At 41.9% G+C, this 142,086-nt stretch overlaps 13 protein-coding genes across 17 annotated transcripts; 7 read left to right on the top strand and 6 right to left on the bottom strand.

Annotated features, from left to right (window-relative positions):
- Nucleotides 1-8,362: 8,362 nt before the first annotated feature.
- Nucleotides 8,363-11,708, bottom strand: LOC4323909 (uncharacterized). 4 transcript variants are annotated; one of them, XM_066308914.1, is made up of 6 exons: nucleotides 11,496-11,708; nucleotides 9,521-9,577; nucleotides 9,340-9,387; nucleotides 9,154-9,228; nucleotides 8,613-8,716; nucleotides 8,363-8,538 (listed from the first exon to the last, which is right to left on the bottom strand). In XM_066308914.1, the coding sequence occupies exons 1-5, from the start codon at nucleotides 11,541-11,543 to the stop codon at nucleotides 8,654-8,656; spliced, it is 291 nt and encodes a 96-aa protein (XP_066165011.1). In that variant the 5' UTR covers nucleotides 11,544-11,708; the 3' UTR covers nucleotides 8,363-8,538; nucleotides 8,613-8,653. The 4 variants fall into 4 exon arrangements, with proteins under 4 accessions (XP_066165011.1, XP_066165006.1, XP_066165014.1 ...); XM_066308909.1 differs by having other exon boundaries at nucleotides 8,363-8,499; XM_066308917.1 differs by having other exon boundaries at nucleotides 9,154-9,210.
- A 16,670-nt stretch (nucleotides 11,709-28,378) lies between these two features.
- LOC136355198 (uncharacterized) lies at nucleotides 28,379-32,399 on the top strand. The gene is made up of 4 exons (XM_066307587.1): nucleotides 28,379-28,391; nucleotides 28,490-28,590; nucleotides 29,882-31,119; nucleotides 31,514-32,399. Exons 1-4 carry the CDS (start codon nucleotides 28,379-28,381, stop codon nucleotides 32,397-32,399), a joined length of 2,238 nt encoding a protein of 745 aa, XP_066163684.1.
- A 443-nt stretch (nucleotides 32,400-32,842) lies between these two features.
- On the top strand, nucleotides 32,843-35,762 carry LOC112939053 (serine/threonine-protein phosphatase 7 long form homolog). The gene is made up of 6 exons (XM_026025808.2): nucleotides 32,843-32,966; nucleotides 33,049-33,817; nucleotides 33,910-34,208; nucleotides 34,301-34,364; nucleotides 34,823-34,940; nucleotides 35,455-35,762. The coding sequence occupies exons 1-6, from the start codon at nucleotides 32,917-32,919 to the stop codon at nucleotides 35,760-35,762; spliced, it is 1,608 nt and encodes a 535-aa protein (XP_025881593.2). The 5' UTR covers nucleotides 32,843-32,916.
- Nucleotides 35,763-44,263: 8,501 nt separating this feature from the next.
- On the bottom strand, nucleotides 44,264-45,068 carry LOC4323907 (uncharacterized). Its single transcript, XM_015789890.3, has one exon. It carries the CDS (start codon nucleotides 44,979-44,981, stop codon nucleotides 44,487-44,489), a length of 495 nt encoding a protein of 164 aa, XP_015645376.1. The 5' UTR covers nucleotides 44,982-45,068; the 3' UTR covers nucleotides 44,264-44,486.
- Nucleotides 45,069-50,630: 5,562 nt separating this feature from the next.
- On the bottom strand, nucleotides 50,631-56,085 carry LOC4323906 (probable hexosyltransferase MUCI70). The gene is made up of 9 exons (XM_015769895.3): nucleotides 55,210-56,085; nucleotides 53,358-53,654; nucleotides 53,064-53,277; nucleotides 52,831-52,940; nucleotides 52,558-52,757; nucleotides 51,840-51,943; nucleotides 51,448-51,635; nucleotides 51,175-51,374; nucleotides 50,631-51,040 (listed from the first exon to the last, which is right to left on the bottom strand). The coding sequence occupies exons 1-9, from the start codon at nucleotides 55,481-55,483 to the stop codon at nucleotides 50,810-50,812; spliced, it is 1,818 nt and encodes a 605-aa protein (XP_015625381.1). The 5' UTR covers nucleotides 55,484-56,085; the 3' UTR covers nucleotides 50,631-50,809.
- A 6,144-nt stretch (nucleotides 56,086-62,229) lies between these two features.
- On the top strand, nucleotides 62,230-74,775 carry LOC4323905 (cation-chloride cotransporter 2-like). Of its 2 annotated transcripts, NM_001428032.1 has the most exons (13): nucleotides 62,230-62,409; nucleotides 64,074-64,220; nucleotides 64,351-64,429; nucleotides 68,028-68,119; nucleotides 68,623-68,737; nucleotides 68,969-69,069; nucleotides 69,611-69,672; nucleotides 70,542-70,790; nucleotides 70,878-70,992; nucleotides 71,114-71,308; nucleotides 72,126-72,526; nucleotides 72,944-73,105; nucleotides 73,190-74,283. In NM_001428032.1, exons 1-13 carry the CDS (start codon nucleotides 62,237-62,239, stop codon nucleotides 74,281-74,283), a joined length of 2,985 nt encoding a protein of 994 aa, NP_001414961.1. In that variant the 5' UTR covers nucleotides 62,230-62,236. The 2 variants fall into 2 exon arrangements, with proteins under 2 accessions (NP_001414961.1, XP_015632069.1); XM_015776583.3 differs by lacking the exon at nucleotides 68,028-68,119 and having other exon boundaries at nucleotides 73,190-74,775.
- A 2,364-nt stretch (nucleotides 74,776-77,139) lies between these two features.
- On the top strand, nucleotides 77,140-78,688 carry LOC4323904 (large ribosomal subunit protein eL29z). Its single transcript, XM_015766512.3, has 3 exons — nucleotides 77,140-77,259; nucleotides 77,373-77,486; nucleotides 78,402-78,688. The coding sequence occupies exons 2-3, from the start codon at nucleotides 77,385-77,387 to the stop codon at nucleotides 78,480-78,482; spliced, it is 183 nt and encodes a 60-aa protein (XP_015621998.1). The 5' UTR covers nucleotides 77,140-77,259; nucleotides 77,373-77,384; the 3' UTR covers nucleotides 78,483-78,688.
- A 2,996-nt stretch (nucleotides 78,689-81,684) lies between these two features.
- LOC4323903 (universal stress protein PHOS34) lies at nucleotides 81,685-83,076 on the bottom strand. Its single transcript, XM_015772293.3, has 4 exons — nucleotides 82,727-83,076; nucleotides 82,517-82,623; nucleotides 82,323-82,441; nucleotides 81,685-82,020 (listed from the first exon to the last, which is right to left on the bottom strand). Exons 1-4 carry the CDS (start codon nucleotides 82,968-82,970, stop codon nucleotides 81,942-81,944), a joined length of 549 nt encoding a protein of 182 aa, XP_015627779.1. The 5' UTR covers nucleotides 82,971-83,076; the 3' UTR covers nucleotides 81,685-81,941.
- Nucleotides 83,077-93,779: 10,703 nt separating this feature from the next.
- On the top strand, nucleotides 93,780-96,673 carry LOC4323902 (uncharacterized). The gene is made up of 7 exons (XM_015776657.3): nucleotides 93,780-93,997; nucleotides 94,184-94,255; nucleotides 94,736-94,803; nucleotides 95,747-95,876; nucleotides 95,996-96,079; nucleotides 96,198-96,305; nucleotides 96,385-96,673. The coding sequence occupies exons 1-7, from the start codon at nucleotides 93,878-93,880 to the stop codon at nucleotides 96,463-96,465; spliced, it is 663 nt and encodes a 220-aa protein (XP_015632143.1). The 5' UTR covers nucleotides 93,780-93,877; the 3' UTR covers nucleotides 96,466-96,673.
- Nucleotides 96,674-105,121: 8,448 nt separating this feature from the next.
- Nucleotides 105,122-106,734, top strand: LOC4323901 (outer envelope pore protein 16-2, chloroplastic). Its single transcript, XM_015780132.3, has 6 exons — nucleotides 105,122-105,391; nucleotides 105,708-105,767; nucleotides 105,901-105,932; nucleotides 106,023-106,056; nucleotides 106,170-106,237; nucleotides 106,345-106,734. Exons 1-6 carry the CDS (start codon nucleotides 105,211-105,213, stop codon nucleotides 106,486-106,488), a joined length of 519 nt encoding a protein of 172 aa, XP_015635618.1. The 5' UTR covers nucleotides 105,122-105,210; the 3' UTR covers nucleotides 106,489-106,734.
- Nucleotides 106,735-107,276: 542 nt separating this feature from the next.
- On the bottom strand, nucleotides 107,277-116,753 carry LOC4323900 (uncharacterized). Its single transcript, XM_015766400.3, has 11 exons — nucleotides 116,375-116,753; nucleotides 114,915-115,032; nucleotides 114,145-114,241; nucleotides 113,387-113,493; nucleotides 112,780-112,902; nucleotides 112,459-112,612; nucleotides 112,025-112,085; nucleotides 111,564-111,919; nucleotides 108,611-110,132; nucleotides 108,005-108,498; nucleotides 107,277-107,538 (listed from the first exon to the last, which is right to left on the bottom strand). Exons 1-10 carry the CDS (start codon nucleotides 116,491-116,493, stop codon nucleotides 108,252-108,254), a joined length of 2,904 nt encoding a protein of 967 aa, XP_015621886.1. The 5' UTR covers nucleotides 116,494-116,753; the 3' UTR covers nucleotides 107,277-107,538; nucleotides 108,005-108,251.
- Nucleotides 116,754-118,825: 2,072 nt separating this feature from the next.
- LOC4323899 (acidic endochitinase SE2) lies at nucleotides 118,826-120,043 on the bottom strand. Its single transcript, XM_015789371.3, has one exon. It carries the CDS (start codon nucleotides 119,979-119,981, stop codon nucleotides 118,974-118,976), a length of 1,008 nt encoding a protein of 335 aa, XP_015644857.1. The 5' UTR covers nucleotides 119,982-120,043; the 3' UTR covers nucleotides 118,826-118,973.
- A 4,988-nt stretch (nucleotides 120,044-125,031) lies between these two features.
- On the top strand, nucleotides 125,032-125,970 carry LOC4325791 (calvin cycle protein CP12-1, chloroplastic). The gene has a single exon (XM_015760794.2). The coding sequence runs from the start codon at nucleotides 125,329-125,331 to the stop codon at nucleotides 125,701-125,703; it is 375 nt and encodes a 124-aa protein (XP_015616280.1). The 5' UTR covers nucleotides 125,032-125,328; the 3' UTR covers nucleotides 125,704-125,970.
- The last annotated feature ends 16,116 nt before the right edge of the window (nucleotides 125,971-142,086 follow it).

Here is a 142,086-nt window from a genome sequence, read left to right as displayed (position 1 = left end):
AATTAGCATATGCATGGTATTAAATTGTTAAAAATTCTAATTAACATATGTAAATAGCACATGCATGATTTAAAATTAATACAAAATCTAATAATCATATATAATTAGCATATCATGATATTAAATTGTTGAAAATTCTAATTAACATATGTAAATACCACATGCATGATTTTAATAAAAAATCTAATAATCATATATAATTAGCATATCATGATATTAAATTGTTGAAAATTCTAATTAACATATGTAAATACCACATGCATGATTTAAAATTAATAAAAAATCTAATAATCATATATAATTACCATATCATGATAATAAATTGTTGAAAATTCTAATTAACATATGTAAATACCACGTGCATGATTTAAAACTTTTAAAAATTCTAATAATCATATATAACAAGCATATGGATAATTTCAATTTGACAAAAATTCAAATAATCATACATAATTAATAAAAAATCTAATAATCATATATAATTAGCATATCATGATAATAAATTGTTGAAAAGTCTAATTAACATATGTAAATACCACGTGCATGATTAAAATTTTTTAAAAATCTAATAATCATATATAACTAGCATATGGATGATTTCAATTTGATTAAAATTGTAATAATCATACATAATTAATAAAAAATCTAATAATCATATATAACTAGTATATGGATGATTTCAATTTGATAAAAATTCTAATAATCATACATAATTAACAGATGCCATACAACAATTGATTTGTATGGATATTCAGTACATCCAACATAGTTTACATCGTGTACACAACAATTACGGCAATACATCGACGGTGACGGTTGACCGCACGTACTTTCTCCTCACTATTGTTCCTTCCTTGTGATCGCTACGTGAGTAAGGGGTGTCTTCATTTGATAGGAGGATGCTAGGGTCAATCGTCACTATGAAAGGCTGTTGCCCATCAAACTGATCGTAATCCTCGTCAGTCTTGTCCTCTACTCCGACGATTTTTCTTTTTCCTGGGAGAACCACGTGGCGCTTCGGCTCGTCAGGCCCTTTGCCCTTTTTTCCTTCCTTAACCTAATAAACTTGCGTTACATCATTGGCAAGGACAAAAGGTTCGTCCGAGTATCCAACCTTGTTAAGGTCAACCGTTGTCATCCCACTGTCATCAATCGTTACGCCTCCACCAGTCAACCTAACCCATTGGCACCGGAACAGAGGGACCTTGAGAGGTCCATCGTCAAGTTCCCATATGTCCTCGATGGTACCGTAATACGTGCCAGTTGTACCATCGTGTCCCATGGCATCGATACGAACAACACTGTTCTGGTTCGTGCTCTTCATGTCTTGGGCCCTCGTGTAGAATATGTACCCATTGATTTCATATCCCTGGAATGTCGCGATCGAGCCAGATGGTCCCCTCGCCAGGAAGGCCAGTTGTTGGTTAATCGTCTCGTTACCCATGAGATGTTGTCACAACCACGTGGAGAAAGTATCAATGTGATGCCGTGTAATCCATGCATCGGACTTACCGATGTTTCTGGCGCGAACTAGAGCCAAGTGCTCCTCGATGTAGGGAGCCACCAATGAAGATTGTTGCAGAACCGTGAAACGGGCTTTACATAATAAATTGTTGTCTACCGTCATTATTGCTTTCCTTCCGAGAGTCCCCTTTCCCCGTAGTCTCCCTTCATGGCGTGACTCAGGTACCCTGATTGGGCGAAGGTCGTCGATAAATTCTACGCAGAATTCAATGACCTCCTCTGTTCCATACCCCTTGGCGATGCTTGCCTCTGGACGAGCACGGTTACGAACATACTTCTTCAGAACGCCCATGTACCTATCGAAAGGAAACATGTTGTGTAGGTACACAGGACCGAGAATACCGATCTCTTTGACAAGGTGACAAAGCAGATGCGTCATTATATTGAAAAATGAAGGTGGAAATATCAACTCAAAGCTGACAAGACATTGCACCACATCATTCTGCAGGGCTTCTAATATATCCGGATTGATGACCTTCTGCGAAATTGCCTTCATGAAAGCACATAGCTTTGTTATTGTTGCCCGGACATTGTCTGGGAGGATACCCCTTATTACAACTGGTAGCAGCTGTGTCATCAACACGTGACAGTCATGAGACTTTAGATTTGTGAACTTCTTCTCCTTTGTGCTTATTATTCGCTATATATTCGTGGAGTATCCAGACGGTACCTTGATGCTCTCCAAGCATTCAAACATACTTTCCTTCTCTGCCTTGCTAAAGAGTGTAGCTGGCTGGACTCAACTAATGGCTTCCTTTCTCCTTTGGTTCTGGGTGAAGGTCACCGCGTTGTTCCATATGCTTCAGATCATTACGTGCTTCCAGTGTATCTTTCGACTATCCATATACATCTAGGAAGCCAAGAAGGTTTACGCAAAGATTCTTAGTGAGGTGCATCACGTCCATTTCAACACCTTGCTCTCCGTGGGATGTCCAACAATTATAGCTTGGCATGAACCCCGACTCAAACAAGTGGAAATGAATAGTCCTGGATGCAGAATACTCCTTCCGATTCTTACACTTATTGCATGGACAACAAATAAAACCCTTTTTCCTGTTAGCTTCGGCCACTCTCAAAAAATAATGCACGCCGTCAATAAACTCTTTGGACCGCCGGTCAGCGTACATCCATTGCCGATCCATCTACATGACATGAAAAAAAATCGTACACACATAATTATTCGTACAATAATGACAGTCATGCAATAATTATAAAATAATTACAAACTCTTTCAACAGTCACACAATAATGACATATCATTATTCATACAAAAATTATGAAATATTACACCGAATAATTATATATTTACTATTTATAAAGTTTTAAACTAATATTAATATAATGTGTTGTACTTATTTTAATTTTTCATTTTACTTTGTTTTCTATTATTCAAGATTAACTTTCACTATATTCTCCTTCTCAACTATTTTATAAAACCTTCTTTAGCAAATAAACTAAATTTCTATATATTCTTTCTTCTCCACACAAATTTTCTCTCTCATCAACTAACAACAGAATTTTGGAGACAAAAAAGTGTGCAAAACATAGCTCCAAATGTAATATGAAAAAAAAAACATTGGAGGATGAAGTTGCTAACCTTTTAGGCACCTCCGATTTGTATATAATCACCAAAATAAATTCACTAGAAATTTTGGCATGACCTCCCCTCTTTTTTGAAGAAATTTTGAAGCTTGCTCGGGCTGGAGGAGGAAGAAGACATATATATAGGGGTGGAACTTTAGTCCCGGTTGGTGTTATGAACTGGGGCTAAAGATCGCCGGGATCTTTAGTCCCAGTTGGTAACACCAACCGGTACTAAAGATATCTTTAGTCCCGGTTGGTGTTACCAACCGGGACTAAGATCCGGGGGGGCCTGACAAGCCCTGACAGCATTTGAACCGGGACAAAAGATGATCTTTAGATCAAATATGCATGTTACCCTTTTTAACCGGGACTAAAGGTCATCTTTAGTCCCTGTTTTTGTTGTAACCGGGACTATTGTGGACTTAGGCCGACCGACGAAAGATGGTTTCTCCACCAGTGAGACACGCTCTTCTCCGTCTCCTTCTTTTATTCAACAGTTGTTGAGATGTAGGAATCAATCAACTATACCCTTTAATGGATAAAATATGTTTTAGTCCTATCCTTCCTTCGTTTCAGATTATATGACTTTCTAGCATTGCCCACATTCATATAGATATTAATGAATCTAGGCACACATATATGTCTAAATTCATTAACATATATATGAATGTAGGCAATGTTAGAAAGTCTTGTAATATGAAACGGATGAAGTACTTTATTTCTATGATTTCTAATCAATTCGAATCATCATATTTATCGCAAATAAACCAATAGTTTTAAAAGACTATGATTTATCATAAAAAATATATTTGTTGTCTCGCACTATATATATAGACTCATCACCCGTTGCATTTCATCCGATATATAGTTATTAACTAAATGTAAAAATAAATTGTCTACATAAATTACAATATTATATATCACTTTATAACACATATGCTATTGAACATAAAATAATGTTGGGCTATACTTTTATCCATGCCACCCGATAGTCAATATTTTTATTGTATATCATTTCATGATGCATGCACGCACATACCGTCCCTCCCGTCACCTCCTCTTGCCTCTCCTTTATTCCTTTTTTTTTATAGTAGTTGACATAACATTAATCATTTACCACAATAAATTTTAATCAACAGTAACTTTTAAATCAAGCAATTTTTATCCATGCGCACTACTATATTCTTTGCGATTAAATCAATAGCTTTATACCATTATATTAGCTAAATTAACTATATATACAATGTTCAAAAGCAAAGTTTACACCATTACGTTATTTACCATTAAGTTTATTGACTATATTTTAGGTTGTACCTTGATTATTTGCATGTATATAATCCAAATGAATAGCAATATAGATTATATATCACTATATATTTGCTATTAGTTCACAAATATGCACAAGTAATTAGAAAGTCCATATCTTGGTGCTTTGGATGGGACTCGAGAATTGTGAGAAATCGTGAAAAAAAAAGTAATGTTATGAGTTATATATCATCCTATGAATATTTTTAACATGTAGGGTCTGCTCTATATTTAGACCATACAAGAATAACCTAGAGCGTCAGTATTATGTGCCCCCATATATAAGTTCTACGTTTTGGAAAATATATTAATACCCTTAATAATAAGTAAAATAATAGAGGAAGTACGCTTAATGTTTTCTATCTCTTCATTTTCTATTAAATACACATGGTACGTGGGTATTTCATACTAAATTTGATTAATTAAGGAACATCAAACACACTAAACTTATATATTAGAATCCATGCAATAAAAATATACTTTATAATAATAATTGACCTAATAAAAATGTGCTTTACTCTACAATATTTATTCATATATAAATTATCTGCGCGTACTAATAATGTTTATATAATTGCGCTCTTATTTCAATTTAAATTCAGTTTTCAAGAACACATATTAAAAATGAAGGAGAGAGTAGAAGTAAATAGAAGTCACTTTAATTAGGAGAAATTGTCCTATTGAAAATATTTTTGATAGAAAATATCTTACATTAATATATCCTAAAATCCATAAACACATCTCTAATATACAAGAAAAAAATTATCGTTAAAGTTTGAAAACTCCAAAAATAACATATGCTACATGTTCCAAAAAGAAAGAAGCACATAGTATAAATGGAAGTTTTTTCAATCCAACAAACTCCATTGTTACGACACAATATTTTGCACAATTCCAAATTTCAGCTTCAAATTTATGTCTTGCAATAATTGAAAGAAAATCATAATCAACGTTCAAAGCAATCCCAAATAAACCAAATAAATTATTGACGAAAACAAGTTTAGAATACCGTAAAAAATATTTTTAAAAAGTCACTCGCACATAAAGATTTATAATAAAAATTCAACCAACCTTAAATAAGGTGCCCGCACATGTGGGCGGGCCCACCTTCCAAGATTATTAAAAAGCTGAGATGGTATGTCTTCGCTAGGATTGATCATGCTGAGAATAAGTTGAGCGTAATCATGTACAATTTGAGTGTGACCATATTTGAGTTTATCTCTGTTTGTATTGAGCTATACTATGGCCGTTCTTCGACACCATGGGTGACACACTGAGACCATTCACAGTGCGTCGGCTACGTAGGCCGTGACTGGCCAAAGGAAAAAAGCAAGATACATGTATGCACGGAGGTTTTGGGGTATTACTTCTACAATGCACGGTGTTCTTAGTGGACCCACAGTGCTATTATGCCATTTAGCCCATATATTTTTTATTGAAGTCCTGAAATTATATTCTAATCATTTATTTTACATAGGGAACCCTACTAACTCTAAGATGCATACAAAAGAACCCCTGCTCCGCTAGTTAGTTGAGTCTCTCTTTTCTCCTATTTTTCTCTCTCCCGATTCTAGGACCACCTCAAATCTCGCCGGTTCCTCCACCTCCGTTGCATCGATACCTCGATTCGCCTCCACCACCGCTTCCATTCCCTCCCCTCTGCGCAGCCACTCTCCCTTTCCCAAGCCAGTGCCGCTCACCCCCATCATTGGCACTACTCTCACTTTCTTTCTTTGCCAGCGCCTTTCCCCCCACCGCCGTTGCTGCTCTACCTTCCCTACTCCGCTGGTGCTGCTTCGGAGAAGACGAGGCGGTGGCAATAGCTCGACGGCAGCGGGCGCCTCTACTGCCGTGGCAAGCTCTACGGCAACGGGCGCCTCTTCCCCTCCTCTCTCCCCGACAGATCTGGCGGTGGCAGGGTGAGAACGAGCTCGCCAACGTTGGGCAGCAACAGCGGCGTGGCAAGGAAGCTGGTGCTGTGCGCGGATGGGTCGGCGATGAGCGCCAACACGGATTGGGGGACGACGATGGACTCGGTGGAACAGGGATAACAATGAGGTTAGGTGTCAGATCCTCCGCCACCACCATCTTCCCTTCTTCTCGTGGTGGTGTCCTCGCGGGCAACCGCTGCTGCCTTGCATTGGCTCACGCCCTCTCCCAACGTGTTGATTGATCCGTACACGCACCGCCCTAAAAAATGTGACAAATACTGATGAAGATCCGGTGTCTCACTTTGGCTGTGAGGTCTTTAGGTTGGCAACACCAGATACATACGTGGCGACGAATCTCGGACGTGGTAGACAGGGGATGAACGCCAACGAGGGTGCATTGTGAATGTCCTTACACCGGTTCTTCTCGGCCGCTCAGTTCCATTCCATGCCAACCAACCTGACCCAGCAGCGTAATCTCACCACCACCATCTGCTGATTTGTACACTAAGCTAAATACAGTGGTACAGTCTAGTACTGGGGTACGTACATACTACAGCGGCATGGATCAGGTGGAGGATGCATGGCGACGATGCCAAATGCCGCCGGCAGTGGCAAAGCCACGCGCTAACTGCTAGGCGCCAAGCTGACACAACAGCAGCATCGATCCTAGCTAGAACTCCAACGCTGGCCGGATGCATGCAGAGCCCAAAAGGCCGCGCCACCTGCAGCCCCCATCACGTGGACGCGCGCTTGGCAGAAAGCAATGGCATGCGTACTCTACTCGACGAGCACAGTTGTTGTTGCGTGGGTCTGGTACTCTGCCGTGACTGCCAGCTCCGGCTGCTAGCCTGCTACGGTAGTGGTGTAGTGGAGACCGCTCGACTGCTGGAGTGGAGGGGCACGGAAAACGGCCGGGGCAAAAGTACGCAGTTGAATGAGTAAAAATGGGAATCTTTTGATCCACACCCGTAATTGCCCACGTCAAAACCAGGGGTTGTGGGGGTCTCATTTTGGCCTGCTGCTCGGTCTTTTTTTTTTTTTTGCTGGGCCGTATTGGCCATCTGCTCGGGATGGTTACGGTACTTGGGCCAACTAATTACTACTCGGCCTTATGTATACGCTTTAGGCCCATAGCTCGGCCTTTTTCTGTGAGTCCATAGCTCGGCTTTTTTTCTCCGTCCGCGTCCGCGGCGCACTGCGCCAGAGCCCCGTGGTGGTGGCACCGACGTCGATCGCCTGCGCCGCCAGAATCTGCCCCCACCGCGACCGGTGCCCGTTGCTCACGTCGAGGAACGTCGCGTACAAGTTGTCGCTGAACGGCAGGAGGATGTCTCCGCCGGTGACAAGCCACCGATGGAACTCCCTCCCGCTGGGCGGGCGACGTCGTGTTGGTGTCGGCGTAGGCGAGGTAGCACACCCGTCGAGCCAGGCTCCGGCGCGGCAGCTTGCAACGATGTCCACGAGGCTCTCGCCGTCTTGCGTCGCTGTGCCGCCATGGGGTCACCGAGGCAGACGCCGCTAGCAAGCGCGCGGTCGCCGCCGCCGCCAATCCGGTTTGAGAGAGAGAGGGTTGACCCATTGACACGTGGGTCTCACTTTTTTTAATCTTTTAGTTGACTGGCACAGGGCTCTACATATTTAGTTTTTATTTTCAATTTTTTAAATCTTTTTGTTAGTTCTACATATTTAGTTTTTATTTTCAATTTTTTAAATCTTTTTGTTAGTGCTATGTCAACACGTACGTGGGACGAGGATAAGTCAAACCAGCCACATAGACACTATGTCTGATAAAACCACTTTTGTTTGCACTGGCTTTAAGGGTTAAGAGATACGATATATTTGGTATTTGCTATTTAAGGATGCGATTCAAGCTCAACGTCAATATGGCGGATCTAAAGTGAACTTATTCCTCAACTTTGCATTCGCCGGATTGTCGTGAATACATTTTCGGCAATTCAGCCCACTGCTCACCATAAATCCAGAAAACTTACTGAACCAACCAGAGGAAACGATGAGAGTGTCACAGAAATGTTGTAAATTCCATTGCACATAGCTACATGCTGACAATATCCATATTTACATCCCAATTAATAATTGGATCAAACTCTATGCCCCCCCTGTGATTGCCCTGCCATACTCTCACAGTCTCAGCGACCTACAGAAGTACAAAGAGTATCGGATCCAATGAGCAAGACTGCAAGAACAGTTCACATCACTTCTTGACTCAGTTCTTCAGAAATCAAACAACAAAATTACATTTCTACTCACAAATGTAAACATGTAGTGCTGACTGCTGAGATTGGAGCACACTATTCCGTCGCGCCTGACGTGCACGCAGGCCTTCGTGGAGGAAGCTGGGGATATGCCGTGCGCTTCAGAGATGAACAGAACAACAGAAAACAAATAAGTCAAAATCTCGATTGTGCAGTGTGTAACTGTGCACAGATTTTTTTTTTGGGATATGCAAAAGGCTTGTGTATAATTTGCCTTGTATTAGGATAGAAAGATGTATACACCACTTTGAAAGCTGTAAAAAAGAACTGAACCGAAAAGGAAACAAAAGGAAAAAAAAGAAGTGTGCACAGATTGTATATTGATTGGGAGATGATAATTTCACACTTGGTTAATGCATTTTTCAAGGTGGAATTTTTTTTTAAAAAAAAGATAGGTTTCTTTCATAGGAAGTAGAATGTTCAGAGGATCCATCACTGTTGCTTACACAATGAACAAGCAAAAGTACTATCGTTTGTCATGGATGCCCAATTGTCATAAATCTACTCTTTGTGCCATATACAATCCAATCATATACCTGCAACTTGGGTTTCAGGGGCTCGGTTGTGCCTTTTGTGCTGTTGCTTGCGCCTTGCTGCAGAAATAGGTAGCACTGAATTTTGAATATAGTGGTAAAAGGTTGTAACTTGGTTGCAACATAAAATCCAATTATTTTCATTTTACTCCCTGAAAAACATGTGCATTTCTTGGTTTTCTGTATTACCTTGCCAAGTGCCCAATCGGCGGAATCGAAATAGGCACGCTCATGGTCCTGGAAAGTGTTTGCAGCAAGGAAACATCAGTTAAGTCAAAATTTCCTTTTTTCACATTGTAATTGTAAGTTTGTTCTTGGAAGATTCGTTGCTAATCAACAAGCATGTTGCATAAGCATTATATCAACATACCTTATTAATGAGAGGTTTCTTTGGAGAAATTCCTCCATATTTGTTCTGGGACGATCCCTGGAAACAATTCAGACTTCAGTTTAGAAAAGCATAAATACAAAGGGACAGCAAAACTTCAGACATGCGTAAGCACTAAGCAGTGGTATTCAGAATTTCAGATTTACACTTGTGCGGAACCACAGGCTAAATGGTTAGTTGAACATCACATCAACAACTTGCACTACATATGAATCATGGAGTAAAGGTATCCCACTCCTGAACTCCAATGAGCAGTGTCTTAATTAGGTCACATGTTAGAAATATGCAACAGGCACAGCAGTTGACAGTGTTAGGAAAGGATCAAGCTGACCAACTTTTCCCCAAGTTGTAGTGCTCAAGTATTTCCAGCCACACTGACCAATCAGGATGCATCCAGCCAACTAGTGCTTCTGTTATATCCATTTCATTAAATGGCACTGTATTTGTTGAGGACAAAGATGTGCTACCTGCAATCGATTGCCATCTTTGATGGCTGCCTCATAGAAGGTTGGATCCTGATTGAGTGATATTTGCATGAAGGTTGATAATCATAGAATTTTTTAAAGAACCTTTCTTTTGATAAATAAGGGCAACGAAACTGTCACATCTTCTAGTGTGAGGATAGGTAAATGTCAGATTTCAGAAAAGAGACACTTTCTTCACTTTAATATCATATTGTTTTGTGCACATGTTTCTTGTTAGAGAAAATTGTCGGTCAAGGTATTCTGCACAAGCTTTAATTTTCTTTTCAAATAAAAGAAAGATAAGGTAATATTTGTCAAGTATTTCTCATAGTTCAGCACACTATATGCTCACCCATATATAAGAAAGAATAATGGTGATTAGTTCACACAGTCAGTCAATCTAAGTAACATATATATAGTGAAAATATAAGGAGATACCAAACTTTGACCATAATTCTGAAGTCAAAATAAACAACTCAATATAAAGGAAATATTCTATATACTTCACGTTTCAAAGATATATCACAATTTATCTCACGAAAAGGCGCCTATTGATTTGACTCTTATAGATATAGTACATGGACCTGGGATACCGGTCGGCAGCTGTTCAATTCAGCTGCACGACTTGAGGACCAAATTTACCGAGAAATAAAGACAATATATGTGGCACAAGTTGACCAAAAGAAAGTCTAGTACTTGAAGGCATAATAACTAGCCACGGAATATCCTATTTGATTTTTTTTTTTACTTGGATGAACGGAGCCCCCACGTTTTGAAAATTTGGCTGTTCTTGTTTCTCATGAAAGCAACAAACGGCGAGACCAAATTGGCCTCCTCTACTTCCCTCTGATTTGGTTTCCAAGTCGGTATAATTGTATTGTTGGGTTCCTTTCCCTGACCTGAGTTTTCAAATGCCACGTGACGTTCACGGTGACTTGGTGTTGTTTCCATCCCAAAATCAACGCCGGGAAACGGTGGCGGCAGATAAGAAAATTTTGAACTATATAGTATACTTCGAAAGAGATAAAGAGAGAAAGAAATTTGAACTCTAAACAAGAGTAATATATTTCAGAAACTCTTGTTAACGTTTTGATTAATAACTGTAAGTGCTCTAAATTCTTCGGTCTAAGTTGCTAGAGTTTTGGCCATGTAACGGAGATCATTTTAAGAGACTCTTTCTAATTGCTAATGCCCACCTGAATATTGGTTGAGAGTTATGAACGGAAATATTTACTGCCATTAACAAATGCATTTGTCTAGCGAAACACTTCACCAGAGGCATAATATAAATACTCCTCTCGATCACCAAAGCTATATTCGCATACGAGAAATAGAGGGAAATGAAACAGAAAAAAAAGAAAGAAAACTTCAGTTCGTTGGCGATAACCGAAAGCAAGAAATGTTCATGCCATGGTAGGCTGATCATGGTAAAGTCGAGGAGAGGCACGGAGACAACACAGAGAATTAGATGAATAGTAGATGAGTATGCATACCTCCTCCCTCTGTGTCGCTGCTCTGTTGTCTTCGCCGAAGCTTGCCATCTCCCCGAGCGCGAGAGTAGTCCAACCACCGGCGTTGTTCGTCCTCTGAACCCTAACAACAGAAGCAGAGGAAGAGAGCAGGGGGATCGATGGAGCAAACTAATAAAAGAACTCACGGGAACGAGCTCGAAGACTCGATCGGTGTTTTGTTTATCTGCGTCGACCACTCGACCGCGCGCGACCGAGCAAGATATAGGAGAGGAGAGGAGAGGAGAGGAGGTTGGTGAGACGCAGGCAGAAAAGAGGAGGAGAGACGGACGCGATATCACGTATTCACGTTACGTACGCAGGGCGCAGCGAGCCAAGGGTGGGCAAGGCGAAGGCAAAAGCCGTGACGGCGAGATATTCTTCGGCTCGCTCACGCGGGCAGCGCAGCGCAGCGCGCGGGGACTCTGTCAACGGAGGGGGCACGCACGCACACGCACACGGGCGGGTGGGCAGCTGAGCTGAACAGATGGATGGATGGAGGTCGGTTTCGAGGAAGTTGGGCGCGCGGGCGAGGTCGTGTTCCGCGCGGGAGATGGAGAGGAGACGGGCATGCAGGTGGCGTGGTCCGCGCGGGACGCGGCCGACAAGTGGCCGATGGTGTGGGTGCCCGTCCGCGTGGCGGCCGGATGGGCGCGCGGCTCCTCCTGGGAGAGGGTGGGATGAACCGGACGGTTGGGCTTATCACTTTGCCGTGCGTGATGATAGTAGTAGTATCTCTGGGTTATGTATGTACTATGCATGTTATGAAACCGATCTTTTTAAAGGAGTCGGATTTGTAGGACCGTGATCGTGAGGATCACGGTACCTCCTCCTTCTATTCTTCTATTTCCTTATTAATGAAGTGGACTTATACCAAATATATATGTATGTATCCATATAGGACATCCTATTGTGGGTATAAATACAATAGTGAGATTGAGGGCAAAGTAATACTTGTAACAGAGAGAGAAACATCAATAAAGTTGATTGCCCTCCACTTTCGTGTCCGTGTGTTCGTGTGTGCTTGTTCGATTGTTGACAACGTGAATTCTAACACGTTATTAGCACGAGGTGCTCTTCAGCCAAGGTATATTGTCAACATCGATCTGTCCTAATCTCGTTCTATAGGGATAACGATAAACTTGCTAGATCGTTTTCTGTTTTTTTTTCTCCGCTAATCGTTCGATCGATGGGTTGTACTACGTGGATTTGTCCCTTATGGCGCACGTAGCAGGAGAGTTTGTGGCTCTCCACCCCATGCGCGACAGGCGTATGGGGTTATCCCTTGTACAACCGATCTATCGAACGAGAAGCGGTTATCGCTATAGTCCGATTAGATATGTTCCCAGCCTTTGCGCTGGGTTTCTTTTCTTGCAAACAAATACACGGATACCGTACGCCCTAGACGCGCGAACGGATCAGACAAGCCGCCACAAGAACGACGGTTTAGAACTAGTGATGCCTCAGGGCGACGCTACGTTCAGGGTGTAATCGCGATGCACATGAGAAGAATCGCGTACCTGGCTAACGTGATTGCCGATTCTGAACGAATCGGCCCAAATCCTCATGCCAGCGCCGCCGTCCTCCTGAAGTTGACGACGACGAAACCGAGTCAATGACGCTAGCATGCGCCATCGTGCGCTCGCCGCCGCCAGCACGCGTCGCCGGCCACCCCCTTCACCGATGGCCGCAGAATCGTGCCATCGGCTTTCCGTCGTCGGTTCGCCCTTGAAAAGCCAGCCGACGGGTCTTCAATTGACCGCCTGCACTCGCCGTCAACGGCCGCCGCCCGCAGAGACGCTGAGGAGACCACGCCCGCATCCCCCCGCCGCCGGCGCGCACGGCACGCCTCCCGCGCTACCGCACGCGACTGGGACGGGGGTCGAAGCCGCCGCGGCCTCCCGCCGCCGATAGCCGTCCGCCTCGCCGGCCCGCATGCCGAGCCAAATTCCGCCGGCGCACAGCAAGGAGCTGCGCTTGCCGGACGCCGGATACGGCCCGTAGCCAACCACGCCGGCGTCGGTGCTACTTGTAGCCTCACCACCGCTCCGCCTCTATCGTCGACCCCGCCGCGCCGACGAGCCCCGTCAACCTCGCCGCCTCGCCCGCATGAGCCGCCGGGATACCCGCCACCGCCATCGAATCGGTGGAATTGGGGGCTAGGGTTTCAACCCTAGCCACCCAATTGGATAAGGTGCGGCGCCCTTGTTGGGCCGCATATGGGCCAAGGCCATTAGCAGGCCGACGGTCCCGACGGGCCGGTTAACCTTTGAATAGCCGGTACATAGAGGTGGGCCGAGTATAAATTAGGCCTATAAAAGGAGTCGGGCTCGAATCGAAAGTTGGCCCGAAAAAAGCAAACTTCTGAATATGTCCTTCAATTTTCAGGATACACGCGGATTTGGAATTTTAGCGGAATAGTCCCTCGGGATCATAGAAATTACAGAGAATATCACTTTTTTTTTGTTATTCCGTACTTTCGATTTTCTGTATATTAACTGTTTATTAGTTAATTTTTGAATCAACCATAGAATCCTAGAGACATGGTTTTTAGGAAATGAGCTCTCATAATTTGAAATTTAGTACACACCAGAGAGCATCATATTTATGGTTTATTTTCCTAGCTGTTTTATTTTTTTCAGGATACTATTTAATGGGTTAGTAATTCAGTAATTACTTTGGTACCTAAATAAATAGTACAACAATTCTGAGAAATGTTGGGAGAATTATGGGAATATATTGACACAGTACTAAATTTGGATAACCAAACAATTTACTATTTGCACACTTGTCATGCTCTTACTTGCAGTACTTATTGAATTTTGCATGACTAATGTAGGAAAATGACTTATATTGCTAAGAGAGATTTTGCTGAACTAGCAGTCAGCGGCAAGAATTACTTGACATGGGCACTAGATACCAAATCATGCTTGGTGCTAAGAAACTCCTGAACTGCATTCAGGACCCAACTATTGCAACATCAGCTGGAGGAGTTAATAATTTACCAACTTCAGCCGAGAAAAATCAGGCACTGCATTTCCTGAGGCACCATTTGAATACTACTCTCAAGAATGAGTATATGACTGAGGAAGATCCGAAGGTCCTTTGGGACTCACTGAAGGATCGCTATGGCCATCAAGTAAAGGCTTTGCTCCCAAAAGCAAAACGTGAGTGGCTTCACTTACGTTTCCAGGATTACAAATCTGTGGAGCAATATAACTCAGTTCTTCACCGCATTGTCACTTGTCTTAAGCTATGTGGAGAGAAAATCACTGATGCTGACATGATAGACAAAACTTTGTCCACCTTCCATGCCAATCATGTGAATATTCAGAGGCAATACTGCCAGGCTAAATACGAGAAGTATTCTGAACTGGTCTTCGTGCTCATGGAAGCGCAAGGAGAAGATGAGACACTTGTTGAAAATCATACGTCTCGCCCCACTGGAAGTTCAGCAGCACCCGAAGCAAATGCTAGCTCCTTTAAGAAGGGGAAAAACCAAAATAACCAGAACAAAGGGAAGAATTTCTGGAAAAATGGTGGCAAAGTTAACAAGATGTCTTTCAAGAAGAAAGGAAATCAGAACAGTAAGTCTAAGAAGGGCTCTACTAGTGGTGAATATGGAAAGCAAGATCAGGTATGCTTCAAGTGTGGCACTAGGGGACACTGGTCTCGCATTTGCCGCACCCCTAATCATCTCATTGAGCTTTATCAAGAGAAGCACAGGAAGAAGAAGTCAGAGCATGAGTCACACTTCACTGTTGAGATCCAGAACTCAGAGGAGAAGATGGCTGCCATGCATATCGACAAGAAGGTCGACGAGAAGGCAGTGGTTGCAATGCACATCGATGATAAGATGGAACAGAATGCAGCAGACGCAGAGCTGAAGCTCTCAGATGATCTCATGGACTATGATCAGTTATATGGGGACATTTAAGTCTTCCAATTTGTATCTTAGCTTCCTGCATTACAAGTTACTTTAAATTTTAGACTATGTAATAGACTAAAGTTAGGTGATTTTTCAAGTGTGCATTTAGTTTGTGTTCCTAGCAGAACTATAGTTTCTGTAAGCTCCTTTAGAGCATGGTTATCTTAATAATTGAGTGAACTCTTTTAGTTTAATATATTCTCCAGATTTTTATTTTTCTTTCTTAAAGTGTTATTTTTACTATATGGTCATGAATTGATTATATTTAAATGCTTTATGATAGAACAGTGTTACGTACTATGGCAATGGAAGAGGAGATGTGTCTGGTAGACTGTTGTACCACCAATACTATCTTTTGAGGTACCACGTATTTCCAGACTTTAAAGAAAAAGACTGGTCAAATCGCTACTATTGCCGGAAGCAATGCACACATCGTCGGAATGGGACGAGCAACATTAGTTCTCCCACATGGTACCAAGATCATTATAAATGATGCTCTATTATATCCAGAGTCCAGTCGTACTCTCCTAAGCTTTAAAGATATCCGTGCTAATGGTTATCATGTAGAAACCAAAGATGAGAATAAACTCGAATTTCTTCTCATAACGAAATTAGACGGAAATCGTAAGACTGTTGTTGAAAAACTCCCTTCCTTGAAATCTGGCCTGTACTACACTCATATAAAACCCGAAAATGTTGCACTGAAAACAATATTTAAAAATCCTGAGTCATACAGAATATGGCATGACAGGTTAGGACATCCAGGTCTAGGGATGATGAGAAGAATCATCTCAACTTAAAATGGCCATAATTTACGAACTAACGATTTCCCAAACCAAGAAGATTTTGTTTGCACTGATTGTGCAACAGGGAAATTAATCGTTAGACCCTCTAATCTAAAGGTGAACGCGGAATCACCAATATTCTTGCAACGAATACAGGGAGACATATGTGGACCAATTAATCCCATGTCCAGATCATTCCGGTATTTTATGGTATTAATTGATGCATCAACTCGATGGAGCACTGTTTGCTTACTTTCTACTAGAAACCACGCTTTTGCGCGGCTTATTTCCCAAATAATCCAGTTGAGAGCCAGTTTCCTGGATAACCGGATACAATCCATTAGAATGGACAATGCCGGGGAGTTTACCTCTAAGGTATTTAATGAATATTGCATGGCTTTGGGAATTAAAGTGGAACATTATGTACCACACGTCCACACTCAGAATGGTCTCGCCGAATCATTAATTAAGAGGATTAAGCTTATCGCTAGGCCATTGCTACTGCATAGCAACCTACCAACTACATGTTGGGGACACATTGTTTTGCATGCAGCGGCGTTACTTCAAATCAGACCTACTGCATACAATGTTGTATCCCCTATGCAGCTTACACGTGGATATGCACCAAATATTTCCCATTTGCGCAAATTTGGATGTGTTGTATACGTCCCTATACCGCCACCTAAGCGTATGTCAATGGGTCCTCATAGAAAATTGGGAATCTATGTAGGATTTGAATCTCCGTCTATCATTAAATTTTTAGAACCATTGAGAGGAGACCTACATACGGGTCGATACGCTGATTGTATATTTAATGAAGATCATTTCCCGGCATTAGGGGAGGAAAGTACCTACAGAAGGTCGAATGCCACGAAATTGAGTGGGAAACTAAAAATCTCCTACATTTAGATCCACGTACTAAGGAATCTGACCAGGAAGTTCAGATCATAATTGATTTGCAAAGAATTGCAAATAATCTGCCAGAAGCCTTCACTAACCCAAAGGGGATCATGAAATCTCATATACTTGTTGTGAATGCACCAGAAAGAGTAGAAATATCTCATGACGCAGAGGAACCGGTTTTCAAATTAATTTCTACATCTACCCCAACTTCTAGGAAGAGGGGGAGACCACCGGTTGCACACAACCAAACTAAAGTTTATAGGAGACGTCCTACGAAACAACAGATTGGACAGAATACCACAGCACCAGACAATAGTGAAGGAGCTCACCAGGTAGATGAGCCACCTGCAGTGATATGCCCGGATGGCAATGAACCCAGTGAGAATGCGCGTGCAATTACTACTAGCACTGGGAGACCGGAAATTCCTGACTTAAACATTGCGGGAAACAATGAAGATCAGGAATGTGAAAGAATAGAGGAAATATCCACCAGTTATGTGGATACAGGTGAAAGATACAATAGAGGGACTACTATTGTCGACATATACTTTGCCGAAAAGATTGCTAAGATCATTGATCTGGATCCAGAACCAAAGTCCATGGCAGAATGCAAAAAGCGTTCAGACTGGGTCAAATGGAAAGAAGCAATAAAGGCAGAGTTAATCTCGCTCAATAAAAGAAAAGTATTCGGTCCTGTTGATCGTACCCCCGTAGGGATATCCCCTGTAGGATATAAATGGGTGTTCGTCCGAAAACGGGATGAGAACAACTAGGTGGTTCGGTATAAAGCGAGATTAGTAGCACAAGGGTTTACGCAGAGACCTGGCATCGATTTCGATGAAACCTATTCACCTGTAATGGATGGAATTACATTCCGGTTTTTAATATCTATGGCAGTCAATTTGAACTTAGAAATGCAGTTGATGGATGTAGTGACCGCATATTTATATGGGTCATTGGATTCTGAAATCTATATGAAAGTTCCAGATGGGATTCAAGTTCTTGAAGAAACAAAATGCAACATATACAGTGTTAAATTGCAAAGATCATTGTATGGGTTAAAACAATCCGGTAGGATGTGGTACAACCGGCTCAGTGAATTCCTAGAAGGAAAAGGATTCATCAAGAATGATGATTGTCCCTGTGTGTTTATCAAAAAAATCAGAACATGGATTTTGTATTATTTCTATATATGTGAATGATCCGAATATCATTGGGACCACACAGGTGATTAAGGAAGCTAGTTCTTACCTAAAGACGGAGTTCGAGATGAAAGAATTAGGTAAGACTAAATATTGCTTAGGTCTGCAGCTTGAGCACACTCCTGAAGGGGTATTGTTACACCAGTCTGCATATATCCAGAAGATATTGGAGAAATTTAATATGAAGGATTCATATCCGACGAGAACCCCCATGGTAGTAAGATCTCTAGCAGTAGAGAGTGATCCATTTAGACCACAGAAAAATAACGAGGAATTATTGGGACCTGAATGTCCATATTTAAGCGCTATTGGAGCTTTAATGTATCTCGCGAATGGTACCAGGCCTGATATTGCATTTGCTGTTAACCTACTTGCAAGGTTCAGTTCGGCTCCTACCAAACGGCATTGGAATGGCGTTAAGCAAATCTTCCGTTATTTATGTGGCACGCAAGATCTCGGTTTATTCTTTAGAAAAAATCAATATTTGACCATGGCGGGATATGCTGATGCTGGATATTTGTCAGACCCCCACAAAGCATTGTCATAGACTGGGTATGTGTTTCTCTGTGGTGGTACAGCCATCTCATGGAAGTCGACGAAGCAGACAATGGTCGCGACATCAACAAATCACTCAGAGATTATAGCATTATTTGAAGCGAGCAAGGAATGCATGTGGTTGAAGAGGGTGATACAACATGTACAGAATACATGTGGGCTGAATATCACACCAACTCCAACCATTATTTATGAAGATAATTCAGCTTGTGTTGCACAAATACAAACGGGTTATGTGAAGACGAGTCTCACAAAACATATATAGCCTAAATTCTTCTATATGCATGAATTGCAAAAGAAAGAAGAAATCAAGGTGACTCTCACCAAGACTAGTGAAAATCTCGCAGATTTACTTACTAAGTCTTTGCCAACTAGTGTTTTTGAGAAGCTTGTGCATGGCATCAGTATGAGAAGGATGAGAGATGTGCACAAATCAGGGGGAGCACTTCCCTGACTGTGTTCCATTGATATTGATCATGCAGATCAGTACATCATTCTTGAAGAATGATAGAGTTATCCAGTAGATTAGCTTATGGTTGTACTCTTTTTCCCTTTAGTGAGTTTTCTTTGAAGTTTCTCACATTTAGGTTTTTAATGAGGCAAGAGTGCAATATAAGTAGCGTGTACTATGTACTCTTTCTCCTATTCTTTTTCTTCCACTGGGTTTTTGGAAGGAGTTTTGATGAGGCATAATAATGCGGTATTCGCCCAAGGGGGAGTGTTACGAAACCGATCTCCCGAAGGAGTCGGATTTGTAGGACCGTGATCGTGAGGATCACGGTACCTCCTCCTTCTATTCTTCTGTTTCCTTATTAATAAAGTGGGCTTATACCAAATACATATGTATGTATCCATATAGGACATCCTATTGTGGGTATAAATACAATAGTGAGGTTGAGGGCAAAGTAATACTTGTAACAGAGAGAGAAACATCAATAAAGTTGATTGCCCTCCACTTTCGTGTCCGTGTGTTCGTGTGTGCTTGTTCGATTGTTGACGATGTGAATTCTAACATATACTACTTTAATTATAGGGATATTCGCGTTCTGCTATCTTGGAGAATATACCATCAGTCGGTCGTTGTCTGTCCAAAGTATACATTAGATTTGTTTTTTTAGGCGTGAATGTTTTACGGGGAGAATTGCTACTATGTCAAGTTAAGATGCATACTCAGTTTTTGTCACAGATTTAAAGCGGCTTTGCAGATTGATCGTAAATTAGAGGAGAATATCCTCTCATTTATCGCACTGTCACGTAAATTGATAAATTTGCCATCACCTTATTTCTCCTCCTGTCTTCTTGTTCTCCTCTCTTCGTTTCCACAATGCGCTGGTACATTTTTGAGAGGCACTAGGCAAGAATCGGGTGGCAAGTGGTGGGAAGGCCGGCAAGCAGTACGGTTGCGGCTCCAAACGGCGGCAATGACAATGGCATGAAGGTCAACAAGTAGAGATGTGCGGCGGCGGCGATCAGAGCGAGAGCTTTTCCATGCAGTAGAGGTGGCTGGCGAAAGCGCCCGTGGCCATGGTGGATGATGGTGGCGAAGACACAGATGAAAACTATGTGAGTCATGATGCTGAGCAGCAGAGCTTAGCACGGGAGCTCAATGGGTCGAACCCTTTCTTGCTACAGTAAATTCCCCACTCTCGACCCCTCTTCCTCCTCGATTCCGGCGGCCTCGTCGCCGGCGGCGGGAGGGAGAGGGGTCGTCCCCCCTCCCCCATAGTAGTTACGTAGTCGGGCTAGTCTCGTTAGGTCGGGTTCTTCCCGTTTTCTTCTCGTTAGTGTGGCGATGGAAGTTGGAGATGGCGGCGGCGACGCGATTGCGACCAGCGACGGTGGAGGCGACGAGGTTGCGGCTCGCGACTGCGATGGAGACGCGGATACGACCCGAGGCGACGGCGGCGGCGCGGATCCAGTCCGCGGCGGCAGCGGCGGCGCGGATCAGGTCCGCGGCGGCGGCGACGACGTGGTTGCGGCCCGACGCGATGGCGGCGGTGCGGACGCGGCCCGTGGCGACGGCGGTGGCGCGGATCCAGTCCTCAGCGGCGGCTGCGGCGCGGACGCGGCCCGCGGCGACGGTGGCGACGCGAGGGCCGTCTCCTGCGTCGTTGTCATCGTTGCTTCCAGTTGCAGCTCGCCCTTTCGATGCTTTGGATTGGGCTGTTTTCGTTGTCTTGGCCGACGTTGACTCCCCCGTTGGTTGCCTTTCAAAAGGTGACCCCGGCGGGTGAAGTTCTGATGGCGGCGGCTCAGGCATCTGCAGGCATTCTAGCCAAGCCCAGCGATGACGATCTCCTCTCCTTTGAAGCTTTTGGGATCTTTGTGGATGGTTGTTTACACTGGCCAGGATCCACTAGTTTCATGGTGCAGGCCATCTCTTCCTCAACTGTGGAGATTATGGGTACCCCATACCCACACGGCATGGTTATCCGACTAGTTATAGGGGATAACATATATATATATATATATAATATGTAACAGATCATGACTTGGGTGTTACGTTTCCCTGTATATTATGGAACGGCCTAAAGTCCTGGTTTGATAAGATTGTAAAGTAGATTTAGGAAACCGATACCGTATTGGTTAAGGTTTCTATCTTGTAACCCTGCCCCCCAACCTATATAAGGAGGGCAGGGAGCCCCCTCTAAGGGCATGAGACAACCTGATCGTCAGATCAATACACACTCGGCGGATTCAAATCCCTAAACAGGAGTAGGGTATTACCTCTCATTGAGAGGGCCTGAACCTGTCTAAATCCTTTGTCTCCGCATCCATCCACTTTTAGGTCTTGTGCGCTACCCCGTTTTATTATTGCCGAATTCATGTTTCGACAGTTGGCGCGCCAGGTAGGGGTGCGTCGAGTTCCTCGTCGAAGAGTGCGATGGAATCAATTTCAGGAGAAACGGCGAGATCAATCTCACCGAATTCAATGGCTTGAACTTTGAACCGGGTTTGTTCATTCCAATCTAATTTTTATTAGATTATTTTTTTTATCATAGATCGATCTTCTGGTATATTTTCTTGTGTCGATCTTGTGTCGGTCGGCGGAGATCAAGCTGAAGCTGTCGACGACGCCCTCATGCATCGAGACTTTCTTCGTGTTTTGCTGACGGACATGTGGTGGCTATCGCTGGTCACAGCTTACCAGGAGAAAACACTGCATGAGTTGACTCAACTGATCAACATACATGCACGATCCAACCAACATGCACATTACATCTACAGAGTTAATCTGTTTACTAGTTGATTCTAACCAGCAATTATTTTGTTGCTATCTGTCTTGCATGTACACCGCCGGCCGTATCTACTGCCGGCTATATCCGTCAGCGCCGACCGGCTCCACCGTCTCCGTAGTCGGTCGCCTTCGAGCTGTTATCATTAGGCTTTACAGCTGCCCCGGTCGGTCATCTACATGCTGCCGACTCTCCGAGGTCGCAGGGCCGTTGATGGCTTCCGCCGGCTACTGCTGATTGCGGCATTGCGACCCAAGCTGATCGACGCGCACGACGTATCCAAGCCACGTCGTACAACTTGGGTTGGCTGTTCCAATTTAATTTTTATTAGATTGATTATTAATTAATCCCTAATCGCCGGCCGTTTTGATTTCCTGGCAATTTTTTGTTGTTTTTCACATGATGGTTGAGATCACGACACGGCCGTCATCGTCTACGTCTTCACCGACCGGCCGCTTCGTCCGCTGCCGACTGGTGTTTCCGCCTGCACGGCTGGCTTATTATGCCGCCGTTGTTGGGCGTCTACGACTTCACCGCCGGCCTGCCTCCGTCGCCGCCGACTGGTGTCCTCGCCTATGCGGTTGGTTGGTCACACCACCGTTCATGGGCGTCCACGTCTTCACCGACCGGCTGGCCTTCGCCGCCGCCGACTGGTGTTTCCGCCTGCACGGCTGGCCTATTATGCCGCCGCTGTTGGGCGTCTACGACTTCACCGCCGGCCTGCCTCCGTCGCCGCCGATTGGTGCCTCCGCCTACACGGCTGGCCTATTATGCCGCCGCTGTTGGGCGTCTACGACTTCACCGCCGGCTTGCCTCCGTCGCCGCCGAGTGGTGCCTCCGCCTACACGGCTGGCCTATTATGCCGCCGCTGTTGGGCGTCTACGACTTCACCGCCGGCTTGCCTCCGTTGCCGCCGAGTGGTGCCTCCGCCTACACGGCTGGCCTATTATGCCGCCGCTGTTGGGCGTCTACGACTTCACCGCCGGCCTACCTCCGTCGCCGCCGACTGGTGTCCTCGCCTATACGGTTGGTTGGTCACACCACCGTTCATGGGCGTCCACGTCTTCGCCGACCGGCTGGCCTTCGCCGCCGCCGACTGGTGTTTCCGCCTACACGGCTGGCCTATTATGCCGCCGCTGTTGGACGTCTACGACTTCACCGCCGGCCTGCCTCCGTCGCCGCCGACTGGTGTCCTCGCCTATACGGTTGGTTGGTCACACCACCGTTCATGGGCGTCCACGTCTTCGCCGACCGGCTGGCCTTCGCCGCCGCCGACTGGTGTTTCTGCCTACACGGCTAGCCTATTATGCCGCTGCTGTTGGGCGTCTACGACTTCACCGTTGGCCTGCCTCTGCCACCACTGACTGGTGTTTTTGCCTATACGGTTGGCGGACTCCGCCGTTGTTAATGGGCTTCACCATCTACACCACTGGCTTGGTTCCACTGGCGCCGACTGGTGTTTTTGTCACCATTGATGGACTGCTTTATTCCCACATCGGCTACTTCTGCTGTCATCGAGGGAATACGACAAAGCTAAGTCATCATTTATTTTATTCTTTATATGATATTTTGTCTTTTCCTTTGCCTCACTACATCAACTAGTTCGCCGTTGACTAGTGAGTCGGGGGCTATAGATGTTATATCGTATTTTTTAAACAATTTTCATAATATTTATCTTGATTGCTTGCGACATAATCTGAGTACAAAAGTACCTATCGAGTTATGGAGTTCTATCTTCCTATGCTTTCCGTTTGGTTTGCCAATGGATGGTTGCCTTTGGGCCGATTCCTAGCACCCGGGGGCTCGTTGGATGGACCGAGTAACGCAAGGTGCTAAGTATTATTCGGAATAAATCAAAAGCATAGAGATGAGATAAATTTATTTTCTGCTCTTAATAATTGCAAAAGTACCTGAGCAGTAAATTCTAATCCGTGAAACTTTGTTCCATTAATGACGAACTCATATCACTCATATGCATGTTTGGGAAATGCCTAGGTCGACTCCCGATGCTTGGGGGCTATGACTAGTCGGACAGAGTGTTTAAACGTACAGAGTCATCTGCTCGGGGAAATCAAAATTGACAAGAGGAGAAATACATATTTATAAATATTTTAAAATACTTGATTTTTTCTCGAGTATTATATTTATATCAGATACTACTCATCCTATATGTTTGTTCTGCAGGATCCAGATCCAGATATGCATAAAAGGGATTCATGGCTTTAAGCTTATCTCTTACGCTCCAGGAATGGATCAGTCAGAACATCACCACCGGCTCGCCTTGACCGCCGCCGACTGGTGTTTCCGCCTGCACGGCTGGCCTTTATGCCGCCGTTGTTGGGCGTCTACGTCTTCACCGACCGGCTTGCCTTCGCCGCCGCCGACTGGTGTTTCCGCCTGCACGGCTGGCCTTTATGCCGCCGTTGTTGGGCGTCTACGTCTTTACCGACCGGCTTGCCTTCGCCGCTGCCGACTGGTGTTTCCGCCTGCACGGCTGGCCTTTATGCCGCCGTTGTTGGACGTCTACGTCTTCACCGACCGGCTTGCCTTCGCCGCCGCCGACTGGTGTTTCCGCCTGCACGGCTGGCCTTTATGCCGCCGTTGTTGGGCGTCTACGTCTTTACCGACCGGCTTGCCTTCGCCGCTGCCGACTGGTGTTTCCGCCTGCACGGTTGGCCTTTATGCCGCCGTTGTTGGGCGTCTATGTCTTCACCGACCGGACGCCTCGACCGCCGCCGACTGGTGCTTCCGCCTGCACGGCTGGCCTTTATGCCGCCGTTGTTGGGCGTCTACGTCTTCACCGACCGGCCGCCGCATCTGCCGCTGACTGGTGTCACCGCCTGCACGGCTGGCCTGTTATAACGCCAACTGATGCTATCTTCTTCACGGCTGGCTACATCGCTGTCACTACTAATAGGCATCAGTATCTTCAACACAAGCTACCTACGTTTGCCATGGCTGCCGACTGGTTTCTTCACTTCCATGGCTGCATGATTCTGCCAGTGTTGATTGGCCTTACCATCTTCATCGCTGGTCGTCTCGTCTGCTGCTGACTAGTGCCCTCGCCTCTACATCTGGTTTATACAGCTACCACTACTGATGGACATCATCGTCTTCCGCCGTCGACTCGTCTTCACTACCGGTTTGCTTCTGTTGCCGCCGACTCGTGTTCACTTCATCACGGCAACACAACTTTGTCATCATGGTGGAGCGACTTCATCTTTATTATCTTCGGCACTGGCAAACTCTATTGCTGCTACTTCACAAGTTTTGCTACATCACCAACCATGACGTTGTTGTGAATCTCGACATATCGGCATGCGATGCCGTGTTATTTAATTACAACAAGTGGCTCTCCAACATTCATGATTTCTACTTGGACATCTTCAACACATATCTTCAATCAAGTGATGACTACTCGACAACAAGAAGCTATAATTCTCGACTCTATGTTCAGTTGTTTCCCAACTAATCAAAGAGTCGGGGGCTACACAAATACATGGCTCAAAATTTGACAAGCTTTATGTCAAGATGAAGCAATCAATTAATCAACCAACAAGTCAACTCTGGGAGTCATCAATTTTGTCTTCGCTTCAGAGCAGTAGGTCAAGATTAAATTTACATGTCTGGGAGTTTGGAGTCATCAACCAATCAACTCATATCAGATTCACTGAGTTGAACAACAGCATATACTTTCCTCCAAGTGAAGCATCTACAACATTTATAACATTAATTTGATGGATTATTGTCACTGACATCATCACCAGCACCTCTGCTTCATCGACCCTGACATCTCTGCTGTTGCTAATGGATGATTATGTTTTCGCCGACTTATTATTTCACCTTCACGGTTGACCTACTATGCAAATGCTGATGAGCGTCTTTGTCATTATCATTGGTTGCTACACTGCTATTGACTGGATCACCGACATCGTCATCTTCATCATGTCGGTTGCGTTTGTCGTCGTCAAGTATTTTCTTCATCTTCATGATTGGTGGATTTCGTCATCGCCTTTGATTTGCCTCGTCTGTCACCGACTGATTATTTCGCTGCCATAGCTACACAACTTTATCGCTGAGTGCCTTCATATTCATTGCTGGCTGATCTGACTGCTGCCGACTGGTTTCTTCGCCTCCACGGCTGTGCAACTTCATCACTTTTGATTGGTATCACTATCTTCACTACCACCAATATTTTTGCCACCTCTGCTGGGCAATATTATCTCTGTATTGGTCGTCTTGTCTCTATGCCAATTGCGTCAGCTACCATCAATGAACAATTGTGACTACGTGCTCAGGGGCTTACTAGCTCAAACACAAGTATCATACCTTCAATTTGGACTTGCTCTGGATACATGCAATATGGATTCATGATCATGGGTCTATTTTCTATGTTTAAAGACTGGACTATTTATTATTCCCCATAAGGGTTACAACCGAATACTTGCGCCAGTCGGGATTTAATTATTATATTTATTTTGGAATATTCTATAAGGGATAATCACTCAGATCAGAAGCGATTGATATGAGCTACACTTGGTCTATATCACCCGTTCCAAATTTATTACTCGGAAGCATGTTACATACGTCATCCTTTAAAGGGTGTCGAAGGCATATTTTTTAGCCTAGGCCTAATATGTCTGCAGCCCATATTTTCAGGTGTGGCCTGTCACGTTCTTTTAGGGACTTAGGCACTTTTTGCTTAGGCCAAAGTGCGCGTGATCAAGTGCCCAATACCTTAAAATCCTTTTATACCGCAGTTACTCGACTTTTTAGGAGTTGGTACAATGCATCTTAAAAGGTGTCAAACAGTAAAGCTTTATATAGCTGCCCCGCTGACTTTTTTATATAGTCAAGGTGCTGTTTGGGTTTATCAAGCAATTGATTGGATACAATATCATTGCTTTTTGCCACGTAAGTGTGCATTTTTATTGACCAATATTATGGCTTAGGCTGATTATATATTATGGTCATTTTTCAGGCGGTTGGTAAATCCTTTATGAGTTTACTTACTCGGATGTTATACCATATATGCCATATATTTCCAGGTGTGGTGAAACCATGTGTCTTTTAGGGACTTAAGCACATCTGTTAAAGCAGTGTGCGCATGGCGTATGCCCAATACTTTGGAAATTTCTTTATTCACAGCATTCAAGCTTCTTTATAGTTGTTTTGCTATGTGAACTTTCAAAGATGTTGTCAACTTTAGGTTGTATGCATCATATTTTGCCAAGCAGTCGGTATATCACTTGGATCATATTATTCGGGGATTCACACCGCATATGCTATATATTGGTATCAAGTCACTTGGTTGACTACAATTATCGAAACCACTCGGTGCATCTAGTCGATGCACCTGACTTTATTTTTTCAGCCCTCCACAGTCTTCTGATTTGGAAAAAGTACTCGGGAGATCATGGCGAAGATGATTGAAGCACTCGGCTTTGGAGTAATCTGGTTCGAGAGAAGATTATCTTTCCGACTGTGAAGGTCTCAGGGGCTACTGTGGAGATTATGGGTACCCCATACCCACACGGCATGGTTATCCGACTAGTTATAGGGGATAACATATATATATATATATAATATGTAACAGATCATGACTTGGGTGTTACGTTTCCCTGTATATTATGGAACGGCCTAAAGTCCTGGTTTGATAAGATTGTAAAGTAGATTTAGGAAACCGATACCGTATTGGTTAAGGTTTCTATCTTGTAACCCTGCCCCCCAACCTATATAAGGAGGGCAGGGAGCCCCCTCTAAGGGCATGAGACAACCTGATCGTCAGATCAATACACACTCGGCGGATTCAAATCCCTAAACAGGAGTAGGGTATTACCTCTCATTGAGAGGGCCTGAACCTGTCTAAATCCTTTGTCTCCGCATCCATCCACTTTTAGGTCTTGTGCGCTACCCCGTTTTATTATTGCCGAATTCATGTTTCGACATCAACCATCTCCATCATCTCAGCAAGACAGAAGTTGATTTGCAGCCATTCAAGTGCACCATCGTTGAAGGTTGGCTGCTCTTCGGATTCACCCTTCCTGTTGTTCCCTACCAGAAGAAACCATACTGTGTTTGTCATTCGGGTTGAGCTTGGACCACCTGCGCAATTTCGGTTGACAGGGTTGATGTTAGAGCTCCTCAGATTCAATGATGAGCCTCGTGGGGATCCTTCGCTGAGTCCGGTGACGCATACACCAAAATCTATAGCTCAGCAACAAACCTCGGTCTTGTGCCGTTTCCGTGGAGGCAGCCGATGGGGATTAACGGTTTGTCAAACGGAATGCACATCTTTTGAGGCCCAGGATAGCAGTCGTCGCGGCTTCGCCGCAGATCCCTGTCGACTTGCTACTTTTTCTGTTGTTAGGTTATGTTGTTAGGTTATTTCAGGAAGATTGCTTCCGTAGTTCAGTTAACCCTCCCTTCTCAGAGGTGGCTCTTTTGCTTTCAGTTTTTATCCTTGGTTATGTAATGGGATTTATCCTCTAATTCTGCTCTTGCTTAATAAAGTTGATGTGTTTCAAAAAAAAAAGAGAAAAAAAGACGAGGGAAGAAAGAATAAAGGGCAGTTCTAGTAATAAGTGTAATTCGGTAAATGTGGAATTTTTTTGAGAATTAATATTATTTTTATGGAAAATCGCAAAAGTAGTGGCCAACCGGGGAAAATCGCGAAAGTAGGTCCCTGTCGAACGGGTGCAATTCGATAGGACACCTATCGAACAACGGGCAGTCGACAAACACCTGTCGAACGGCTAGCGTTCGACACACTCACTTGTCGAACGGAGGGAGTTCGAAAGGGCCCACCACCGGCGCCGCGAGGCCTGTCGAACCGGGGCCGTTCGACAGCGCTCACCTGTCGAACGGAGGGAGTTCGACAGGGCCCACCACCCGGCGCCGCGAGGCCTGTCGAACCGGGGGCGTTCGACAGGGCCCTCCACCAACCCTGTCGAACAATCGTTCGACAGGCCGGTTTAAAAGCCCCGTCCGCGAGTTCGATTTGTTTCGAGGACCACATCGCCAGCCGCCGCCGAGAGTCGCCAGTTCGTCGCCGTGAGCGCCGGAGGGAGCGAGGGGAGGGGATAGCAGGCCGGAGAGGAGGCCGAGGAGGCGCCGGCCGGGAGGAAAGGGTTGGCGACGCCCTCCGGCAGTGAAGTTAAGGTATACATTAGTAATCCCTAAGTACAATGCATATGAAAGTTTAATAAAAAATTGGTTTAAGAGTTGTTAATTGTTTCGCATTGTTCGATGTTAGTATGTATGGTTAGCACATATTTGTTATTGCTAAATGTTGGTAGAGGTATTTAAGTAATTGTACGGTTAAATTAGTTCTTAGTTAGTACATATTATTGATATGTTGTGTGTTAAAATATGTACAAAGGTGTTATATTTTATTTGGATTATTAAACTAGTTGTTTGTTACTAATAGTTGTAAATTAGTACACGGCAATGTAGTATAAGTTGTAATAGGGTAATTATCGAATGATTAAATGATTAAACGTGAGACTATTTGTCATGTTTTATCAGGATGTCAGGTGATATGCCCATTCGTCTGTATTATGGCGATGCTCCTATACAAATATGTGATAGCAGGGTGGATTTGACTGTATATGCCTTCCATGATACTAGTCTGAATGCACCGGAGCATATGGGTTTGAACGACGTGTTAGGGTGGTTGTATAATATGTTTGGGGTAGATCCAGTGCACGATAAATTTGTCATAAATGCCGTGTGGCCAGTGAGGGGTCAACATGGATGGCAGTGGAGAGTAGTGGAGGTTGCGTCAACTGGGAGTTGGAGGAAGTTTGTTAGTAAAGTAAGGGAGAAAGGCTATAGCCTGGCAATAGTGGTGCAGAAGACAAAATGTGTTGATCAATCGGGGGAGTCAAGTCATGCCGTGGTGGAAGAAACTCCGTTGGAAGATGGACAAGCTGAAAATGTTTGGCGGACTGAGCAAGGTCGAGGGGAAGAAGTAGTAGAGGGTAATACACAAGGAGAGGTCATTGTTCGTGGTACTAATCGTGAGGCCAACGACTCGGACGATGAAGAACCGGATTCGCCTATGCGTGTTGATGCAGCGGAGGAGAATGAGGCGGTAGTGGATCAGATGGAAGTGGAAAACGAGGAATACATTGCGCTTGTAGTGGAAGGAGAAGATACAACACTGTGGGACAACGAAACTTACATACCCGATAATTGGACGACCATATCAATGAGTTGTATGAAGGTAAACGATGGTTTAGATGCCCACTGGTGTTATGATAGTAAGCAGGTGAAAGTTGGACAGATGTTTCATGACAAAGGTCACTTACAAGATGCGGTGAAGAGGTGGGCATTTGTCCAGAAGCGTGAGTTCAGGGTGAAGGTTTCAAATAGGACGACGTATGATGTGAAGTGCATACAGGGTGGATGTCCTTGGAGAGTGCATGGTTACAAGCCACAACATGACACTTTATGGGTAGCTTCGAGGGTTGAGCAACATACGTATTTGTTGGAGAATACCCGTCTGGTGCACAGAAACCTGACAGCGGCATTTGTGGCACAAATGGTATATTCAAAGGTGGTTAGAAAAACATCTTTGTCCCCTTTCACCATAATGCATGACGTTGAGAAAGAGTACGGATATGAGATATCGTACGACAAGGCTTGGAGGGCAAAACAGAAAGCATTGGAGATGAGGTTTGGAACTTATGAGGATTCTTATCACAATCTTCCCCCACTATTGGAGGTGATGCAGGCAAGAAACCCGGGCACACACATGGCTATTCTCGATGAGGTGAATGAATATGGGGAGAATGTTCTTCGTCGGGCTTTCTGGTCATTTGGGTGCATGATAGAGGCCTTTAAAAATTGCATTCCTTTGCTCTGTGTTGACGGCACTTTCATGATAGGCAAGTACAGAGGAACAATTCTAACCGCGATCGGAGTCGACGCGGATAGCCATGTCGTTCCTGTTGCTTTTGCATTTGTTGAAAGCGAGAACACATCAAGCTGGCTATGGTTTTTGCGGCACATTAAAATGTGTGTTGTTGAAAACAGACCAAATGTGTGTGTTCTGCATGACCGACACGCCGGTTTGCTATCAGCGATACAGAAGCTTCAAGAAGATGTCACACAGTCCGTGCCATGGCCAGATTTACATAGCAGATGGTGCATGCGACATTTTGGGGCTAATTTTTATAGACAATTCAGGAGTAAGAGATTGATGGACCTGTTCAAGAAGTTATGCAAGCAGAATCAACAAAGAAAGTTTGATGCCATATGGGAGCAACTGGATCGTTTGACCACTACACACATGGAAGAGGTTAGGAAAAAAACCCATAGTTGCCAGACAGGAGGAGCCGGAGGGACTTGAACCCATTCCTAATGAAGCACCAAGTATTACTCGGCGCAGGAAGCGTGGAAGGGCCACGAAGTGCTTCACGGAGTGGGTAGAATTTGAGCCAAGGGAGAAATGGTCGTTGTTGTACGATACAGATGGATCGAGGTATGGTGTGATGACAACAAATCTTGCTGAAGTGTATAATTGGGTTATGAAGAATACACGACCTCTACCACTTGTTGCTATCCTGGAGGGCATCACGAGGGGTACACAGAAGTATCTCTGTAAAAGGTATTCCATGGCTAGTCTGAACCTCAGCAAACCCAGTGTTAAGTATAGCCTCGCTATTACACAGTACATGGATGAGAAAAGTAAGAAGGGAGGAACCCACAGAGTGTGGCCTGCTGGGAATAGAGAGTTGTTATTTGAGATACGACTTCGTGACAAGAGTGGTGTCGGCATTGGGACTACTGACATCACATTGGAATGCACGTTGTGGCCAGAGTATCACGCTTGCAAATGCAATTGCAACAAGCCTTACCTGTTACATCGGCCATGTTCCCATGTTCTTGCTGCTTCCGCAAAAGGGGGTGTTGATGGAAACATTTTTGTTTCTCCCTACTTTAGAAAGGAATCGTGGGAGGCAACTTGGCGTGGTGAATTGCGTGGTTGGCGTGCCGTGTGTGATTTCACTCGTCCTCCTCCAGGGCAAGCCAATTGGGTTCCTGACTCAAATTTATTAGTTGATACTAAGGGTCGTCGCCAGTCACGCAGGATCAAGAACCTTATGGATGAAGCTGAAGTGAAAGATCGTTCTCGTCGTAAGAAAGCTTGCATTCTTTGCGGGGAGAACCATTCCCGTAAAGATTGCAGCATGTACAATGTAGGGCATGATGCCACAGGCGCTGATGTTCGTCGCGTTCCAAAGGGGAAGTCGAAGAAGAAAAATAATCCTTAGTTCGCTACTATCCTTGGTGGACTCCCTACTTTGAAGATCGTTATCGTTCAATTTATGTTTAGTGCGTCTGTAATTTTAATTTGAACTTTCTTGCACTTTTATTACCCGAATCTATTTGTAATGGCCTTGTAATTTTCATTTTGAACAGCACTGCACTTTTAATATCGTCATGTATTTGTATTGGAATTGTAATTTAAATTTCGAACTGCACTGCACTTGTAATATCGTAATATATGTGTCGTGGGCTTGTAATTTTAAATTGAAATGTACTGAACTATTCTTATCTGTATCTATGTGTGCTGGTACTGTAATTTTAAATTGAAATGGCATGCAAATTTGTTAATTGAATTATGTTGCATACATTTATTGCACTGTTACCATACGTGCAATGTACTAATGTGGTTTTCGATCTGCAGGTATGGCTGATCAAAATGATGGGTAGCTGATAGACAAGGAGATCGATAGGAACCATCGATCGCGACGTCTTACTACAGGAACTTTCTGCAATGTGCTAAAGATGCGAGGACCGGATCAATATTGGCGTATTGATCCTCGTTGGGTTCCAAGGTGTGTGAAAATATATTGTTTTTACTAATACAAGGTGTTTATATTTTCATGTATTAATAACTTGCGCTCTGTCATGTTGTAGGCTGAGAGCAGCTGGGTTGTTGACGTTTGCACGGTTGGTCGAGCCTTCACGTGCAAGGTCCGAACGAATCCACATTGACGCGGCGCTTATGAGTGCTCTTGTCGATAAATGGAGGCCTGAGACCCACACTTTCCACCTCACAGTTGGAGAGATGGTGCCCACTCTGCAGGATGTGTCTTATTTGTTGGGGCTGCCGATAGCTGGGCCAGCAGTTGGCCCAACAATGGTGAATGCTGGATGGGCGGATGACCTTCTGGCCAGTTTTGGTGGTGTGCTGCCTGTTGCACTGGAGGATCTCACAGATGGGCACGGGCCTACGAAAAGTTGGTTGAATCAGTTTCGACAGGATGTCTTCCCTGATGACCAGGAGGAGTGGATCGTGCAGCGGCACTTAGTCGCTTACCTGTTGTGGTTGTTTGGATGGGTGATGTTCACGGGAACTCACGCTGACTCCGTGGACAAGCACTTCATCCACTTTGCGGAGCAGATTGCAGAGTTACCTATCGCGGAGATTCCACAGTACAGTTGGGGGTCGGCGGTACTTGCGGCGACATATGCCGGACTGTGTGATGCTTGCGTGAGGAACAGCAAGCAAAGTTCACTCCCTGGATGCCCGTTGCTACTTATGTTGTGGGCGCACGAGCGCTTCGACATTGGGAGGCCTCAGCTTGACTCGTACGCAAACTACGGTTTGCGAGAGATGTATAGGTCTGGTGTTGATGACATCGACGATCGTCCCACTATGGGATCCTTGTGGACACACCGTGAGGTAATTTTTGTTAAATTCGTTTATGTTATCATTATGAATACTAGTTCACAAACTTTCCTTATATGACTAATGAAAACTACTACTTGTTACAGCCGCAGTGGGTTAGCGGGACGACACGTCGTGTCTACACTCAGTTTGTAGCTGACTTTGATCAGCTTACGCCTGACCGTGTTCGGTGGACTCCCTACACTCAGCACGATGTCAATGATCGTGCACCGCACGGTCTCGCGGATCTTTGCACGCGAGATATGCAACTCTGGAGGACGACTTGTCACCTCGTGCTGGACGTGCACGTCGAGCCACACAATGTCCACAGGGTTCTCAAACAGTTGGGCATGTATCAGGACTTCCCTCCGAGAGATGGTCGTCCTTTGGCTGATAGTCTTCATAGGTTAGTTCACATCACAGTTGTTTAATCCTACATTTTTTAAAATAAATCACTGCACAACATTTTTTCTGATGTGTGAATTTGTTGTTGTGCAGGTACTCCAGAAAGGGGCTCGGGCTTTCCTACGAGCTAGTTATTGTGACCACGGTTCAGCCGACGGTACAAGAGTAGGAGCACGCAGCTGATAACTTGGCACTTCAGACACCTCCAGACGATGGGAGTTATTATGGAGCTTACCTTCGTTGGTACCGCAGTGTTACATGATGGAGGTGTTTTCCTCCACAAGGAGATAGCACCGTCCCCCACCAGGCAGCGATTACTGACACGTTTGCCCCTCAGCCTAGATCAGCTTACAACTCAATGGTACGTGTTTATTTGTGGAATTTGAGCAACTAGTTCAATATTTTTAAAAAGTTAGCAAGTAGTTCAGTATGTCTAATAAATGTGCAATTGGTTCACCTAGTTCCTTTTCTTACATAAATGTGGAACTAGTTCAGTATTTATAAATGATGTGCAACTGGTTCATTATTTCTAACAAATGTGAATATTGTTAAATACTCTTAATAAATGTGCAACTGGTTAAATAATTTTAATTGCCTTGATTATTTGTGGAACAGGCGGAATTTGTTGAGCACGTTCACGTGGAGTCCGACACCCTGCTGCAAAGACTAGAGGCGAGACCTCCAGTCGTCAGGTCTGACGACGTGGCGAGTGTCCTTCGCAACTTCCGTGCACGTGCTGCCGCACTACTACGTCGTGTCTCCTGTCGGAGCGCGGCAGATGTGGTGCAGACGTCGGGCCGACGGCCATCACCACCACTACCCCGACGTTCCAGCGTGGATCGGAGTGGTCCATCCTCTTCACGTCGCGGGTACGAAGCGGCCCACACATCTCACGGTCGTCCTTCCTTTCAGCACACCCCAGCACCAGAGTACACCAGGGGGTCAGCCGGATCAGGGGTACCCACGTCGAGCACGGCACCACCACGTCCGCAGGTATTCCAAACTCCGCCTTATGTTCACCCCTCGCAGGGAGCATCTGGGTCGGCACACTTCCCTTACATGCCAACGGGGGATAACGTGTTGAACACACCAGCATGGGGACTTCATATCACTCCGCGTGCGCCAGAGCAGGGCCACACACAGCACACATGTAAGTCATTTTAAACAATAACACGCTTTAGTTTCTAATTATATGTATCGTTACTAACTACGCCATATTTTTTGGTTTCTCCCTCTTGTACAAACAGACGATGAGTACGGTTCGGCGTCGACGCATCACGGAGTGCCTGCTTACTCCCCTCGCACAGCATTCATTGAGGACTTCTTTTCCACTGATCCTCCCCAGGGGGAAGTAGGGATGGATTACTGGCACGCAGCACCTCAGGTCACACAGCCGACGCAGGAGACGGAGGCCGGTCAGGGGCCAGACGTGACACCACAGCAGGCAGCTAGAGATAGGCACCCCCCTGATAATTTGACATATCCCACTGAGCAGATTAGGCGTAGGAAGAAGGGAGGACCTAGCAAGCGTGCGAAGGGCACTGATCGTCCTTGACTTATCTATTTGTATTAAACTTTTAGTCATTTATGTTCTGTCCGTACTATTTGAGAAACACTTTACGATTAACTTAGTACTATCAGTACTATTTCATAAACTTCTTCGGATAATTACTCAGTAGCATACCCTTCGAATGAATCATGACAAATTATCATTCAAATATACAAATAATGAAACTAAATAATTCAAATATTTTAACCAACAAATAAATACTACAATTTCTGACCAAACATTATCAAAACCCTAAATCACATACATATAACATTACAAAAATATTTTCCTTTCTTACACACTAAAATAAATTACATATTATTAAAAAAAATAACTTATTACAAATAAATGGAGAACGCGACCCTGTCGAACTGCGGCAGTTCGACGGACATCCTGTCGAACTGCGGCTGTTCGACAGCCCTGCCTGTCGAACGGGGGCTGTTCGACAGGTCCTGTCGAACGGCAGCCTTCCGATCTCGTCGCCAGTCCCGCTCTGGCCGTTCGATAGGCGGCCTATCGAACTGCACCCGTTCGACAGGGACCTATTTTCGCGATTTTCCCTGGTTGACCACTACTTTTGCGATTTTCCATAAAAATAATATTAATTCTCAAAAAAATTCGTAAATGTGAGGATATCCACCTCTACTTTATGGCAAATCAGTAAAACAGCTCAACCATATGGCAAAACTAACTAAGCGTGCACCTCATCTTAATGGCATAATAGTTTTTTCTTTTTTAAGGATTAGATCAAACTAGGGCACGACTGCACGAGGGTTTGGACGGTAGATAGTACAAGCACCTAACGCATGACAAAAAGAAACACGAAAAAATAGTAAAAATGTTCAAAAAAAATAGAAAAAATAGTAAATTTTATATAGGGATCGAGGTTTTATAATGATCTAAGGTTAAATCAATGTTCTCACATACCATCACATATTTTTACATAAGTTTTCAGTTGGACTAGGGTAAGCATGCCTATGGCTATAGAATATGTGAGAGAACTTCATATGATTTACACAATGATACATATAAAAGGCAAACAATTATATATTTTCTTCATTCTTTTTAGTGAGAGTGATATATAATTAACTAGTTCTATATATTATATTCATTAATTCGCCCCTTTATAAATCAATCTGTACCACTACCACTTCTAATTAAACTTATAGTTGATGAGATTTTCTAAAGATATCTATCTATTATCTACTAAAAGTCTATTAAACTTTCTATAATCACTCCTAAGCCGCCATGTAGCATCTTATAAACGCTCTCGAGTCACCACATGTCACTCTAGTAAAATAGAAAAATCTGACCATCGATTTTCATTTAAATTGGTGGACCCACCGTCCACGTATGCCTCCGCATCATATATACTATCCATCTTTACAACAACGTATGTACAATCCCTCCGTTTCCTTTTTTTCCTTTTTTATTTCCATAATAATTAAAATTTTAAAAAATTACGGGCCTAAAAAGCCTATGAACCTACTAGATCTATCTAGCTCTTCCCCTAGCCTCTCCTAATAAGTCCATTAAACATCATATAAATATATCTAAGCATCTATATAGCACTCCTAAATTAGAGAAAATCTCAAAAAAATATAAAACATTTGACCATCAATTTACATTATTTTAGGTTATTGGATATATCTTTTTCTTACGAAAAAAATCCCAAACTCCCTCTGTGCTTCTATGCGGCGTTAAAATCCATTAACAATCCTTATAAATATTTCTAAACCACTCTGTGACACTTCTAAATAGAAAATCATAAAAAAAATTAAAACAAAACATCTAATCATTGGTTTAGAAAATCGATGGACATACCATTTAGGTTGTTATTAGATTTTTATTTTAAAAAATACCAAACCTCCTTTCCTCCCTCCCCTCCCAAATAATTCCTATAAATATTTCTAAGCCACTAAGGTCTCTTAAGTTAAAAAACAAAACATCTGACCATCGGTTTCAACTGAAACATCCAACACATTATTTTGAGTCATTATATCAATCATTTTTTAAGAAAAATATCCTACCCTCCCTGTCCCCATGTGGTGTGTGTCGTTCTTTTTCTCTTATTTTTATTGTTATGATAATTGAAATTAAAATTATCTTTATGGGGAAAAAATCACAAATAGACCTCCACATATCAGGTCTAGCCAGCTCTCCCACAATCCTTTTTTTTCTATTTCTCCTCTTACTAGCAATTATAGGAATAATATAAATAAAACAATTATAACCTTTTAAATCATATATGCAACTTATGATTTGTTTGGACTATTATATTTTTTTAGCAAAATCAATACTTTAATATCCATATTGACTATATTTAAATGCTAACATAAAAATTACATTCCATACCCACATCCATCTTAAGGCCTCTACTAAATAAAAAAACTAAAATTCATCCTTATAAATCAAAATATCCCATCTTAATTTTTAATAAAGCCGGTAGACCCATTACTTATATCCCATTAGACACCTATCAACTTTATTAATTTCTCTCAACATGTATATGGGGGCTATTTACCTATACAATTTGATTTTGGTGCTTTTATCAATAAATGATCTTTTTAGGAGATAAAGTTATATATATGATTTATGTAGTCACTATAAATTAGAGAAAAATGTATCAGTGTCTGATTTCCTCTCCATTGAGACAGAAGGCAATTTCACATTGCCATTATCTGTCCAGGCCTTCCAGGAATTTCAAGAGCTTACATCTTTCCTATTGGATGTTGAGTTGGTCAATGAAAATGATATTTGGTCTTACATTTGGGGGGATATGAAGTATTCCTCATAGAAATTTTATGCTCTAAATTTCAGAGCTGTTAAGCCACCAGTTCATTATCTATGGCTTTGGAAGTGTAAAGCAGTTTCAAATGTGAAGGTGTTTGGATGGCTCCTCTTGATGAGTATATTGAACACCAAATTTATGTTGGACCATAAGAAATGTGCTCCTCCTAATTGTGATCTTTCTTGTGTTCTCTGTCAATCGATTGTTATAGAGGATTTAATGCACTTATTCTTCCAATGCCCTTTTGCTCAGAATTGTTGGAACCTTTTGTGCATTACCTGGGATACAACCCGTTCTTTGGAAGGCATGTTTATAAAGGCTAAATTAGATTATCAGGGGAGCTGCTTTATGGAGAAGTTTCTATGTGCTGCTTGGAATATTTGGAAGCAAAGAAATAGTTTCATTTTGTATCAAAAAACTCCTTCTTTGTCTTCTTGGAGGCGACTCTTGAAGAGTGATCTCTTTCTTTTGTTGTTTAGGATTAATGCGAGATATCACGATGTAATTATAAGCTGGATCAATCTGTTGTAATTTGTTCTCTTTCTTTTTAATAAAATTATCTTAACAGCGGGGGCCTCCCCTGTTGTGTTCTCTTCAAAAAAAAATTTAGAGAAAAATCTTTAAATGATATCAATTTTTATGTCATAATGTGTACCCCATCTAGTGTTACCAAAAAAAAATCTCTACATTTAGTTTGTTGCCAAATTTTAGTAAGTATATATAAAATCTTGCCAAAACTTGGTAAGGTTGAAAATGGTAGCAAAGTGAACAAGCCCTTAATTTTTTATAGACAACTTTTTGAAAATAAAAATGTGCTCAGTTGAACATCATACTTATGATACCAAACATGTGGGTTGCACCGAGAAATCTTAGTAGTGAAACAACCATGAGGTGGCCTTACCAATATAGTGCATCAATTCCATATGGGAATTAAAAACCATGTTCATTTATTTCTTTTTGGTAACACTTCCTATGCTACATTGTAAATTCCTAACATTTAGCGTAGAATAATCTAGAAATGTCTGATTATTATATGACCCCTATTTTAATATTTCTTACTCAATTGAAGAGAGATAATTTAGAACATATGACTTTACCCCCATGTCAGGTTGTAGGCTCAAGCTGCATATATTTTTGAGAAAATTCCCTATATACCCCTGACAATTTACTCAATCCCTTCAATATCCCTGAATTTGACATCATCCCTTATATACCCCTGAGTTTTCATTTTGATCTCCTCTATACCCATCTCCGTTAGTTGACAATTAGTTGACCGTTAAATATTTTAAAATGACTATATTACCCATCCTATACATATGTGGTACCTACCCAATAAATTTTCATATGAAAAAATTAACTTATACAAAATACAAGCAATATAATCATTTAATGCCCAACTTAAAAAATAAAACTTATTATTTTTTATTTTTAAAAAATTATGATTAAATCCATACATTAGTTTCACCAGAAAATTAAGAGCAAAAACTAAATGTTATTTAGGTTTAAATTTTTGGGAAGATATACAAAATTCATGAAATTTGATCTTAAATTTATTTAAAAATTTTAAATTTGTTTTCTAATTTGTGATAAACTAATTACATCCCATTTTTTTCACAATGAATCTTTTTTCACTAAATATTTGTTGAAAAGTAATTTTCAAATTTTATGCAGAACTTTTTTTACAATAAATCTTTTTTATTTTAATGAAATAATGTTTTATTTTTAAAAATTCATAAAAAATATTTAGTAATTTATTCCTTATTGGTTTTCACAATTCAAATAATTTACACATAAAACATTTCTAGCTTTTAACAATATACCAAGGACAATAAAGTAATTTCCACAATAACTAACGGTCAAACTAATGGTCAATTAACGGAATGGGTATGTAAGGGATCCAAATAAAAACTCAAGGGTATATAAGAGATTAAACAAATTACAGGGGCGTAGAAGGGATTGGGTGAAATTACATGGGTATGTAGGGAATTGGCCCTATATTTTTAACCCAAACTGCAGAAATCAAATCATTTCAAAGATGTATGATAGAGTGGAATTCTCCAAAAAAAATTTGAAAAAATGGACATGAAAAGAATTCAAATATATGTAGTTGTTTTAAAAAAATGTTGGGTTTAAAACCCATTCTAATTAGAAATATTCAAATATTTTAGCAGGACTAGTAGAATGAAAATATCTAAAATTTCGACTACAATCTAACAAAAAAATGGAATTTTTGGGCAAATGTTTTGGAGTAAGATATCCCCGTGGGGAGTCGAAATACCCAAAATCTTCTCATAGGAACTATATCTATTGTTTCAACATAATATTATCTCATAAATTGAAAACTGTACGGTTTTGAGTTATTTCAGTTTAGAATTTATGTGCCTCAAGGGTAATTAGAAGAAAATCATAACCAACGTTCAAAGCACATTAAATAAGTTAAATTTTAATTTAGTATAGTAAAATAATATTTTAATACAAAGTCACCCGTGCATGGACATTTTTCATAAAATTTCACACATAAAATTAGGTGCATGCGCATGTGCGCGGACTACCTTCCTAGTTTATCTTAATACTGTGATACTAAAAACAATGGTTTGAACTAGTTTTCTCGTCTATGACAATTTTTTTTTCATATGTTCAATCCTAATTTAAAGTGCCAACTAGTATAAAGATATATGGTGTGTTAAAGGCATCCTCATTGTATCTTTACTAAATGGGTAGTAAGATGGGACCCATAAAACTAGGTAGTAGTTATTTTAGTTCTCAGAATGTATAGGTAGTAAGTTGGGTCTTATGTTTAATAGAAGTGGATGGGTGAAGAAGAGAGAGAGAATGAGAGAGGAGAGAGTTTTGATATTTGTTTATTGCGTGTTGCCTCTCCCGTAGCCTCTCCCCGTTGCTCCAATCCACCCCTACTGCTTGAATACGCTGCCACCTTCACCATAGCTCGCCACCTTACCATCCGCACCGCCCTCAACGCAGCTCACTGCCGCCACCAAGAACTAGCTAGGGTTCAAGAGGAGAGGAGAGGAGATAAGGGGAGTGAGAGTGTAATGCATAGGTCTTGTTGGAACCAGACCTAGTCAGGTTATAAAGGATGGCTCCATGGGCAAACTTGTCTTTTATGAAAGTATCTCTATCTTTTTTCATCGGAAATAATAAAATAAGATGTTTGGTGTCTAGAAGCTAATTACCATGTTTTTGTGGTCTCCACGAAAAGATATGTGTTCTTTCGGTGTCCCACAGTCCACAACAAAGACCACAAACTTTCAGTGTCATGTGGCAAATTTTGCCTAGCAAAACGATAGGGTTACAGTAAAATGGTCTCAAACAAAAAAAAAATGGTAATTATATAGAATCAATTTTGCCTACTAGTGTAAATGACAGGGTTAGAGTAAAATGGTCCTAAACAAAAAAAGGCTAACTTTAGAGGCTATAGATTGACATTTAAAATATAGTCCAAGAAAAAAATTGACGTAACAGTCCAAACAAAAATATATATTTTATTTTTAAAAAAAAATCTATTTTACTCCCTGGAACTATTTCTCTGGAGCATTTAACCCCTAAAATATATTTTGGCTCATTTACATCCTCAACTATGAAAAGCGATTCACTTTACATCATAATGGTTACATCCTCAACTATTGAAAATGGTTCACTTTACATCATAATGGGTTTCTATTTTTTCTCTATATAGGTTGGATTTCGCATTGAAATTTGATATAACTGATATATGCATTACAACTTATTTCTCATCATTTCTAAAATTTGTATCACTGTTTAGATAGGTTGGAAGCACTTAAGTCTAATTTAAATAATGATATTTTAAAGTTAAAAACAGTCAAGAAAATATTAAATATTTTAGAACTTTAATAGTGGTGTCATATATACCTTACTAATTTTTAACTTGAATTACGACTTGTGTAACGAGAAAAGAAAAAGAGAAATACTATGAAGCAAGAAAATGAACCTTTTTAATAGTTTGGGGTAAAATGAGGAAAAAAAAGGTTTAGTTAGTTAAGTGATCCAATACAATAATTTGAGGGAATAAAATGAACTTTTATTATTATTATTACACCATATGCTACCACTATATATAGTTTTATATAAATGTACACAAGTTAGAGTTGTAGCAAAATGTTGAAAAAAAAGGCCGTTACAATTTTATGAAAAATGTCTCAAAAAACTTTTGTTTGCATTTATTTATCAAAATAATTCAAAATGTACATATATTGTATTTTTTAACAGACTCATTGTGCAGCATGGAGGGATGAATCCAGCGTGGGTGCCAAAGGATTCAAGCCGGGAGAGCAAGAAGAGCCGGGGGGGGGTGATCAAGCTAATGGCCTGTTCTAAAGTGCGGTCAAAAACGGCTTATTAGCAGCACATAAAATGTGAAACAGTATTAGTTTATGATTAATTTAGAATTAATGAATAAAAACTTGAAAAGAATGGATTTAATAGATTTTTGAAAACAATTCACACGAAACGCATTGTTCGACAGTTTGGAAAATAAAGTAGCTAAACTAAAATGTTTAGAACATACCCTAAAAATGTAGCCTAACAGCAGATACAATAGTAGACTATAAGCCTTCTATAAACATATTTCGAGAAGATAAAAAGGGAGAGGGAAGAGCAACGGGCTACAGATTTATAAGCCAGCTACAACATGAACTCCAATATGCAATATATGTATGACAGATGTGACCATGTATTAATAGTGTAGTATATGTGTTTATAGGTAAACATGGTATGAATTGACTATAATAATTTCAAGCTAGTTGTGGGTTATAGTATTAAACTTGCACTAAAAGGGAGTGGCCACTAGGGGCGGCTAATGGGCGGGTGAAACCCCCCCCCCCCCAATCCCCCTATACACTACTGTCTTACTTCCTCCTCTCTTTCTTCTCTTTCTACTACACCATAAATTTTTAAAAAGTAAAAAACACAAAGTTGAATAACTTTATGTATAGAAATACTATAATAAAAAATTTGAATTCAAATTCAAAATTGAAACGGGTATGTAAACTTTTGACTTATAAACTTTAGGTCTATAAACTAATATTTGAATTTAAATTCAAATTTGAATCGGGTATGTAAACTTTTGACTTGTAAACTTTGGGTCTATAAACTTTAGATGCATAAAAATACTATATATAAAAAATATTTGAATTCAACAAATTTGAATCGAATATAATTCAAATTCAAATTTGAATCGGGTATGTAAACTTTTGACTTATAAACTTTGGGTCTATAAACTTTAGATGTATAGAAATACTATATATATATATATAATATTTGAATTCAAATTCAAATTTGAATCAGATATATAAACTTTTGATTTATAAACTTTAGATGTGTAAACTTGAGGTGTACGAACTTTAGGTGCATAAATTTACTAAAATAGAAAAATAATGTTATACAAAAAGGGAAAACAGGTGGAGGGAAGAGGGGACCGAATCCTGATCGCCCCTGGCGATAGGGGCGATCAATCGCCAGGTAGCAATCTCGGTGGCGACTTGCCGCGCCTAGCGCACGGTAAAACAATTGCTGTGGTGCAGGAGATTATGGTTCAGAGATCGGATCCCTATTCTTTTCTTACTATAAATAAACTCGTTCAGCTTGATCTCAAAAATCTCTCTCTCCCTGTCTTAATTTAATAAACTGAAAGGGCGATCCAAACAACCACACAACTGTTTTTGAGCCAGTCAACCAGTTTACTAGTAGGTCATCATCATCCACCATTAATTATGTTCAACAAGATGATTATTAATGTCACATCTCTGAGAACATACTCTACTAAAACCCTACAATTTTCATGTACAAGACCCCTTCTATCTTGAACTGTTCAACAGATTGAAGGGGCCAATGAATGAACTAATCAATGAACAAAAGAATCTCCTATCTCACTAATCCAACAAAGAATCATTTACACGTTTTCACGCCTCATAGATGGTATCAAGGGCGGGCCTCCACTGTGTGGACCGACGACAATGGGCCTGGGCCTGGGCCTGGACCTGGGTACCCATCTCGTCTTCCTCCGCGGCGCTCATGTCCACTACGACCTCCGGGAAGATCCTCTTGCCGCCGGGCTGCTTGCTCCGCCCTTTCTTGCGGCCGCCGCCGGAGACGATGAGGCGGCCGATGGCCTCCACCTCCCGGTCACCGAGCCTCGCGCCGGCCCGGCTCGCGGGGACGAGGAGGTACACCTCGCCGGCGCGGAGCGGCTCGTCGGCCGCCATCGCCCGCACCCGCCGCTCCTTCGCCGCGTCCGCGGCGCGCGCGACCACGTGCCCGGGCGCCTCGATCATCAGCTCGGCCGCTCCGGTGGCCGCCTCCTCCACGCACACCGGACGCCCATCCGGCCCGATCACCAGAGGCCTCCTCGCGGCGCCGCCGCCACAGACGCACCGCAACGCCAGCGAGTTGCCCATCGAAATCGGCGATAATGCGCGGTGACTCTCACTCACTCACTGAGATCTTGGTTGCTGATGGATCGGATGCTTAGCTTGCTTTGCTTGGGTTTGGCTGTGGCGCTGCTCGATTTATAGTGGGGGAGGCGACCATGCGGGGAGGAGGAAGGCGGCGGGAAGGGAGGCGGGCATGGTCCGAATCGGACTCGGATAAGCGCGAGGCCGACACGTGTTCGGAGTAGTGGGAGTGTAGAGTGTGGAGTGTGTGTTCGGTCCGAGTCCGACTTTGACTGACTCGGCTTATTAGTTTGGACGGCGCATTGGCAGTAAAAAAGTAATCATTCGTGGGTTGATTAGTGCTAGTTTAGGTGGGAGATTTGAACGCATAACGAGTCAGAGCTTTATCTGTTCGGGCGTGTGTGTGTTGAGCGTTTCTAATAGTATTGTTTTTTGTGCATAAAATCACGCGATAAGTGTGGTTAGCGCGCAAGACATTCTTTGATTTCGACAAAGTGTATTTTTTAAGGGAAATGAGCGTTTCTAATTGATATACTCCCTCTGTCTCAAAATATAAGCGTTTTTAGTTATAAATCTGGACAACTGTGCATCTAGATTTATAGCCAAAAGTGACTATATTTTGGGACGGAGGTAGTTAAGAGTGGTAGATCTGGTTTTGAGTTTTGGCATCGGGTTTGTTTCGAAGCTGAAGTCATCTTTCTTGGACAGCTTACCGGACATAATTAAGTTTGTGGTTTTTTTATATACTATAATTGTGCTTCACTAGGTAAAGTTTTCTTAAAATAGTACTACTATTTTTATGTAAAAAAAAGTTATATACAAAGCTATGTGACAATCTCTAATAGCCTCCCAACCCCACTCTCCAAGTTAAATTTTAGCAACTTTAGAAAAAAAAACACTCTAACAAAATGGCCATCCCATTTACCATAAAAATAGCACTTGCCAAACATGGGCTGGAATTTGGCCGGCCGCAAGCACTGGCCATCCATAGGCCCCACCATCTCTTTTCCCCTCTCCCCACCATCCACAGTTCCGTACCATCCCTCCTGCACCCTTCCTCCCTCTGCCGTGCCCGATGCTGCCACGGGGAAGAAAGCATGCCTCGGCTTTGTCGCTGCTATAGCCTCGCCGTTGTCCACCGTTGCTCTCTCGCATCCTCCGCTCGTGCCCGCTGCCACTACCGAGAAGGAGTGAATGCCTCGGCTTCATCACCGTTGGGTCGAGCGCCTCTGCCAGCAAGATGGGAGATGAGGCGGCCAAGCTCCTGACCAATGGCGTTCTCACAAATATATCTCCATCACCACGAGCAATAGCGACCTCAGTTAGCTAATGCGACGAGCGGAGCAAACGCGGCAGGGCGGCGCGACAGCGAAGGAGGGAGGAGTGACGGAGGGAGGCAGGCTTGACAGCGCACAGCTATCGAGGAGGACAAGGCTAGCGTGGAGCGGATCCGCCATCACCTCACGTACACGGATCCGTCGTCGCCTCGCGCGCACGAGCCCACTTCATACACGCACGGATCTACCGTCGCCATCATTTTCCGCCATCCATCATCGCCATCGCCATTCATCAGAGTGTATGGCTTGGGAAAAGGGGGAGAAAGAGGAGGAAGAAGAAGGGGTAGTCAAAGCCCTAAACTTCTTTTGTTCTTCACTCGACACTAATCCAACCACTCTCTTTGTCAAGCACGTATACCCCGCCCCTCATGCTCATTTCCCATCTTGCCATCTGGTAACACCTTCACCACACAACTGTTTTCCGTCCGTCCCATCTCATCAGCCGCTAACTGCTTCTCTCCATCCCCCAATCAAAGATCTGCCATAACGGCATGTTTGGTTGGAGGGAGTTAGTGATAGGAAATAGGAGTTTAGGATATCTGGGAGTTTAAGTCTGTAGGATGGAAGACTCAGGGATTCGAGAGGGTTTGAGATGGGGAATTAAGGGGTCTAATTCCCACCGATCTCTTACCTGGGGGATGCATGTTAATTCGTGAGACTGGGAGGGAATTCGACACGAAAACTAAATAAGGGATGGGGACTAAAAAATATAACTCACATGGCCAATCCCACCATCAACTCTCTCCTTCAAACTCCCATTCCTCTTCACTTCTCTTGCCAAACAGGTCGTAAGAGTAGTCCTCCTACGTCTTGACAAGAGCCACCAATGCCATCATCCCCTCCATTTTCTCTTAACTCCTATCGTGCATATCTATTGGATTGATCTCCAACCCCCAATCCAATTGCCACCATAATTAAGGCTGTGTTCGCTCCAGCGTGTTCCCAACCGGAACAGTGCGTACGGAAAACGGAACGGTCCACTAGCGCGTGATTAATTAAGTATTAGTTTTTTTTCAAAAATGGATCAATATGATTTTTTAAGCAACTTTCGTATGAAATTTTTTTGCAAAAAATACTCTGTTTAGCAGTTTGAAAAGCGTGCGCGTGAAAAACAAGGGAGATGAGTTGGGAAACATGGGGTAAAAACATAGCCTAAGGGCAGGTCTCCTTCATCTCAACAAGAGCCACCAATGCTGCTCTCCCTCCGTTCCCATCTTGCCTTCCACCCTCCATTGATTTGATATTAATGTTGCAAATATATCCATAGGTTGGGTTGAGTACAGGCATCAATTGTGTCTACGGTTGGTTTAATCATAACTAGCATGGTGGCCCGCGCAGATTGCGCGGCTAGAATAACAGCATATATATTTTCACATTTCATTATTAAAATATATTAAATCTCAATATAATTTTAAATTACGTACTAATTTCACTTTCAATTAGTTCTAAATTCCCGCATAGACTCTGAACACTTCTTCGAATATTCCTTATTTTTTTAATTCTCAATTTCTGTTATTTAATAGAAATACATGCGCTCAAAACTCTACTTTTATTTTTTTTTCAATTCCAACTTTCAAGTAGTTCTAAATTTCTATATGGACAATAGACACTTCTTTCAATATTCTTTGTTTTTTATTCCAAATTTCCATTATTTCTAATTGTATTTCTATATGTACTCTAAACTCGCTCATCTCTCAATATTCGTTATTTTTTTACTTCCGAATTTTGGTTATTTCTAAGTTTATTTCTTTATGGACTCTAGCCTCTTATTCTAATATTCCTCTTTTTAGTTTTGAATTTTCGTTATTTCTAAATTGTATTTCTATATGGACTCTAAACTCTACTTTCAATATTCCTTTTTTTTAATCCAAAATTTCAATTATTTCTAAATTATATTCTATATGGACTCTTATACTTTTGTTCCAATATTCCTTTTTTTATTTCGAATTTTTGGTATTTATAAATTTCACTACCTCCGTCCCAAAATACTTGTCGCTTTGAGTTTTTGGTTGTAACTTTTGATCATTCATCTTATTCAAAAAAATTTTGGAATTATTATTTATTTTGTTTCTGACTTGCTTTATTATCAAAAGTACTTTGAGTATGACTTATCCTTTTATATATTTGCACTATTTTTTCAAATAAGACTAATGGTCAAACGTTGCAAGAAAAAAGTCAAAGCGACCACTAATTTAGGTTGGAGGTAGTATTTCTATATGGACTCTAACCTCTATTTTTATTATTTTATTTTTTTAATTCTAAATTTCAATTATTTCTAAATTACATGCGTATATAGACTCTGACCTTCTCTTTTAATATTCCTTATTTTTTTTAATTCCAAAAATTTCCTTTAGTACTATTGTATACCGGTATGGACTCTAGTCTTCTCTTTATATATTCTTTATTTTTAATTCTGAATTTCAGCAATTTTTGGAATTGTATTCCTATATGGACTTTGTTTTATTTATTTTTCTCCGATTAATGTGAGAATTTTTAAGTCATGAGAGCGAACATGGAGGCTTCTTTTTCTATTCCTTTAATAAGTTAATAGATGTTGAAAGTACATCTTTATAAACAAGAGCATGGTAGAGCTTAAATCATCACAAGTCACGCGATTTCAATTCATACAGTTTTCATGTGAAATATGCACTTGCGATATAAGTGACTCGAATCTAAGAGACAACGTGAGTCACCTTACCAGCTTATCTCATCTATATATATCAACATTGCTAGGGAGTTTAGATTGATGTTTTCAACTACATGTTTCAAGATTTATAGAATTGACATGAATCCGAATCCGAGGAGTGCTAATTGGTGCAGACGCGTCAACGACATAAGTTGCGCACACGCGCACCCTGCCGATTTTGTCTCATGCCGCGTCTCACGGTGTACCCAGGAGAGTGGGAATTGATGCTCACCACAATCTTACAAAAATTGCTGTCCCACAAAGTTTCAACTTAAAATATGACACTTTCATCTCAAAATTGCAAAAACTTTTCAATTAAAAAACTAATAGTGTTAATTTCAATTTTAAAATTTTCATCGTCGCATGCCTGAAGAAAGAGGATAGGAAGGGGATGGGGGTGGCCAGAGACGGACATGAATACGGGGATTCCAGGCGCCAGCGAGATGGGTAGGGGAGGCAGATAGGGATAGGATTTAGGCACCAACGCAAACAATATCGATGCGAACGAAGAGAGACGGGGAGATAAGAGAAAAGGCGGTGGTCTCATTGACCGAAGGCCACATTGGTTGCCAAAATAAGTCAAAGGCAAAGACAAAATTTGAATTTTCAAACTTAACTTTGAAGTTGATTTTAAGATATTCTCAATGTAGTTTCTTTCTTAGCGTTAGGTTTAAGTCGCTAAGAACACATATATAAAAACTTTACCTGTAAATTAATTTTTATTTCCTAACAAGTCATTTTGGCTTATTAGGAAATTTGAGTAGTCGATGAGACTGCGAATCTTTTCTCCTTCTAAGTTGCCAACCTTGTGGGCTGGATGGCCGAAACATGCACCGCTGGTGCATATGCATGAAATAGGAATTCGCACAAATCCATCTCCCCTCTACGTGAGACAGAACCTCCGTCCCAAATTATACGACATCATTTAAAAAAATCAAACTCACTAACTTTTAACTAATAATCATGTCTAATTTTAACTAATAATCATACTAATCATATATATGCTAAGTAATATGTATGTTATATCACTAGATTTATATTTTGAAATACTTTTATGTGATACTAATTTTATATTTGTATATTACCTTATAGTTTAGGATATAGTTTAGGATAGAGGGTACTAAATATATTCTGTCGTGGCTTCAGGTTTTAGGGATGGGTGCAGGCCAATCGTTTGTATTCCTTAACCCACGGGAGTTAAAATGGAATTTGTTTAGAGCAAGTTTAATAGTATTGTCAACTACTAGCTACAAATCATCTATAGCTAATCTAATAGCCCATTCATATAATAATCAACTATAAAAATATACTATGTCATTAATATCCGGTTCTATCTCTCATACACACATAACGTCTTGTAGTTCGTGTTGCTGCTGGCTATAAATTTGTAACCCACTTTCTTCTCTCTTTTGTCTTTTCTTTTTGATACGTGGTTATATAGCCAGCTATTGTACTTGCTCTTAGTTTAGTTGAACAGGGCCGGGCTGCAATGGCGGGTCAACGAATAACCGCCATGGCGCCAAACCACGCCCACGGCCCACCCCTTCCGTCTTCTTTCCGCTGCGCTGCATTGTCTGAAACTCTGCACCAGACGAACTCAACATATATTGAATTTACTGAAGCAGCCGCTAGTCGAATCCGTCTTTATTCTAAAATGTTTATTTACAACACAAAAAAATGATCCTCTATCAACAATTCCTGACAAAATTTTCGAGCCTTTGGAGAGGGGGAGAATGAATTGAGGTTAAATAATGAACCCAACGCCGGAATTTGACCGCAATCGTATGGAGCAAAATTTGCCACGAGATTTACAGTTGGATGAATTCCTTCCCACCAGTGACCTTACTTCTATGAGCTCGTTTCGAGCCTGATTTCTTATCCCGTGTCCGCTTCGCTGATACCCTCTTGGACCCGGAGGCTTTTCCAGGTTCCTTTGCTGTATTATCCGGAAGCATCTTTCTGGGTTGCTGGCGCACCAAACGAGGCTGGGGTGGAGGCGGACTTCGTAGTATTTGTTCCCATAGTTCTCTGTGATATGCCTGTTAAGTAAGAAGCGCGTAAAGCAAGTTAAGACTAAAAAACAACAATAAATGCCAGAAAAGATCATGTGTTGGTTTTCCTTTTCTCGCTTATATGTTTAAGGATTTCCAGACTAAAGAACCATTAAAAGTACCTGGACAACGAAGTCACGCCTTTCGCAATCCAGGAACATATCTGCAGTCCAGTTAACTCGTTTCCTTATTTTATCTCTCACTGTGCTAAAGCTCAGCTGATCTCTGGAGGTGAAGCGATCAACTTCATTAAACCAAAGGCACGTGAAGAGGTTGGTGATAGGGATGTGCTCCCGTATAATTACACAGCCCTCAGGGACGTCTGGAGAACACAATATACTGTTATAAGGCAAGCAAGGAAGATTACTACTCATTAGCTAGGGAGAAGCACTTACCACTCGTGATAGGAAGCTTAGCTGAAGAATAATGGGTTAAACCCTCTCTCTTGTAGAATTCTATTTGGTAATCGATTGAAGCATTGTCATACTTTCCACCAACCTTGTTGGCCTCTGCTTCCTCAAAGACATCAAAGCGTCTGTAATGCCTGGAAATAGCGAAGCTAACATTCTTTCTCCACAAGAATCTGTGACATAACAGTGCTATTAGAGAACAGACAATAAATGCCATTGCTCAGATTAAACTTTGACAATTTATGCAACTTAGGTCTTTATACATTAGATGGAGAATCCATAGCAGCCACAACTATTGAATTTACTTCAACGATACCTATTCCCTGAACTATTTGCAGGATGCAATCAATACATTGATGAGAAAATATGATATTTACCTCTCTAATAGCTGATAAGGATCCCTCACTAGTTTAAGTTTCCCATCAATCCAAATTGAATACCGCACATTAGGAAATAGACGATGAAGTAGTAATTTTGGAACCTGTTTGATGAGATGATCGCAAGGTCATATATGATTAAAAATTAACAAATCCACTCACATTAAGCATAGCATCATTTGCCTTTACAAGTAGCATAACTATAGCTTTCAAATCAGGTAAACACTGAAAATGGTAATAAGGCCAAGGGGGGTCTATGGCGTTATTTCAGTTTGTAGAAAAGAGAATAAAAACTTCATATTCAGAGTATCAGCTACAGCCTACGGTCTATCAATTATAATCTGCAGAATGCAATAAAGATTCAAAAGACTTGCACAGACCTCAAGATCAATTAGCATCTGCATAGCTTAACAGCGAGTGCAACTTTAGTAATTACACTGCCAGCGTAAAGGTGCATTTTATTACTGTATAATGTATCATGAAGTCATGTATGATGTATAAGATTATTATTATTCTGAACAGAGGAGCAGCCTCCATCTTTATAAACAGAGATCAATGTTTTTATAAACCAACTACATATTGAATTATCTTAGTTACTCTACAACTTACTATTTACATGGTCCACAAGAAAGTTAACCTGCCCAGTTGTGCCTCTTCATGATAGAATGTGGTGCCTCACAGATATAACTAGAAAATAAAACTTCTAAAATCTGCGTACCTTTCCATTGCGCCTTGCATCTGAATATGGAAGATTGCGGACAACAACCACCCGCCATAGCCCAATTCTTTTAGAATTATCAATTGTTGTAGTGTTCTTTATTGCTGCTTCTGTTTCTTCATCCAGAAACATGAAGAAGCAAACTGTATCCTTTGAAAAAACACTGATGTTTTTTGGTTGTTGCATTATATCATAATTTCCTGAGAGAGCACAAATAAGCAAGTTGAAATGAAATATGCAATTACAATTGACAAGAAAAGATAATATAGTTACCAAAAATAGCAGAAGCAACAACTATCCCCTGGCACTGCCACATCTCAGAAAGATCAGCTCTATCTATATCGAACCCAGTATTGACACCGGGTATCTTCCCTCTCGCAAATCTGAAAAATGCAGTAAAGTTCAGTTACATTGTAAACTATTAAAATGCATTAATATTTGTACTTCTGTAGATAGTTATCATATAGATGTGCAGAAGCTAAAGCAGATGAGCTATGTAAACATACCCACAATGAACCGTCATTGAGTCTTTTATGTCATAAGACTTGTCTCGCTCTTCCAATGATGGATAACCTCCAAACAAAGAACCGTGGTTTGACTCTTTTGAAATCAAATTATCACCAGACAAATAATTTAAGCTTCGAAGGACTGGTGATGCTGATGGTGCACCTGGCATCAATGCCAGGGCCTGCTCAACAGGCACATAACAAACAGGACATGCTACAAATGTACAAAATATTACAGTTAGATTGAAGCACTTCTGTAACTCTGAATTTAATTAGTCAAAATGATAAACTTACGCCGTGGTCCAGTGCGTTTCCTGTCAATAGGTGGAGGAAAAAATGAGAAATTTTCACAAGGGTGGTGCTCCAGTACAATAGATGGCGGGAAGCTCCATGAGAGACCCTGAAGTTTTTTATGACTACTGTCAGAGTCAGACTGTTTTTCTGTCTGTGATGCTGTATTCAAACCATTCCCATTCAAAGAATCTCCCTGGGTTATTGGTCTACCCGAAGATGTCCAAACAGGATTCACAAAGCTCCGGACTTGATCAGAAATTCCAAGCATGGTTTCAATACCAGGTGGTGCATCTTCATCTAGCATAGGCCACGATGAGATTTCATAGTTCAGTATTATAAGAAATATATGAAAGTGAAAGCACAAAAATTAGCCAGAAAAACTATACTTAATGTTAAAGATGGCATCTTACTTTAGTAGGCTTTTGAATAGCACATAAGTTCAATCTTGTTAGTACAACAAAAAGAAAATAGCTTACACTGTTTGACCCATGCAGCATGAGAAAAAAACATATCATGATTACACATTAGATATTCGGTAGAACCACCAATATCAACATGGATAGATTCATGCGACGGATGTACGTTAATTGTTGTAAGCCATGAGTAACGCCATTAGAATAGAAGACAGTTGCCTTGTTTTAATTAGTATTAGAGAGAAATTAGCAATTATACCTTATTGCAGAAAAGGCGGCCATTTTTTATTTCACATATTTGTAACATAGATGGAATAGGCGAATCAAAACTAGAGGCTAAATGCTGTTGACATATAAAATGAGGCACTACTCAACATATTTGAAAGGGCACACATGTCAAGTTATCAAACAGTAATTTGGGAATGGACAGAACACTAACTATTATAGCTTTGTCAAAGATTCCCAACCCATGATGTATGAACAACATGTGAGGGATCTAGTATTGTAGTCCGTCAACATGCCCTAATTAAGATATTGACTGAAATGGCTAGATGCAAACTGAAACAAAGTTTATTATTATTTTAATCATGAAAAAAAATGTGCAGATTGACTGCAGGATAAAATTAAAGGGCTAAGAATCACAAATACATTAATCAGGAAAAATCAAACAAGATGCATAGTAAGAGAAGTAGCAGACTAGTTGCTAACATAAGCATGCATTTGACCAAATGATCAAGCAAATAAAATATTCTAGCAACACCACAATTCTACAATGCCAGTACTAGAAAGGCATCAAATGTTGACAGATTTATCAACACTAATGTCTCTCATTGCGAGGTATGCACTTTCATAAATATCTAAGTCACAGTAAATACACCTACCACCATACATCCCAATAAAATATGAAACACAGTTCCACAGTTCCATAATTAGATAAGTGCCTGTTGTAGCCAAATATAAAACCAAGGACTCAAAACTTGGGTCACTACTCAATACTATTATTTAATGTTTATAATATAGCAATCCATTTTTTATGCATCACAACAGTCAGCTATGATGCAAATTGAAGAATGCAAGTAAACAAGGTCAAGGGGATCAAATGCTTACACAATAAAAAATCATGTTGACTTAAAAAAGGCAATGAGAGCCAACACCAATGTAGGAGTAGTAGATAGTACATCCTGCCTTTTTATTTTGCCATTACTAAAGATGTTGATCGCGATTTCACTTCACTAGAGCATTTGTACTTGTCAACTACACATAATAACACTTCCTAATATCCTATAATAACCATGTAAAATAACTAAAATTCATAAAAGCCAGATGCTTGTACATGTATGATGATGCAAGTTGCATTACATCATTTGAGTGCATAACAAAATATTTGGTCTGATAGTCACACAGGCTAATAAGAAAACATGGAGTAAGATAGGCTGTACCTTTACTGACGAGTGATGAGAAGAGGAAGCAGAAGAGCACGGCAGCGGCGACGAGGAGGAGGAGGAGCATCCGCCGGCGGCGGCTGGTGAGCTTGCAGATCCGGGCGAAGAGGAGGCCTCGGCCTCCAGCGCCCGCCCCTCCGAAGGACATCTTCCCGGCCTTCCTCGCGGCGAGCGGCGGAGACGGCGCCGGCGCCGGCGACTGGCCGTTGGACTGCTGCAAGGATCCATAGCTCCCGGACGACCTGAGCCCCAGCGACGCGACGCCGCTCATGCCGCCGCCGCCTTCGAGGCCACGGCGCCAGCTCTCATCGCCCCCACCCCCCAAGTCTCTGGCTGTGGCGGGCAGCGCGGATCACAGGCCTCACCACCAACCCACCACCACCAACCCCCTCCCCAATGGCCGGTCGATCCAATGCCGCGACTAGCACCAGTACCCCCAACAGTGGAAGCTGCAATCCGTACGGGGGGAAAAAATCTCGTCGCCCCCTGTGGTTTTTGAAATGGAACAGCGCGAATTCGCGGAAGGAAATAGCACCGGTGAGATCCCCCCCAAACCAAAAACGGCCCAAAATCTCGGACCGCGCGATTGGGCAAAGGCAGCACCGACCCGAGACCGAGATCTACCGATTCGGAGCAAAAACTGGGGCACGAATTTGGCGAATGCGGGTGGATCGAGGAGGTGTGCGATTCGAGCGGACGAGAGCCACGTACACACACAGAGCGAGAGAGGATGCGCGTACGGTCGTTCACCGGAGAGGATGCGGCAGGACGCCGGCACAGCCGCTCGCGGTGATGGAGATCGGTGGCGGTGGCGGCGGCGGCGGCGCGGCGGGATTGGGGATTGGAGGGGACGAGACGGGGAGGGAGAGAGAGAGAGAGAGAGATCGTTGGTGTGAGATAAATTTTTGAAATTTTCCGGGGGGGGGGGGTGGTGGTTGCAGAAACCGTGGGTGGGATTGATGAGCTCCGGAAATGGAAAGGGGGAGGAGAGCGCGGCGTGGAGTGCGACGGGGAGGGGGGGAGGAGGTTGGCTGGTTTGCGGTGTGGAGTACTACCAGTAGTACGGCCGTGCACGAGGGGAAGAGGTGAAGAAAGAAGAAGGACTAGGGCAATTACTATAATGCTTAATGTGTTGTCTCTAAAAATATCATGTAGAATTAGATGATAAGGTGGAAGTAATAATTGAGGAAAGAGAATGTGAGCCACCTCTTATGCAAGGGGCAATCTCCACACAAACCCCAAGAAAAATGAGATGAAAGAAAGAGGGGATTGGACAAACAAATAAAATAAAATTATTTGGGTTATAATGATAGGGGTGATGTAGATGTGGTGTATTGTATATATCACCTCTTATCTTACATGGATAAAATTAGACGTGACAACTACCCGTAGTATAAAACTTGCCCTTAGAGGAGATGGCAGTATCAAAATTCGGGCATTATTAGCACTAAGGCCATTCACAACCCAATGACTAGGATGGTGTTCATAGCATTAAATAGACTGTCATCTAGGATGGAAAATGATGTGACGAGTGAATAAATGAGGAAAGAGAAGGAAACCATGTCTTGCATGAGACATTGTTTCTACACAACATCCAAGATATCATGTGAGATAAATAGCATTAAATTTAAGTATGGATAGTGGTGTTTGCATTAAAAGAGTAGTATCTGTTTTGGGTTGGAAATTGCCTAATGCAGTCTGCCAAAATTCTGATTAATGAGTGATGACTGAGCTAATCCACTTGTAATAGTATATAATTATGTGTTCTTCTCATATGGGAGGCAACCATATATATGTAAATCTATATATCTTCCTAATCTACCGTAATAAAACTTGACTATACGTACGACCCTATCTCTTCAATCTGCATACGACGCGTATAAACTTGCATTTAACTAGACCCATATAAATAATACTGTAACAAGCTTTGTGATTGGTTGATTCTGTGCGATTATTTGTGAGTCGGATGGATGTATAGCGATCCTATAAAACTGATTAATCGCCCTAGTCTTGTAATGCTCTTCTTCTCTCTTATGTTCCACTTGTCCGAACCTTGCTCCCTAGCGATCGCAGGTACTGTTTGATAAGTGATAACTGACGAAATTTAGATTGTTTTGGCAAAAAAATAAATTTCGGTTTATTCTTTTTCAGATTGATCAGTTCGTCAATGCAAAATTGATTCGGGGTAGCCGATAAACCGAGCGGCTATTATCGGTTTTTCAAACCTTGCTTTCTGAGGCGCTTAATTCAATCACTGATTTATTTTTATTTTTTTGCAGGGAATTCAATCACTGATTTGCTGTCGTATTCATGTCGTAAAAACAACATCCATGTCGTAAAAAAAGAGCAAACGTATATTACGTATCATAACGAAATTCCAGCACACAAATTGCACTAATTAAATGACTTACTGTCATTTTTTTCCAGATTTATTTATGTGTGAATAAGGCACTTCCCTCAACTCTCAACTTCACATCACATCACATCATATCACATTACATCTAAAACTTTTCTACATACATAAACTTCTAATTTTTTTTCCGAACTACCAACTTTCCTCAAATTTCTTCCAATTTCAGAAAGTAAACACAGTCTAAAAATTATTTTTGTTATTTTCATCGTGTGTGCGAAGCTGACAGTTAGTACTTAACTTTTCCTTTAGAGACAGCCAGACAGGCGTGATTAACCTATCATTACAGCATCAATCACAACATTTGAGCGCCGGTAGGTTGGGCATTGTGGGTCCGCCGAAGTACACACCGCGCCCACCATGAACCCGAACTAGAAAAGTTCACCGATCAGCTAGTCACGTCGCAGTAGCATCTCAACAACCAAAAAAAAAGCAAGTAGAATCAAGTGGAGAATGTTCAACGGAGTACAATTTTTTTACTTCTCATGAAAAATCCATCGTTTTCTGCTCCATTCGTTCCAAAATAAAAAAACCTAGAATTAAATTAGATACTATAAACTATCATATCCGAATTCGTAGTATTAGGTCATATCTAATCTAGTTCTATATTTCTATATTTTAGGATGGATAGAATGCATTGTAAAGTCTCAGAAGCAATGAGTTGAATTTATATGTGATTTCCAAGTATTTTTACAGTTTTATATTATATATATCCCTGATATATTACGGAAATGTATGTTGCACGTACACTATTGCTATTACACAGAAATCATCAGTTCTATGATATATTGCAATTTGGGTCTAATAAGTACATTTTGCTTGGGAGAATAATACACATCTTGTTGAACTAAGACTATTGGAACGGATTGTCCACCCAAGCAAAATATAGAGTAAATTGCGTTGACGGTACTAGAACTTGGCAGATGGGTACGATTAGGTGCAAAAACTTAAAAACCGAGCGTAGTGGTACAATAATTTGGCTAGGTGGGTACGCTCATGGTGCAAAAGTTGCCACGCCATTGTTCCACCTCAGCGAAAGTGCCACATTAGTATTGACCATCTCATTTTACAGAAAATTCCTTAGTAACTTTTATTTTCCAATTACTTCTTCAGATGTATATGTTTTCCCATTGTTTGGTAGAAAGATTGGAAAGATCTAGAGGCCCCGCCGCGCCAAGGCCTCGCCACCGCCGGCCGCGGCGTCGACGGAGCAGCCTGAGGCCACCGAGCAGGCGACCTCGACGTCCTACGGGTTCGGCAACACCGGTGGCACCATGACCAGCGCCGCGTTCGCTGCTGGCTCCTTCCTTCCACATTCGCTGGGCGCAGATTGAGTCTCCGACAACAACGTCAAGTCCCTGTTCCCCGCCTCGTCCACAGCCAGCGGCGCCGCCTCCGCCGGACACGACGAGTACAGGGGATCCCCGCCAGACCTCCTGTCGCGCACGACAAGCAACCAGCAGCCGCAGGAGCTATGCCTCAATCTGGTGAGCTATTTTGGAACTGACGATGTGCCAATTCTCTGTGTTGGCTGTGTTGGCTGATGTCTTTGGAGTAGCTGCCTCTGCAGGGGTTTGGATGTTTTGCAATACATGTCTTTGGAGTAGCTGCCTCCGCCGTCACCGCCGCGTCACCACCAGCACAACCATCTCTCGATCAGCGCCGCGTCACCACCAGCACAACCATCTCTCAATCAGGATCATGTAAAGAAAGATGAAAGGAGATATGTGTATGTCAAGAAATCATATTAGGGGGGTTTCTATAAAATGAGATAGGACTTAGCCGATGCAGCAATTCTGCTAAGGTGGAATAGTAACGTGGCAATTTTAAGTTTACGTGGCAATTTTTGCACCATGAGCGCACCCACCTAGCCAAGTTATTATACCACTACGCTCTGTTTTCAAGTTTTTGCACCTAATCACACCCACCTGCCAAGTTCTTGTACTGTCAACGCAATTTACTCCAAAATATTTGATATTTTGCATTTTGAGTCCAACAAGTACATTTTCAGCTTTTATTTATTGGATTATTGAAACAATTTTTTTACTCTACTCTTGAAAAAAAATTTCTATTGTGTTTCTTAGATCCACTTGTTTTAGATATTCGTTAAATTGATTTTAAAATATTTAATTTATTCTTACATTTCAATTGATAATCTGCGACAACATATATATACTCAACAATCTATCTCAAACAGGACAGTAGTCACATGTTTAAATGGCGTATTTCGGTGTCTCTCTTTCTTCCTGTGTGGCCTCGCTTCAATAGTACTAATACTAACAGTATTATTTGTCTCCTTGTGACAAATGGAGTGGCTTTTTGTTCGAGTTATTATTGTGATCGTTGTCCTAGTGTGATTGTCTTGTACTAATGCCTTCGGAATTTGTATAATTAATTTTCACTTTTTGTTCAAAAGTATGTTTGATCATTTGAAAAATTAGTGCAAATATAAAAACAGAGAAGTTATACTTAAAGTAGTTTTAATAATAAAGCAAATAAAAAAAATAATTTCATAATTTTTTGAATAAGATGAAAAATCAATTTTTTTTTAAAAAACTCAAAGCGATAAATATTTTGGAATGGAGGTAGTAAAAACGAAAAAGATGTTTGGTCTATTCATTTGACTCCACAAGTATAGTATGTTTAAATCTTGGAATTTGGAAGGCAAAGCGGCAGCCAGCAGGTGAGCTTTCTTCTCCAAAAAGGTGATCTTTCTATTCTATCTTTGAGAGAGAAAATTAATTGGTGGTCTTTCTAAACTGTAGTACGTGCCAACAAACTGGTGCACTTTGACGAACAGTCGGTGTACGGTGTTTGCACTTGCGCGTACGAGTATATTTTTGAGATGTACGTACCAGTAGTAGTACTGTACTACTTCTTTTAAAGTGCGTACGCGTATTTAATAACAAAGCTCATTAAAAGTATGGAACACTTCGAGCCTCATCGTTTGGCTTATCTACGAAATATGCCAAAGGTATATTTTCTAACGAAAACTAACTTGTGAATAAAATATTTATATACGTATTCTTAGTAATGTAAAAGCAAAAGTTAAAAAATAAACTCCGATAAAAAAAAATCTTAAAATCAGCTGTAAATTTAAAGTTAAAAATTCAAATTTTAATTGATAAGCATAAGCGAAAAGATGAAGGTGTTCATCAGTTTTCTAAAATAGAGGAAAGATCGATAAGATTGGGCTTTTGCAAATGAGATGTGGAGCAATGGATCAAGGAATAAAAAATTTAGAGAAAATTGCATCCTGAGCCATTTTTATTGACCATTGTTGCATGTTGAACTAGAGGTAGGACATTCTTTTCAGTTTGAACCAGAAATCTTGTTCTTCCTAGTCTTGTTCTTCCTCTAGATCTCCCCCTCTTCTCTTCTCTTCCCTGTTTTGGTTCGAGCTCACCACACTTCCTCAGGTTCCATCTACGTGCTTGACCTACGTCAGCGTCTGAGCTTGAGTGTGTGGTAGTCTCCATCTTAAACTCAACACGGCACACGGCAGAGCTCCAGCTTGAGCTCAAGCACATAGCCAATGAATCACGGTGGCACGGTGGGAAATTCTAACACCATATGTTATCACTCCACACTTATGCTCCACCAACTAGTCAATAGGTCCCATTCTAGCCCAAGTTCGTCCATGGCAGCACTAGCTTAATTGGAGCTAGGGCACTTAATCAAGGCTGCACATTAAATCTTGAGCACGAATGAATGCGGCAGGGGCAGCGAAGACTGACTGGCTGAGTAGAGCTCGAGCATGACTGTACTGGTGGAGCTTAAGCTCTACCTCTACTAAAACCAACTAGCCAGGTATGTGAATCTCAAACTGAAGGTAGAGAGAGTGAGGAAGCAGAGCTGGAAGAAGAACACTAGGTCCTAAGTGTAACATTTTGTAAAAATTACTAGCCCAAAGTGAAAATAATAGCTTGTTCCTAGTCCAAGCTGCGACCATGGTAAAGAAAGCCAGTCCAATATGCAATTAACTCAAAAATTTATTTGGACTCCCTTAACTATGGGCCTGTTCACTTTAATGCCATTTTTAACCTTACCAAATTTTGGTAAAGTTGTCAAAAAAAAGTGGTTACATTTAGTTTGCTACCAAATTTAGATAACTATATAAGAAATCCTGTCAAAATTTTAGCAAGGCAATTTGGTAAGTTTTTTTTTGGCATCAAAATAAACAGACGCTGTATGTCAAATTCACATTTCTCAACTATTAGCTGATGAAGTTGATTTGTCGAATATGAGCTTAAAGTTGCCTCTACCGACCCTCCCAGGATCCCGGATCTGGTCCCACGGCGAAAAAAACATAAAACACTTGATCATCGCTCCTTTCCCACCTCTCCGTCCTTTTCTCGCCGCTCCTCCTTCCCCGCCCCGCCACCTCTCATCTCATCCGCGCCGCCGCACGCCACCGCTCGACGCCGGCGACCCCCGCCCCCCCGAAGCAGCTAGCGCGCCGGCGGCGAGCCTCGGCCAATGCCGACCTCGTAGAGCCATGGCCGCTCCTTAGCTAACTGACCCAACCCTTGGGTTTTCACATCATTGATCGCCCTGTGCCGTGCAGTGCAGTTCGTCGACCTCTTGGGTTGGGGTGGGGGGGGGGGGGGAGATATGGAGAGAGGGGGATTCGGCGGGGCCGGCCGCCATGACGAGGAGGCCCCGGCGATGAGGCCGGCGCCGCAGCAGCGGTACCGCACGGTGGAGTCGCACGACCGCGCCGTCGTCCAGATGGCGCCCATGGAGTTCGGATCTTCCGCCGATGCCTCCGCCTCCGCAGGGCCCAGGTGAGCTTCTTGGTGCGCATTTCACGGACGTTACGTGTTGTGAGGTGGTTTGTGGGGAATTCGGCATTTGTTGATTTAATGATGTGGATTGATTTGCTTGATGTTGCAATATTACTAATATTAGGCCGTACGCTGCAATTGGTTCTCCATGAGTACACTACAGTTTCAACTAGAAATTATTGTTCCATAGGTGCAAGTTGCAAGTGTAGTATAGGTATCCTCTACTTTCGAGTATTCTATAGCATCAACTTTTTTTTTTTTGCCTGAAGAATGTTATTTTGGTTGTCTTTGATGCTGCAATCCAATCAAGGGTGTGTTTAGTTCATGTCGAAATTGGAAGTTTGGTTGAAATTGGAACGATGTGACGGAAAAGTTAGAAGTTTGTGTGTGTAGGAAAGTTTTGATGTGATGGAAAAGTTGGAAGTTTGAAGAAAAAATTTGGATCTAAACTCGGCCCAAGAACAGATATACCTGGTCTAGTGGGTTTTATAATGCCATGGTGGCTTGGTCACAGGGTTACAGTTTCTGGAGCAAATAGCCAAATAGGAAGGTCCATCTATGCGTCTGTGCCCGCCTGAATTGTTGCCCTTCGTTGCTGATAAATGTGTCCACTGCATTGGCTTGTTGATCATAGTACAAAATTGGACCAAATGATCTGGTAATTGAGCTATTGAGTAATCCATCCAAATCCTTGTTGTTCAGCTGGAGTTCTGAATGAAGGAATACATTTTTTGGTCAAGGGAATGAATGAATTCATTGTTGCTGATTTTATGAACACAAGGTCCCAAAATGTTTTTTAAATCCGTCTCGTGATGTTTATAATGACATAGCATCATGACATGGCCACAATGTTAGTAAATTCATTTCCAGTGTCCTGAGTCATGCGTTGCTACTAAATTAAGGTGTTTCAACCTTTTAGGATGATTCCTATAGCTAAGAGCCTTAGAGTTCTGGTTGTTAGAATTCGTTTAGGTGTGTTCTATTGGTTGGACCGTTGGAGTAATGCACCTACATTGTCACACTCGTCAAATCTGAGGTATTATAAGCTTGCTTGTATATGAAAATAATTGGTGGAGCTCTGGATTAATGTTGCAGTAGTTTGGACAGGTCATTATATTGGTTGCTTTGTTTTTTTCTTTTGAGCAAATGGTCTGTTTGGTTAAAGATAGTTCTTAGAATTTAGACACTTTACCTGACATTGAAAAAAAATCCATGGTATGACTCTTTAAATTCATCAGTTGAGCTATTACACAGCTGTAAGTTGTTAGATCTGCTTGTAGTCAAACTTCTAAGCTTTGATCTCAACATATAAAATTGATTTTTTTGGACACACTCAACATATGAAATTACATATAAGAACAAATAGAGGAATTTATTATATATGAAATCCCTATGATGCCTATTAAAATGCCTTATTAATATAGTTATTTCGCTGTGATCCTATATTAATTTGTTGATATGGGAAGAATGGTTGGTATCTAGAAACAAATGAATTATGTAATCAATTTGCCCTCTTTTAAAGTAGTTATTCTATTTCACCATTGAAATGTGATGGTCATAGTTACTGCTTTCCTACATTACTTATCTGGTTATGATTGTATAAATGATTTCTCCAGTGGTGTGAACCGTGCAAAAACTGATTTATTCAATTATCTATATATTAGGTACATCAAGCCTGGAACTAACCTACGCACTGATGCAAGAATGCATATGGCTTCTTCTAATGGGCGTAGCTCTAATGGATCTCAAGGCGATTCAAAACTTGAGCTGTTTGGTTTTGACTCTCTGGTCAATATTTTGGGACTTAAGAGGTATGATGACTTGTTTTATGGCTCTGCTTCTAATTGAAGCTCTTACCCGCATTCAATTTTATGAAATATTGACCATATGCTGCTTTAATAAATAACCGTTAACAACCATGGCATACATGAATCTGAACAGAATGGTAGGCGAACAAGCTCAGGCATCTGCTAGTACTAGGGATGGAGAAAATGCAGGGATTGCCATTGGACACCCCAAGGTTGTTTTCCGTCTGACCTTACAAGTCCAGTTTCTAATTTTAATCATCATTTTGTTCATGCATTCCCTATTTACTAGCCACATAGTCATGCATTGCATGACTTTGATTCCTGTTTAAAAACTCTCTGTATTGGCCATTAAACATGATAATAACGTAAAGGAAATTTCCTAGCAAGTTTTCAATTCCAATTTCTGATATTCAAGCTCACAAACAATGGAGGCTAATGGGGGTAGCGATAGGTCATTTCAATCAGTAGATAAAATTGAGAAATGGTCGTACGCCATAAATTTGAGTAAATTGTTTTGCAGTATTATCTGTTCTTAAAATTGCTTAAAATCAAGTTGTCATGGCTAAATATAGTAGTAGCAATTTTGAGTAGAAGGATTTATAACTTCCCACAGCATGTTATATACTCCCACTATTTCAAAATATAAGAAATTTTGTTTCTGTCCATATTCATATTCGTAGTATTAGGATGTGTCCCATCCAACCAAAAACCCTTGTATTTTGGAATGGAGGGAGTATTTGTTGAAACGACTGTCAGTCCGGAATCCACACTGAACACTCTTCTTTAGAGATAATGTGTAGCTAATGACAATAACCTAGATACACGGTTGTTTCTTCCATCCAGATTTATGTAAACACCATCAGTTCAGTGAGGACTTTTATACATCAATTCACTGCAAAGAGAATATTTGGTAGATTGTTGGATAAAACGAACATAAATTGTAGCTGAAAATTAAGCCAAATGGAACTGAATCACATATAACAAATAATGTAACTCAGTGATACGTTTGATCACATTTTGAAAAGGCTAGCAACATCATAAAACAACAGACCTCATTTTCCGCTTGCTCATTGTAATTCTTCAGGCTATGAATTAGTATCAAATACTCATAGCAAGAGAGATCAAGAAAAAATAATGTTCCTCTCTCAAACCTTGTCCTCTCATCTGACATTTTTTTTCTTGTCTTCCTGCAAACTCCCTTGCTTTTTATAGCTTGCCTGCATAACCGGCTCTTACTCTTGCTGCTGCAGTTCTCTGCACGTGTAAGAAGGGAACAAAAATAGAGGACATATCAGTTTAATCAAGAAGAAATACGTAGTGTCAGGTGATTAGAATTGGCAAGTGCTCTGAGTCTGATATTTGGGTTAATCTCAAAAGTTCCTCAACAAAATAACCAGTATAAAATCAAATCCTAGTGTGCCATCCAAATAAGTATTATGTACTAAGCATTGTACTGAACTATTCAAAAAACTGTACTTAGCAATATTTCTTATGGAATTCTCCATGATATCTTCTATTTTATCAGCTCAAAATGTCATAATCATCGAGTAAACATAAAAGAGATGCTGGGCAACGATATTTAGAACAGGTTTTAGTGACCACCGAATGTGACTATAGTACTTACTGACAACTCAAATAATATATGTGTCATTATCTACACATCACACGCGCGTGCACGGACGAAAAGATATTAGATGTGTCAATGTGCCCATCGCCTACAATAGAAGATAAGGTGAGCACATGATGCAATGTAATCAAATCTAATCGTCACTCTTATAAAGCAAGCAGTCAATTATTGCCATAGATGATGATATGATAATTTGTAGTTATTGAGAACTATAAACAAAATGACTATACATTGTTTTGTGATTGTAATTATGCATTGTTATGTGCTAAATTAAAGATTTATAAGAAGATGATCTATTTGAACTCACTTTCTTTTTTCTTTTCTGAAAACAAAGTTTAGTAATATAAACTTCACGCACAAGAATTTTGAAACCAAAAGAAAAAAAGATGTATCTTGTATTTATAGCAGTAACCAGAAAGCAATAATTCACTACCACACCACCTAGGTAGTTGTAGTAGAAACTTAAGGTATAGCCCATTAGTACCAATCACTAAAATTCGACATTAATTTAATTAAATGATAGGACCAAAGTCGCATATAGAGATGCAAGAGGCATTTTAAACCTTTTCTGTGAGTGGATCAAAATCTCTTGCATGATAAGGAAAATCCTATATATTCATGTCATATATGAAATATAAGTTAACATCATGACAAATTACTGTTTTTTTTTCCTTTGATGTCCCCATTATAGTTTTTCCCTATCCATTCATTGGTATAACTGCACAATTAAACAAATGATTAGTTATATCCATTCTTTTTTTTAGATGATGGAATAAGTTATATCCATTCTATAAATAAGCACATTCAATATACCATCTTAGACTATTTGAGTGAGAGAATCAAGAATTTAAGGAATGGAGGCAACTAAAAAAAGCTAGCTAGCTGAAGCTTACCTGAGATGGAGACATGGTTGGGTTGTTTCTACAGCAAGGAGAAAGGTGAGCTCCGCCGACATGGTTGGTTTATCCATCGCTGCCCAAAAGGAGAGGCTAATGTTAAGAATTCCATTATCAGCTTCAGCTCCGTGTCCGTGGCGTCCTTCCTTCTCTTGTTGACTCTGGAGTCTGTAGATGGCCACCCCGTGGCCTCCTGGCATGTGCATGGTAGCGGCATATCTTTCTCGATGCTTGAAGAGGATGGAGCTTTCCCGCCGCCGCCGCTGCGTGCTTGAGGAGGAATCCGTCGCCGGCCACTCCCTTTGCCATTACTCCGGCACTTAGTCCGCTTCCACCATTGCAGGAGAGTGCAGCACCCTTTGCATCTGTCGCTTCCCCTCCTTCCTCTCCAGTTGTCATCGATTCCACTTCTCCCCAACCTTATTCCAGATTTGAGTGATAGGGGCCAGTGGCTGAATGTGGGAGGAGAGGAGCCGGTGGTCTCCTACTACTTCTCCCCAGCCACCGGGACTGGGACTAGGAGGCGGTGGAGATTGGAAGCGTCGGCAGTGGGGTTGGGGAGAGAGGTGCAGTGGCATGGGTTGAGAAGGACGAGGTGCGTGGGAGGAGAGGTGGCGGCGCGGGCGTAGAGAGGGGAGAATGGAATTAAATTTGAAAATACACTGTTTATTCAATTTTTTCTTATAAATATTCGGGATGTAAAAATTTTTGCGTAAATATACTGCCGATCTCGCACAACCGTTGCGCGAGAATGACGTGGGAATGACGTCATGGACAGTATCACGCGGCGAAGGCGCGAGACCGCACGGTCTCGCGGGACAACGGCGCGAGACCGCGCGGTCTCGCGGAATGGTACAGCGAGACAGAACGATCTCGCACAAGCACTGAGCGAGACCGGTGCCATGCTGATTCAATTAGCGACTAATTATCTTGATTAGCGATTAATTAATTATTAATTAATCCCTAATTAGGATAATTAGTTGCTAATTATTATTAGTTAATTGCTAATTAAGTAATTAAGCACTAATTAAATGGAGCCGCTGGACAGTTTCGCTGTTTGATTCCGCGAGACCGAACGGTCTCGCTCTTCCATTGCGCGAAACCGCGCGCTCTCGTGCCTTCGCTGCGCGAGACCGTGCGTTCTCGCACTTTCAACGCGCGATACCGCCCATGACGTCACACCCACCTCGGTATTTAGTGGGAGTTTACACCCACCAACACCAAAGGAGCTATAGACAGTTCCTTGAAATATATTTTTGTTACATTTTTTTTTTCTCTGGTGTGCAGGAAACTGAAACTAAACTTGATACCATGATGGGTGTATTCGTGCCATGCCTGCAGAACATCTTGGGAATAATCTATTATATTCGCTTTACTTGGTAAATCTTTGCGTCTGTTCTTTCTACATGTGCATAAGACACAAGGTGTTTCCTCCCGTGCTCGGCGTGCCTTCGTTTAGTATAAGTTCCACTTATGCCTTCTGCATTACTGGTTGATTTCTGACACGGAAATATGATTATGTTAGTAGTAATATTAGTGTTTCCATGCAAGCAAGGACCTCGTAATGCAAGTGACTTCTTGGTGAAGCCTTCATGAGTTCATATTGCATTTACACTCTATTTATTTACTACTATATAATCAAGTCTAGACATAGTAATGTAAAACTGCAAATATTGATATCCAGTTCTCCACTGTGGGAATTGGTGTCAATTCTTCCATTTGAGGACCTTGATATATGTTAAATTATTGTTTGGAATTTATTTATTTATTGGATATTTCACATTCTAAAATTTGTATCTCTATTCAAATTGCACCCTTATGCATAATTTGGCAATCTGTTCAAATTATCAACATTCAATTGTTTCTTTTCTGGTTTCTGTAGGATCGTTGGTATGGGAGGCGTATGGCAGTCACTTGTTTTAGTCGCATTTTGTGGTTCATGCACATTTTTAACTACGATATCATTAAGTGCAATTGCGACGAATGGGGCGATGAAGGTATGTTATAATATTTGGCAATACCATGGGAAAGAGATTGCCATTTCTTTGTGAAACAAGAAAAGCAGTGTGAGGCCAAGTGCCCAATATTCATCACCATAATATTTATTTTCGATAATTGGACAAGATGAGATGATGTATAGCATATCCACCAAGAACCACCATATAAATTAACCTTTCCACCTTGCTCAACTACAAATGGACTGACTCATCTTTCTTTTTGACCCTCAGGGTGGTGGCCCTTACTATCTCATTGGCAGGGCACTTGGTCCGGAAGTTGGAGTTAGTATTGGATTGTGTTTCTTCCTTGGGAATGCAGTTGCCGGAGCTATGTAAGTCTCCATTACAATGTGCCAACAGTCTGATGGTGAACTTCCGAAGAGTCATTTTTTTTTCATGTTTCCTTTTGGTCAAAGTTATCTTGGTATTGTAATCTAGTATGGTGACACTGTTTGGAATATGGTACAGGAATTCTATTTCTTGCTATTTAATTATATGGTGTTTAGTGAAACATATTTTGTGGTATGGTAGAAGTGGTGGATTATTAGTGTCGTACCACCTTTTGATATTAGGCAATATTGCAGTTTGGTGTGAAACTTGTATGTTGATATTGTTCTTTAGAGAACTGCATTGGTGATACAAGCCCAATTAAGGATGAAAAGAGGGAAATAAACATACAATATTATGGAATGTGGGAAGTGGCTCTTGTTTCATATGCAACTGTGCTTAATGAGATTTTACACTATACAATTTTCACTGCATCCTTACTTTTTGTTGTGTGTGACGAGCATTTACACACGCTTCACTATTTCTCATTCACTCTCCACGGGATGCATTTTGACCTATTATGTTGTTATAAACCACTATTTTTAGGTATGTGCTGGGAGCTGTCGAAACCTTTTTGGATGCTGTTCCTTCTGCTGAATTTTTTCAAGGTACTTTGTTTGAGAACTGCACTTGCTGCTAGTTTGTTTCTGAACACCAAAATAATAGATCAATAAATTTGCACATTGTTTAGGTCTTTAGGAAACACAGTAGATCCAGATATTTTATGTTGATTGCTGCAAGCCATTCAAGGAACAAAAAACATGTAGCCAGAATTTATGTTTCCAAGCACATGGAAACCATGAGTATATGTTTTCAATGTATACCAAATTTGAATTGCACTTGCACAGATTGATTGGCTGATGATATATTCTAAATGTATTCAATATCTTGAAATTTTTCATGTCTGTAGAATACCCTCTCCTATATTATAAAACTTTAATATTTTTTTAGAGCTTACACACTTGCTTTCCATGGATTTTACACTTAGTTTAGTTTTCACTTGAAATTTATGTTGTTTATCTAGTTAATCAGGTCTTTACCAGTGAAGAGAAAATTTACATTGGATTATATGATTACTCTATCCTTTTTTATTAACTTAATTACAATAAAATGGACTAAGTTGCATAATCTGGCTTATTTCTAGAAATTTCATGGTACAACTGTGCGGAAATTGTGCTCGAGAAAAAAAATGTGTGTAAATTAGATTTTTTTTCATGCCATGGATGATTTTTTCTTTTTTGCAAAATTTAGAATGAAATACAAGCTTGCCTAAAGGCTAATTGGGAGATAGTTTCTTCTAGCAGTACAGACTGAATAATATAGATATTATTGTGGTACATAGGCAACTTCTTCCTTTGGAGTGTTAAGTTAAAATATATTTCTCTCTTTTGTGATGCATATATATGATTTCCGTTTACTGAAATTTAATGTTCATTTCATTTTATTTGAATTAACTTGTAGCGATTTTAAAAAGCAGAGAGTGTAACAGTGGTCACCAATACGTTCGTAAACGGTACCGCAGCAGGCAATGCAACAACTATCTCAACACCCAACTTGCATGACCTCCAGGTCTACGGCATCATCGTGACCATATTGCTTTGTTTTATTGTATTTGGTGGCGTCAAAATTATCAACAAAGTTGCACCTGCTTTCTTAATACCAGTGCTCTTCTCAATCCTGTGCATTTACATCGGTGTCTTTATTGCACCAAGGCCAAATGCTTCAAGTAAATATCCACTTGCCAATAATTCTTTCATAGTTTTCTCTTTTGTTTTTCTTGTGTTGTATTTCTGATGATGTTTTTCCTACCTAGAGTGGATAACTGGTTTGAGTATAACTACATTGAAAGACAACTGGAGTTCAGACTACCAACGAACAAACAATGCTGGAGTTCCTGATCCAAATGGGTCTATATATTGGGATTTTAAGTCTGTCCTCCTTTTGTTGTTGATACTTGTTTTTAAGATCCTCTAATTACTTGCAATTTTCATTTATCGATTTTGTAGATTCAGTATGCACTTGCTAACATTCTTTGTTTTGTTCTTTCAGTGCTTTGTTAGGTCTCTACTTCCCAGCAGTTACAGGAATCATGGCTGGTTCAAATCGGTCTGCTTCACTGAAAGACACACAACGTTCAATACCAATTGGAACATTACATGCTACCATTTCAACTACTATGATGTATCTACTATCTGTGTTTCTGTTCGGAGCATTGTCTACAAGAGAGGGGCTTCTGACTGACAGGTTTGATTTTCTTTGGCAGCACATCATCAAACTTATTGCTTAATCAGTACCGAGTTCTGAAAAAACTAGTTGTTGACTTTATGTTGTCATGGTAATGGAGTTCAGATCTTCCATGGATCAATTTATGTAGACATGTTTGTGTCTAGGATCTTTTGGTAAAATATTGCACTATTTGCATACAAGTAAATGTACTTGCCTTTGATCCAATGTGATTGTATGCATGCAATTGTTTATCTTGGAGTTTTTCTTAATTTAGACTTGTAGAATAATGCATTTAATTTCTAATTTTTTGATATCATGGAGCATTAGTACCTGTGGTTTCTGCTATTCTCCTCGAACCTACTACGTTTTGCCTGGAGAGAAGCTAAAATTTTTAATCCATAATATCCAGGAAACGCTTTATGTTTAGAGGTCAGCATTCCATATTTTTTTGGGTAAATGTTGTTCATTTCCTATCCGTCATCACGGCAGTGCCTCCATCCAAGCTTGTCAGAATACCACAACCAACAAACTTTTACTAGTTATTATTAGAATGAAGCACATAGTTTTTCTTGCTGCCATATTTGTCTTGTATTAGAAATGTCCATAGGCCCATCATTAATATTTTATTTTCTTTTGCATCTTAATTTGTATGGAAGATGTACATGCCTTTTACATTGACTTTCAAACAAGTAGGCAGTAATGCTCATGTTTTTATGCGTGAGTGACAAGTAGGCAGTAATGCTCATGTTTTTATGCGTGAGTGACACAAATCCAAAATATCTAAAAGCCTGAGTTTATATTAGTTGATAAAAGAACTACATTTTCTTGTTTGCAGGCTTCTATGTGCTGCAGTTGCTTGGCCCTCTCCAGCAGTAGTTTATGCTGGTATAATTCTATCCACTTTAGGTGCAGCGCTACAGAGTCTGACAGGGGCTCCAAGGTTACTTGCAGCAATAGCGAATGATGACATTCTTCCTGTACTTAATTATTTTAAGGCTTATGAAGGGTCTGAACCTCATGTGGCAACTCTGTTTACAAGCTTCATCTGTATTAGCTGTGTCATCATTGGGAACTTGGATGTAATTACACCCACTATCACCATGTTTTTCCTTCTGTGTTATGCTGGTGTGAACTTGTCATGCTTTCTGCTTGACCTCCTTGATGCTCCTAGTTGGCGCCCCCGATGGAAGTTGCACCACTGGAGCCTTTCTCTCATCGGTGCATTGCTTTGTATTGGTATGTTTTCCCATCCTTAAATTTACATTTGATAACTTGGTACTATTAGGTAACAATAACTATAAACCTGCAAAATTGTCTAGAAGTACATATATATGTTATCGTTATTTTTTCTTTAATTAATCGAATAAACATTTACAGGGAAATTATGATCACAAAATGCCAAGTAGCTAAAGAATGCCTATCAAATACTTATGATTTTTTTGCTTATGAAATCATTTAATGTTTTTTTTCTGGGCCAAGATTCTAGGATAGCATGTTTGAGTTGGGGCTGTCAGGCCAAGATTCTAGTATCAGTGAAAATTTGTTGCACTGCATCTCTAGTCCACCTAGTTCTTTTTTATTAATATGATTTTATAGAATCAGCATCCTTAGTGTGCAGTATATTGATAGATGATTTTCCCTCTTAATTTCCAGTTATCATGTTTATGATCTCTTGGACTTTTACTGTGGTCTCCCTTGCCCTTGCAAGCCTCATATACTACTATGTCAGCTTAAAAGGAAAGGCAGGGGACTGGGGGGACGGATTTAAGAGTGCATACTTTCAACTGGCTCTAAGAAGTCTTCGATCAATGGGAGGTACAATTTTTTGCATGGAAATTAAACAAGCCTTGCAGAAATTTAAGCACAATGTGACATATTTCTCTGATTGTTTTCTTGCAGCAAATCAAGTTCATCCTAAGAATTGGTACCCTATTCCTCTCATATTTTGTCGGCCTTGGGGTAAACTTCCAGAAGATGTCCCGTGCCATCCAAAACTCGCGGATTTTGCCAACTGCATGAAGAAAAAGGGCCGTGGTATGTCAATATTTGTCTCAATTATTGATGGCGACTATCATGAATCTGCTGAGGATGCAAAGACAGCATGCCGCCAACTGAGCGCTTATATTGACTATAGGCGCTGTGAGGGCGTTGCAGAGATTATCGTAGCACCCTCAACATCTATCGGTTTTCGCAGCATTGTTCAGACAATGGGCCTAGGGAATTTGAAACCAAACATTGTTGTGATGCGGTACCCAGAAATCTGGCGTCGTGAGAATCTGACACAGATACCATCAACATTTGTCAGCATCATAAACGATTGCATTACTGCTAACAAGGCTGTCGTCATTGTGAAAGGACTAGATGAATGGCCTAATGAGTACCAACGACAGTACGGGACAATCGACCTATACTGGATTGTGAGGGATGGAGGATTGATGCTCCTTCTGTCTCAGCTCCTACTCACCAAAGAAAGCTTCGAGAGCTGCAAGATTCAGGTCTTCTGCATAGCTGAAGAAGATACCGAGGCCGAGGAGCTAAAGGCAGACGTCAAAAAGTTCTTGTACGATCTTAGGATGCAAGCTGATGTGATCGTTGTGACTGTGAAGTCATGGGAAGCAGACCCAGATCGCAGCGGTGGCTCGAAGAAGGATGACCCTGAGGTGTACAGAAGCGCGCAGAGCAGAATCAGAACATACATTTCTCAGCTGAAGGAAGCCGCGGAACGCGAACGCCGGCCCCTGATGGAGGGTGGCAAGCAGGTCGTGGTTGATGAACAGAAGGTTGAAAAGTTCCTCTACACGATGCTGAAGCTGAACGCTACTATCCTTAGGCACTCCAGGATGGCAGTCGTGGTGCTCGTGAGCCTTCCACCGCCACCACTGAACCACCTGGCATACTGCTACATGGAGTACATGGATCTGCTTGTAGAGAACATCCCGAGGATCCTGATAGTTAGGGGATACAGAAGAGATGTCGTCACGCTTTTCACATGATGATTAGATACTCTTGGAAGATTCTAGCTAGCGGCCGGCTTCTTTTGGTTGTACCTTTCTGTCGTTTTGGCTGAGAAGATTATGCTTGGTTCCACTCATTGGTTCCATTGCTGAAGTCAGAGGTCATCGATATGAAGGTTACTTCAGAGTTGCAGGCTGATTCAACATACATGGTAGTACATAACAGTAGCTTCATTTTTTAAGGAACTGAAGTCTCGGACAGAAGTTTACATGCCTATGCACATTTTTGCATGCACCGATTCTTTTGTCTTTCTTGATCTTTTTTCACAGTTAGCTATCGATTTTTTATAGCAATTCAAATTATCTTATTTCTGAGGTTCTACCTTCTGTAAAGTATAGTCAAATTCATTCTTTTCTTTCTTTTTCTTATAGGCGGAAGAAATACATTGATCATACTAACTTTTATTTAGTATATGTAAAAAGTAGGGGTTGAGGGATCAAATAAACTGATATTGCTTTTGAATTACTGCACAGAGCTACGGAGTTGCTATTACTGTATTACGAGCCTGTTTGGTACAACTCCAACTTCTAAATTTAGCTCCAGGAGTTGGGTCTGGAGTGGAGTTGTCGAGCTGCCTAAACCCAGCTCCACAACTTTAGTTTATTTTGTGAGAGAGCTGCACCTAACTCTACTCTTAGTTTTGGTGGAGCTGAAACTGTTTGGCTGAGCTCCAGGTGGAGCTGGAACTGGAGTTGTGCCAAACAAGCCCTATGTATGGCTCGATGCGATCCTGGAATTGGTGCATCAGCTTCATTTCCTTAAATGTTTTTAAAGTTGCTTGAAACTGGTCCATTTTGTTTACCAAAAACTCACATTGGGAACACTTTGCTCAGTCCAAACTATCGTAATCATCGGGGCCTCATCTTTTTGCTTACGCTTATGCTTATCAGCCAAAATTTGAATTTTTGACCTTAAATTTGGAGTTAATTTTGGGGTTTTTTCATCGATGTTTATTTTTCAGCCTTTACTTAAGTAAATTGCTAAGAACATGTAGTTTTATTCACCAATTATTTTTCGCTTACAAATATGTTATTTCGCTTATTGCCCCCATAAGGAACGATGGGTCCGATCGACTAGAAAACCCACATTAGGAGACCGTCATAGGCATAGAGTTAGCTATCGATTTTTTTAAATAGCAATTCAATTTATCTTATTTCTGAGGTTCTACCTTTCTGTAAAGTATAGTCAAATTCATTATTTTCTTTATTTTTCTTATAGGCGGAAGAAATACAATGATCATACTAACTTTTATTTAGTACTCCCTCCGTTTTAAGTTATAAGACGTTTTGACCTTGGTCAAAGTTAAACTACTCTAAGTTTGATTAATTTTATAGAAAAAAATAGTATTATTTTTAACCCAAGACAAATATATTATAAAATTTATTCAATTATAGATTTAATGAAACTATGCTGGTGTTGTAAATATTACTACTTTTTTCTACAGAGATAGCCAAACTTGGAGTAATTTGACTTTAACCAAAGTTAAAACGTCGTATAACCTGAATCTGAGGGAGTATATGTAAAAAGTGGGGTTGAGGGATCAAATAAACTGCTATTGCTTTTGAATTACTGCACAGAGCCACGGAGTTGCTATTATTATGTATGGCTCGATGCGATCCTGGAATTGGTGCATCAGCTTCGTTTCCTTAAATGTTTTTAAAGTTGCTTGAAACTGGTCCATTTTGTTTACCAAAAACTCACATTGGGAACACTTTGCTCAGTCCAAACTCACTTTTCGCTTATGCTTAGGGCCTTATTAGTTGGTGAAATGAAAATTTTTGGGTGTTACATCGGATGTTTGACCGGATGTCGGAAGGGGTTTTCGGACACGAATGAAAAAACTAATTTCATAGCTCGCCTGGAAACTACGAGACGAATCTTTCGAGCCTAATTAAGCCGTCATTAACACATGTGGGTTACTGTAGCACTTATGGTTAATTATGAACTAATTAAGCTCAAAAGATTCGTCTCGTGATTTACATGCAAACTATGCAATTAGTTTTTCTTTTTATCTATATTTAATGCTCCATACATGTGTCCAAAGAATCCATATGATGTTTTTGCGAAAAGTTTTTGGGGAACTAAACGGAGCCTTATGCTTATCAGCCAAAATTTGAATTTTCGACCTTAAATTAGGAGTTAATTTTGAGGTTTTTCATCGAGGTTTATTTTTTAGCCTTTACTTTTAGATCACTAAGAACACGTATATAAAAGTTTTATTTACAAATTATTTTTCATTTATAAATATACCATTTCGCTTATTGTCCCCATAAGAAACGATGGGTCCGATCGACTAGAAAACCCACATTAGGAGACCGTCATAGGCATAGAGGGGATGTTTGGTTGATGTCTAACCTTGCCATAACTAAGTTTGGGTTAGTTGTGGTATGGTGGCACAAGTGTGGCTTAGAAATAGTTGGTCACAAATGCAGCATGCTTAGCTCTAAATTTAAGAAATGATATGTGGATCCCAAAGTTAAGAAAGTGTGGCATAACGCAATTGCGGCAGCGAAACAAACACATATGTCTAATAAACTGTAGCATGACTAAAGTGTGACATGGCAAAATGTGGCAACCAACCAAACAACCCCAGAGTGTTACGCGCCTGCGTTGTAATGTGTGTTTCTCAAGAAAAAAGAAACAAGAAAACCCACACAGACACTGGTGGCCCACGCAACTGGCTTAACGGGCCAAACCTTAAGTTGAGCCTGAAGAAATAGGCCCACTAAAAGAAAGGCCCATTAACATACTGAGCCTGCCTTCGTTGAGATTCGTGCAGCTGGACCAGTGCAATCGGACCATACAAAAGGGCATCAAGGTCAATAGGGTCATTTAGCTCAACACCTCGTCCCCTTATATAACCTTCCCCCATCTCCTCACCTGCGAAAACCCTAGCTCCGCCGCCGCCGCCGTTCAACCGCTCGTCTCCTCCTCCCTCGCGAGCGCTCGTTTCGGTAACCGACGATTCCTCCATTTCCATCGCCTCATTCGATGTCTCTTTGATTTATCGATCTTCGTTTTCTTCCCCTGATTCCTGATTTTTTTCGTTTGTTCGTCGTCTTTGAAGGATTCGGGGGAGATGGCCAAGTCGAAGAACCACACGGCGCACAACCAGTCGTACAAGGCGCACAAGAACGGGATCAAGAAGCCCAAGCGCCACCGCCAGACCTCCACCAAGGGGGTAAGCCAATCCACGCCCTCTTCTAGCTTCCGCGCGTGTGCGCCATCTGCTTTGATAGCCCAGAGTCGCCAAAAGTCTCTAGTAGATTCATGTATCATGTGGCTGGGCAGATGCGGGGTAGGGTAGTTTGTGTTGTTGCGGTAGCTCCTCAAATTGCTGAATGTCTCTTGACAGATTTAGTACATCGGTGAACACGTCTAATTTTGGTAGAAATTTCATAGTGATACCCATTACTATCCGAGGTTTGTTTGCCTTCACGGGACTGCTTCTTATAATCGTGGATCAAGTAGTGATTTTCTGTATGGGGGTACTGTTATATTGTTGTTTTTGGTATTGGTGGGTTTTTAATTTTGAGCTTCTGCGTGGATTACAAGACTCGTTCATGCCTATATACCATCAATTTTTTTTGTCTGGAGTTGTGCTATTTGAAGATAAAATGTTGTAAAATCGATAGCGATTAATGTACTAATAGAAATACTGTAGTCAGTAATATCGTGGTGCTAATAACTTAAGTTGAACTAGTCTCATTAGATTTCATCCCTAATGAGTACTTGCTTTTTGGCGATGGGAAATCGTATAGGGATGGATCTCTCCTTGAGACTTCATCTTGTAGCTAGTACTACGGTGCTCTTGTACTGCATATCATCTTCTGGAAGTTAATGTAATAATTTTGAATAGCCTTGTCTGAATTACTTCATTTTGAACAACTGTCAAACCCAATCTGTTTTTTTTATGTCTAGATGTTATTTGTTTGGGTTCCCTACCTGTCTTACCTTTGTCAAACTTTTAGAGTTAGTGGAATTTGTAGAATTTCTTTATCTTGAATTGTTTATCAATCAATCAGTATTGTGCACAAATCCAAAATTTTTGCCTCCTTTACACTTCTCTCACTGATCTTTTTCACCATGTTTATAGATGGACCCAAAGTTCCTGAGGAACCAGAGATATTCCAGGAAGCATAACAAGAAGAGTGGTGAGGCTGAATCCGAGGAGTAAGATGGAAGTTGTCCTTTCGGAAAAGCATGTCTATTTTGCCAGTTTTAACTCAGCAACCTTTTAGACTATAGTTTCATTAATGATGGAACTTCTATGCTATTCTGTATGATGGAAAGATCTTTTGTTCTACCTGAGCATTGTTGTGATAATGCTTTTTAGCTGATGCTGCTGGATGAATTATATGCTATTGAGTTATGTGCCGTGAATTGTGAATCTACTTGAGGCTACTAGGCATGTGAGGTTACAATCCTCGTTGGTGATGTCAGAATTAATAATGCATAATATTGGAGCGATATCAATATATTGGGTGCTTAGATGCCATTGTGTCATCCACTTCGGTGGCTGCTTGGATGTGCTTTTATGCAATCACCCTGTAAGTTCAACTGTGAAATTAGGGAAAATTGCAAAAACCACCCATAAGTCAATTGAAGTTTGATATTCCACCCCATAAATTATTTATTATTTTTATTGTAAATACCCACCTGCTACTAAGTTTTGTTGTAAAAACCATCTCAATACGCACGTGATTAACCGAATAAGTTCGTTATTGCCGATGTAGGGTTACTACACGCTAAGCTAGCCAAGTCAATTTTATCCAAGTACTTGTATTAGACTTATTTTCCATATTTGATTGATTTTTTTCTTTTTTATGCATATAGCGAAACTGTATGTTTGAGCTCTCATCAACAATTTTATTTGTGGAATCTCATAAAAATATTTCAAGAATACTCTAGAAGTATTTAGTTTTGGTAAAGAACATATTAATGGCTCACATTTTATAAAAACAAGTATTTAGTTTTGGCAAAGAACATATTAATGGCTCACATTTTATAAAAACACGTTGATTCGGTTAAACATGTGTTTACTAGAGTGGTTTTTGCAATAAAATTGAGTAAGGTGGGTGGATATTTACAACAAAATAACTTATGGGGTGAAATGTCAAACTTTGAGCGAGTTATGGGGTGATTTTTGTATTTTTCCCGTGAAATTACCATAGATTGTTTGTTTACACGTGACATGAGGGCAAATTAGTGAGTTCATTAATGAGAAAAATGGTCTGATGTTAGTCCGTTTCAGTTGAATGCGATTGGGTGGAGTGAACTGTGAACGTGAGAAGATAGTATAACCAGATGTACTGTACGTTTCACTATCTAGGAGTATATTATATATTATGTAAATACAGCGTTAAAATTTACTAGCCACGTAAGCCACGCGTTGCGTGGCTCTTAAAGACCCGTTTGAAAATATGTATATATGGCTCAGGCCAACGGTGCCCTACTATTGATATCTCGTTGATGGGCAAATAAATGGTGACACTATAGCTGGTAGGTTTACAGATATCAATCAGCAGTTTTGTCTAAAATCCAATGGCACTGTAAATTGAAAATCAACGTACAAACAGCTTCGGTAACACATTCTGAAAGTAACAGAAGCATAAAGGAAGTAGTATTATATTAATTAGTTCGCTTCATAATATAAGATGCAACTTAAGTATGAGGAATCAGTCAAAGGATAACGTTGATTACAACTTTAACTAATAATCTGCAATCATATATTTTCTCAGCGATCTAAAGTGGTAAGTAAAACCATCCTTATTTTCATTCGTCATTTGATCAGCCTCAAGTGATGTGCACTTGAATATTTAGTATTTAGCAGCATAAATTCAGATATCATTTTAGCCCTTGGAAAAGCATATATGTAAACTGCTGAAACCCTGTCTATGAACAAAACTATTTTTACTGTAATCATAAATGAATACAGTAATTCACTCTCCATGGACAAATTCAGCATGATCATAAATGAACATAGTAGCTTAGCTTATTTTTATGGAAGAACATCAATCAATTGTTGCAGAAAATAGTTGAGCTTCAACTCCTTAAATTAGTATAGCATGTAGGATACAGCAACAAAATCTAGCATTTACCGAAAGAAGTGTAATCCTAAGTTTTCATGCTGCTGGTGGCATGTTACGGTTAGGGAAATACACCCAGGATCATTTGTGCAAACATCAATTGATGCTAGCGACCCAATCCCTCCAAAGATATTGCTGGGATATTTTGGTGTGCTTGCTTGTAATTTATGAAATTGATATTCAGAATTAATTGAAAATTTTATATACACTTCAATGCATCATCTATTGTGAGCTGAGAAGTTAATTTGAGCAACATGTATTGGTCAATTTTAATTTTATCTCTAGTTAAAGTCTATTAGTTACATCCAGCAAACAGAAATTTCTAATTAAATTGAAAGCCATTGGCTTTAATCTTATTTGGCTTAAAGGGTAACCTTCCCTGGTTTCTGTTCAAGCAATTTATCAAGCACGAAACGTGCAAAAACTATATATCAAGATGGGACAACTAACCAAATGTTTGCATACTGGCTTTGGCCATCTTCACACACCGTACTTTAACACCGACTCGCAACGAATTACCTCAGATTCTAGCATGCTATTCTAGCTGGTACACAAGCTTTACTGGGCTCTAGCCTCCAATGCTGCCCATGTCGCATCTTGAAGGGCGATGGCCAACCACGCCTCGAGCCCGTCGTCACACGTATGTCGCCAAGAAGGAGAGCAAGGGCAACGCATGATGTGGAGGGGGAAGCCGATGCCTTTGGTGTGGAAGTGGGGGTCAACTTCGATGGCTATCTCCGATCTGCCGTTGTGGATCTGATTTTACAGCACCAAACTCGCCTATAGGCAGCGGCAATAGCTGGGAGGAGGCATGGCTAAGGCGCTCGAGCTCACTGGCGAGGTGGTGCAGGATCTAGTGTGCCTATTCTGGGACGCGGTCGAAACTGGTGATCCACTTCATGGTGGCGGTGGGAAGGTTGGTGGGCTGGCGGCGGCGGTGTGGCCGTGTGCAGTGAAGAGACAAGGAGGGGAACATTCTCTCCTCTTTTTTTTTTGTTACCCAGGGACTTCCATTTTTTTTTTGTTACCCAGGGACGTGGAAGGATGTATTTGAAAAAGAGCTTTCTCAAAGGATCCAGAAGAAATTTTGCAAATAGAGATATCTGACGGATGATAATGTCTGGAGAATGTACTGACGGATGATAATGTCTGGAGAATGTATTGAACGGTCCTTGATTTATCGATGACGTGGCCCAATCAGATTGCAAGAAACTTTAGTTCTTTCAATATTTTAGATACCCGCGGGTCTAGTTGAAATGCGTGAACATTCACCGGCTTAACACATTCGGATTTGTGAATTAAAATTACTCAGATGCATAGAAAAAGTCAAATAGCCTGCAAATTTCAACCATTACAAGGTGCCAACAGATCCGCAGATCCGCATCGGTCGCTGAACATCGAACGCTGCCATGCCACCAAACAACATATAGCTTTTGTTCTCGATCAACAAACCAAGCATGACATGCCAATATTTACAAACATCAAACTAGCAAGCTCTGCATTAGTTGAGCTTTATTACCAGTACTAAGTATATTACTTAGCAACTATTATTTTGGCCTCTTGACAATCAGCACTGGGCATTTGCAGTTCTGCGCACAGTGATTGCTCACGCTTCCCAGGAACGCCCTGCATTGTTCGCACCCACGTAAGTATACATGCCAAAAAACGAAAATGAGGCACTCAAACTGAATGTATAAATACAAGCTGGATTAACAGATGCCCAAGGTAAATGATGCAATTACACATGCACCAGATTTTGATTAAGATGAATTTCAGAGGGGCAGGCTTATCATGGAGGGTCAACAAACATCCTTGTCATTTGCTGTCCCTAATCCTTATCCAGAATGATAATGAAATCTTACTCGAAGAAGATTAGATACATGGAATGGTGAGTGCGTGGCAATCAATCAATCAATTTGCAGTAGTACCTCTGGATGAGGCCGTATCCATGGGTGCCCATGACCAGCAGATCGGCGGCCATCTTCTCGGTGGCGTCGCAGATGACGTCGCGCGGGTCCCCGCTCTCCACCATCGTCTCCACCGTCACCTGCACCCAACACCACCGCATCATCGCATCGCATCTTTGAAGTAGTCGCAATTGAGTGATCGGTGGCGTTCTTACGTGAGGGAAAGCGGCGCAGATGTGCTTGGCCTTGCCCACCGCCGCGGCGGAGACGGCGGCGGCGTACTTGTCCATGCTCGCCATCACGTCCGAGGTCATCATGTACCCTGCAACAACAACAGATCCAGGTGTTGGCCTCGATGAATTAGGAGCTGATGAGAGCGGTCACAAAAGCGTGTTGTGTCCAGTGATTTCGATCGATCGAGGTACCTGAGCTGTCCATGGCGGCGTAGACGGGGCGGGGGCGGCGGGCGTGGAGCAGCACGAGCGTGTCGCCGCCGGAGGAGGAGACGACGTTGGCGAGGCACCAGGTGAGCGCGTGCGTGCTCTCCTCGCTCTCGTCCACGGCCACCACGATGCGTCGCCCGGGAGCCTCAGCCGCAGCAGCAGCAGGGTCAGCAGTAGCGGCCGCAGCAGCAGCGCTAGCACCATCCTCGGGAACAGACGACGCCATCACTCTCGACAGCAGCTAGCTAGACTCCCGAGTCTTCAACCTAGCTAGAGCGAACGAACGATGAGAGATCGATGAATCGGGCAATTGGTTGGAGAAGTGGAGAGATGCGGACACCGAGTCGATCTGCCGATTTAATGGAGGGAAGATGACGATGAGCCGTCACGCTTGCCGATCTGGTGGCGCGGTGGGCGTCGTCCTTGCATTGGGTTTTGGCGAGGCAGCCGCCGGTTTTCGGGTTTGTGGCATTTCTCCGGATTCCTGGAATGCCCATGGGTGGCGCCGGGGGGAAACAACCGGAGGAAAGGGGTATTGTTGTCATTTCGGTGGTCGAGACTAGCACTTTGGGCCGCAGCTGTTTCGGCTGTCCAGGATTTCCGAGTTCCGCGGCAGTGGAGGCAGCAGGGTTGCGTTGCATGTGTGGTCTGGTCAGAACCGGATAAGAGCGAGTTTTATAGTAGAGCTGGGCTACCTCTTTTAATTTTAATTATATAATTTATAAATTAATTATAAGGTAATATGTATAAAAAACAAGCACAATAATGTGGTAGTAGCTCCATCATATGGAGGAGAGAGAGGGTAGGAAAGAGAGAGAGTGAGCCGACGATGAATTTATCACCCGGCTGCACGTGCTGCTCGAGGAAACTGTGGGGCCCGCCAAGATGGAGAAGCAACCTGTTCACGCTTCCTTATTGATCTGTCGTGGTCAGCGCCCTTGTCCACCACGGCCACCAAACTGCTACCCTAGGCCTGGTCGGCGTCGTCTCCTACGGCCACCGGACCGTCGTCCTTGGCTTGATCGGCACCGACGCTCGCATCCACTCCAACCGCCGCTGTCTCTTGCATTCGCCAGATAGCTGAGCTCACCTAGTCCAGTAGCCGTCGTCTCTCCCATCCGTTGGGCAATCATCCTCATTCAGCCCGACCGTCGGCGTATCCCACGTCCACCACATAGCCCAACCGGCATCTCCGCATCCGCTGCACAACCCGGCCATTATTGTCTCTCGCGTCCGCCGCTGCCGTCTCCCACATCTGTTGCATGGTCGCCGCCGTCTTCTGCCTCCGCCCCGTCTTTCGTCGTCATCGGCCCTCACAATTACCGGAGTCATCGAATCGAAGGTAAAGAAAGAAGAAAGAGAAGAAGACATTGTAACTTACGTGTATCAACAATATAACTTATATATGACTTTCAAAAACCCCATGATAACATGATATTTGCGTGAACCAAAGGTCGTGGGACCGAATCCCTTCACATGCGTATCTTGTAATTTTTTTCCTCATTTGCCCGAATTATGAAACAAATCTAACGATTTAAAAGTATATTATAATTGTATACATAGTTACATTACGATTATATTATATTTACATTTGATAAACTTTTTTAAAAAAATTGTCGATAAATATGTAGCAAAACCAAAACAAATATATATTTGTTATGTTTGTGGAACTAGCTAGTGAGCTGTCGACAATTTTTGAGGTTCAAAATTTTCAACAAAATTTGGGTGTAAACAGGATCTGTCATCAACTATTATAGGAAAACGGTTCCGCACTAGTATAAGCCACGAATCTTAGCGCCCAAGCTGATTGAACGCAAAAAAATTGGCCAAACACGTATAAAGGAAAAATAACTTTTAAATTCAAAAGTAATACGCATGCTCCTGAAAAAATTGTAAATTCTAATTTTACATAATGTAACTACTTTGTAACTAGGATGTAATTGTTACATCGTTATGTAACTACTCTGTAACTAGAGTGTAACTGCTATGTAACTAGGGTGTAATTACTCTTTAATTAGGGTGTAAGTATTATGTAAATATATTAAAGCATGATGACAATATCTACAGGACGCTTCGACAAAAACTAGGTACGAAAACATTCAAATTTCTTTAGAATTTGTATCCAATACCATGGCACCAACGTCCGCAAGATAATAGAAATATAATAGGATTATTCGGAAAATTAGGAAAAATATAAGGATGTACTGTGTGATTACAGCGCATGTAACTATGTAGTTACCGTCTAAGTATCATGTAACTATATGCTTTCAACATTAATACTTGACCTGGGCTTAGTGGTTGGGACGCTGCCCTAGTTAAGTAGAGGGGACATGATTAGGGGTGAAAACGGGTCGGATTCGGGCAGATCTTAACCTTTCTATAACCTAACCCATATTTTATAATCGGAATTAGGTCAGACATGGATAGTGTCGAATATGAATATAAACTTGGAGAATGTCGAGCAAAAATATGGAACAAATACGTATCAAAATGGATACACACACTATCGGTTGCAGATATTTATTCAGATATCAAGTCGAAGCAACAATCTTATATATCACATAGGCAATAACCATTTAACAATTCCATATATCCATAATACAATTATATTACACCATTAGAACCTTAAACATGGAAGGTTGATGACAGATTATAATTTGGGTCCGAATACAATTACGAAGCAAATCTAACGATTTAAAAGTATATTATAATTGTATACATACTTACATTACGATTATATTATATTTACATTTGATAAATTTTTAAAAGAAAATTGTCGATAAATATGTAGCAAAACTAAAACAAATATATATTTGTTATGTTTGTGGAACTAGCTAGTGAGTTGTGGACAATTTTTGAGGTTCAAAACTTTCAAAATTTTCAACCAAATTTGGGTGTAAACAATGTCATAGTAGAACCAATACATAGTACAAAAAAGTGCCTCATAAAAACATAATACGGGTAATATCCGTATAGTTATCCGGGTAATACCCGAATTTTTTACCAGATAATCTATATCCGTCAGATACTACGTTCCCGAACCTGATCTCGTATCGCTAAAAAAGACTCATTCGGATTTGATATCCATGAAAAGTCTCGAGTACACGAATTTTTGATCTGAATTTATCCCGAAATAATGTGGCCGGGCTGGCGGGCGGGAAATACCCACCCCGTTTTCACCCCTAGACATGATTTACTCACTGTCTACCGCACTGCGTTTTTAGCAATTCCGTACGCATCTCACACGCACGAATCTCGGAGCAATCTGAGGGCTGAAAAATAGACATTTCCCCAAGAAAACTATCGCAAGTTTTGTAGAAATTCCATTTGTTATTAGGAATAAGTTCACTTCAGGTCCCTCTATTTGTCGCCCAGTCCGAAATTCATCCCTGGACCACAAAACCGGATACAATGCATCCCCTAACTTACAAAACCATGCAAACAACATCCCTCGGCAGTATTGTGCCCGTTTTTGGCTGACATGACGCCTACGTGCCTCCTTTGACTTGGTCTTCATCATACGTTGCATTGACGTGGCGCTTACGTGACAATTCAATACTAGAAAAATAATTAAAACCGTGGGACCCACATGTCAATTTCACATACAAAGTAATAAAACATAGTGGGGCCTATGTGGCCCCACATATCTTCCTCACTAATCCTATTATCATCTATCCCCTCTCTCTCTCTCTCTCTCTCTAGCCGATGGAGCGGGACGGGCGGCAGCTGGAGTGGGGCGGCGGCTGGAGCAGACGATGGGCGGCAACCGGACTAGGTTGGCGGCAAGAAGGGCGCCAAGGGCCAGGAGCCGCTCTCCTCCTCCTCCTCCTCATGGGTTGCGGGCAGGCAGATGCCGGCGGCGGCCTCGGTGGGGAGCCGCTCTCGCTGACGGTGGCCGTGGGAAGGGAGATTTCGGCGGCGGCCCTCGGCGGGGATTCGCTCTCACTGACGGTGGCCGTGGACGGGTAGATGCTGGTGGTGGCCTCAACGGGGAGACGCTTTCACCGACGGTGGTCACGAGCGGGGAGATGGCGGCGGTGTTGATGACCAAATTTGGTAACTCCATGGGTTGGATTCAAAGTTAGGAACGAAGCCGATTTTGGAAAAAGCCCGTTTGGGAAAGCAGAGTAAATGTCGACTATGAACAGCATCGGCTGCCACGCAAATCGGCTACAGTAATATCGGCTAGGCACCGGGTCCGACGAAGTCAAGCCATCGCCGCCAATCTCAGGAAGGATGGCCCCACAGCCGTCGTCGGGTTGGATGGAGACCTCCACAACTATTGCTACACAAGGATAGGGGTCCTAAGAAGGGCAATAGTATCTATTAATTAGCACATTTTCTAGTTTCCTTAGAGATATTTTTAGTAAGGGTCCACTTGAAGGACTCATTCGTATTTTAAATTATGTTAGATATAAGAGCCGTGTCCAGCAAGGATCTATCATGTACCTCGGGTATAAATATGGCCCGACCCCATGTAATCAAGAGACGACAGTTCAATACACTTCGGCGCATCGCCACCCTTTTCTACTTTGTTTCGATGAGTTTTTTCTTTCGAGTTGGGCTGCATCGGGTTCGATCTCCGACGAAGAGTTAAATCTTGTCATGGCGGCTTGCGTTCTCGGGATTAGTGCTTACATCTTCATGACACTCTAATCCTGTCTATGCAAGCTGCCGAGTTATCATATATATTGCATAATCTAGATTGATCTCGCCTTCTAAGCTTCATCAGTTAGCCTCTATCATCGAAAACAGCCGATAAGCTTAGGCTTCGATATTAAGCTAGATTATGCGGTATATCTACCGTCTCGAATGAGCTTTCATCGGTTTGTTTAGATCTTATGTTTCTCTTCACGCTTAATGTTGCATCGGTTAGGTTCGATCTATTAAGTACCATCATGAAACGTTTCATCTAATCTTTTCTTTGACTGCTAATAGAGATAGTATCAGGGTTTCAGCCGATCTTACCTGATTTAGTCATTTTTTCTTCCTTCTTTTTGGTTCTAAATCGTCTAAATCCGCCCCTTATATCAAGATCCCATCCTTTCGAAGTATATTAAGCTTCCCAATCGCTAGATTGGCCTTAGCTTCTTATATTTCGTCTGCGCTGGTATCTTGGTATAAGGTGGTATCGGAGTACTAGCCCATACAGGTTAGGTCTACCCGGCCCATCGGCTATGCTGTGAGCGCGCATAATCCCTACTTTGGAGCATGTTTAGATATAGAGCGATTTATACTGTCTCGATGCTACCATCGATCTATCCCAGTCGCTCTATCTAAGCAGGGGCGGACGCAGGACAAAAATGGACTGGGGGCATCTATATAAGAGTTATCCAAGGTTTAGAACATACACACCGTTTTACTTCATAGTATACTCCATATATATATATATATATATATATATATATATATATATATATATATATATATATATATATATATATATATATATATATATATATATATATATATATATATATATATATATATATATATATATATATATATATATATATATATATATATATATATATATATATATATATATATATATATATATATATATATATATAGTTTTAGACTATTTTGATTCATCATGTCCACGGAAAAGGTTGTCACCTATGCAAAAGTGAGAAAATAAACTGAAATTATGAGAGTGGGGTCCTTTTTCCCGGGTGTAGTGGGGGCCCATATGTCATACATCTAAAGGGTATATGTGTGAGTTAAAATTTGACTGGGTCCTGGGACCCCACTGCCTATACAGTGGATCCGCCCCTTATCTAAGCGTGTCCCATCGCATGGATTACGTATCGTTGATATCTACAGCCGATCGAGTATTCCGATCAATCTCCAAGTTTTTACTTGTCTCCGCCGATCTGACCTGAGATACATCGGCGTGGCCCCATACGATATGCCATCGGTAAATCTTGCCGATCGGCTATCGTTGATGGATTTAACTCTTTGCTGTCTACTATCTTGTTGGTTGCAGGATCAAACCATCTGGCACGCTTAGAACCCGAAGGCAATTTTCCCGGACCTGCACTGGAGTTAAGCAGATCTCCCAGACCGCTGCGCGTTGATTTTTTGAGTCAACAGGCGGCCTCTGCCGTTGGGGCCTCCTCTCGCTGGATTCTTCCAGGGCGGCGGCGGTGGCGGTGGAAGGGTTCGGCATCGGGGAGCCCGCTGGGGCCTCCTCCTCCTCCGGTTCTTTCCCCTCTTCTCTGTCACCGAACCTTAGCTACTCCGACCTCCAACAACGATGGCAACGGTGGTGGTGGGGTTGTAGGGATGCCTTCGCAGCGTTGGGTCCGTCACCACGCGTGGTCGCGGAGGAGGAGACAATACAGATGAGGAGCATGCCGGTTGTGGAGGGCTGCACTAGGATGGAGTCGTGCCACGTGTTGCTCCTCTCATTTTGCCCGTCGGCAACTGCACGCCGCTCTTATCCCGCCGCCTGCCGCCCACCACTTAACTCCCGCCGGCGTGGTTGAAGGAGACAGAGGTAGAGAGGGGTGAGACTGAAGAAGTGAGACCCACATATTTTGTTTTTATTTTATTTTCAATTTGTTGCTTTTAGTTTTTTTTTAATTGAATTGCCAAGTAAGAACCACGTCAATGACACATGGGATGAAGACCTAGTTAAAAGAGCTACATAGGCACCACGTCAGCCAAATTTAGAGATAATACCGCCGAGGAACCTCATTTGCATGAGGAGCCCTAATACGCGACTAGTCGCGCGGCTCCCCAGGCGCGCGACCAGTACTACTACTACACTACTATTACTACTACTGTTGTTATACTACTATTAGTATTACTACTATAATATATATATATATATATATATATATATATATATATATATATATATATATATATATATATATATGTATATGTATATGTATATTTTTTATGTATAAAAAATATGCACGTGTATAAACTTTGTATACGATGTGTACAAACTTTGTATATGATATATACAAACTTTATATACGTACGTATTAAAAAATAAAATAAAAACTAGAAAATACATACGTATATAAAGTACAAACTTTACATACGCGTATAGAAACTTTGCATACGTACAAATACAAACTTTACATACATACGTATACAAACTTTATATTCATGCATCTTTAAAAAACGGGGGAAAAGAAACAGAAGAGAAACCGAAAAAAAAAAGAAAAAACCAAACCGAAAAGAAACGAGAAAAACGGAGAAAAAAAGGGGAAAAAGGAAAAAAACAACCGAACAGAAACAACAAAAAAAGGAAAAAAACCGGAAAACTCGCTACTCCCTCCTCTCGCGCGGCGCGTCCGCCGCCCCTCTCCACGTGCGACACGTGTCCAGTCGCGTGGGGAGGGGCACGCATGACTGATCGCCCATTAGCTTTTTCACATTTGCACTGGTTTCATAAGTTGGGGACCTGTTATACCTGGTTTTGCGACCAAGGTACGAAAACTGGACATACCTACAAACTAAGGGACCCAAAGTGAACTTATTCCTTGTTATTATGGCACGTTTGGCACAACCGGATATGGTACTCGCATGTGTTGTATTTGGGCCGGCCTTCACCCTTTCTAGCACGGGATGGGCTCGATCTTGCCCATATTGGGCCCTGGATTGTGGATTGACCGAGGGTCTAGAGATAAGGGGGAACAACATATATGTTTGTCAGTGAAAAAACAAATAATGGCGCTATCTAATTCCTTTTTCATACTCCGCAAGTGAATATTTTTCTAGAGAAGGGTACTTTTACCTGGTATATATATCCAATTATATATATGCAGTCTTTTAAATTGAAAACTTACCTCACTTTAATATCTTAAATATTAATCCAGAATCCGTTCATATAAAAATTTAAAATTAGAATCTTACTATGGGCTTGTTTGATTTGGAGCCAATTTAATTGCCCTACCAAAATCTTGGTAGTGCTAAAATATTGGTAAAATTTGGCGCTACCAAATTAAGTAGTATTCAATTTGAACTATTGTGGGTAGAATTTGGTAGCAAATCAAACATACACTTGCTACTAAATTGGAACCAAAACAAACAGACCCTACATTACTCTATATTACTCAGATCACTACAACGATTGACTCTGAAGAGGAAATGAAAACGTAAGCGTAAAAAGTTCCAACTCTAGCCTTTGGTCGTCGGGACACGTGGGCGCCCAGGCTGAACGGCAGCGCACGCGGTCAAAACGCCACCGTCGCAAATGTCCAGAAGAAACGCGCGCCACGTCACCCTCCTCGGCAGAACATTCCATTTCCCTGACCACGCACGGCACAGCGAGCGGCCGCGCTATCGATCGGTGGCGGCACCGCGCGATGACGTGTCATCAGCGGACAGACGATATCTGGACGGCGGGCGCGTTCCACTAGTGCTCCTCCTAACATTTTCCAATTCCAAACTGGCGTTGCCACGAATTATTTTAAGAAAAATGTTCAAATTCCATTGCCTGATAGGGTGATGTAATAATCAATATATCATTCGTATGTCTGCTCCCAACGAACTGCTGTCCATTACACATAGTTCTGTTTCCGTTACGTAGAAGGAGCAAATATCTGGCGTTATACTTTTTTATGGTAAATCTACTGGTAGAGCTTAAATTATAGACTTAACGTGGGTGCTTATATTTAATATTATTTTTTTAGACGATGTACCCTTTAACAGCGAGACGCCTATGATAACTTTAGAAATCTCAAAATATATTGATTCAGTATTTTAAAAATGCTTATAAAATTAGGGTTTTTGTTCATAGATATTAGTCGTACCGTGTTTTAGAAAAAAAGCACAAATATCTGATTAGTTCATGAAAGAAATAAATTGGAATCTTGTCACAACTTACCAAGAAAAGGGTGTAGCAGCTGTGATCCGAAACTGTTAACATGTGCTCCAACAATCGAATAAGAGATTGAAAAAAACTTGGCAGATCGATTGAAACAATCGAGAGATCAAACAATACGTAGGACAACAATTCGATAAATGCAGAAACTACCGAATAAGAGAATCCACACGGCGCTACAGCTGGCTGCAGGATCCTCCTCCTCGAGCTTAATTACACTACTTAATTTCCTCTCCTTTTCTTAAAGGCTAAAGCTAGCTTTGGCCTCTAATATAGATACCCTAACTTAATACTACCTCCGTTTTTTAATAGATGACGCTGTTAACTTTTTCTCACATATTTGACCGTTCGTCATATTAAAAAAATTTTTGACCGTTCGTCTTATTAAAAAAATTTACGTAATTATAATTTATTTTGTTATGAGTTATTTTATCACTCATAGTATTTTAAGTGTGATTTATGTCTTATACATTTACATAAAATTTTTAAATAAGATGAATGGTCAAACATATGAAAAAAAAAGTCAACGACGTCATCTATTAAAAAACAGGGGAGTATATAATACCATGATAAACTAGCTAGTAGAACACTAACTAGCTAGTAGGTCAGTCAAATGCCCTGATAGTTGGATGACACTAACACTACTACCATGTATCTACCCCCATGTCCAGTTGTGCATAATTCCCCTATCTTCCTCGGCTAGGATTAATTGTCCCTGGTGTATGTGCGTGCTTGTAGGTGTAGCTGGTGTTCTTTGACGTGCTCTACATTTGCCCCTAAATTAGCTGGTTTGGCAGATCACATTAGTTGGCTGCATGCCAACTCTTTCTAGCTTCTTCCCAATTTGGATACACTGTCATGCAGGCTCCTAATCCTAGCTACCACAAGATGTATCCTATAGATTAATCTACCACAAGCTAATTGAACAGATTATTAACTATAGCATCTCATCATCTACTAATTTCCTCGTGGCTGGTTAATTAGTGGGTCCCACGACGCTAGAGTTGGCCAAAGGTCTCGCTATATCTAGCAGCAATTAGGAACTAATTAAGGAATGGAGACATCCTGCGTTGGGTCTGATGATGAATTGATGAAAGGCTGTCAGAATAATATATATTCAGCTAAAACACGGTTGGAATACGTCCGTTAGATTAACACTGGAATGCACATGTATCCGCGTGTTTTTGTGTAATCGACACCCTATCAGATTAGCTGGAACGAAGAGACATCAGCCTGTGGGATTGTGAGCCTACGACCGATGGTTTGTTCACCTGCAAAAACCGAGACTTCTTGGAATCTCGGTTGGTCGCCAACAGCAAACCATTTTCATCAGCTGAAAAATGAAACAGCAACCCTTTCTTGTTGACATTTTAGGCTCAGCTAGAAATGTTTCCAATAGGCCCGGGAAAAAGATTAACTTTATAACCTCTCCATTTAAATACTTAATTAATCTCAACTCCAACGGCCACTCTTCTTAAACAAACCTCTTTTCTGAAAATAAATTTCTCTGTAATAAATCTCATCAAAGAACACAACCTGACATTGCAAAAAGCAGCCATTCAGTACTACTGGTACCTACCTGCTGCACATGTACATATATACTCCCTCCGTGTACTTCTCTAAAACCCAACTTTAACTTCTTATTTCTATAAAAGTATTTATTAAAAAGTGATATATGTATATTTTTATGAGATTATTCTTCAAGATAAATCTATTTATGTAATTTTTACATTTTCAAACTCAATAACTCGAGAATATTCATAATTTATATTTAAATATTATCTTACATGACTTTTTTTTATGAATACGAAGGGAGTACATGACAAGCAATTCACTGACGAACAATCTGATTCGCGTACACATGCTGGCCCCCCGGATCGATCAATCCCGGTGCTGGACTGCTGGTCCAATCGAAATCCAAGGATGAACTGCACTAGTAGCGGGCATGAGCCCCCCCCAAAAAAAAATAGAGGCTAATTGAGGCCATGCCTGTCGTGCAGGACCAGGGCAAGCGACGAGCTGCCGTGGCCGTTCCCCGGACGGCTGGCCGGGTCACTCCGTCACTGGCAGGTGGGGCCCACATCCCGCACCACTCGGATTCGGATTTCCTCCTCTCGGCCTCTCTCCATCTGCGTGAGCTGCTCTCGCTTCTCTTCCTATTTATAGCCACCCCCATTCTGAGAAGCAGAGGGAGAAAAAAAACAGAGGGGTAGCAGAGGAGCAACCAATCGCGAGAGAGAAGGAAGGTTGAGGAAGAGGAGGAGGAGGAGGAGGAAGAAGAAGACGAGATGGAGAGAGATGAGGTGTGCTGTTCTTGCGCCATGAGGCAGTGCAGGATCTGCCATGAGGAGGAGGAGGAAGGGTGCACCGCCATGGAGTCCCCCTGCGGATGCTCTGGCTCCCTCAAGGTGATTGCCTCTTCTTCTTCTTCTTCTTCTTCTTCTTCTTCTTCTGAGTTTTCTCTTCTTTTTTCTTTCACATGGATTAATTCTTGCTGGTTTCTTGAGGTCTTTTGATCCTTTCAGTTCGCCGGGTTCATCCTGAATCCTTATAATTACCCTGAATCCTGATGTTTTTTTCGTGATTCTCTGCAGTACGCGCACAGGGGGTGTGTGCAGAGATGGTGCGATGAGAAGGGGAGCACGCTCTGCGAGATTTGCCTTCAGGTTTGTGTTCTGATCGATTGATCAATCCAGCCTTCGTTTCTTTCTCTATTCTGTGATGAAAATATCGTCGTAATTGTTGGTTTCTTGTGTAGTATAACTTTCTCTGCCTGATCAATGTTAAAATTTACTATTACTGTTTTATCCATGAAAGTTTCCATTTTCACCACGAATGCCGCGCCAGAAAAGATTATTGGCTATCAAATTTGTCATCTTTCCTCTTAATCTTTTCAACGAAGTATTGCAATGGCATGTATGAGTAGAAACACTTTTTATAAAGACTGGGCTTGGAGATTTCTTTGAGAGTAAACTAAGCAAGTCTACCTTTTTACCCACAAGAAGTACAATTGCGTGCCCAAAATTTTACTTTAGGCAAATGAACTTAGACTAGAGTAATCATAACATCATCGAATTCTGTGCATGCTTGGGACAACAGTAGAGTACTTGCCTTTGTTTAACGACAGTGTGTTTTTTTGCTGTCAGAATTTCGAACCAGGCTACACTGCTCCTCCCAAGAAAGCTCAACCTGCCCATGTCGCAGTGACCATCAGGTGAGCCTCTCTTCCCTCTGGAATTCACAATATTTCACGTTGATAGCTGGGAATTTGCACTGTAGATTATAGAACAAGGTGAATGTTGAGTTAGTGTCTGGTACTCTGGTTGGTAGCTAGTGCTATGCAACTGTCATCAACCACCCGTACGGCTCTGGCTGGCTCAGCTGGAGAATCAACAAAGAACTTGAACACTATTCTAGAGATAGTAGCAAATTCAACGATGGATGGACTGGTTGTAATCATAAACAAAAGAAAGAAATTCCAGGCTTCCAACACGGATGTCAAGCCTATCCACAAATCTCCTCATTGCCCCCACATACCAACCGAACAAACACGCACATTCTGAATTTTCTGATATCATCTTAATTGCCAGATAGGATTTCAGATTTTTTATGCGTAGAAGAAATCATGCCACGCAAAACGAACAACAATTATGCATCGTGTTGCAATCAAGGCATAGTGGTCCGGCTCATTCTCTTTGGCAGCTACACATTGCAGCATCTTGTGGATCATGGTGTGTGTGGCTGGCAGGTGGGTCCAGCCTAGCTGTTTCCGTTAGCCATGTCCCTCCCAACAACCCAAGTCCTAATCATTTTTCCTTCATGAGAATGAGATGGCAGCTAAGATGCCGATGCCTTGCACATCAATACAGTCCTGCAAACTACAAACCGTGTCCTCTACTACAGCAGCCTTTCAAATGAGTCAAACTGTGCCTTCATCTATACAACTGTACAACTCACAATGCATAAATGCAATGCAATGTGATAAGAAAAAGATGGGATTCAGAGTCAAATGTTCAGTTTTGCCATGCTCAGCTGCACAACCAACATCTCCTAACTGAATCTTGGATGAAATTCAGAGTCAAATGTTCAGCTCAGCCATGTTAAGGTGCACAACAACCATCTCCTAACTGAATCTTTATTCTTTTCTTTTGATGCAGAGAGAGCCTTGAGGTTCCCAGGCCAAGCTACGAGCCGGAGGACACGCCGTTGATCGGCGAGCAGGATTACGCCGAGTGCGCCGGAGCGGCCGGCAGGAGCGCCACCTGGTGCAGATCGGTGGCCGTCACGGTACGCGACTTGGACAGAAACTGAAAAGTCTGAAACCACGTCGTCAGGTTCAGATATGTGCAGTGCAAGTGCAGTGTGTGTTGTCTGAAACTCTGAATTTTGTCTGCTTGTTCATGCAGTTCACGGCTGTTCTGCTGCTGAGGCATCTCGTCGCTGTCGTGACGGTCGGAGCTGCACACCAGTACGCCTTCAGCCTCTTGACGGTGAGTTTAATTGGACGACCCATCTGAATGCTATCCAATGCATATATAAAAAATGGATTGGTGATTCAGAATTTCAGAGTGGTTTGACGCAATGAACATGTGTTGGTTTGCTTTGCAGATATACTTGCTCCGGGCTAGTGGAATCTTGCTGCCGTTCTACGTCGTCATGAGGCTCATCTCCACGGTTCAGAAGGGTCAGAGGCAATACCAGCTGCAGCTGCTCCAGGTTAGATTACTTGCAACCTCTGAACTTTGACGTACTTTCTTACTGAAGAAGTCCTTAACATTTCCTTTTCTTGCTGCAGGAGCAAAGGAGAAATGCAGCTAGAATGCACAGGTTGCATGGTCAAGAAGAACAAAATCAACATGCCATTCTTGTCCGGTGAACAAAGAATGAAGTGGTTCTCCTGTAGAAAAGACTGCAAAATTGTATTATTACTGATGGGAAAAGGAAAATAAACATTGTTCATAAGCTTTCCACTATATGTACATGTCCACATTTGTTGCAAAGATGATTACACCAGAGCTTTGAGTACTACCAGAATCATGTCATAATCCACCTCCAAATAAACAGAACAATTTTTTTTTCTTGCCAACTAGACAACAAGGGCTTCATTGTTTGCCGGATACTTATAATGAGTCGTAACAACCGATGGGGACACAAAACCAGTTACGAGACAGCATCAAACAAACAAATGTAAAATCCATCTTCCCACCCGTTATTTCCTGATGTCACACTGTCACCGAGGGATATAAAAGTAAGCACACACGCGGTGGTAATCCTGATCATATCCACGCACTGTCCCACTAAATTTCCTTTTCATTTCAAAAGATGAGCTTGTTACAATTCATGCAAGGACCACATAAATACTATATACAGAGTAGTATAATAAAATATAACACTTCATATGAGCACCCAAGCTTAACATATGGTGACGACAGAACTGAACATTTAACAAGAAATTAGTGCTTGGTAGTGTTAATATTCTTATCAAGAGAGCTGTTTCAGGAAAGAGTAGAGGCTGAATCTTAGCATCATCATATTCCTACAGACCAAATGATCCTGACAAGATTAGTTACACGGCAGCATCAGCATCATGGCATCCTTTACATGGCAGTAGCGTGCAATTGAGAAAGTAGGATCACAGTAATAAAGCAATAAGTCAAACAAATCAGTACAAGATGCAATACGCTAACTTTGGTGTGACACTACTCATATCAGTTAAGAAAAATCTGGTGTGAACATTAGCACATCTGCACCGAATATTGCAACCACCAAACTGTGGAAACAATCAGCAAATGAAAGACAAAAAAGAAATGGTGTCGTGATATTGGATTGCAAGTGGAGCATGTCGATTTTAAAATATTGCAAGAATAAAGAGAAGACTCCTGATGGCCAAAGTGCAATCAGGACTCGGGAGTTTTGCAATATCAGGAGCATTACGTCTGAAATGCGCTACAGCCTGATGCAAGAGGACCACGTCTACTAAGTTCACTGCTCAAAAAAAAAGAAGGCGTAATGTGATCCATATGGTCCTTGGGGTTTAGTAGTACGAATTTCCCCAGAAAGCAGCAAGTGGTGACGCGCTTTACAAGCTGTATACATGATTCTTAAGACATTGAGATGGAGACAAAGGAAGGAATTGGCACAATGACAGAATTCCCCGAAGTTCAGGACCTGATCATGACAATCGCCAATCATCTTGAATCCCATGAAAAGGAATCATCAGACAATTTCGATAAGTATAATCATATTTGGTTGTTACCTAAGCCTGCCACAACTAAGCTTAGATAAGTTACAACATGAGCTCAAAGTATGAATAACCACAAATTTGACAATATGACACGTTGCCCTAAGGTTAAGAGAGTGTATCACGAGTGGTGTAGCAATAAAGCAAACACGTGCTTAAAATTCTATGGCATTTCTAAAGTACATGGCGTGGTAAAGTGAGAGCGAAATAAGCAGAGAAAATATATACTCCCTCCATACTCATATTAGAAGTCGTTTAGGATATGATTGTGCATACCAAGGAGTGATTAATTAGAGAGTATTTTTCACTGTCTGCACCTATTAAATAGGGTTTGTGAATGCATTCCATACGAGAAACAATCATAGCTTAGGTGGTTAGTGCAGCGAGGTGTGTGTCCCAAGGTCGTGGGTACGAATCGCCTACCGGGAAACGAGGCGATGCAATTACTCCTACGCACACGTGATTGCGAGCGGAACTGACAGCGAGCGCAGGGGCAATCGCGTCCAAACGCGACCCCGTGGGCGAGCGACGACATCCTTTGCGAAAACACGCAAAGAGGCCAAGAGCCCAGAACAACTTCTAATATGAGTATGGAGGGAGTATAGTGGAAACTATATATGTAGTGGAAACCTAAAAACTATTGTTCAATAAAAAAATGGACATCTGAGATCCGTCCACGTCACCACTCGTGAGTAAATCTGTGAGTAAATTTTTTACTCGTGATGATGTGGATAAATCTTAGATGTCTATTTTTTATCCAACTTGTAGATTTTAGGTTTATCACCACATATTTTCCCAAATAAAACCCCCAATCTACATAAATGCACCCCTAACACGCAAAATCAATGTCTATTGCAGTCTAATAAATCATGTTAGACAACAAAGTTGGTTTTTTTTAACCCTATAGGACACATTCCTCTCAGGTACCTTTATATCTCAAAAATGATACAATACATAATCTTCTTGGTTACCCATCATTTTGAGATACATTTGTATCTCCAACATGCTTGGAAATTGAAATTTAGTTACTTTCCTAAGGACAAAATATTTATGTCATCTTCAATTTCATCATCACGTAACTCTTATATGAGGTTAGAGCATTCTATTACTCTGAACTGATCAGATAGCCCGGTTATCGGTCCAGAGGTCCTAACCGATTACTAGTATATCGGCAGGAACAATTCAAGTTGTTCAAATTTTAATATTGAAATTTCTGATCGTATGAATTGTATATTTTGCTATAATATTGTGTGTGGTACATAACAAACTTTGATCATGTTTGGTACATATTCAAACTCTAGATTCACATTAGATTTGGAGTTTATAACTTAAATTAAACTGGTTTGATATTGTATATTTCATCTTCTAAAATAGAAATATACAATACCCAGCTTCAACAGATGTCGTATCCAGAGCTACGTTAAACATAGTCCTTATATGTCGGGTCTATAGCACTGTCGAAAGTTTTAATCCCAGTGTTTCAATTGAAGATTCTGAATTGGTCGGTAACGGACTGTAAGTGGCATCAACACTGTTCAGCCTATTGAGGTGCCGCCCGTCACTAAACTGCAACATCTGCTAGGCCCGCTTAATTTTGTGGCATAAGTCTATTTCGATTCCCTCATCTCTTGGTCTTGATCGAATCATCTCCCTCAATAAAAAAAACCAGGTATAACGTCTCTCACATCTTCAAAACCAGTGCAAATAGACTTGTTCGGTAGTTTGGTAAGCGGTTTCTGCTACCATAACAGGTTAACCGCTGTTGACTCACTAAATCAGCAGGTGGGACCCACATGTCAACGAATCTCCTCTATCTCTTCCCCGCCCCCTCTCTTCTCTATTTTCCATCCCTCCCCCGAGGCTAGGGGTGAAGAAAAAGCTCAGACTCATGAGCTCAGCTCAGGCTTGGCTCGAGCTTGGTTAGCTTGGCTCGGCTCGTAAGCCAAACGAGCCAAGCCCAAGCCTCCTATTTAGCTCGTTGCTGAAATGAGCCGAGCCCGAGCTGGCTCGCAAGCTGCTTGTTTTGGCTCGCGAGCCTAGGCCATCATGTGTTTATATCGATTATTTTACTTTTCATGAAGTTATTATTTGTCAACTTGAAATTTATCATTAAGATTTTGAAGAATTGAATATATAAACTTATTTAAATTTTACATGTTCATGATTTGTTCTTACTTTTTTAATAATTACAAAATATATATGAAGAGGTGTTTCAACATAAAGGCTTGCGAGCAGGCTCGAGCCAGGAAACAAGCCGAGCCGAGCTCAAATTTTAGCTTATTTCCCTATTTGAGCCGAGCTAAACCGAGCCTAGTTTGTTGCGAGCCACTGCAAGCCAAGCCAAGCTAGGCTTGGCTCAGCTCGTTTCCACCCCTACCCGAGGCCGATGGCACAACCACAAGTCTACAACATCCCTCACTGCCCTGACAACCGCGCCAGCGCCTATCCTCCCTACCGCACGTCGCCACCGGCCATCCACGCCTTGCAGACCGCATCCTCACTTTCACGTGCTCGCCCTTGTACTATTTCCCTTCGCCAATGTGCCGCCAAGACCTCACCATGCTTGAAATCTCCTTCTTTCTCCTCCTCGGCCGCTGCCAATTCCTCCTCGCCAATTCATCATCGCCCCGTCGCCGATCTCTTCCTCTCTCTCCCCGATCGCAGCAAACCTCCCTTCCGCACAACAACGGTTGGGACGGAGGCGGTTCCTGTACACGTTGTTAGCCAAAGGGGCATGTAGCAACGGGTAAGACCCAATGGCTAGTGAGGTCGCTCTCTGCCCAGATTTGAGGACGACTGCCCCACCATGAGGTCCTCAATCTGCACGCATGCCGAGAATGTTGATGGACACTCTGCGGTCATCCACTGTGGTGAAGAACAATAGCATGTGCTCATCCATGAACTGCCTCGCATTGCCGTCACCATGGTCGTGGAGGAAACAATGTCCCGATCGACCGAAGAACATTAGAATGGCCTCATCCAAGAACTCGGGCCTCGCGTGACCGGTCACTATGGCTATGCACGAAACAACGTGTCGTTTGGTCGGGAACGTATTGAGGAGTGCCCGCGTGGAGGCGATATCGCCACACGTGAGGTAAAGCTCAACAAACCTGTTATAGATGGCGACTAGGAGCATCGAGTGCTCCTCGAGGTTGGCCATGAGCGCCCACGCGTTGATAGCCTCGGGATATTTGGGTGGTTGTTGCCGTGAAATTTGTCATGACATATGAAGGCTTGGGATATCTGCTTAGCCCCAGTGGAGGTCCTAAATCTTGATAAGGTTCGGACGTGCCAGTTAGTTTGATCCTACGACTAACAAGATAGATATATAGATAGTACAAGATCAAGAAGCCGATCGGTCAATAGGTCGATGTGATGTAATGAGGTCAGCCAATGTTGACACGGTTTTGATCAATCAGCTATTGATCCAATGTAAATTCAAATAATCAGATAAACAATGATATTCATGCTATAATCGGCTAGAATTAAATTATATATAATCATCAATAAACCAATTGGTCGGTACTGATATAGTATGGTAGATGTAGGTCCGATGGTTAAAACATACATCAGTTGGAGGTCCGATGTAGGTATATTCTAATGTATATCGGCTAAATAACCAATACATCTGATAATTGAAGCTTAAAATAATGATAACTCATTGATTAGAACCCTGATGAAACACTGCAGAAAAACCTACTGTGAAATCAAACTTATTAGCAATGATCGAATCAAACCGAGACAGTGTAGAATAAGATTGAAGATAATAAGAAAAACCTATTTAGCTGATAGATCTACACAAACATGATGGATATATCGAACCAATCTAAAACAACAGTGTGATTGGAGAAATACCAACTTAGTTAGAATATTGGACCTAACCGAGGAAGTCCTAACTAAGCCAATGCAACTCTAAACATCGATGCAGTTAAAGATAGAATCGATATATCTGATAGACAACGCTCAACGCTTGTAACAATTTACTTAGAATATCGGACCTAACCGAGGAAGTTCTAACCAAGCTGATGCAAGCAAAGTTGATGGAACTTACTTTCTCGCTGCAGATCGAACTAAACTTTTGCAGCCCAACTTGATAGCAAGGCCCCAAACTTGATTTCTCGCTGAAGATCGAACTTAACCGATGCAACCCCGCTAAAGAAAGGAACCCGTCAAAAGGTTGGTGATACACCGAAATTTTATTGTATTGATATGTGGATATATTATAAAGACCCCAGGTATATATTTATACCCTTGGACAGATACAAGTTCATATCAGGTACGAGATAATATTTCCTAAAAAAATAAAAATAACTAATCCTACCTATTTAAGAGATATACTAATAATATCAAACTGTTTTGCCGTGCTCTTCACGATTCCTTTTTGAATTCAGCTTGGCTTGATAAAATTCTATCTACTAATCGGTTCTTTCTTTAACCGAATCTACTAAAGTACCGTACCAGATTTTTTGATGTTAACAGTGGTGTCATGGTTGGCTTACGTGGTGCCAACCTCGTCATCGTCTGTTGTGCCGCCGCCCACAAGCTCCTCCTCTCCTCTGTCGCATCATCCATCAGGCGCGTCTGCTGACAACCAAATGGCATTGTGCCTCCTCTGCATCGCAGTTAGGGGCTCGCTCGACCTCTGTTGGGGTGCCCTCGCCAGTGTTGGGCGCTCGTTGTGCCAGTCCTACCGAGCCTGTTTGTGGATGGGGAGCTCGTGGGCAATGCCAAAGTGTTGAAGCGAGGTTGGCCGGGTGCGAGAGCTTGACACCCAACAAGGCTGTTGGCGCGTGCGAGGGAAGAGTGAGGAGAGGAAAGAGAGAGGAGAGAGATGAGGTGAGAAAGAAGATGAGATGGGGAGGAAGTCTTTGACATGTTGGTCCTACCTGCTGATTCAACGAGCCAACCTGCCACGTCAGTAGAAAATCGCTTTCAAACCACCGAAGGAGCTAATTTGGACCAGGTTTCAAAGATGGGGGGACATTATACCTAGTTTTACGGTTAAGGGAGGCGATTCAATTTAGGTGCAAAAGATGAGGGAGTTAAATAGACCTAGGTTGTATTCAGGAGGTACAGAAAACAGAGCGGTTCATTAGCACATAATTAATTAAGTATTAGCTAATTTTTTTAATAAATGGATCAATATGATTTTTTAAAATAACTTTCATATATTTTTTTAAAAAAAACCTGTACTGTTAACCGTTCGAAAAACGTGTGTACATGAAAAACGAGCGGAGTGAGTTGACAACTCAAAAGAAAAAAGAAGGAATAAGTTCACTTTGGGTCCCTCTATTTGTTGCCCAGTCCAATTTTCGTCCCTTGACCGTAAAACCGGGTATGACCCGTCCCCCAACTTATGAAAACCAAGCACATAAGGTCCTAAGGCAGTTTGGATAGCGGTTTAGGCTGACGTGGCACCTACGTGGCAGGTTTGACTAGGTCTCCGTCCCACGTGGCATTGACGTGGCGCTTACGTGGCAATTATATCTCGAAAAAACAATAAATAACCGTGGGCCCACATGTCGGCTAAAAAAATAATTTAAAAACGGTGGGGCCCACGTGGACCCACATGTTAGCTACACAACAAAATAAATATGGTGGGGCCCATATGTCATTCCCTCTCCCCTCTCGGCTCTCTCTCTCTCCTCTTCTTCTTCCCCATGCTTCCTTCTCTTTCTTCTCTATTCGACTATCCCCTCTCTCTCTCTCTCTCCTGCTATGCGGTCTGCATGAAGAAGGCCGGCACAGCGGCAGCGGAGAGCCCGCGGGCCGGAGGAGGATGGAGGCAGTGAGCCGGCGTGGGAGAAGCCTAAGCGACGGCGGTGAGAGCAGGGGGAGGAGGGGAGAGGAAGGCGGCGGCTCAAAGGTGGAGTGCGGCGGTGGCGCGTGAGGTTGCCGCCCGCTGCCTACCTCCAGTCGGCCGGCGCACGCGGCCTCCTCTCCAGCCGGCCCCCGCGAGCCGCCGCTCCTCTCCCGCCGGCCGCCCCGACGAGCTCGCCTCATCCCTCGCGGCGCTCCCGTCGGCCGCCCTCTCGCCGGCGCGACGCGCGCCGCCACTCTTCTTCCTCCTACCCGTTGGCCGGCCTGACGAGCTCACCCCCTCCCTCTCGGCGCTGCTATCGACCTCCCTCTCCGCTGGGACGGCGCTCCCGCCGGCCACCTCTCGGCTCTCTCTCTTCTTCCCCTCGCGGCGGTCGATGGCAGAGGAGCGGCACGTGGCGGCCGACGGGAGACAGGAGAGGAGGGAGTAGCGGCCGGAGCTGCACGACCTCGGACCCACCGCCGCCGACTCCTCCTGCTGCGCCGCCGCATCGATCTGCGCCGCCGACTCCTCCTTCGTGTGACGTCGTCTCCGCTTCCGCCTCCCTCTCCGCCGGCTTCGCGCGCCGTCACCGATGTGCTCACGATGTGCATGGGAGCTCCCCGCCGCCGCCTCTGCCGCCTCCATCCCTCTCCCTCGCGGCCTTGGCGGCTGATGCCGCGGGAGCGGCGGCGGCGCCTCCCTCCTAGGCCGACGCGTGCTGGCTCCCCTCGGCGGCAGCGGCGGCGCTAGGGGCGTCCTCTTATTGGCGCGCGTTGTGGCGACGATGGAGAAGAGGAGAGAGAGCTGAGAGGAGAGAGGGAATGGCATGTGGGGCCTATGTGGACCCCACCATATATATTTTGTTGTGTAGCTGACATGTGGGCCCACGTTGGCCCCACCATTTTTAAATTAATTTTTGTGTGCAGCTGACATGTGGGGCCACGCTTTTTATTATTTTTCTGAGATATAATTGCCATGTAAGCGCCACGTCAATGCCACATGGGACGGAGACCTAGTCAAACAAGCCACGTATGCGCCACGTCAGCCAAAACCGCCGAGGGACCACGTTTACCCGGTTTTCGTAAGTTGGGGGACGGGTCATACCCGGTTTTGTGGTCAAGGGACAAAAATCAAACTGGGGGATAAATAGAGGGACCCAAAGTGAACTTATTCCAAAAAAGAACTCAGCCTTATTCCTAGCCAATTACAGGGTCTGCAAAGGTGTAGCCCATCCAGACAAAGCCCAACCCAGTAACCCACCACGGTCCACCACGCAGCGCCCCCGGCTAAACCGGCCCACGCAGATGACCGCCCTTCGCCTTGCCACGCGCCCGTCTCCCCGCAGGAAAACGCCGTGGGGAGCTGCGCCTTCCCCCGCCCCGCGCGGAGAGCTCGGCACGACGGGGGACACGTCGCCGCGCGCCCCCACACACGTGGCTCTCCTCCCCCGCCCTCTTTATACCAACCCCCGGCAACCACCACCGTCTCGCCTGCATCGCTCGCCGCCGCATCCACCACCACCACCGCTTCGACGCACGCACGTAGCCGCGAGGCTTGTGGAGAGAGTAAGGAGAAGGATGAGCAGCAGCAGGCTGGACACCTGGACGCTCAAGGAGGAGGTGGCGAGCATGGACAAGCGGTGGCTCGTCGACCTCGGCCACCCGCTCGTCAACCGCGTCGCCGACAGCTTCATCCGCGCCGCCGGCGTCGGGGCCGCGCGGGCCGTCTCGCGGGAGGCCTACTTTGTCACCGTCGAAGGTACGTACGTTAATTACCTACTCGCTCCGTCCCTCCTAAAATATAAGCATTTTTTAGCGTCCTAAAATATAAGCATTTTTTATAGTGCAAAATCAAACTAGATTTATTATTAAACAAGCTATCATAATATGTAACTTTTTTATTTAAAACGTTTTACTTTTATGGATATTATTGATCAAATAAGCATCATCTCGAAGACTATGTCAAGATTCAAAAATACTTATATTTTGGTATATTTTGGGACGGAGTAAGGAGCTAGTGAAACACGTACACGTACTGCCGCATATAATAAAAATTACATAATGTAATTCTGCAGGGCTTGGAGGGGACACGGCCGGGCTGGACAACGCCGTCAAGAGGAGCAATTTCTCGAGAGGTGAAATGCAATTTCGGAGTCTCCTCTTGAGTTATACAGATCATAGTACTACGTTGGGTGCGTTTTATTAGCCGGAGATTGACATGTCTATTTTGTGTCATGTGTTCTACGCTGGTGGTGCTGATGCATGCAGGGGATGATGGCCAGAAGTCGCTTGATGCCGTGGTGAGTGGCCGAACTAACAACGTCGTTTAGCTGCATTTTTTTCTTTCTCACGTTGATGACCTCTTATCATGTATTATTGTGCTTTCGCAGGTAAAATCCGCTGGGAAGGAGGCTTTCCAGTGGGGTGAGTGCAAATAATCAAATCGAATAGATCATTGTGAAAAAAAAAATCATTTGTTTTTCACCAAGTAGAACAAACCAACCTTTATGATACTGTTTGTTTTTCTTTTCTGGCAGGATTGGCGGCCGGGGTGTACTCTGGACTGACGTACGGCCTGAGAGAGGCCAGAGGGTGCCATGACTGGGTTAGTACTCTTCTGTTCTAGTGGGGTTCTAAACTTTTTGACTGTTGAATGATACTCGAAGAGCATAGATAGCTAGCTAACTACTGGTTTTGTGCTGATGAACACAGAAGAACAGTGCGGTCGCCGGCGCGATCGCTGGCGTGGCGGTGGCGCTGACGGGGGACACCGGGAACGCCGACCACATGGTCCATTTCGCCATCACCGGCGCCGCGCTTTCCAGTGCGGCGAGCCTGCTCTCCGGCATATACTGATCGAGCCTGAAGTGCGGGAGGGGTTTAGGATTATGGATTTGTAGGAAATGTTCTCATCAGATGCACCCATGATGTGTAGTCCCCGTCGCCGCGTTCCTTTTATTTGTCTTCCTTCGAAACAATCCCAATGTTAGTGTAAGCTAGCTAGCTAGAGCTAGAACAAGCAAAAACTCCAGATGTAAGGCTAGCTACTTAGTTTATGTTTATGTTTCATGGCACAACAAAGTACTTTTGGAGTTCGAATCCTCCTCATGGCTAAAGCCCTGTTTGTTTGTTTGTTTCAGCTTATGATTATTATAATCTAGATTATTAAACTAAATTACTATAAGTTGGATTATAATAAACCGACATAGAATAAGCTGTGAATTGTGAATTGTTTGTTCGTTGGATTATTGGGTTTGAAAGGCTAAAGTCTATAATGCCCTTAGCTATTTATTTGGTTGATGGCATAGGTGGGTAATTTTTTGTAAGGGTAGTGGGTCTTTAGCCACTCAATAATCTGAAAAAAGCTTCTCTAGAGCAGCTTATTAGATTATAATAATGCTTATTAGATTATAATAATCTGGTTTATAGATTATAATAATCTGCTATAATAATCTCTTTGTTTGTTTCAGCTTACTCCTAATAAGCTCAATTATAATAATCCTAAGCTGAATCAAATATTAGCTCGATTATAATAATCCTAAGCTGAATCAAACAAGGCATAAGTATGGAACTGTGATATGCGCCATTTGTGTGTTTCATCGACATTGCACGTCTTTGACTCTCTTGACTACAGAAATGAGATATGGAGGTGAAATATGAGTGCACGCATTGGTGGGAAAATACCCATATGTTAAATACATCCACTCTCGACAAATCCTTCCTAGCTAAAATTTTCATTCGAACAAGTAGACCAGGGAATCTACGTAGTACTATACAACACTCATGTATATCACAGGCAAATCTTACACAAGAAAGAACTCGTAAGCACCTTTGAGCATCAAGGTCTTCGTTCAAGATGACTGGAAAAAAATTCCACAATCGGTTGGCCAAAAAAATAAAAAATACCTGCAAGTGAAGATATGACATTGCGTTAGACAAAATCGCATGGAGGGCAGAAGATGAGAAGAAGGTAAAACGCATTTCCAGCAATCTATTTCCAGGAAAATAGTTCCGCGCGTTGTAAAGGTGAAGCGTTACACTGAACATGGGCACCAGGCCTACTACATACGGAGCAAGATGAAGATCAATTCCCACAAATTTTGGTCACGCCTAACATGAGAAGTTCGATAAATTCCCCTACATTTTGTCCCAAATGGAACTATGACCTGATATGGTTACAGGCAGAGATTTTGGATCTATTTAGGCAGTGGCATGATGGTCTGACCTAATCCAACAAGGATTGTGGATTGTGGGCATTCCAAAACTACCGGTTAATTCCCCAGCATAACCCAAGAACAGCATTGAAAAGGGGAAGTTTTAGAGCAGGTTGAAAATGTTTAAATTCTGAAGAGAAAAAAAAAGATGTACTTACATATGATGCATGTAATGATGTAAATAGCCTCAGCAATGCGCTCTGCCAGACTCGGTTGATAAGTTACAATTTGTCATTTCCTGTAAAAGCATCATTTGGCCAGAGTGCATAGAAAAACAGCAGCCCGTTGAACAGCAAAATCTTCCCTCAAAGAGTCCTCAGACTGACGTATCACCCGTTTCGGGACGCATGCCTTGCAGCAAACAGATATGTACGTACCAACATAAAACCGAGAATGGATGGACTCTTATATCATGGTCGATGAAGCAGCTGACGCCTCAGCTATGAGCCAGAGAGGTTGACGTGCTTGAAGGCAAGCACTGATGTCGAATGGATGCAATTCAGCTCCATCAAATATGAGGTTTACACCTGGTAAGAGTACATCCTTGCTATCTGCATCTTCTGTGTCTGGTTTTCCATCGTGAGCTGATGATTGTTCTTCAGATAAAGATTTGGTGCCAGCCTCATCGTGCTCAGGAGGAAGTGCATATGACCTTTTGAGGTATAAGAACATGAACATTTGTTAGCTGTTACCAATAAACAAATGAGAAAGATCATATATGGTTCCAGAACAAAATCATGAACTCTAAATACAAACACAAATACCTGATAAAGGTCCCATCAAATCCCACGACTTCTGTTTGGCATCTCTGCCGTCCAGCAAGTTTCAGCCTCTCATGTTCACTTGGTGCTGAAGGATCATTAACTGGATTCCATCTGCCACTGATGGTGTTGATTAAAACACGGGGCAAATCCTTTGAGCTTCCTCGCTTGTTGAACAACTTAGCAACTGGACCAGTTGCCTGATATTCACTGCAAAGTTCTCTTAGCCGCCGCCTTACAGTTTGCATCACATCATAATGTTCAGCGAGATCCTCTTTTTGAAGTATACAGGATTCGACCACCCTTTCGCAAATCCGCTCACATAATTTTGGACTGAACAAGGGGATTCCAAACTCCAAGCTCAAAGGCACCCACTGGTAACTTCCATTTTCTAGGTGTGATTCATCCGATTCAGTAAGCCTATGAAGTCTTAATAACCGAAGGTAGCCAAGTGTACTCAACTCAAATTTACTGGACAGGTCTTTTAATACAGAGGCCAAATTTAAGACCTGTTCTTGTGGCAAATTAGTTTGAGCTATCACAGATGCAATTGACTGATCATCACTCTTCAGGGGCAAAGGGATATCCACTGTGACAAGGTTTCCTGATGCATTAAGATCATTTACACTAAGTGGTTGCACCATAACAGCTGATTGTTTAAGCATTGAGTTCAAGCAATGCAACAACAGGTTGCCCTTGACTAAGTTCCCTTCAAACTTCCCTCCTAGCCCACCTACCACAGAGCTATCCCAAGACCATATCAGTGCCTTCTCACAACCGGCTAAAGGTTTAGGAAGCAATCTAATGCGTTGTCCTTTCATGAAAACAGCAGATAATGGTCCACAATCCCCTGCTGTATACAAAACCAGCTTCATCCAAGGTGTCATGGAAGAGTATGAGGGTGGACCAAAATGAATTGGGCCTGACGAACCAGGAAGAACTGATGAAGAAGGAAGAGGAACCATAGACACAATGATGTCATAGTCCCGGAGAAACAACCGTTCCAGTGTTGCTGGTGGAAGTGAAGCTAAGCTCTCACATCGGAGGATATCAACTCTGTACTTCCTTTTAGTCTTAACCACATTGATGTCAGTTGAGCCATCTAGTTCAGTGGTGCCACTACCCTCAACATCATTTCCCTCCATGCCTTCTCCACTTTCCAATAAAGTCGCTGATGAAGTCAACATTTTCCCATCACTACTATTTAAACCAGAGTGCTTCTGCTGGGGCATTTCATCAGTGTCCTCAATGTTTATCTTGGTCAAATGGGCAGTAACATTATCTTGCAAGGAGCTTGTTGTAAGCTTTGCTTCACCAGCTTTATCAATATTCACATTGGTAGAAACTCCACCAGATTGTAAACACTCCAGGAAGCATCGAAGACTGAATGCATGATTAGCAAACTCCTCAAGCACACCCTCAAACTTCTTCCCTTCCAAACTAGCCAGATCACTGCATAGTTCTGCAATGCAAGAATCACCTAATTTTCCAGCTTCGTATAGTGTGACAGCATGAGATTTTAAACCTGCAGTACATTGAAAAAGGTTTCAGAACAGTAGTACTAGTACAGTACGTAATGTTTACTTGACTACATGAACTATTAATCAGTACAGAAAAGCTGCAATTCGAATAACTAATGTACAAAAGAAGGCGAGATCATTACACCAAATAATCTCTTGTCCTAAAAGAAGCCAATGGTGGTAGTGACAGTGAATCTGCCATTCTACCTACTCCACACTACAGTATATTTTTACCAAGTGCTTCTTGATGTTCTTAAATATTATATAATATCAAGTACCGTTATTTTCTTATATATACCCTTGACTATATCCAGGAGCATAGTCAGAAATGAAGTTTTGGGGGAACGGAGATAGTACAAGTTCCAAGGTAACCAAATTACCAAGCATCGAAACCGTTGTGTTTGTATGGGGCTGCTCCTAACTTGGCCAGTGCTCTTTAACTTGCCAAGGAGGAAGGATGGCTGTGGTGTTTGGCCAGGGCTCGGGGGCTAAGCTGGATGGTTAGTCTCACATCATGGTTTGGTTTGTGGTCGTGGTCATTTTTCCTTTTTGTGTTTGTGGTCTGGTTTGCGACACGCATGGTTCCTAGACCTCGGTGTGTGCGTGTTTGGTTTTGACGTTTTGTACACGGGGTTCTACCTTCTCTTTCTTTTTAATATAGTGGTACGCAGATCTCCTGTGTATTCGAGAGAAAAAATGTAGTATCTATCTATACCCATGTGAATCGGGCAATCTGAGGAATCCTATATTAGTCGAGGAAATTGTGATAAAATGTGGCCATCCATCTAAGTGCTACCGAATTATAATGGCTCAGATAAAAACAAGAGTTCACATAAGTTACAACTAGGTAATTGTTAATTTCGAATTTCAGAATTATATAAATTATGAAAAAAATATTAATTTTGAGACTGTAAGATGGGTACAACTCATTACTTACTAATTCAATGACTGCGACACAAAACCCAGTACAATCTTGCATTTATTAATTACGAATTTTAAGATTATTTAATCAAGAAAAACTAAATTCAAGATTCCATGACAGACATGACTTTATATTTATTAGTTCTGATGCTTGAATTTATTGTTCTTTCGTACTTAAAAACTATAAGTGTACATAACAAAATTTGAATACAAGCATATAGTATAAATAAAAATAATCTATGCAAATGCACAGGTTACCAACTGGTTAAAGCTAATTCTAGAAGTGCTCCCTGGGACAAAAACATAAAGGTTGTCCTTAACAAAAAAAGATTGACATTTATTTATTTTGTTCAGAACAACACTACGACTTGTATGAATTATGATTCAATTTTACTGTGGCAGGTGCACGGCATTTAGCTGGTAGTACAGAAAGTAAGACATTACCTAATGTAGAATACAAGATTTCAGCTCAAAATCTCCTCTCTCACATCTTAAATAAAAATAAAATGTCTAACCTGGTGACAATGAGCCCATCATCAAGTACGAAGTAACATTCGCATCCACAACCAACGCTACATGGGCAGTTCCAGATATTTTCCTTGGTCCAGCATCAACACTGAGCAACTGTTGGCCAGACTTTTCTGAATTGATGCTTGCATTTGAACCTTCTTCATCATCACTCAGAATGTTACTGGGAAAAGTGGGTGCATCTTCAAGTACAGAGTCAGCATCCATAAGTTTTACAGCCCAGCCCAGTCGACAAGCAAACGACGCAGCTGCTTGCAGCTGATAAAGGTCAGCTAGTAGAGTTGCAGCCAATTCAGCTACAGTAGCATTGGCACTTGACACAACAAATACAGCATAAAGTAGCCTGAAATAAAAGAAAAAAAAGGTAAGCAGTACTCACTTTGATGGCAGCACAAAATTACAAGTAAAATTGATTTGAATATCAACTGAAAGCACTACTAGTACATACTCTTCGATTGGGTCTTCATATGATTGATCCTTGTTAGAAACAAAACCTTCGAGCCTGGAAACTGAAACAGAACAATATAACATCTTTTAAAACTAGAGAAGTAACATAAATACAAGTTTTCCTAGTTGAAAACAGAAAAACACATGCTTACTATAGTAAAAGAAGGAATAAAACTACATGCACAGTTTATAAGTTATTCTTACATAGGAAGCTCATTATAAGATGACGAAATAAGGAGTGTCTCAAACATTCCTTGGCAGTCAGTAGTTACAAGACAAGAGTATACTCATATCATACTTGTTGACATTAAAGTATTAAACAAGGTAAACTCATGAGTATAGAATCTAGATACAATACAAAAGAAAATAGTGCCAACCAATTAGCTTAATTTTACTGGATTTTCACTAGAAAAGATCATTTAAAACGGTCAATACCTTTAAAGCGGTCGTCAGGGTAAACAGGCACATCAAAATACACTAAACCTCTTTTATAAAGGCCATCTATGACCTTTGGGTCAAATAGAACATAGGAATTGGCTTCTTCTTTGCATATTTTGTCTATTGTTGCAGTCTCTTCCTCTGAAAGTTTCTACAATCAACCAATGAGATGTAAAGATTTCATCAAGAAATAATAGCTTCATATAGAAACAAAAACTCGAGAAATTCGTTTATCTTCCAAGCTAACAAAAGCAGTTTCACCGCATTGATATACATATTGTGATATGTACAGCATATAGAGAGTGGGGCAAACCTGACCTTAAACTCTTCTATAGTGAAGTTCACAAGACAAACTCCCCACCAAGGATCGATTGGGAAGTCAACAGGCTGTGTAGGCAATAATTCTTTTGCAATTGACTTATTCAGCTTCCACATTAGTTTCTGAAGAATTCAGCAAGAAATAGTATTATTTGCTAGGGTAATCGATCTTGCTACAAAATAGTACTACTACATCATGAAAAACCACTCTAGATTCATACTGAAAAAAAGAAAAGGTAACCTGGTAGTGCATTCATGACTTTTCTCATGAACTGGACTAACTAGTTAGCACAATTGCACATCATTGTTTACACAGAATCGTTATATTTCATAACTCAAATTCAGCCTGACACTGCAGAAGTGCATCTAAACAATAGTAAGCTTAATGGTTTAGGATTCAGTTACTGCTTAGTTGAGATATGTTCAAGGTAATATCCATTATTCCAATGTTTTTATTATTTCTTGCGAGCTTCCAAATTGTCCAATATTGTTTCAGTGTGTAGCAGATTACTCCAGAAGTCAAACAGTGAACTATTTGAAAACAATTTACGGTTTTCAAGGTAAGAGCAGGTGGTAATGTGCAAAAAGCCATGAGAATGGATACTACCTTTGATCTGCATTTGTTCATAATATCAATGAACTCATTTCTTCCAACGCCAGTAAGCCTCAAGGCATCAGCAGCAGTGAAGTTTGGAATACTGTCATATGGTTGCTCTGCAATAACATAACCAAAACATGTCAGAACTATAAACAGGAACAACATCGATGAATAAAGCAGGTGGAAGTATACTCATTTATGATAGTCACCTCCATGTTTCAAAGTGATTACTAAATTATTGCCATCAGAAATAATCAGTTGAAGATAAAGGCTAATTCTAAGAGCTATGCTGAACAAACCTAAAAGAGTAAAATCACATTTCTTGTAATTTGGCAAAAATAAAAGCTTATTTATATTGTTTCCATGCTGTTACAGAGGTATTCAACTAAAAACGACATAGATTACACAAAACTATCACAAAATAGGATGAAACAAAAAACAATTATGCAACTTTGTACATAATAGTTGCCTGCACAGGGACTCTGTACACCCTGAGGTACCCATAGAACTTAATAGTAAAACTAGATGGAAGAATTGTCTATCAATACATTGCCCTGTTCTGCAACTAAAAGAAAACCCCCTTAGGCCAGGAATTGCCCGATGTTGTAGTAACATAAAATAGAAACCAATGTAATACCTTTTTTATTGTTATTATATGTCAAATAAGACATAAAATAATTAACCAATTAAATGTGATCTTTATACGAGGATGCTAAACAAATACATAAATGACATGAAAGAAACTATTTCTATTAACAAGAGATTACCATTCTTCATAGCTTCAAACAAGATGTCACAATAATATCTAAATGGTGAGATCCTCGAAACTCGGCAGATATAGTCTGCAAGATGATACGGGTATAACTGCAAAACGTTGTGATATTGTGTATCAGGTGAGGATCATCAGAACTTTTGCACAAACTCTTCAAATATACAAGACCATTGCTTTTCTTCTATACTAATTTAGCACGTCAATAGAACAGCTACAGAAGCTTGCAGAAATAATTAGAGAACCCTCCATAGAAAAAATAACAGATATGGTCAAGCAAAGTATCTCGACTATCAAAACACGGATATAATAATGCTAGCTAGGGGGTGATTATCAATAGAAGAATGAATCATGGCCCCAAGAGGTACAACCATACTTTTGCATAATTGCTGAATATGCTAACCTAAAATTATAGAGATAATCCATAAAATGCCATTGACAAGCGTCCAAGTCCCAGAAATGCCATCGACAAGTGTGAGTTCCAAGAAATGCCATCGTACAAACGATTTTGTCCCAAAAATGCCATCGCCGTTAGGGTTCCGTCCATTCCACGTCGTTAAGTTCTATAGGATGAACAGTGTATTTAACGGCGCGGAATGGACGGAACCCTAACGGCGATGGTATTTTTGGGACAAAATCGCTTTTACGATGGCATTTCTTGGAACTCACACTTGTCGATGGCATTTCTGGGACTTAGATGCTTGTCAATGGCATTTCATGGATTATCTCAAAATGGTACCATGCAAGAGGTAGTATTCAGGAACATACTGCAAGATTCCTCCGGAGGTATTTCATCATTTCCTCATAGTACTCCCCTTCCCTGCACACTCTACGAGCAAAACAAGTATTCCATTGTAATCGTTTTCGGATGCAGTAATCCACAATCCTGCCATCAAATTATTAACTGGAGATTAGGCCAGTAAATTTTACTCTACATCAACAAAAGTAATAGGAAAGCAATTCATACTTTCATAGTTTAATACACCTAAGTACTTGAACACAGTCATCCAAGAAGGCCTTTATAAGGAATGCACCAGGATGTATGTGTGTACATTAGCTCAAAAGGATTTTTTTGCTGATATACAAATGTAATTTTCTCCCTTCATTGAGCCATTAATTTCTTTTATTTATGTGATCTGAATGCCATCGATGGTGATGGAAGTATGTTTGTTGATTTACACGATTAGATTCCTTTCTACTTAGTTTCTACAAAGTCACATTGCAACTCCAAATGTACTTCGGTGTAAGCCAAGTGGAAATGAGTTGTGATGATTAATTGTAAATCCCCTACGTTTGTAACTCCCCTTATAGTGATCATCATCAGTTATGTGAATTGTTTTCGCAGACATGACAAAAATAATTCAGCTCTTTCGATAGACCTATAGGGACTGGGAAGTGCAAGGTTTTCTCTTTTATCACCTTGCGATACATGATCTATAGAATTGGCATTTGAGACTGTCTATTCTCAGCACATTTTCAAGGAGGTAACTTTGAAAGGGACAAACATTTCACTAATGATTGCCATCAATTCAGGTTATTAACGGACTTTCCTGCATCCTTTCAATGGATATCATGTGCTTTAACCCATGAAGAATTGTTATTTGCATGCTAAATAAGATGAACACGATAAATTCCAATCAGTATAATCATCACCAACATCCAGTATACTAGCAAGTGTCGTAGTGATAACTAAGCAGAAGATCATACAGGGTGAAAGACCAATCAAATCCAATGCGCTGCTCATTTCTAAAAACTGGATATCACGTGCTTTCTAGATCTCGGAGTTCCTGACCTCACTCAGAATCAATTGAAGCTTGGAATTCTTCAATCCCCACTACCTATCAAGTACTATTTACGAATGCAAAAGCTTCATAAGTGTTGTCTAGAAGTAACTACAGGTGCACAGGGATCCATCTATCCGGCTATCCTATAGGACAACCCAGCGATTGTCTAGTCCCCCACCACAATTGAGATCAACACAAGCATCTCCGAAGTGAGTGCTCCTGCCCAAATGCGGCTAGCAAATGGGCGAGATCTAGGCAAGAGCTTCCAGCTGGTGCAACGAGCTTTAATCAGTCTGAGGCAAGAACTCCAAACGGCATTGCCTCTACTGGTGTATATCTCCCTAGATCTCGGAGGCCGACTAGTAGTAAACTACCACAAGCTGCGTCGAAGCAAGCAGCAGGATCAAAAATCCATGGAAGAGAGTAGAGGCGAGGCAAGTAAACCTGCGGTGCCATTCCTCCTTGGTGTGGAGCGTGGACTGGAGGCGCTTGGGGAGCGACTCCCATGGGCACTCCTCCCGGATGGCCTTGACCACCATCTGCTCCTCCACCGTCGCCGCCATCCACTCCCCGCCGCCTCGGGACGGGTAGGTCGGAGGGGGGCGGCGGGGCGACGGATCTGGCTGTATGGTGGAGGCGGGGATCAGATCACCGATCTGGTGGAGGAGACGAGGGGGGGGGAGCTCGGTGGAGCACGCTGTGGGCGAGGGGAGCTCGACGCCGGCGGCCTCCGGGGCGGTGGTTCGTCGCTGTGGCTGGGGCGGGAGGGGCGGCCTTTTTCTCCGTGGGGTAAAACCGCAGTCCGCAGAGACAAACCTTTGACGCTTTTGGCAGTTGAATGAGTTGATGGTGGTGGTTAGGCCGGTTTCCGTGCTGCCGGTCTCGGTACCACATCGCATGCCGGACAACTGGTGGTGCCGGTATCACGAAATTCGATCGAAAACCGACAGATTCTGACCAAATTTTATAGGCGAAAAATTAAAGTTCAAATTTCCTGGTTTCGGTCGGTCTTCTGTCGAAAACCTATCGGCTTTTTACTTTTGGAATGGAAAAGCTGAAATTCCGACCAGCAATTGAAAGTGTAATTGAAAGTATAAGCAAGTGAAAACACCTATTGATATTGAAACCTGATTGATTTTATCGAGAAGCCAACAAGAAATTCAAATATATTTTTTTCCTAAAGACATAGAAAATGCTTAAACAAATTGGAAAAATATCTAAAAACTTCTACATTCCCTTTCCTATAAACTTTTACAGAGAGGGGTCGACCCTACTCCCATATCTGTAAATCATTGGTAGTTTTTAGGTTTATCTCGTCGTTTCGGGTTCTTCCCATGGTTCCTTCTTTTGTTTGAGTAAGAAGTAGTTGGCATCCTCTTTCTCGTCCAAGAATCCATGGCGGTTGTCGCTGGATCTTCTTGAATCTCTTCCCTCTATGTTTATGGTTGATTTACTTTGTCAACCACTAGGAGTCAGCTAGATGGATCAGCAATAAGGTCACGTCGGTCATCTTCCTCATCTCCAGAGTGTGTGCATCGAAAGAGGTGGTCTTCTTCATTCTTTCTAGCGGTACACTCTTGTCAAGCAGCTAAGCATGAAAAGCTTTGTTGAAGAAGCTCCAACCTTTCAATGATTGAAGGCCCCAATAATGGCTCAGTTCATGGGTTGATTGGATAAGCTTCTAGGCTCCAAATGCAATAGCTTGTTTTCTCCTTGCTGTCGGTGGATTGACATGGCCACCAATCTTGGTAGTTTTGTTGCAGTGTTGTTTGTTTGCTTCATATCCGACGGTGCTCTTTTAGGGTTAAGCTGATTTTTTTTTTGTGTCGGCCAAGGGCACAACCTCTCTGAGGCCCTGGAATTGTGCCAATGCTTCTTCAACTACAGCTTGCCATGGTTGCATTCGGCGCTGCTTTCCATAGTGTCGACGGAGGATACCCGTAGGCCGGATAAATAGGGTATTAGGTATGTTGGTACGAGGATCTACACGATACAACATCAAGCAAACAAGAAGACAATAATTATACTGGTTTAGGCCCCTGGTAAGGTAATAGCACTAATCCAATTTATATAAGATTGATATGAAAATCCACAGATTACAAATAGAGAACAACTGATCCCGATGTTACCGACGAGATTCTTGTCAAGAAGGATTCGACGAGATCTCCTGGCAAATAGGCTTCAAGTTCTCCGGATTGCTTATGAAGTGGCGGGTTGGCTAGTGCTATGACTCGATGCCTTGGTTATATCGTGAATTCCCTTAGTCTCTAAGTAAAACTCAGAGACCTTGGACCCTGCACGATATGGTATAATTCTAACATTCTCCAAGTAGAACCCTATCACATTATTTGCCTGTGAGATTTATTTCTATAAGCTCTTATCGATTTTCTTATTGTACACGGAAACATATCATACATACGAAGGTATGCCGTATGCATATATTCCATGAGTCATAGGATAGAATGTATGCCTTATCCGTAACCATGACACATAGAATCAACGAGGCAATTGTGCAAGACAGATGAAGAAGAAGGACCCGATTGCTTTTTGAATCTTTTATTTTGTCCTTCTCTCAAAATATCACGACCTTTATGTAATTCATCTATCGCCATGAGGGTTATCCTATAAAACTGGTTGGGTGCCCAGTCCAAAACCGTTGATCATGGTGGGTCCGGATTATAACCGTGATCAATATTTATGATTCTTTTTCTTTTTCTGCTGTTAATGTGTGAATTTCTAGTTTTAACATTGAACGTGGTGTTTTTTAAGATTGTTTTTATAATATAATAGATACATAGATAGATGGAGAGAGTACGCAGCAACTTAGCTCAATTAAGAACATTTTTTTTAAAACTAAGAACAGTTCTTTATTGGATAATCCTCAGTAAACCAAGCTTGTAGATGTGGCATAATCGTTTATTTCCATATAATCTCTCAATCTCTCATGCATACAGATAAACTACGAGTAGGAATCGAAGCAGATAAATGTACACAGATAGAATCACAACGTGCAGAGGCACGAGAGATCGATCAATCGATCAAATCAGACGGCATTCTTGATGGCGGAGCTGTATCCATCCTGATCGTCGTAGTACCTGGACCACAGCATCACCCCGCCGTACTTGCTCGACGCCTTCAGCGCCGGCAACACCTGCGACTCGAGGCTCCCCACCGGGATGAACCCGCTCCCCGCCGCGCCGGGCGACGCCGGCAGCCCGAGGAAGATGTACCTGGCCTCCACCCCCGACGTCCACTGGCGCCATGCGTCGAGCAGGTTGGCGGCGCCGCCGCCGCTCCCTGCGGCGTACTGGCACGGCGGGTTGTTGTAGAACTGCACCCACACGTAGTCGAACAGGCCGGTGTCGAGCGCCTTGCCGACCCACTGGTCCGGGAACGGGCACTGCGGCGCCGCCGAGAGGAGCACCTCCTTGCCGGCGGCGCCCTTGCCGCTGTACGCCTTGAGGTACGCGGCGAGGTCGCCGTAGTAGCGGGGGTCGCCGCCGCCGCCCTCGATGTCGAAGTCGACGCCGTCGAGCACCGCGTCGCCGAGCGGCCTCCTGCCGCCCGGCGCCGACGGGCGGCCGCCGAGGAAGCTCTCCCAGAGGTACCGGGCGAGGTGGGACACGTCCTGCTTGGAGGCGAGCGAGTAGCCGCCGGCGCCGCCGCCGATGGAGAGGAGGACCTTGACGCCCATGGACTGGCAGCGGGCGATGTCGGCGGTGAGGTTGGCGCAGGCGCCCGAGTAGGCGTCGCAGTGGCCGGCGAGGTTGAGCTGCGGGGCCTGGCCCGAGCCGAAGCTGCAGAGGAAGGCGAGGTTGACGAAGGCGTAGTTGCCCGTGGCGCAGGTGTCGGCGAGGGTGCCCTCGTTGCCGTTCTGGCCCCAGTAGATGGCAATTCTGCCGCCATGGGCGCCCCGGGAGGAGACGACTAGGAGGAAGAAGATGGCCGCCATGAGGCTGGCCAGGGAGCATGAGCTGCCGTTTGCCCGAGTGGCCATTGTGTATTGCTTGGTCGATCTGCAGATCGACGAGAGAGAGATATAGCAATGCATGCAAAACTGTGTAAGTTAGTAGCTTATCTGAGCAGATGAATCGTGTACAGATTAGTGCGTGCCTTGGAGGGGAGGCAGTGGTGGATAGAGATGGCAATGGGTACCCGCTCCCCGGTCCCCCGTGGAGAATTCTCCTATTAGGTGATGGTGATGGTATCAATTGTGTCTCCATGGGGAATCAAATGGAGAGGAAGTAGTCTCCATCGGGTCTGGCGGGGGCGGGTTTGGTTCACCGTCCCCCGTCCCCGCTCTCCGTGGAGGCCCGATATAATAGTATGTGTATAGTATCATCCTGTGTATTTGGCCCATATGGCCCATAAAAACTAGGCCCAAAAAATAGAGTATATAAAGCAATTGTGTAACCCTAACCATTCAATCCTTTCTCCATTCCGCCTCCAGCCCCCACGCCGTCGGCGTGCCGGTGCCGACTCCCGATCTCGCGTTCTCGCCGGGCGCCGTGCCCGCGCAGGGTCGCCAGCTCACCGCGCCCGCGCCCTCGGCAGCTCGGCCGCGGCCGCGCCCTCGCGCCCTCGGCCACTCCCGCGCAGGGCCACCACGCCGCCAGGTCCCAGCGCCGCCACAGCAGGTCCCGACGCCACCGCAGCAGGTCTTGGCGCCGCCGCAGCAGGTCGAAGCGCCGCTGTCGTCTGCTTGTACTGCTTGTTGCCTGGGCACAAATTTATTGTACTGCTTGTTGCTGGCTTGCGGCAATGCCGTTGTAAGTGAATACGTGATGACTGATGATGTGCATTTGATTATGTTGTTGTCATGTGCTGAAATCATGGCTGGAATTGCTATTTTGAGTGATAAACTGATAATATTTGTATCAAAATTATTGTTTGATATGTGAAATGTATACATGAGACTCGCGGGGATGGAGGCTCCACGGGGATAAATTACCCGCACGGAGGCGGTGATGGTGAAAGATGTTGCCCCGTTGCATTTCACGGTGATGGTGATGGGGAAAATTCTCCTCCACGGAGGCGGGTATGGTAGTGTAACCTCCGACGGGGAATTCCCCGTTGCCATCTCTAGTGGTGGAGTTCTGATCATTCTCCACGGAGTTTGGCAAGACTCGTGTCCAGTCCTGCTGCTACGGTACGGTGCTAGTACTGTTTTTTTCGCCCTCTTTTTCAGATTGGTATATAACGAAAAGTAAATAGATAACGTGTCTATACAGTTGTTGTTAGTGGTGGTGATGACTGATGATAATCAGGTAATGCGATATCACACTCGTGTCTGCGACTGAACATGATACTCCCTACGAATCTACTCCCTCTGAAAAAAAGAAGAAAGAATGTGATCGCTGTCCTAGGTTATGTCCCATCCTTATGTAAATTGGTTTATTTTGGACGGAAGTAATATACAAGAGTATACGCTGATTTGTAGTATTAGAATGTGTTTATTTTTTTAAGACGAGAGAGTAAGCCGCAGGCCATAGTAGAATCCATCTTTTTTTAACTAGCTGGTTGGCCCGCGCAATAGCGCGGCTAGTACCCAAACAAAATCATATATTCTTTTAGTATGATTTTACTTAAAATTTATTAAATAGCTATCTCATTGTCTTAAGACTTTGAAAGACCAAACCTTATCATCCTCGTGTTTCTATTATATAGTTTTTAAAAGTCACACCAGTTGCTACCCCTGATGTCATCTCCTTCTTTATTTCTTCTTTATTTGCTTACTCGATCTATCACTATTTCTATTCATTTCTATTCATTCTTCTTAGAACCTTTAAAAATTGGATTTTATAGTTTTTAGAGTTTATTTCACGTTGGGTTTCGTTTTTATAATTTCTAGATGTCCCGTCGAATATTGCTATTATACTCCTCTACGGCCTGTCCACTGTCTCTTCTCTTTATTGTCATTGAGATTTTAAAAATCAAAGATAATTATCATTTGGGTTCATTTTTTACTTTCTAAAAGTACCGCCAAACCGTCAGCAGCTTTGCCATTGTACTCCTCTACGGCTCGCCCACTGCCTCCCTTCTTTATTATCATTGAGATTTTAAAATCGAACATGATTATCGTTGTTTTTTTTTACTTTTTAAAAGTTCTGAACCTTTAAAAATTGGACTTGTAGTTTTATTTTTTATAATTTTTAGAAGTCCCATCAAACGATGCCACTATGCCCCTCTACAGCCCGTCTGCTGCCTACTCTTTATTGTTACTGTGATTCTAAAAATCAAACATAACTATCGTTAGAATTCATTTTTTATTTTATAGAAGTCCCATCAACCGTCGGCGACTCTGCAACTATACTCTTATGCACCCCGCCCGCTGCTTCTCCTTTTTATTGTCATTGAGATTCTAAAAATCAAATATGATTATCAATGGTTTTTCTTTTTTACTTTCTAGAAGTCCCGGCAACCGCCTTACTTGTTTGCTTTACGACATGCCTGACGTCCCTCCTTTTAATCGTCATTAGGATTCTATTTAGTGTTTTATTAACAATTTTTATATATCGTATCAACCGCCACCACTTTACTCCTTTATAGGCCCGTTACTTAATTTTATCTCATCATGTGTTTTAGATGGTATTTTCTTTCAATAGTCTTTATTTTTATCACAATTTTTATTTATTTATAAATTGTATTGCTAATTGAAATCTTATTTTTCTTTTTTCTAATTTCAGAATTTGTTTTTTTAAAAAAATTAGTTAATACCGTATTATGTTCTTTTAATGTTTTTATTTTTTATTTTTAATTTCAGTTGTTTCAAAATTGTATTCCTACTTGAACTCTCTTTTAGTTTTTCTAATTTTAGATATTATTTTATTTTTTATTCGAAATTTTAATTAATCTCGTATTGGGTTCCTATATGGATTCTTCTTTCAATATTGCTTATTTTTAATTCCGAATTTCAGCTAATTTTAAATTGAATTCCTACTTGATCTCTTCTTTTATTTTCTTTTTCTAATTTCGGATTTATTTTTATTTTTATTCTGAATTTTAATTAATCTCGTATTGGGTTCTTATATGGTTCTTTTTTTAATATTCCTTATTTTTAATTCCGTATTTCAGCTATTTTTAAATTGTATTCCTACTTAGACTCTCCTTTCATTTTCTAATTTTGGATTTTATTTTATTTTTACTGAATTTTAGCTATTTTTAAATCGTATTTCTACTTGGACTCTCCTTTCCTTTTCTAATTTTGGATTTATTTTATTTTTTTTTGAATTTTGATTAATCTTGTATTGGTTTCTTATATGGAAACTTCTTTCAATATTGCTTATTTTTAATTCCGAATTTTAGCTATTTTTAAATCGTATTTCTACTTGGACTCTCCTTTCCTTTTCTAATTTTGGATTTTTTTTTTGAATTTTGATTAATCTCGTATTGGGTTCTTATATGGAAACTTCTTTCAATATTGCTTATTTTCAATTCCGAATTTCAGCTATTTTTAAATCGTATTTCTACTTGGACTCTCCTTTTCTTTTTTTCTTTTTCTTCGATTAATGTGGGAATTTCTAGCCCCCACAGCGAACGTGGTGACTATTTTCAAAGCTGTTTTAATAATATAATAGATTTTATTTTAGGGCCTGTTCAGATTGTAGCCAAAATAAACCTTATCAAAATTTGACAATACCAAAATTTTGTCAAGTTGACAATATTGCCAAAATTTTGGCAGGATTTCTTACGTATTTATCAAATTTGGCAACAAACTAAACATAGATATTTTTTTGGCAACTTTACCAAAAAAGTTGTATGATTGAAAATGACATCAATCTGAACAGCCCCTTAGAACTTAGAACTACAATCTGAACAGCCCCTTAGAACTTAGAACTACAGTGGAATCCATCTTGGCATATGTACTTGGCAGGGAATTTTTTTTACATTTTTATTATTAAAAAATTACAAAATTTTTTTTCGAAAATTTACAAATCTAGACGCCTAACATCCTTTAGGAGGGCGTTTTTTTAAATCGCCCTTCTAAAGGGCGTTAAGGGACCTAAATGCAAAATTTTTATTTGTATTCGAACCCTTTCCACCAGTTTTAATTGCTTAAAAGCTAATAATGCTTATTTGACACTCCAAATAATTTTAAATGAAAAGGTAATAAACTACAAAGTTGTAGATCTCATCGAGATCTATATCTTTTTTATAAAGTTTATCTCCATCCAATGTCGTTTGAAATGTAGTTCTGAGAATTTTTTTAAATAGGTTTTAGATTTTGTAACGAATATTTGGACATCTAAACGATCTTAAATGAAAGTTGTTAATTACAAACTTGTAGATCTTCTCCAGCTCTACAATTTTGATATAAACTTTAATTTCATATGGCTTTATATGATATAGTTTTAAATTGTAAAATCATAGAGGTAGCAAGCTATGATGGAAAATTTGTATTTAGGTCCCTAACGCCCTCTGGAAGGGTGATTTGAAAAAAGCCCTCTAGGAGGACGTGAGGCACGACTAGATTTGTAAATTTTCGGAATGAAAAATTATTTTTAAATATTTTAATCAAAAAATGTAAAAATAAAAAAAATTCTCGGCAGGGTGGCAGCATGGGCCTAAGGCCCAGTCAACTGTGGGCCTATAAGCGACTAATCCGGCTGTAACTGGGCCTTGCAAGAGGCTTGTCTTGTTGGTCCGAACTCAGGAAGTCCAGGTTGCGGGGACAACTTCAAGGCCATCTGGTTTCCACTTCTCTTACCACCTCAATTCCGCTCTTGATCCGAGCTAGCTTAGTCCCAATCTAAAAACTTTACAAAGAAAGAACCATACGCACCTATTGGGCAAAATGAAAAATAATTTGCTACTCACCAAATAATTTGAGCACCTCTGCACCTGTACACTAAATAACTCTGTTCCACCAAAATAGTTGAGATATCTAGGACGTTTCATTTTGTCCGTTCTTCACCAAACTTTTCCATAGTATCTCAGATATTTTCGAGACCGAAAGTGATCTTTCTGGCCTTAGACCGAGTTCACTTCCCTACAAGCCATTCTTTGCTGGCACAACACGAACCTCTACATCAATTTCGTATCCAACCTGAACTTCTGCATACATGTACACACCCACAGTCATCTGCTCATGTTTTCACGGTCAAATTAAAACTGCTTCTCTCACCTTAGATTCACCCAAGGGAAAAGAAAAAGATCTCCTTTGCCAAGTCCCCATTTCGCATGAAATATCTCAAAATACAGCCCACGTGGCACACGACGATTGGCTGAGGAGGCGATAAGAAACGAGTGCACGTCGTCGAATCCTCTCTCCCCTTCTCCCCCACCCCACGGAGCTATATATATATAAACCCCATCTCTTCAATCCGTGCAACGAACGCCTCGTCGCAACAGCTACAAACGCCCACATCACACGCAGAAATCCGCATCAACAGCCAGCCATGGCGTCCACGCTGACCAACGTCGGCCTGTCTACCCCGGCGGCGGCGGCGTCGTCCCTCGTTAGGCCGGTCGCCGGAGCTGGACGCGTGGTGTTTCCCCGTGTTGGCCGCGGCGGGTTCGCGGCGGTGAGGGCGAGCGGGCCGGCGACGCCGCCGGACATCTCGGACAAGATGTCGGAGAGCATCGACAAGGCGAAGGAGGCGTGCGCGGAGGACACGGCGAGCGGCGAGTGCGCGGCGGCGTGGGACGAGGTGGAGGAGCTGAGCGCGGCGGCGAGCCACGCGCGCGACAAGCTCAAGGAGACCTCCGACCCGCTCGAGGCCTACTGCAAGGACAACCCGGAGACCGACGAGTGCCGCACCTACGACAACTGATTCTTACCATTATATGTTTGCTAATCTCTCTGTAATTAATTATAAGTTACTGGGTTGAAAAGATTATTTGTCGTAGAAGACAGAGGGGAGTTTGGTGGAATGGTGGTATTTACGGATAGTTCAAGGGGGAAATGGGAAAAAAAAGGTTTTTTACACTTGTTTGTCTGGATGAATTTGTATGGAACTTTTCTGCTTGATAATTTTCGCATGTGTTAGTATTTGTATATGATGATATAAGTGGGAAATAAATCATCAAATTTTCCAGCAGGAACTTTGTGGAAACTTTTTTTTAATTTTTTCGTCAATCAGTGCGCTTTGGCTCTTCCGATCTCCGTTTATTTGTTAACATGCCCTCCAAATTGTTTGCTATGTTTCACAAATTATTCCTATCGTACGTAGCGTCGTTGCAGATAATCAGGTAGTATACCTGATAAAATTTTCGTTTTGTACAGCGGCCTTAGGTCTTTCGATTTAGGAAAAAGAGAATCTTAACGATTTACCATCACATTGTCTCTTTCTATAATATACCGGCGACTTTATCAGTTGTTGTATTGTTGTACAATATGTTATTGGGTTGAGCCTTATTTTTAAAAATACCTAAAATACCCTTATGCACGTACAAAGTTAACAATTAAGTTATCTCATTAGAAGTTTCAAAAAAAATATGAAAACTTTTATGTGGCATCCTTACATAGCATGAAAATTTGTATAAAAGTTTCAAGCCTTTTACATTTCTATTTTTATATAAAAAATTAAAATTTATCTGTTATACGTTGTTTGGTGCACTTGTGTTTTCAGCGCACACCTTTTTTTTTCTTAAAAAAAACTTTCATCTCAAAATCTTTCAACCGAAAAACTTTCGTCCAAAAAACATTCACCCGAAAAACTTTTATCAGACACTTTCATCGGATAACTTTTATATAAATACTTTTGTAAAAAAAAAACACCGAGGACATACATACGCCAAATAGCAATCATTTATGCTGGATTTGTACACGCCGTAATTAATTTATGCTAGAAACGTGGCTAATTTGAAATTCTGATAAAATACTGTAATTAATTATTAAAAGGGGAGTGTTAATGCCATATAATATGCTTCAACTTAGGATCTTAGGAAGCCTAGTTCTTAGAAAAATACAATATTGAAATATCAACCAAAATTGTAAGCTGGGCTAAATTAATAAAATTGATTTTGTTGAGATTACGAGCTAATAATACATTTGAAGTTCACCCATTTACACATGAAAAATGGTATTTCTACAGAGAGGCTTGAGAAAACACAAGCATAATCTCCCCCAATATTTCAAGGACCTTTGAAACAAAGAAAAATATAGAAATTTTAGAGGATTTCTATCCTATGAAATATATATAATCCTATAGAAGATCGAAACAATGGATTGATTTCTACGATTTCTCTAAAAAAAAATCCTATGAAATTCTAGAGGAATTTAAAGAAAAATAAGCATGTTGTTTCTCCTCATGATTTCTTCTCCCTGTGTTTTGAGTTCGTCTTCGTGTGTTTTGAGTTCGTGAATTTTCCTATATGCCATCCAAACGATAGTCTAAAACTTTTTCATGTGTTCCGAAATTCCATAAGAATCTAATGAGCGACATTATATTCCTACCTTTTCTTACTCTTGTGATTTTTTTAAGCATGTGTATCAAAGGAGCTCATCTGTTCTTGGTTTCTTTATGGGTTCATGTTGAACCTTGTTGAACTACATATTATCTATTTTCCTTTTTCATGGGTTAACATATTTCAAAGCCTGGGCCTAAACTCTGCTTCTTAATGGGCTCGCAGCATATAGTAGTACTTACCAATTCAGCCTTTTGCCACATTGGGCCTATGCATTGGAAACCTGGGAATATAGTGGAACCAAGCAATTCTATGACACGGTCTCGGAGAGATCCTGCTACCGGCCGTTAGATCGGTACCCTACACTCTGGAAACATTTTATTTGTTTTAGATAAAAAAAAATTCATTTAACTATAGCATATCTTCATAGGGAATATGATCCAAATCCCTCTACCCGGATAAGCCATTAAAATAAAGGACATATTTCCTGGATTTGCTAGACGAATACTCTCCAAAAGTAAATACGTATAAATATATTGGTCCTAACAGTCGAATGTTCACTAGATAAGGCCCCGTTTGGCACAGCTATAGCTCCCAACTCCAACTTACTTGGAGTCGGAGCTGTGCCGAACGGTCCAGATCCATCTTTTTTTTAGTGGAGTTGGCAGAGCTACTCTTAGAAAATGAACTACGGGGGTGGAGCTGGATTTTTGCTGCTCCACAGCTCCACTCCACCCCAAAAGACCCACTACCCTCTAATTTTTTAGTGTATTTATACGAAAATACCACTCAACTACCCCTTCACTCCTTCTTTCCTCCTGTTCTCTCTCCTCCCCCATCTTCGTCCCAATCTCGAGCGTGCGGCGACGTCGGTGTCGGCGGCGGGCGGCGGCGGGCGACGACGGGCGACGACGGACGACGACGGGCGGTGCACGCGGCCGGCGGCCGCCGGCGCGGCTGGGGCCGACACAGCTTGGTTTCGTTTTTTTTTTCATTTTTTATTTTTTTCAGATCTAGAGCTGAAAATATAGCCAAACACTTTTAACGAGTTTCCAACTCTAATAGGAGATAGCTCTCACTAGAGTTGAAGTTTAGAGTTACAAGTTGGAGTTTGGAGCCCAAATCACAAAGCATTTGTGACAGGGGGAGTATAGGTAGTACATGCAAGTGTCCTGGTGCAATGGCCATGGGTGCAAAACAATTAATCTATAAAGAGAAACTATAATTTCTTTGTGGAGATGCATAGTGTAATTTATCCTCTTCATTTTCTTGTAATAAAGAAAAGTAAAACGACAATTATGATATTTATCCATGCTTTCTTACTTTGTGTGCTTAATTTTATGAGTTGTATATGTGAAGTGGTAAGAATTGAGTGAAATTTCATATTTTGTTTTGTTCTGGTCTTAAGATCACTACTCACTAGGCATGTTACCAATGTGCCGTGGCTCACACCGAAAAAAAAAAAAGGAGGAAATGCATGCACCACTAGGAATCCAGGATGGTGAGCTTACTACTGATGCCATAGAGAACAGGTAGTGTTAGCAACAACCTTTTTTTAAGAAGACAATCACAATCAGGATACCTAAACGCCTTGCGGTGATATGGAGTTGTCAACCATCTCGATCTAGCCAAAAGCCAATCAAGATAGGTTTTGTAAAACTAAACCAGCTAGCGGAGCCGATTTAAAGATAAAAACCAGCCACGAAGCTGATTTAGATCGATTTGAAGATAACTAGATCAAAACCAGCCATCAGGCTGATCTAGATCGATTTGAAGATAACCATCCATCTTGTGGGCAAACGAAAGGTTAACGGAACAAACCTACAAAGGGCACACTCTCGCGGAGAGCAGGCCAGCACAAGGAGGCCATGCCATGGAACACATCGAACGTGATGCGGACAGAGTTGAGGTGGAGCACCGCGAGGTGGGCGAAGGGCGGGGAGACCCACCAGAAAAATCGGGCAGAGAAGTTGATCCCGTGAAGCATGAGGCTCGAAGGAGCAGGTTCAAATAGTGGAAGTAGAAGGTGACCCTGTCCCTCACCGAACTGCTGCGCAGGTGGACGTAGAGGTGCTCAACGGTGGACTGCTCAGCGCCGGTGAGGAAGCGACTGACAAGCTCGCCTCTCATTCGGTTTGTGCAGTGGTCAACAACGAGGGAGAAGATGCCTCACCAGCCGCTCCACTGGGTACTCGAGCTTCTCCAGCTGGGTGTCGGGGGTGAACTCGACTAGCTCAGAGTGCCCCACTAGCTGCGACCGCATGGCGTCATGCCATCACAGGAAGAGCACCGACATGAGGATGGCATTATCGAGCGGGAGGATATCTCGTGCATTTTCCCCAGGATCCTCTCGAAGTGTCGCACGTCGCCGATGATTCTCCCTCACCACCGTACTGCCGCCTTTTCATTCTCCCGACGCGGGTGGATCCGAGCTCCATCGCCGTAGATTGCCGGCCCGTTCTTCATTCATAGTAAGTCATTCATACATCATTCGTACATTACACCACCACAAGTACATTAGTAGAAGTACACCACAAGTACATTAGACCCCACACGTCACATACTTCATACTTCCCCCGAAGTCACCACAAGTACATTAGACCCCCACACGTCACATACTTCATACTGCTCCCGAAGTACACACCCTCTATTCTTCATTCCCGAAGTACCCACCCCTTTAATCTGAGTAGACTACAGTCCTAAACAAATAATAATATATAAAAAATATAGAATGCACCACAGAAAGCATATGAGTAGACTACATTCCTAAACAAATAATAATATATAAAAAAACAGAATGCACCACTGAAAGCATATGAAACATAAACAGAAATCCTAATTCCCACACTCAAACACGCGAAAACAGATGCTTCGATTTCAATCAAGTAATAAAAGGTAAATGCAGCTAAAACGGTTGAAGCTAATGACGTAGCGACTGCTACGAACATTAGCATCCTAAGCTTCACCCTCATAAGCAGAGAGAGCCGACAACTCTCCATCAGCTTTGAGGCGGAAGCAGACAAAGCAAATCAATAAACCACAAATAAACATTGCAAGCACCAAAAAGTGCTCAAGAAACAGTATTTTTTTGAAAAACTTAAACTTTAGCCACACATTGGCTCCGCTGCCCTCCTACCGAGGTCTGCTGCAACAGCACGACCCCCGTGCCAAGAAGGAAAAGACCGAGCTGCACTAGAAGGATCTGGAACAGCTCGGTAACTACATGATCAAAGGTGGTGGTGCCAAGAAGGAAAAAGGAAAAGACCGAGCTGCACCAGAAGGATTTGGAACAACTCGGTAACTACATGATCAAAGGCGGTGGCCATGGGAGCAAAGACCGAGCTGCACTTGAAGGATCTGGAACAGCTCGGTAACTTCATGATCAAAGGTGGTGGCCATGGGAGCAAAGAGTGAAAGAGAGATGGAATGAGCAAGAAACACACAAGAAGATAAATACACACAAGAACAAAGAGAGCTTGTGAGAGTGACTGCTTGCCGCCTTTTCATTCTCCCGACGCGGGTCCAAGCTCCATCGCCGCAGATTGCCGGCCACTTCTCTCTCCCATTCTCAGTGGCGAAGCCAGGGGCTTGTGTCCCCTACCCGCTAGACTCCACTGTTCTCAGTGGTGGTGTGTCCCCTACCCGTTGTACTCCATGGAAATGTGAGGGAGGAGAGAGGCGAAAGTATTCTCAGTGGTCCAGGGGGCTTGTGCCCCCTACCTTGGTAGACTCTATGAATAAGGATAGCCCCCAATACTCCAAATCCGACTCCGTTACTAGGCGCTCTATGTCCTTTGCGTTCTCTCTCCCTTTCGTTTTCTTGTGGAAACTATGGCTGTTTAATGGAATTGTGTGTTCTCCAATTCAATTCAAAGCAGAAACTATAGGGGTTAGGCGATGGAGCTCCTCCTCGGACTAAGGCCACCGATCGGCTGTTCGTCGTCATGCTCAACTTCCCAAGGAGCATGGATACCGAGGGCGGGGGATGCTGATGGGCGACTGACCGCGCGCGGCCAGTTTTCAGCCCTATCCCCTATATACTACTAGTATACTGTACTCGTCCTTATACTACTATACTATGTATACTAGTAATATGCCCGTGCTAAACACTACGGTGCAATTCCATTGTGTTTAACAACCTTTAAAATTTCATGTTAAGAAAAAAAATGTTTCTATGATATGTGCACGGCTCATCTTTCTATTATTTTCCATCCCTGTCGGCTCACCTTTCAATTTTTTGAAAAAAAATTGAAAATATATTGTTCCACGTTTCATTTTAAAAAATATACCAGTTGGCGAATCATGTGCACAAATATACCATCGTTATCGCATGATGGGAGAGCAATACCGAGGTTCACAACAGGAAAGAGCGACGGTATCGCTCTATCAGCAAGTGAGGGCGCATATGAGTTAGCAATATCGCGTTTAGAAAGAGCGAGACCGTCACGTTTGGACAAACTGTCCTGTCCTCACATACTTCATACTGCTCCCGAAGTACACACCTCTCTATTCTTCATTCCCGAAGTACCCACCCCTTTAATCCGAGTAGACTACAGTCATAAACAAATAATAATATATAAAAAATACAGAATGCACCACAGAAAGCATAAGAAACATAAACAGAAATCCTAATTCCCACACTCAAACACGCGAAAACAGATGCTTTGATTTCAATAAAGTAATAAAAGGTAAATGCAGCTAAAACGGTTGAAGCTAATGACGTAGCGACTGCTACGAACATTAGCTCCCTAAGCTTCATCCTCATAAGCAGAGGGAGAGCCGACAGCTCTTCATCAACTTTGAGGCGGAAGCGGACAAAGCAAATCAATAAACCACAAATAAACATTGCAAGCACCAAAAAGTGCTCAAGAAACACCATTTTTTGAAAAACCGAAAGTTTAGCCACACATTGGCTCCGCTGCCCTCCTATCGAGCTGCTACATCGGCACGACCCCCGTGCCAAGAAGGAAAAGACCGAGCTGCACCAGAAAGATCTGGAACAGCTCGGTAACTACATGATCAAAGGCGGTGGCCATGGGAGCAAAGAGTGAAAGAGAGATGGAACGAGCAAGAAACACCAAAGAAATAAATCTGCAATGCAAAGAGTGAAAGAGAGATGGAACTCAAACACGCAAGAACAAAGAGAGCTTGTGAGAGAGACTGCTTGCCGCCTTTTCATTCTCCCGACGCGGGTCCGAGCTCCATCGGCGTAGATTGCCGGCCACTTCTCTCTCCCGTTCTCTGTGGCGAAGCCAGGGGCTTGTGTCCCCTACCCGCTGGACTCCACCGTTCTCAGTGGTGGTGTGTCCCCTACCCGTTGGACTCCATGGAGATGTGAGGGAGGAGAGGGGCGAAAGCATTCTCAGTGGTCCAGGGGGGCTTGTGCTATATGAATAAGGATAGCCCTCTATGAATAAGGATAGCCCCTTACTAGGCACTCTCCTTTGCGTTTTCTCTCCAATCCGACTCCGTTACTAGGCGCTCTCTCTCCTTTGCGTTCTCTCTCCCTTGCTTTTTCTCGTGGAAACTATGGCCGTTTAATGGAATTGTGTGTTATCCAATTCAAAGTAGAAACCACGGGGGTTAGGCGATGGAGCTCCTCCTCGGACTAAGGCCACTGGTCGGCCGTTCGTCGTCGTGCTCAACTTCCTAGGAGCATGGACACCGAGAGCGGGGCATGCTGATGGTTTTCAGCCCTATCCCTATATACTACTAGTATACTGTACTCGTCCTTATACTACTATACTATGTATACTAGTAATATGCCCGTGCTAAACACTACGGTGCAATTCCATTGTGTTTAACAACTTTTAAAATTTCATGTTAAGAAAAAAAAAGTTTCTATGATTTGTGCACGGCTTTCTTTCAGGCCTACCAACCAATACGGACCGTGTAGAGCTGCTTTCTCGAGCCCTTTCTTGATGAAAACTTCTTGCTTCGGTTGGAGTATTAAGAGAAGCTCTTGTCCCACATTCCTGTAAAATATTGATTCGTCATAAGCACGTCCTGCCCCTTCCGCTCGTAGTAATCCAATGAATTCTCTAGTTCCAAAAAGATATACATCTTTCTATTGTTTGCCCTCCCTGTCGGCTCACATTTCAATTTTTCGAAAAAAATGAAAATATACTGTTCCACGTTTTTTTTTTCAAAAATATACCGGTTGGCAAATCATGTGCACAAATATACCATCGCTATTGCACGATGGGAGAGCGATACCGAGGTTCGCAACATGAAAGAGTGATACCGTGGCGGTATCGCTCTATCAACAAGCGAGGGCGCATATGAGTTGGCAATATCGCGTTTGGAAATAGCGAGACTGTCGCGGTATTGCTCTTTCGTAGAGCGAGAGCGCCAGGTGGACAAACCGCCCCGTCCTCGCAATTTGGGAGGTAGTTTTGGCGGGTGGGCCCAATGGTGTCGCTACTCCAAAGCACGAGAACAAGGTCGGTCTCGCGCTCGCACAGAGCGAGACCGAGTGAGTTGTGGGACCGCCTTTGTCGCATCACGGGGCGCGTCGTTAGGTGGTGGTATCGCACACGCAAAGCGCGATACCGTAGCGGTGTCACTCTCCTAGTGCACGAGACCGAGGAGCGCGCGTGGTGGAGAGTGGGCCCGCGGTATCGCTCGCTGAAAGCGCGACAGTGACATCGGCATCGCTGTTTCAAAGTGCGATACCGGCTTTAGCTATGGGTCCATCGATTTCTTTTGTTGGCGCTAAAGTACAGCCGCGGTATCGCTCTTTGGAAGTGCAAGACCGACGCACCGACACCTCCTTGCATGCGATCCACTCCCTTTCCCTCTTTTCACTATTTTATCATTTGCTTTTTGCACGGGGTGGAATAGCTCTATGCACTCTTTTATCATTTCGCTAGTGCCTGAAAGTGCATTAATCCTCCTAGTGGGTTTTGGTGATTAATGACAAATGTGGTTAAGGGACTAATGAGCTCATTTAGTAGCTTTCAGGTGCATTAGTCCAAGGTGTGGAAGATGGATGTTTGGAGACCTCCCAAAAAGTACAAAATCAAAGCGGACCGGAACTCGAGAAGTGCATAGGATAGTTTATCTTTTGAAATCGAGTTTTTAGGAAAAACCGTACTATTAAGAGGGGTTCCAGGTGATGCTCTAAGATATATCAAGTGCTCTTAGTGTAAACCAAGTGTCAAGTTTCCCTAGGAGTCCTTTTTTGCAAATACTCCATCTGTCCAAAAATGCAAGTCCGGAACTTCCTGTCTTCCAGGTCCGGAAGTTCCGGTCTTGTGAAAAAGATTTTTCTAAGTGTAGTCCGGAAGTTCCGGTCTTCCAGGTCCGGAACTTCCTGTCTAGTTTTCAGTTCAAATTTGTGAGTAACGGCTAGATGACGTCACCTAGCCGTTATACATATACAGCTCGTTTCCAGCTCGTTCCTTGGGGATTCCACTTTTACTTTTCAAACCTAGAGCTATTGCTAGCCTCTCCCAAGTGTTTCTTGCCTTCTCCACTCAATCTAGAGCCTAATTCTTGTGTGAAAGAGAGATTGAGAGGGAGAGAAGAAGATTTGGAGAGGTGTGAAGACTAGGATCTTGGGTGAGCACTTGGAATATCTCGTGGGCTGTCATCTCGGTGCTTATTACTCTTGGAGATGATCTCCTAGACGGTTAGGTGTCGCCCGCAAGAATCCGTTGCATATTGTGGATGTCCCGGGGACAGCCTATTCACCCCCCCTCTAGGCTTCAGCAGCGCGTTCAGTGCCGTCATTTCATGTCAGCCACGGACCTCTACAGCTCCTCTCTCCGCAAGAATCCAATGCTGACATTCCATAAAAGGAGAGGAGAGGAGATAGTCCTCACACAATAGAGGATGAGAGGAGTCCATTGAGGAGGAGGAGAGGAAGCCGCAAAGAGAGGCAGTTAAGACCAGAAATAAATTACACGTAAGTTGATTATTAGTTTTCTTATTAGTAAAATTTTGTAGGGTGAAGGATTTAGAAAATATTAGTTTGCATGGTTTATATTAGTGACAGTAAATAATTGTTATTAATTATGTCGAAGAAAATTAGAGGTATATATTAGTTTGTACAATATATTTTTATACGTCGCATGCAAAAAATAGTAACGTGGTATATTGTTAGCAAATATTCGGAATGTAGTATATTGTTATTAAGTAGGACAATGGTAATGGAGGTAGTTTGTGTGCTATGACTTAGAGTCGGTTCGAGTTTAAAAAATAGTTAGACACAATTAATTTATATGGTAGAAAAATTTAATTAAAGTTATAATTAATCTGCAGTAAATTCAAGTTAAAATTAATTAGTAGTTCATACGATGTTTTATTTTATATAGATGGCCAATATTATATCAAACAAATGAAAAAAAAATCTGAAATAATGGTAATTCTATTTGTAGTACACATACATAAGGTTTCACATAGTAACGTGAAAATATGGTGTTGTTTAAACGTATGGTTACCAATGTATGTAGTTACGAAGGAACAAAGAAATGCATTAGGGAAATAGCATTAAGAAATGCGTTAGGGAAATAGCATGAAGGGAGTGTACTGAGTCAGGAGAACCGGGACTAGCAAGAGTGGAGGCTACAAAAGAGAGGAGGCAGAGGAGAGAATAAAACAAATGCACGTAAGTTCATTAGTTTTTGTATTTGTAAAAATTTGTAGGATCTAGGATTTACAAAATATTAGTTCACGTGGTTTATTGTAGTGATAGTAAATGTTTGTTATTAATTATGTAAGAGAATATTATATGTATGTATTAGTTTGTACATTATATTTTATACGTCGCATAACAAAATAGTCACGTAGGAAGTTAATCTATAACTAATATAAATATTTGGATTTTTCCGGTTGTCACCCCCTCTATTCGTCTGTATTTTCGTCCGTTCCTCAAATTCCAATCCAATTTCAATTTTGTGAATGATCCAAAAAAATGAAAAAAAAATTAAAACGTTTCCGTCGTCCGTCTTAAAAAAAGAGCGACGAAAACACGAAAGGAAGATGGATACAGACTCGATTTAGGTTCAAAATCGGATGAAATTAACCCATAAATACAAAGGATTCCACACGACTGCTAACAATAAGCAATCAACAAGGCAGAGCAATAGATGATCTAACCAAATTTTACGGAGGAGGATTTGACTTGTGGTGTCAATCTCCAATCAGCAGTGCCATGGGACTTACCGCCCGTGCTCGCCGGATTCGCGCCCTAGGTCACCGTCACCGCCGGATCCACCGCCCATGCCCCGAGCCGACACCGGATCCGCCGCCCGCGACCCAAGCTGCCACCGGATCCGTCCGCCTGTAGCCCGCGAACGAACTTTGTCGCTGCCAACTGTGGGAGGAACCCGCTGCCCCGCTGCCTCCCTCCACGAGCTCCGAGTCTCCGACGCACCCGATCCGGCGACCTTCCTCCAGCCGTCGGATTTGCTGGCCACGAGCCCAAAGGCGCGAGATCCGGCGGCGAGTAGAATGCAGCGACCAGCAGATTGATGAATCGGCGGCGGCAAGCTGAGGGGAGCGGCAAGCGGCGATGAGGAAGAGGAAACGGCGCTCCTTTTCTTTTTTTCCCCTTTTTCTTTTCTCTAACCGCTTCGTTTCGTTTGTGATAAGGGCGAGGAAGCGTCGCTTCGTTTCCAGCGGTGGACATGGAGTCTACCCACACACGAGAAGGCTCGGCCCACTAACTGGGTCATGTAATTAACGCTAATCAACTTCTTAATAACTTTTTTTAGTAATTAACGCAAATTAAATTCTTAATAACTTTTTTTAAATAAATAAATAAATAGTTGATTGAAAGTTTTATAATATCTATCTCTTCCCTATCTATCTATAACTAATATAAATATTCGTATTTTTCCGATCGTCGTATTGATCCTAATTATCTAATACACTTTTTGGTCACTGTACACACTCCGTTCCGTTCATCACACAAATTTCCATCCGTCGCCTTTTGGGCAAAGACAGTCGCATTGTTCGTCTATCCATTTTCTCTCAGGCTATAGATCATCCAAACTAAACATCATATATATTCCGCAAATATATAGCAGATTATTTATCCAAAAACAAACAATTTTTTAGCAGATTAGTTGTCTAAACCAAACAACACTTTTTGTCAGTGTACACACTCCGTAATCACCCGGTGCAACGCACAGGCACTTTTGCTAGTAAATATAAAATATTCATAATGTAGTAGGTAGGTAGACATAATTAATTTAAATGGTACAAAAATTTAATTAAAGTTACAATTAAATCGTAGTAATTTTAAGTTATAATAAATTAGAATGTGAAAAAACACGCAGATATTAAAAAAAAGGTGATACTTATGTTAATTTTCTTAATCATGGATTTCTCTGCTCAAATTATATGCTGAAAAGATTCGCCAATCAATGAAAAATAAATTAACGATATATCTGAACACAAATAAGTGCAAATTTGCTCAATACTGAGTTCTACCACAGAACAATGAGGCAGCCGACAGCAAGAACGCTAGGTCACTTGATAAACCGGATATATAAACTATGCTCGATCCATTCAAAAATTAAGTTACCTCCTAGAATTAGCAAGGTAAATGAAGAACTTGCAAAAGTAGATGCAATACAATGGGCAAGCATGAGAAGAACAGTGTAACAGAGTATCAGATCATTATACATCAAGAGTAAGCAACCGTTCTCAATTCTAATACCAACACTCCAAGTGCAACAATTATTAGGTCTGAAAAGATCAAATTCAGATGAATAATAATATATGACCAGTATAACCCAAAAGAACTATTGATTCTCTACACTATTTCTGGAGAACCAATCTGAGATCATTCATTTTTATTAGAAAATTGGAAGTGTAGAGGATAAACATGTATGCGGCAATCAGTCTGTGACCTACCCAAAGCTGATGTCATTTTTTCAGAAACAATAGACATATAGAAAATAGTACCATTCTCAGTGGTGGAGCCAGGGGCTTATCCCCTACCCATTGGACTCCATGCAGATGTGAGGGAGGAGAGGGGCAAAAGCATTGTGGTGGAGTCAGGGGGCTTGTGCCCCTACCCTGCTAGACTCTATGAAAAAGGATAGCCCCTCTACTCCAAACCCGACTCCGCTACTAGGCACTCTCTCTCTCTCTTGCGTTTTCTTGTGGAGACTATGGCCGTTTAATGGAATTGCGTGTTCTCCAATTCAATGCAGAAACCATGAGGGTTAGGCGACGGAGCTCCTCCTCGGACTGGAGACCATTGGTTGGTCATTCGTCATCGTGCTCAGCTTCCCTATGAGAGTGGACATCGAGGGCAGGGGATGCTGATGGGCGAAGCCTTATCCCCTATATACTACTAGTATACTGTACTTGTCCTTATACTACTATACTCCTATACTACTATACTATGTATATGTATTTATACATAGATATATATACTTTTAATATATACTTCTTCCGTTTCAGGTTACAAGACGTTTTGACTTTGCTTAAAGTCAAACTACTTTAAGTTTAACTAAATTTATAGACAAATATAGTAATATTTATAATATCAAATTAGTTTCATTAAATCATAATTGAATATATTTTCATAATAAATTTGTCTTGAGTTGAAAATGTTGTTATTTTTTCTACAAACTTAGTCAAACTTAAAACAATTTGACTTTAACCAAAGTCAAAACGTTTTATAACCTGAAACGGAGGGAGTACATACCAAGTCATTTTTTATGTATAAAAAAATATATACACGTATACAAACTTGTACGTGCATATGCAAACTTCCGTAATTTTGATAATTTGACCCTTTGAAAAAACTTATTTTGATATTGATCTGTGTCAAAAATTAATTTCAAAAATAGGCCGTTTTCTCGCGCCATTGAGGTTGGCGTTGAGCTACAACATCTTCGCGCCACTTCCTTTGGCGCTGAGATGCTGTCCGACATGTCACGGGTGTCACGGGTGTCATACGTCATGCGATGTCAGCGCCAAATTCTATAAATACTATGCATGTACATCCTTGCTAAATGGAAGATCTAGCCTAGTGGTGAAAGCCTGCCTCTCTTTAGTAGAGGTCAGGCGTTCGAACCCCTAGCTTTAGAATCAGATGAGCTTAACCTGTATAAATACTATGCACGTACATCCTTGCTAAATGGAAGATCTAGCCTAGTGGTGAAAGCCCCCTAGCTTAAGAATCACATGAGCTTTTTAAATAGAAGAGCAATAAAAAGTAAAGTAATCACAAGAGCTTTTTAAATAGAATAGCAAGAGGAGAACGTGCGTTACCGAGGATCGAACCCGTGACGTCAAAAAAATTAGCACGAAGAGCTCTCCACCAAGCTATCTCGTTTTTATTTGCAATGGTAGCTTATAGCTTAGTAATATTTGTAGATTGAAGAGAGGTCAGCGCCAAAGTTTTAAATATAATAGCAAGAGAGGATAAGTAAAGTTGGAGAACGTGCGTTACCGAGGATCGAACCCGTGACGTCAAAGAAATTAGCATGAAGAGTGTCGACGTTTGATGTCGCGATTCCGGTATTTGCATAGTATGGGGATCGTTGGTACTAGGATATATGCGAGATTGTAGTAAAAGAGACGGAGACGAGGATTTTTATATAGATTCGGGCCCCTAAATTGTCAGGTAATAACCTTACATCCTGTTGGCCGAAGCTGGTGTTACTCTTTATTCATCATAATCACACCAATACAATATTTGGGGTAGCCTATCTAACTGTTGTCGATGTGGCGGCCATGAAACCATCCTGTAGTCGACAACAGGGTAGTCTTCCTCCTCGGGTTCGTGCCCAGCGAGATAAGAGACAACGCTAGATCCCTACAGCCGGCCTCTATAGGCTTGTCTTGGCGTATGTAGGCTTGTATGTTGATCTTGTATCTTGATCTATTGTTCCGTATCCCCTCTCCTCCTAGGGTGTCTTGTATTTATTCCCATAGGTGTCCCCTTGTCTAAGTAGAACTAGGGAAACTAATATGGATACAATCCGAGTAGTACTTGTCGTTTCCATATAGAACTCTGGTTGTCTTTCCTTATTCGGAACTCCCTCTATATCCGAAGTCAGTTCCCGTATAAGACATGGTATGTGGTGGGTCCTGCCGAGATTTAGTCAACTAATATTAGTTATGTGGTATCCATAACCGTGACAAAGAGCTCTCCACCAAGCTATCTCGTTTTTATCTGCAATGGTAGCTTGTAGCTTAGTAATATTTGTAGATTGAAGAGAGGTCAGCACCAAAGTATAATACTTTGGCGCTGACCTCGGATGACGTGCATCTCAGTGTCAATGATAGTGGCGCTGAGATGTTATAGCTCAGCGCTAATCACAATGGCGCTGAGAAAATGACCTATTTTTGAAATTAGTTTTTGGTACGGTTCAATCTCGAAATAAGTTTTCTAAAAGGGTCAAATTGTCAAAATTACGGTGCAAACTTTGTATACACTCGTATGCAAAGTTTATATACGTACATACATATGCAAACTTTGTATACGTCAAATGCAAAGTTTGTATAAGTCCGCATGTAGTATACAAAGTTTGTATACGACGTATGCAAAGTTTGTATATATACGTATGCAAAGTTCGTATATATATCTATATATGCACAAACTTTATATACGGATATATAGATTTAAAACTGGAAGAAACATACGTATATCTCTACTATTATAATGTTTTTTTTAGAAATTTTGGTACGTCATCCGTATTTGAGTTGGTTTTTAATCTTTATATACCTTTTTTGGGTCCCATCTAACATACTAACCCCAAAAAACAATAGGAAATAAAAAATTCACATGTGTTAGATTTCAACACAAGCGAATTTGCAGCCGCGCGATGTACATGCCTGATTCCCACGCACGTCAATCTGATTTTCCATCGTTCCGACCTTCATCCGCATCCTGATGCTCAGCCCTGCATCATGCAACTTTTTCTCTCGCGCGCATGTCCGTTGTTGCTGCGATTGCCCGACGCAGAATAGGGCCTTCCATCCCCAGCCACATACGGAGTACATAATAAATCAAAGTTGAGATGTAGATAGATCGGATGGAATCAAAACTCTTGATTTGCAACATTGTTTTGTTAGAATCAAAGCTAAATTCACAGAGTTTTCCCTCTTATCAGGTAGGTCTCTTGTTCTCATTGTGCTAAGGCATGCATGCAAACTACATGCGGTTGTTGGGTTGATTATATGATTAGATCTAACTGTACATAGAAGTCAATTTGAGGTTTATTAACTGTTTTTTTTCCAAACACGTAATTGGTGTTTTTGACGAAGATACTGGAGATCAATTAATTCCAACAGGTAAACATTGTTGCTTATGGTAGAGTATAATTTTGGTCCAACTCAGTACAGAGTAGTTTTGGTCTAACTTGACAGTCGAGCCAGCAAATATTTTTTTAATCGATGTGCCCCACAAGACAGATTTCTCACCCCTCTCTATCTTTTTCCCTATCACCTCTCTATCTCTCTACTATATCCCTCTCATCCTTAATCCCTATCCTCTCCCTCTTCTCCATTCCCTTTCTACGGCGAGTGGCAGTGGCCAGCCCACCAAATTTGCCGCCCGGGCAAACACGCCACAACTCTCCCGCATGTGCTCACCTGTGACCAACGGTGGAGCTCAACGTCGCTTAGGGAGATGTTGCGGTGGAGCTTGAGCTCGCCTCAGGGAGCATGGAGGTGACAGAGCTAAATCTCACCCAAAGGCGGCGACAACGATGATGGAGCCGGAGCTCGCACGAAGGGGGAGGCAATGGTGGTGGAGCCAGAGCTTGCATCACTACTAGAAAACTCATTTTCGGCGTCGTAGGGGATCGATTTTCGCAGGCGGGCATGTAATTTGG

Source organism: Oryza sativa, chromosome 1 (genome assembly GCF_034140825.1).
Source record: "Oryza sativa Japonica Group chromosome 1, ASM3414082v1".
Taxonomy (NCBI): domain Eukaryota; kingdom Viridiplantae; phylum Streptophyta; class Magnoliopsida; order Poales; family Poaceae; genus Oryza; species Oryza sativa.
Note: the sequence above shows the minus strand (reverse complement) of the source record. Positions and strands in the feature narration are given on the sequence as shown.

Coding starts and splice junctions, on each gene's coding strand:
- LOC112939053 (XM_026025808.2), top strand. CDS start 32,917: ATGCGAGGACCGGATCAATATTGGCGTATTGATCCTCGTTGGGTTCCA. Junction 33,818..33,909: donor CCTTGTGGACACACCGTGAG/GTAATTTTTGTT, acceptor TACTTGTTACAG/CCGCAGTGGGTTAGCGGGAC. Junction 34,365..34,822: donor TGACCACGGTTCAGCCGACG/GTACAAGAGTAG, acceptor TTTGTGGAACAG/GCGGAATTTGTTGAGCACGT.
- LOC4325791 (XM_015760794.2), top strand. CDS start 125,329: ATGGCGTCCACGCTGACCAACGTCGGCCTGTCTACCCCGGCGGCGGCG.
- LOC4323901 (XM_015780132.3), top strand. CDS start 105,211: ATGAGCAGCAGCAGGCTGGACACCTGGACGCTCAAGGAGGAGGTGGCG. Junction 105,392..105,707: donor CTACTTTGTCACCGTCGAAG/GTACGTACGTTA, acceptor GTAATTCTGCAG/GGCTTGGAGGGGACACGGCC. Junction 106,238..106,344: donor CCAGAGGGTGCCATGACTGG/GTTAGTACTCTT, acceptor TGATGAACACAG/AAGAACAGTGCGGTCGCCGG.
- LOC4323905 (NM_001428032.1), top strand. CDS start 62,237: ATGGAGAGAGGGGGATTCGGCGGGGCCGGCCGCCATGACGAGGAGGCC. Junction 64,430..68,027: donor TTGCCATTGGACACCCCAAG/GTTGTTTTCCGT, acceptor TCTGGTGTGCAG/GAAACTGAAACTAAACTTGA. Junction 72,527..72,943: donor CGGTGCATTGCTTTGTATTG/GTATGTTTTCCC, acceptor CTTAATTTCCAG/TTATCATGTTTATGATCTCT.
- LOC4323902 (XM_015776657.3), top strand. CDS start 93,878: ATGGAGAGAGATGAGGTGTGCTGTTCTTGCGCCATGAGGCAGTGCAGG. Junction 94,804..95,746: donor CATGTCGCAGTGACCATCAG/GTGAGCCTCTCT, acceptor CTTTTGATGCAG/AGAGAGCCTTGAGGTTCCCA. Junction 95,877..95,995: donor GCAGATCGGTGGCCGTCACG/GTACGCGACTTG, acceptor TTGTTCATGCAG/TTCACGGCTGTTCTGCTGCT.
- LOC4323900 (XM_015766400.3), bottom strand. CDS start 116,493: ATGGCGGCGACGGTGGAGGAGCAGATGGTGGTCAAGGCCATCCGGGAG. Junction 115,033..116,374: donor AAGGAGGAATGGCACCGCAG/GTTTACTTGCCT, acceptor ATTTGATGGCAG/GATTGTGGATTACTGCATCC. Junction 112,613..112,779: donor TCACTATAGAAGAGTTTAAG/GTCAGGTTTGCC, acceptor GGTTGATTGTAG/AAACTTTCAGAGGAAGAGAC.
- LOC4323899 (XM_015789371.3), bottom strand. CDS start 119,981: ATGCATTGCTATATCTCTCTCTCGTCGATCTGCAGATCGACCAAGCAA.
- LOC4323906 (XM_015769895.3), bottom strand. CDS start 55,483: ATGAGCGGCGTCGCGTCGCTGGGGCTCAGGTCGTCCGGGAGCTATGGA. Junction 52,758..52,830: donor TGTTGCTTCTGCTATTTTTG/GTAACTATATTA, acceptor GTGCTCTCTCAG/GAAATTATGATATAATGCAA. Junction 51,636..51,839: donor CCTTATCAGCTATTAGAGAG/GTAAATATCATA, acceptor GTTATGTCACAG/ATTCTTGTGGAGAAAGAATG.
- LOC4323907 (XM_015789890.3), bottom strand. CDS start 44,981: ATGGGCAACTCGCTGGCGTTGCGGTGCGTCTGTGGCGGCGGCGCCGCG.
- LOC4323904 (XM_015766512.3), top strand. CDS start 77,385: ATGGCCAAGTCGAAGAACCACACGGCGCACAACCAGTCGTACAAGGCG. Junction 77,487..78,401: donor GCCAGACCTCCACCAAGGGG/GTAAGCCAATCC, acceptor CCATGTTTATAG/ATGGACCCAAAGTTCCTGAG.
- LOC4323909 (XM_066308914.1), bottom strand. CDS start 11,543: ATGGCAAGCTTCGGCGAAGACAACAGAGCAGCGACACAGAGGGAGGAG. Junction 9,229..9,339: donor CCGATTGGGCACTTGGCAAG/GTAATACAGAAA, acceptor TTCAAAATTCAG/TGCTACCTATTTCTGCAGCA. Junction 8,717..9,153: donor CCCTGAAACCCAAGTTGCAG/GTATATGATTGG, acceptor TCATCTCTGAAG/CGCACGGCATATCCCCAGCT.
- LOC136355198 (XM_066307587.1), top strand. Junction 28,591..29,881: donor CAGTTTTTATCCTTGGTTAT/GTAATGGGATTT, acceptor CATGGATGGCAG/TGGAGAGTAGTGGAGGTTGC. Junction 31,120..31,513: donor AACACATCAAGCTGGCTATG/GTTTTTGCGGCA, acceptor TACTCGGCGCAG/GAAGCGTGGAAGGGCCACGA.
- LOC4323903 (XM_015772293.3), bottom strand. CDS start 82,970: ATGGCGTCGTCTGTTCCCGAGGATGGTGCTAGCGCTGCTGCTGCGGCC. Junction 82,624..82,726: donor CGCCGCCATGGACAGCTCAG/GTACCTCGATCG, acceptor TTGTTGTTGCAG/GGTACATGATGACCTCGGAC. Junction 82,442..82,516: donor TCTGCGCCGCTTTCCCTCAC/GTAAGAACGCCA, acceptor TGTTGGGTGCAG/GTGACGGTGGAGACGATGGT.